Raw genomic sequence first — 143,346 nt, 5'->3', positions numbered from 1 at the left:
CGTCTGTCGGGAGGCCATGTATGCGGAAGACGTGGTCAATGACAGCTACCGCTGTTTCCTTGGCTGAAGGTAATTTGGGCAAGGGAATAAAATGAGTCGCCTTCGAGAACCGGTCCACTACGGTTAAAATCACCGTATTGCCTTTAGAGGGCGGGAGGGCGGTGATAAAATCTAGCGAAATGTGGGACCAGGGTCTTGAAGGGACAGACAGCGGTAAGAGTAACCCATCTGGAGGTCGATTGGAAGTCTTACCAATAGCGCAAACTGAACAAGCCAAGACGAAATCGTGGACGTCACGAGCCATACCAGGCCACCAAAATCGTTGCTTGACCAGAAATCTAGTTCTACTAACCCCTGGGTGACAAGCAACACTGGAACAATGACCCCACTGGAGAACGTCTGACCGTAACCTCTCCGGCACAAACAATCGGTTCGGTGGGCAACGAGCCGGGGGCGTTACCCCTTCTAAGGCGGTCAACACCTTCGATTCGACCTCCCATCTGAGCGCGGAGATAATGATGGTCCCCGGTAAAATGGACTCGGGAGTAGCAGTACGATCGGAACGCTCAAAAAGACGGGATAAAGCATCGGGTTTGATGTTTTTGGAACCCGGCCGGTAAGAAAGTGTAAAATCGAAACGACCGAAAAACAATGCCCACCGAGCCTGCCTGGAGTTAAGTCTTTTGGCGGTTCTAATGTATTCGAGATTCTTATGGTCCGTCCATACAATGAAAGGTACACCCGACCCCTCAAGCCAGTGACGCCATTCTTCCAGTGCAAGTTTGACTGCCAACAACTCTCGATTGCCAATGTCATAATTAACTTCTGCAGGAGATAAACGGTGAGAATAATACGCGCACGGATGCACCTTTCCGTCTGAGGATGCGCGTTGGGATAACACTGCTCCTACCCCCACCTCTGACGCGTCGACCTCCACTATGAATTGACGTGAGCGATCAGGGGTGACGAGAATGGGAGCTGAAACAAAGCAGCTTTTCAGTTTGGCAAACGCAGCCTCAGCTGCGTCTGACCACCTGAACGTCAAACTAGGGGAGGTCAAGGCGGTCAGAGGAGCGGCTAGTTGGCTGAAATTGCGAATGAAACGCCGGTAAAAATTGGCGAACCCCAGAAATCTCTGCAGGGCCTTGCGAGACTCTGGGGATGGCCAATTTACCACAGCCTTAACCTTCTCAGGATCCATGCGAACACCCTCAGTCGAAATGATGTGTCCTAGAAAAGAAACAGACTGTGCATGAAAAACGCATTTCTCCGCCTTGACAAACAATCCATTCTCTAGCAACCGCAGAAGCACTCGTCGTACGTGTTGCACGTGTTCCTGGAGAGACGAAGAAAAAATCAATATGTCATCCAGGTAAACATATATGAACAGATCGACCATGTCTCGCAACACGTCATTAACGAGTGCTTGAAAGACTGCCGGCGAGTTGGTTAGCCCGAACGGCATAACGCAGTACTCAAAATGGCCTCTAGGGGTGTTAAAGGCAGTCTTCCACTCATCCCCCTCCCTGATGCGGACCAAATGATAAGCATTACGTAAGTCCAATTTAGTGAAAACGGACGCTCCCTGCAACCTCTCAAAAGCTGAAGACATAAGCGGCAAAGGATAGGTATTCTTTACCGTTATGTTGTTCAGCCCTCGGTAGTCAATGCAAGGTCGCAAGGATCCGTCCTTCTTTCCCACAAAAAAGAACCCCGCCCCCGCTGGAGAAGAGGAAGGGCGGATAAACCCCGTTGCTAGAGAACTGGATATATATTTCTCCATGGCCGCCGTCTCAGGAACAGACAAAGAATATAACTTGCCCTTAGGCGGAGAAGTACCTGGCAATAACTCTATCGCACAGTCATAGGGACGATGAGGAGGAAGAGAATCAGCACGAGACTTACTGAACACCTCCTTCAGGTCGTGGTACTCCGCGGGCACGCTAGCCAAATCCACTGCTTCCCCCTGAAACACAGACTCAGAAACATTAACACCAGCAGACAAAAGACAAGACAAATGACATTCCTCGCTCCAGCTAACCACAGATCCAAGGCGCCAATTGATCCTGGGGTTGTGTTTCTGAAGCCAGGTGTGACCGAGAACGATGGGGAATTGAGGTGAGTCCGTAATGTAAAATGATATCTCCTCAGTATGATTGCCAGATGTGGTGAGGGAAACAGGTAAGGTGGTCTGAGTGATGACTGGTAGTCTGTGTCCATTGAGAGCAAAGGGTGCAATGGGGTGTTTGAGGGAGGTGAGAGGAATGTTAAGCTTACTAGCGAACTGGAAGTCCATGAAATTACCCTCTGCCCCAGAATCCAACAAGGCGTGACGCTCGAGTGCGTGGGTGGACCACCGTAGACTCACCGGAAGGAGTGTCGATGTAGATGAGGTCTTTCTGGCAGAGATCCCACCCGATAGTAGCCTCCGTCTTACTATCGGGCTTGGTCTTTTACCGGACAACGCTGGATGTGATGTTCTTGACTGCCGCAGTATAAACATAGTCCCAGGGATCTCCGCCTGATCCTCTCCTCCCGGGAGAGCCGAGCTCGCCCCACCTGCATGGGTTCAAGATCTCCCGGTGGGCTGACCGCAACATCTGAGCGCTGATACTGAGCCTCCGGTCTGTTCGCGAGAACTGCTCTCCCCCTCCGTCTGGTGGCTTGATCGAGTCGATTCTCCACTCTGATGGTTAGGTCAATCAGACTGTTGAGAGAAGTGGGGAGCTCGACGGCGCGGATCTCCTGTTGGATGCGGTCAGCCAACCCATGCAGGAAGTGATCCCACTGCGCCTCCTCGTTCCACTTACACTCCGCCGCCAGGGTGCGGAACTCAATCGAATAATCGGAAACGGACCTTTCCCCCTGACGTAGGTCCGTGAGAAGCCAAGCCGCTTCCCTCCCGGCGGCGGAACGGTCGAAGACCCGTCTCATCTCTTCCGAAAGTGCGTGGAACGAGGCACAGCAGCTGTCTTGGTTCTCCCACACCGCCGTCCCCCAGAGGGCAGCCCTTCCCGTAAGTAGAGATAAGACGAATGCCACCTTCATTTCCTCGGTGTAGAACGTGCGGGGCTGCAGGGCGAAGTGCAGAGAACAATGAGACAGAAATGATCGACAGAACTCTGGCTCACCCGCATATTTCTCCGGGATGGGGAGGCGTGGTTCGGGCTGGGAAATCCCCCCGGAGACGATCGGCGGTGTGGGTGGCGTGGGAGGCGCAGCGGGTGACGATTGTTGTTGTTGTTGCGTCTGGAGAACGAGCTCGGACACCTTCGTCACCATTGCTTGGAAGGCTCGACCCATCTCATCTATCGCCTTGTCTTGGCGATCCATACGACCCACAGCTCGTTGCAGAAATTCTTCGAGATGAGATGGGGAGCGATCGCCTGCTGCTTCCATGATGGTCAGATCCTACTGTAACGACAGATAAAAGAGGAGGAAGCAATTGCAGGCAATCAGATGTTGTTTATTGATAAAGAGTGTCCAGAGTGTTGGCAATGGCAAGGAAGGTCTACGGTGGCGTGAGAAGAGCGGGATGGTGAAGTCAGCGGTGCAGGTGAAGGTGGTCAATGGTTGGAACCAGGAACAGACCGGAACACTGACACGCGGACGACAACACGAATCCAAACCAGCACACAAACACGGAGGACGGTAATCCAGCTAGAGCATGGAGACATAAGAGAGGATCTGACAACAGAGAGAGAGCGAGGTGAGTATAAGTAGCAGAGGTATGATGACGATCAGCTGGAGCGAGACAATCAACACCCAGGTGATAACAATCAACTAAACGAGCACATGGAGACAACGTAAGTACAAAAACAATAACAAAACATGACACGGAGGAAACACTGGATTTCCTACCGTGACACAGAGTTTACTCAGAAGAGGACACATGTTCATCTGCTGTAATGCATGACGCAATCCACTGGACAAATTAATTTCTCTCTCTCTCTTTTTTTAATACGGTAGTGATGCATTGAGAGTAAGATAGAGTATATATATATATATATATATATATATATATATATATATATATATATATATATATATATATATATATATATATATAAACAGAAACACATTGAAAAATTGGAAATATTTAAAAACACACACACACAGTATATATATATGTGTGTGTGTGTGTGTGTGTTTTTAAATATTTCCACTTCTAAATGACGTATAATTTAATGTGCTGCTTGTTTCTTTGTAATTATTTGTGTAAAAATTTGCTAGCAATTTCTGAGTGAAAAAATTTTTCTACACAATTTTTTTTTTTCTAGTGTAAACATTTTGTACATTTTTATTCCCCTGAGGGAAATTGTTATTGCATTATACATAAATCACAGAATAGGAAATTACAATAAAAACAACACAATAACAGAGAGCAAACAAAAATACAAAGGTTAAGACAAATAGGAATAAAACATGCGCTAAAACATGTAATATTTATATCACACTCACAGTATTAACATGATCTCCAGCTGAACCGCATGAGGCGTTCTTGTGAGAAAGATCGGAAAGCAACAGTGAAACATCAGGCTCTTTTATATCAGAAGATGAAGCAAAGTGTGATTCCTGGCGATGTGTCCAGACTCATTTACCTTTACTTCATAATCACGCTGATGCAGAAATGCTTTATATTCATTCACAGGCCTTCATCGTAATAGATGAAGACTCCTGCCTCACTTTCACTTGTGCCATATCTTCTATTAGTTTTCTCAGAGCTGACACCTAATTTCCACACAGGTATGAATTATGCTTTCAAATAGACTTGCCCAGAAGCATCTGCTGAGAAATGAAGTCCGTGTGCAGCAGGATCATCAATCAGGACATCACTCAGACCAGAGCTCTTCTACACACACACACACACACACACACACACGCACTCACACACACACACACACACACACACACACACACACACACACACACACACACACACGCACACACACACACACACACACACGCACACACACACACACACACACACACTCACACACACACACACACACACACATCATGTGTATTATTAAAGCTCACACACACAGACACTTCCAAACACATGCAAACATCTACAGAGATGCAGACCAAAGATCTGCCTGCGTTTCTACTGATCTTTTATTTAAGACCTCACACCTAATGTTCTCACAGCTTTCACGAACATTTTTAAAAGTTACCGAAATGTGAAGACAAAATATTGATGATGCTGATGAACGTAAAGAGTGTTTAATTAGTCCACACAGAAGAACTCAACTCTAACACAGGACGAGGAAACACAGGACAGTCTAGAACCAAACACACAGGAGGATCACTAACAAGACACAGGTGAACAGGATTGGTATTATTATGGGGACCTCGTGTGATGTTGAAGTTACCCCCACATCTGAGTTTCCTGTAGTGCATTCACATGGGATAAGAGAAGCCTGTGATTTTACTGATTTATCTCCCAGATACCTGGATGTCAAGACTTTGAGAGTCCCGTTATATGGTCAGAAGGAAAGTAATATAGTCTCATGCACTGTGTTTAGATTTCAGCAGGTTAAAATATTAGCTCAAGCTTTATGCTGGATTTATTTGTGGCACATTAACCTCAAAACCTTTTCAGCTTTCTCTTTCTGTAAATTGCATGAAGCAGCGATATGATGACAGCACCCAAAACACGGTCAAACACTCCAACACAGCTACATTCTTCACGAAAGATAGGTAAAAAGGAGCACAGGAATCAAAAACCTCTGAAATTGATATACGACCCTCCAAATCAAAGAGATGTCGATTCGCACGGGACTAATATTATCCCAAGACCTCGGTGTTCGGTGAAATATGGTAGGTGTTTTGCGGAGGAAATTTTACTTTACAGATTACAGACCTGTACGATTCTCACGGGATTACGGTCACACAATTATTACACATGACTGGAGGTCACCAGGTCATACTGAATCATACTGTCTAATGGGGATGAATCTAAAATGCTCTGGTTGTGTTCTGCCGAGTGTGTCATCACTGAGACGAATGAGGAAACAGATCTCTGTCTCAGTGTGTATATTAGAAAACCTCTGGATCACTAAAGATTCTGTGTTTATTTCCCGCTGGACGTCTCTGTCCACAAAGGCTCGGAGCGACTCAGAGTCATGTCTGAGAGGTCACTGGATCAGGTTTACACTGATGCACTCCACAAACCTTTATTACCCACGATGCATCTCTGGTTTCAGGGGAAATGGGCTGATATCCGGGATCAACAGCAAGGTGAAGGAACCGCAGAAGTGCTCAGAAACGGCCTGCTGGATGTGTGTGTGTGTGTGTGTGTGTGTGTGACCGCAGATATTGAACAAGAATGACAACAATCCGTCATGAAATCTGCTGCGCGTCTAAAAGCTGTGCTAATCTGTAGAAATATCTGTGTCTTCATCTCTTCCCCTCCTCATCAGTGAACATTAACACATTAACAGTAATAAATGATCAGATCCATTACAGGAGCCTCTGCATATAGATAGCCTACTTATGAGACGGCCGCTCATTAGCATAACCTGCAGGGGATGCTGGGTAATAACCCATCCAGACAGCCAATATGGGCCAATTATACAACCACCGACCAACACCTCGGGCTGTTTGGACATCCTCGTGAAAAATAAGTGTGCATTACACACTTCAGTAGAGTTTTACAAAGTGTCTCTGTAAAAGATGTCAAGCGTTCAAACTAAAAGTTTTAAATCATGCTTTTGACCAGTTTTACAGAAGTTCACTTGGTGTGTTGACTAACATGAACACATGGAAAGCACTTGATTATTATTTCAACTCTTGTGTGTTATTTGATATTACACTTAACGTTTATCTATTTTAAATGCAATACATTGCAAATGTTTAATTACAGTAAGTTTTAGCTGATTGCATTCGGCAGTAACTTAAACCAAATTTCAAAGACAATAAAATAAAGAGAAAAGAGTTGTCCTTGTTACACGTTGCATGCACTTACTATTAAAATGACAATTAATTATGCATAATTACATGCAAGTAACCCTGAGCCAAAGCCTAATCATACAGTGAGTGCATGTAGACTGTAAACAAGGACACCTTAAAACACAGTGAAGTCAGTCAAAACACTAAAGTTCAGCTGATTGTTTTAATACACATTTAAACTATAATAACTTTTAATTGTGTATAACTAAATAACATACAAAGACTCTGAATTGCAGTATTATATATTGCCTGTCTATGCATTATTTAGTGTATGTTATTCTAAGTGTTTTAAAAGGGTGTTATAAAGTGCACTATTTTTCAGAAGGGTTAAACACTGTAATACTTTACAATTAAGTCTTTTTAAACTTCATTGCTTTTTTATTTAGTTGTTTTTAACATTTATACTGCATCTGAGTTACCTTTCATATTTTATAGTTCATATTGTAATCAGTTTTGCTTCAGGCACTCGCTGCATTGTTCAGTATTTGTGTATGAGCTGATTGTTTTTCTAGAGACCAGAAGCTTAAAGATGTCAGTGTTGATGAATTCATGGTGATCTTCACTAATTCATGGCCTTGTCTTGTTTCTGTCAGCGTATGAACTCTGAGAGGAAATCACCGACTGAGAATACTAAACATATTAAACACAGAAGACATTCACTGATTAAACATTAAAGGTGCTGTAGGGAACTTTTGTAAAAAAAGATATATATTTTTTACATATTTGTTAAACCTGTCATTATGTCCTGACAGTAGAATATGAGACAGATAATCTGTGTAAAAATCAAGCTCCTCTGGCTCCTCCCAGTGTCCTATTACCATTTGCAGAAATACATCGCTCCCGGTAAGAAACAACCAATCAGAGCTGCGGTCCGTAACTTTGTTTGTGTTCAAAATGTAGAAAAATGTATATAATATGCGAGTACACCATGAATCCATTTTCCAAACCGTGTTTTTAGCTTGTCCTGAATCACTAGGGTACACCTATAATAAGTGTTTATATTCGGACTATTTTAGATTGCTTCGGGGATACCGCGGCGGAGTAACCCAGTACCTTTGTGATTCTTCATAGACATAAACAGAGAGAAGTAGTTCCGGCTACGATGTTCTTCCGCAAGACGCAAGCAGTTCTGTTTATTAACCGCCAGAGCGTCAAAAGTTCCCTACCGCAGCTATAAAGTACGATCAGGAGCTGGTTAAACTTTTACTGGAGCGAAGCAGATTTACAAAATAAACCATTACTGACACTGTCCAGAGAAAGAGACACGGTTCAAAATGTGGATATTCCATAGATATAGAGTATGGTTTTATATTCAGCTTGTCATTACCCTAAAAATAAAAGAGAAAACACATCTGTCTCCTTTAATGTTTCAGATAACTTTTGTCAAGAAAGGAGTGTTGTCCCACCATCATTCAGCGGTAACAGATATATTTCTGAAAACATGAAGCAAAATACTTGTGTATCTAAATATACAAACGATTAAGTGATCATTCTAATTTTTATTATATTCTAATTTATTAAAAACCTCTTGCTGACAAATGAATAGCAAGATATTAGCAAAGACTGGCACAGATTTAACATGAGATTATATATTTTAGGCCTGAACAGTGATCTTTAGTCTTTTAATGAAACTACTGATTCTTGTTCCAAGTCTGACGAGATGTTGTGTTATATGAACCTCTGCTACACCGGATGATAGTAGCTTTACAGAAATATCATTTCAGATATTAATAGTAAGGGGGTTTTCCCGAGCTGATGGCGCCACCTGCTGGACACGCATCGGATGCACACTGGAAGCACTAAACTAATTCATTCCCAGCAGTCATCAGACAAACATGCGATTCTGATCTTAAACACGCAACAGTAAATCAAGCTGCATTTCATGTGAAGCATGTAAAGTGTCATAATAGAGAAACAAGAACCAAATCTGTCATTTATTGTGCAATCGAGTCACTAGGATGGTTCGGGCATACCTTGAAGAAAGAAAACAAGACATGCAAAAATAAACGCGCACAATAGAGCTGCTACCATTAACTAATATAATCATATATTTACATTTTTAATAAATTTATGCATATATATATATATATATATATATATATATATATATATATATATATATATATATATATACACACACACACACACACACACACACACACACACACACAACTTAAAGAAAATATAATAAATAAATAACACTGCATATACATTTAATAGACTTGAATAATTATGAAAACATTTTAATTAAAATCCAATTAAAAATATTATATCAAAATAATCTAATGTTAAATTTCAAGTATTACACAAAATTAAAGCATTCGGAATATGCATTTCTGTTTGGTTTATTTTTCACCTTTCCTCAAAAAAATAAATAAATTCAACATTCTATTATGTCTTTCTGAGCAACAAAAATGTTCCCATTGCTCACAATTATGACTAAACCGTAAAACCCATATAAAACTTGTTTTCCCTTATTAAACAATTAATGACACTCATGTATTTCTTAAAATTCTTTATTCATAAACTTGATGCAAGTTTACAAATTGTACTGTACATGGTCAAAATTACACTTACAATGGGGAAAAATGCAGTAAAACCGAAGCATGCTGATTGCAGAACACATTGAAGCCTCCCGCCTCTCCATCAGACACGCCACCGAACCAACGAACCAACGAACGAACCGCGCAAGAGAAGAGAAACAGATCTGGAATCAGACACTGGGAGCCGGACGAACATCCATGAACTCAAACTATGGCTTGATGTCAGACTGCTGCATTTATTCTGTCACTCACTGAAATTAAACAGCGGTTCACATCGGCCCGAATGATTATGAAGGAAACAGCGCCTTTTAGACTAAAACTGATTCATAGGAGAAAGAGAAGAGAACATGAATAGAGTCGAGCGATCTGAAGGACATGAACACAAAACCAGGGCCATCAGATCGACTCCAACGATGTGGGATTGAACAGAAAAACTGCAGACGCATTCACTTCCTGTTTAAGGCATTATTGCTCTCTCAGCTTCACTCGGAGACTGCAGGGGCTTCAATGAACACAGGAAACACAGTTCCACAGATCCAGACGGTTCTGCTGGCCAGGAGAGAGAAGCGGTTACAGGACTGAGAGGAACACATCACGTCTTTCATCATCTGTGTGTGATCCTGTGAGAGTCAGCTGTGTGTGAGCAGATCGTCTGAGATGAGGAGAACGAGTCGAAGAGTGTGAGGATGAAACCAGGGATGAGGGGAGAGAAGCAGTGACAGAGAGATGTCCATCTGAAGAGGATCGCTCCAAGAGTGGACGCTGTGCTCTAGCCGTCCTCTTTGGGCGGTGTGTACCAGCCTGTGAAACACACACACACACACACACACATTTATACAGAAAACACTCACTCCGGAGACTTCATCCAGACAGAGCCAATACACGTCACAACAGCACGAGCTCAGATGCACAAACACACACACACACACTCTCTCTCTCTCTCTCACACACACACACAGGATTCACTTCTTAACCCTCAGAATGCATTTAAAATCAGTTTTCTCTATTTTTTGCATGACGGGTCTGTTAGAACCTAAAGAACTGTTATGTAACAATGTTATTTTACAACTTTTTATGAATGACTACATTACAAAAATACAAATTTTTGAATGTTATTACCATGCTGTTAGTGCATTTAAAATTTTCTTAAATTCATATTTACACATGAATAATAAAAAATGATACTAATACACACACACAGATATAGAGATATATATGTGTGTGTGTGTGTGTGTTGCTATACATCATATCTGTCAGTCAAGTGTATGAAGTGGGGCCAGTGCTTTATTATAATTGTGTTGTTTTTCATAACTAAAAACTAATCATTCATACTAATTTAGTATTATATATATAAATGGTTACATTTTTACAAAAAACAAAACCTAAAAAAACTAAAACCTGTGTACTGTGCATTCTGATTGTCTTAAAGCATTAATAAACCTACACACTTTTTAAAGTATTTTTATGCACCTTTTCCCAATCTGAACAGACCTGAATGTGTTGAGGATTAAGAAATGGACGCAAAAATGGGCAAGTCACCTAATTAACAATGTATTATGAACTAAAGGCTTTTCAGAAATCGGTCAATAGGAAATAAAACTACACTTCTCAAATGATTTCATGGTCTTTGGGGATGATATACCATATCGATATCGGCCGATAAATGTTACGTTTTCTGTTATCGGTATCAAACCGATGAGAGAATTTGGCCAAAATCTTAAAATAGTGCATTATTTCCTGCAGAGACACTTCAGATAAGTGCTGTTCACCATGATGGTTTTGAATTGCTTGAAATATTATTGGAGTTACGTTGAAAAAGGAAAATACAGTGAACTGCAGCATGCAGGGCAAGTCTGTCATTATAATGAGATCATTAGCAACTGTACAATAATGTAACTGTGTTTTAGTGCGTTGTTAAGTGAAGAGCGCATCTACAATGGATTCACACATGACTAGCACGGTTAAGTTTGTCTGTGCATTTACAGTCTTTTGTGCATTTGTACATTGCAATAGTGTTTATTTTATGCATATAAATCAGATTTATCTCATATAGAATGTGTTTGGTTAAGCTATAGAGGGTATAAGTCAAACTAAGTCTTTCACCATGATAGTGAAAGCAAAAACTGACGGCCAACACATCGGTTATCGGCTTTCATATTTAAAGAATCATTGTTTTTATCATATCGGACAAAATATTCATATCGGTGCATCCCTAACGGTGTTTAAGCTCACAAACGAGTCTTTGGGAATAATCCCTAACTGGTTAAATCAGATGATCTCAGGAAAACCTTGCGTTACGAGATACAAGAACAGTTTGTGATATTAAAATGGAAGTATATAAACATGATTCCTGATTCATCGGCTGTGAAGTTCTTACCGTTCTTTTCGTGGATCTGCACCAGTGATTTATAGGACTGCTGTGCTCTGGCCAGACTGTACTGATTCTGAGGACAGGACAAGCGTGTCAACACAGTACGGTCTCCAGCGCGCAATTAAAGTCACATTTAAGATGTAATCAGCTACTTGCTTCTCCACCAGACAAACACGAGCAGAGCGCTCACCTTATTGGCTCCAAACTGCACTCTCGCTTTTCCTTTGACTAAAGTGGCGTTGATCTGCATGATGACAGACTCGATGGAATAGGCACTGCTCCATCCCTGAGAACACACACACACACACACACACACACACGAGACGAGATCAGGCCTCGACACACTTCAACACATCAGCATTAACCAGCATGCAGTGTGAAAACATTACACGTTTAACGTCTTAATACCTGGCCGAACACAAACACACCTGTTTAGTGAGCAGCTCCATACACAGAGCTCCTCCGCCGAGAACATACCTGAAACAACACAATATAATGAACAAATAAGCATGCATTAGTGTGAAGAAATGCTTCTGCATGCACATGAGAGAATATATAAAGAATATATCTCAACACAATCCTCCTAACACAAAGAAAAGCCTCTGAAGTCTTACCCTCCAGAGAGGACCGGAGAAACCACACGCGCAAACGGAGGATCGAAGGGGAAGTTATCCTGCACACAGACCAGAACACACTCTTATATATGTATATAAAAACTAAAAATGTTAGATTATTATTAAACGGTGTGGATTATTCCTGCAGGTCTGGTCCGAGCAGCTCCAGGTAACTCACTTTGTAGGAGAAGCTGAGGAGGATGTAGTCCATCCCTTCCTTTTCCTTCAGCACCTGCAGGTCACTGTGTAAAGGACTGTCTGGATCCACACTGAACACACACACACACACACACACCTTCAGCTTTCTGAAACCTCACCAGCCCTCAGACTCAAACCCAGAGGAAGTGCCCTTACGTCCTGATCTTGACGTGCCACTCGTACAGGCTGTCGTTCACCAGCTCCACGGAGTAGATGCCTGGAAAGAGAAGAGGTCAGAGCCACACCCACACAAAGCCACGCCCACACATGGCCACGCCCACACAGAGCCACGCCCTCTCACCGTTCTTATAGCTCTGAGAGCGGTAGATCTCCCGGAGCTCCTTCATGAGGCGATCCGACGCCTGGACAGATCCAGACACAGCGCCCTACAGGACCCGACAGAACACACCCCGTCAGTCACAACACACAACTCCACACAGAAACAAAACACAGAATGTGTGAACATGCATTTCAGTAAAACCCCTCACAGTTCCTCATTCTCGGCTGAAACAGTTTCAAATCAGTAATAATCCTGTTCCCCGTCAAAACTGACTGGCCTTTTTAAAAACTGCTCTCATTATGCCATATTTCACCAAATCTGTTCTTTAATTAAATCCTCTGATCAACTTTGATCTGAGCTTCTGCACTTCAGTTTTGAGTGAAAAAGCATTGTTTGTGGATAAATTTAGCTCAAACACTGAGAACAATCAGATCTAAAAACAGACATAACCTGCGCTAACTGAAAGAAAACAACTGATAAAAAAAGATCAAATCCAATTTGGGTTTAATTAAGGTTTTTTTTAAATTTGGTGATAATTTAGCACAAATGAGATTAACAAGCAATCTGTTGTAGGTTTTTATCCCGAGGAAAATAGTTTTCCTAATTTAATTTATTTAAAGAAAGAGAGATCTGTGCAGTAAACCACTTTTTAATTAAATTATTAAAAAAGAAGAAGCATTTTTAATGTTTATTTTCCTCCTGCTGTACCAGAACCACAACGAACCGTGACTTTAAAATCAAGGTCTGTATTGAACTGTCAGGTTTTTTATGCATTTAATGTTACTACAGAAAACTGTTACGCAACACAAAAACATTTGAAAAAACACGATTGAAAACAACTAAATCCGCCAGAAGACGAGTAGTGTGTATTCCTGAACACTGAACACAACATCTGACAAGACAACTGAACGTCTGCACCACCCTCATATCATCAGACCGAGACACAAGCGCCTGTATCTGACCCCGTCTGACCCCAAACTGAAGGAAAGGCTCTTACCGAGTGAGCACTTACGTTCAAGTGGTCCTGTCTCTGGCTCCTGCGGATCTTCTCCAGGACGGCCAGGTTCTCCTTCTCAATCCCATCATCCTCAGACTTCTTCCCATCCACCGGCTCCTCCTTCATCTCGTAGTGCTCCAGATCGATGTCCTGCTGACACACACACACACACAGGTAAAGAGAGACGCTCAGCAGCTCACAGAAGACATGAATGAGGTGAGGGAAGCAGACGTGCACCTCTCCCATCTCCTCTTCCTCCTCCTCCTCTGAGGTCACCTCGTCTGTCGTCCCATGCTACGAGAGAAACATCCGTGTTAAACCAACTAGTTTAGTTTAGTAGCAACTAGTTTAGTACCAGTGCCCAGACTTTAACCTACCATATATTCTGCAGTACAAGTGTTTATAGTCATCCTGAATGTTTGGATGAGACCTATATAATGCATTTAACATGAAGCATTTTATAATTTTTTATATGATTGTTTTTTAAGCAATAATCTGCTCTTTTGATTTAAAAAGAGACCAACCCTAGGTCTGTTCTCCAAAGCGTTCATGAATTATAACAGTGTTGTAACAAGCATTCATGAAGAAGTGTTCTGTTTCCAGTTAATTCATTGATACCCCAAAATGAACCAAAAATAAGAGTCGAGTTTTGGAAAACAATCCTGCAGTTGTATAATGTGAGTCTGATGTGTGACGGGGGCGGTTCACCTTCCTGTCCTGGTGAAGCGGTCCTGCAGGAAGAGGCTGGTCCAGCATCTCCACATCCGGGTGCTGAGGGAGATTATAGAGGCGGCACAGATCACAGATCAGCCTCTTCAGCTGCTGCAGGAGCTGCAACACACACACACACTGTATCAGTTTCCACAGAAATATTGTGCAGCACAACTGTGTTCAACCCTGATAATAATCAGAAATGTTTCTTGAGCAGTAAATAAATTAAAGAAAGCTTGTTTTTAAAGAGAGAAACCTGGAGAACAAATGAAAAGATATCTTGTTTGTTGACAATAAAACTCCTTTTCGTTTAGGAGCCGGTGGAAAAACACCTGATTTCCTCCAAAATTCTGTGTTTTTAATTTTAATATTTTTCTGGATTTGGGGATTCCTTATGATTTCATGCACATTTGTATAAATGAATAAATACAACTTATTGTACAACTTACAATCTTTTAAATTGTAATTAAAATGTTGAGTGGCGAATTAGAATGTTAAATCACATTTCTGCGTGCCAAATAAGTTCGGAATTAAAACATGGATTTAAAAAAAATACCAAGGTTGTATCATATTAATAAAAAATAAATAAATTACATTTTATATATATATATATATATATATATATATATATATATATATATATATATATATATATATATATATATAAATATATCATGATTTTGATTAGCAGTAGTAGTATATTTCAGGCTATTGTCGAATGCGATGTCAGGGAGAGGGAGAAGAGCCGTTACCAGTGTGCTGCCCCTCCTGACCTCCTCCAGCCGCTCCAGCACTGCGGTCAGACCCGGGTCATCAGACTCCACGAACCAGATGGGCGGCGTCAGCGGGTACGACTCCTGAAACACCAGAGACGACCCCTCAGTGACCTCAGAGCACCGGACCGGACCAGTCACAGTCACCCGGACATGAAAAACTACTCTGCTTTCACCCTCCGTGAAGCATTCGCTGTCTTCTTCAATAAGATCATACAGACATATTCAGATCTATACAAACTGATCTGACCCTGAGCTGCGGCCGGACTCTGGTCTGGAAGAACGTTTTAGGAAAGGGCTGCTTTTATCAGACTCTCATTCTGACGGCACCCATTCACTGCAGAGCATCCATTGATGAGACACTGATGCAATGCTACATTTCTACAAACCTGATGAAGAAACAAACTCATCCTGATCTCAGATGATCTGAGAGCGAGAGAACATTTTAATTTCTGGGTGAACTGTTTGTTTTTAAATTGGACAGCATGCACTAAGTCCAAAACCAAGTGTGCTTCAGTAATGTATACATTACATTATATATAGTAATGTTATACAACATAAAAAAGCAATACAGTAAAATATGTGACAGAAGGAAAAACATTTTCCAAATTATATTTTACCTACAGAACTAGACTGAGAGAGCATTTAAAGGCTTTGCAGGTGTTTTGAGTTAATGAGCTGATTAGAGTGTGGCACCAGGTGTCTTCAATACTGAACCTTTTCACAATATTCTAATTTTCTGAGATACTAAATTAGAGATTTTCCTTAGTTGTCAGTTATTATCATCAAAACTAAGAGAAATACACATTTGAAATATATCAGTCTGTGTGTAATGAATGAATATAATATACAGGATTCACTTTTTGAATTGAATTACTGAAATAAATCAACTTGTTGATGATATTCTGATTGTATGAACAGCACCTGTACAAACTGTTTTTAAAGTCTAAGATGAAGGTCCCAGGATCGTATGCGGTCTAAATAGTGTGCACACTAGGTTTGCAATGTGACGTCAGCGTCGCTCTCACGCAACAGAAAATGGCATCCGGAAATTAAGACAACAAACACCGAAACAAGACAACGTAACTGGGTCAGTAATGGACACTACTAAGTGCGCACTACTTTATATCCACCTCACCCCCCCACAGACTGACCCTGTCAGTGACATTAACTGTGAACAGATCGAGTCAGCTCAGAGATTAGTAACATTAGTGATCAGGTGAACACTTCTCCTGCTGACTCCAAACCTAGTGTGCTGCCTACTGAGGGACTGACACGCGGCCCGAGCGCGGCTGTGTATCAGACAGCCTTGTGTTTAGAGGGGCTCTTATGGGGTGTGTGTGTGTACCGTGAGGTTGCAGTGGATGATCAGCAGCTGGTCTCCGATGTTAAACTGGCAGCTCAGCTCGTCCGGTTTCCAGTCGAGGATCCTGAAGCGCTCGTGGTTCGGATCAAAAATAGACTCCAGAAACTTCAGCTCGGCCTTCAGTCCCGAAACCGACATCTTCCTCCACTCATCTCCGAGAGAAGAGAAACCGGAGAGAGAGATGGACAAAAGAAGAAGAACAAGAGATGCGCACTTGCGATCTGTTCCTCAGTTTTCTGGATGTCAACGCAGAATTAAAGCTCTTAGTTTAGCGAACGCGGCTCCCGTGAGCTCCTCTGGTCTCAAATGCACTGTTATGTCGATTCAAAGCGCAGATCTCGAGTTATTGTGTCATAAATGTGGATGTGAGCGCAGGATGTGCGTGTACAGCTGAGCGGAAGCTGTTTTTCTCTGGGGTTTAAAGATGGAGACGCGCGTGGCGGATCCGCTGTCCCAGCATGCACCGCGCCCGCGATATCACGTCACACCACATAGACTGTCATATTTTCCGAAGATAATTTTTGACATAGACATATAAACATATATATATATATATATATATATATATATATATATATATATATATATATATATATATATATATATATATATATATATATATATATAAACCTAGACATTAAGGGTTTTTTTTAAACCAAAAGTGGGCGGAGCGTGCCGTCGCCATCTTGGCAGCGCGGCACCGCCAGGGGGCAGGGTTTTATATATTTTTTGAAGCACCCCCGGGCGCCGCCATTGGCTAGTGGACCCCCAGCTGTTAGCATTCCAGATTAGATTATATTAGATTCAACTTTATTGTCACTGCACATGTAAGGTACAAGGCAACAAAATGCAGTTAGCATCTAACCAGAAGTGCAAGAAGTAAGTACAGACTATACGAGGTCTACAATATTTACAATAATTATACAGATAAGTATTATGAACATAATGTACAGATTTTAAATACTGCTATCATGATATACAGATAGGTGTGCTACAGGTGGATTATGTAAAGTGTATGTACACTATAGGCAGAACTATGAACATAATTACACTATTGCAATGGACAGTAAAGTGCATAGAAAATATTTCAGTGTGCAAATGGATTATTCAGTGTTCCTGGATGAACAGACAGTAGTGCAAGTAATAAGTTACTGTTTTTTTTTTTTTTTTTTTGCTTGTTGTAAATAAATAAATAAATCAGTCAGATGTAGTTTTGAAGAGGGGGAGGAGTCTGTGTGTGTGGTGTGGGGGGTGTTGAGGGGTGTCAGAGGTCAGAGTTCAGCAAGGAGACAGCTGTAGGGAGAAAGCTGTTCCTGAGTCTGCTGGTCCTTGTCTGGAGGCTCCTGAAGCGCCTCCCGGAGGACAGGAGGATAAACAGTCTGTGGTCAGGGTGAGAGGAGTCCTTGAGAATGCTGCGAGCTCGACGTAGACAGTGTCCTCACGAACAGGAAGTGGTGTCCCTGTGATGCGCTGGGCAGTTTTCACCACCCTCTGCAGTGCCTTACAGTCAGCCACTGAGCAGTTCCCATACCAGACTGTGATGCAACTGGTCAGGATGCCCTCGATCTTCATACGTGCACAAACCGACAGTCACCACTTATAAGCTACTACTAAATATTGTAGAAACGTAATTTTCTGTAAAGTTGCTTTGCAATGATTTGTATTGTAAAAAGCGCTTCACAAATACACTTGAATTGAATTGAATTAAACCGAGGGAACGCAATAGTAATCGTGTGCACATTTTAGTATAGTGAGGGAATGCATTAATAAATCGAGCACATGATTTAACCTACTATTTTTTTCCTTCATGTCATGTGTGGGGCTCTGTACAGCGGCACTGACTGTTAATGCATTTAGAGATCAAAGATCGAGGTTGAATTATATACCAGTTTTGCTTCTGAGTGCACAAGAGGACTGTGAATGGGAAGTTTTTAATTTTTTTATACAGCTAAATCTGCAGGTGAGGGTAGATGTGAATAAACCGGTCTGTGAGAGCCACACACATCCTGAGAGCAGACAAGCACAAAGATCCAGCGAAAAACACTGACCTCTAGTGTAAATGAACCCACTGAGAGAATGTAGAGAGTGTGTGTGTGTGTGTGTGTGTGTGTGCAGCACCAAACTGTCTGGTGACCACCTAAGTTTAGCTTTATAAATAATTACAATGAAATAATAACAAATAGCTCAGTCCATCTCTGATATTTTGGAGATCATTTGAAGTCAGTTCTAAAACGTTCCACTAGCTGCTGCTAGACACCACATCAACCATTTTCAGCTCTATCTGAGTCACTTAGCTGCAAACATATTGTAAACTCAGAATTAAATAAACTGTATTTGATGTTAAATAAACTGTACATTAAATAAAATAAATAAAAAATTCTGGTGGTGTGACTGTATACAAGACAGAAAACAACACAAGATAATACATAGATAGATAGATCAATCATTTGCTCCAACCCACTCATTCAAAACACCGATCTAGTACGAAAAAGTACTCAAAAAATTTTACTCAAGTGAAAGTACAAGTACTCAGTAAAACTTTACTCAATTAAAACAAACAAACTTGAGTAAAAGTAAAAAAGTATCATTTTAAATTGTACTCAAGTATTAAAAAAGTAGAAGTACTTTTTTTCTGACAGACAATACAAAAGAATGGTTAAAGGGAGATAATTAAAAAATGCAATGGCACAGGTCAAACATGTATATTTAGCTCCACAACAACAATTAAAATGAAACCCAGCAGAACACCAAAAAAAAAAAAAAAAAAAGATAGAAAAATACAGGAAAGGGATTAAAATAAGAACTCAATTTCCACCCTAATGCCATCCTATATGACTTGGGAAAAAAAAAAAAAAATTATCTTTTTATAATGAAAGTGTATGGGACATCCGAAAATGATACTTCACAAACTATACACACAGAGGATATGAGAGTAACTTATGCAATTCTTGTTAATGAATCACTGTCTGCTTAAGTGAAACAAATACAGATTATTTCTTCTTAAGTGAAGAAAAATTCAAATACCGATATTTTAATCTTGACCGTCATGTTCAGTGTGTGTGGTTTCTGAAGTGCTCCTGTCCCCTTGCATTATATGGACTAAACATCTTTTTTAAACTTGTGTTCATGTGAAGAAACAAAGTCATGAACATCTGGGATGACAGAGCTTCAGTAAATGGTGAGAGAATTGTCCTTTTTGGGTGAACTATCCCTGTGAAGAGCAAGATGTGACGGAGAGGCGAGAAATATACTCCAGACAGAATACAAGAATGTGTTGAATTAATGAGGAGAATCTTAGAATTAAAACATACAACGTCAGCGTTTTTAAAGGCCACTTTATTTGTGTTGTCTATTCAAAGTCACTGTCTAAAAGGACAATACAATTGTATATGTTTATTTGGGGCATTTAGAGTTTTTTTCTTAGCAAATATTGATAAATAATTTTGTGGCTAATTAGATAATTAATAAGAAAATAATGCTATTATTAAGATTAATAAATATTCACTGACAGTCCTAATTCCTAATGTTTCATATAATGACAAATTGTAAATACAATTTATCCACCACCTGCAAGAACATCACTGAATATGAATTACAATTTATTAAGCATATAATGTTTATTTAAACACCTTTTGGGAGGTTTATAACATTTAATAAATAAAACAAATCTCACAAAAATATTAATTGTATTTAAATTCTCATCACTGATTTTATTTGCACAAAATTTTGTGCATTCAGCTATATATATCACATATCTAATGGCTCTATCAAAACAGAACAATTAATGATTTTTTTTGGATCACAACTTTGCTTCTTCAGTATGCTTCTTCAGATTTGATGGTGAACTTTCGGAGCCAGACATTTACCTGAAGTAGAAATGTGTGTGTTTGATGCATGAAAACAGTGATTATTAGTTCTCACGTCAGGCACACACATTTGAGCTTCTGTTTACCATATTTAATGTGCATACAAATAAAATAAAGTTAAATAAAAATAAAATGTACTTTTCAAGATGAAATACAATTGTAAGGAGTAAAAAGAACTGTTTTTTTTTCTTCAGAAATGTAATCAAGTAAAAGTAAAAGTAGTCAGTTTAAATTGTAGTTGAGTAAAGTACAAATCCCCCAAAATAGTACAGTAATCAAGTAAAACTACTCAAGTATTTTACACCTCTGTTATAATAACACTAAAGGTTATTATATCTATTTATTTTATGTATTTACTTTTTTTTACTTTTTTTTTTTTTTTGTGCAGTTCTGACAAAACCTTGTCTATTTTAGCCAAATAAATAACGTTATAGTAATGATAAATAAGCAGAATGTGCAAAAAAATGTAGAATATATCAGAGAGAACCAAACATTTATGTGTTGTTTTTGGGGTGATGCTGATGAAGCTTCGGGATGCTCGTCACACAACCCCCCAAGCGTCATCCTGGTCCTGTTGGTAATATGAGAGGAGAAATACGGGGTGGGTGGGGAGCGACCCGTGACAGATCTGTGAACACTGCCCAGATCCAAGAGAGGTCATCAAGAAAAGCAATAGCGAGTCAGTCTGTGTGCTGTATTAAACAGAATAATGTCTATTCACTTCCAAGTTGAGCAAACAGCCTTTAACCTGGTCTATGACTCTGCTGAAGACAGATGTGAGACAAGAGGCAATCAGACGTAAAAGCTGTGGCTCCATCTCATCTGCATGTGGAGAGGATGAAGGAGCAAACACAGACTCCTTAAAGAAACAGAAGAGAGAGAAGAGAAGAACATGGGCTGTCATCACATGCATATGTACATGAAGATCACATATGTATATATGTACAGTACATACAATATATACATATATGCATTTGTCAAGGAATAAGACAGACTTTATTTGCACATTTACTGTATGTTTGTGGAAACTTTTTCTTACTCTTGAGCACTGTTGCAATGGTGAAATGCGAATCAGTCACAGATTATTGTTGTACTTCACAGGCTACAACAGCTGCTACATTCATTCATATATTCTAGTGTTTGGTTCGGACACATTGTGCATTCTGGTGACATTTAAAGGAGCCAAGACCTTCCAGAGTTTTGGACGCTGATGTAAGTGGTTCTTCTGACCTCAAAAAAAGTATAATATGAAGGTTGACCTTCTGTGATATCATTCTCTCATTCTCTATTCTCACTGACCTCACGTCTCTTTTATATACTTGTTGTATGTATATAAGTTAAAAACATTCTCAGAAACTCATAGACTGTTGTGGTTCAAATGTCACATGCTTTTCTAATGAATTTCAGATCAACCCGTGTGCATTTTAATGTTCTGTTCATGATCCACCAACACGTCTCGGCTCCATGATTGAGCAAAGACTCAAAACCCTTTGTGATTATATATCAATATGGCTATAAAATATAATCATTTTTATAATCAATTTTGTCAATCCTAGAATTTAAGTGTGTGTTTATGCGTGTGAGTGTGAGTGTGTGTTTAATTCCATATACACTTGACATTTCACATGGCTGATAACTGTGTACGGTACAATCTCACGTCATTTAAAAGATCCCAGTCATTATGATATTAAGGTTCACTTTTGCATGCTGATTTGCAGAAGTGCAGCAAAGTGAACGAAGCACTGAAGCAACACAGAAAGTGTGAGAGAGAATCACATGCAACTCAGAAGACACGTCCTGGCGTACAGAATGAGTGTGTAGAGAAAGAGCCTCTTCTTTACGATGTCAGCTGAATATATGGCATCTTCTTTAATAAAGAGGCAGATTGGATTGCCGTCAGTGAGTTATGTGTGATTGAGGCATCCTCAGACAGCATGGGTAATTAAACACAGCCTTGCATCCTCATTCATCCAGCCTTTGATGATCAGACTTCTGAAGAAGTTTGAAAGATTATTGGAATGTTTTAGGTTTTGTTTTCATTCATTGTGTTACTTTTTGTGAAATTTACTTGCAATATATGTGTAAAATAATTTTCATTTTAGTAATCTGTGTTAATGTGATTTCAGAGGCTAGCTTTAAAAATAAAGAAACTAGAAATTTGCTTAGCTGTATAAAACTGATATAATCAGTAACTCACGGCATGTTTTTGCATTAAACACATCAAAGTAAGTTAAGCACTTTCAGCCTTTTATAAGTTATATGAAATTCAACTGGATTCTTTTGAAGGGAGTTTACAGCTTTTTGCAACTGCTTACATTTTCAAAACTTTGCTTTACACAAATCCAAGAACTGCACACAAAATGCAAAATGTCTCACATCTCTTCCAAAAATAAAAATATCCCAAACACATCTCAAAAGCAAACATTTGCAAACACCTTTGCCATGATATTACAGTTTTTTTACGATTGCTTACACACTAAAATTTAAAATAACACACAGCTAGTGAAACCTCCGCCCAGATCTGCACAACTATAAGCACATTCTCAGACTCACACTTTTGCAAAACACTAAACAAACTTCTCTACATTAGACACAGAAATCTAACATAATGTCACTTCTTTACCATTTCAAGAAACTACTTTCCAAAATACTACACATATGAACCACAATGATCAAAAGAGAATATGCAACATAAATTTACATTTATGCAAGTGATTGAATTATTTCAAATGAAAAGATGTTGTGAAATTGATTATATTTCTAGGCAGCTAGTACAAGTGAATGAATACATCATGACGAAGTGTTAGGAGTCTGCTCTTCGTGAGCACCATCGGTCCATCAGTGTGTTTCATTAGCGATCTTTAAAACCTGATAAAGGTCTAACAGATCCATCCATCTCAGATGCTGATGAGAGCTTTAATCATGATCAGACAGGTGAGAAGATATAGCAGATTAACACGATAATAGAGCAGAGAGTGCTGGACTTTAATAAATATGAAGTACACTTCAGTGTTTTCACTTTCAGAGAGAGTTATTTATATGATTTACTTTGTGTCTCTGGAACAGTTTTCTCCTTAAATGCAGATTTCAAAGACTGTTCTCTGATCACTGCTGCTGTACATTCATTACTGTAATCACACACACAGTATGTACAGTACAGTGTCTTTATTAGTCAAATAATCTATTTTAAGTTCATAAACCCACAGAGACACGTGTTCATCCCATCACATTCTGTACGTGTGGATTTTCCTTCTCAGGCTATAATCAATATCTCTGTATTTACTGCACTTTCTGCTGAAGGAGCCAAGCACTCGAGGTAATGAACTGCCCACTTGATATATCTCGCTCTGCTACAGCAGCAGTTCTCTGATTACTCTTCCATCACTCTCCGGCCACACACACACACACACACACACACACACACACTTTTGTCTGTTTTTTTTTTTTTTTTCATAAATTATTTTTATTAGGCTTTTAATTTAGTTTTTGTGGCTTTTGGTCTACGTCTGTTAACATTCAGGTCATGTTTATGCTCATGCGCTCTTAGCTTCTCAGGTGTGTAGGTCCAAAATACATCAGCATAGGACTGTAGGGTACTGTACACTTTTAATGAAAAAATAAAGGTTCTTAAAGTGGATTTTCACTTTGATACCAAGTATAGAAGAACAATTTTCGATTCCCAAAAGAAACTTTCAGTGAAAAGAATAATGTTTTAAGGACTTTTTTTTGCGATTTTCACGATAAAGAACCTTTATTGCAATGTAAACATTCCATAGATGTTAAAGATGTTTGATGGAACCAACAATGGCAATAAAGAACCTCACTGGGTTATGTATGTAACTCTAGTTCCCAGAGGGAATTAGGAACACCTCTGTGTGGCCATGCTCTGAAACACGTGTGAAATGTCACCAGTGAGGATAACGTAGTGACCAGGAATAAGTATGCCCACGTCCCCAGATGGACCAATCACTGACCACCATGGATCGCCACAGCTAGGTCGAGATAACGGAGAACCTACCTGTAAGCTCAAACATGTAAATAAAAATGTTAAAAACGTATTTAAGTGTATTAAAAATGATGTAGGATATGATTTTAGATGCATAATGAAGCTAAAGCCACAAGTTTACTAATACTTCATTTTGATATTTCAGAATATAATCTCACAAAGTGTGAATTTTATGAAACCTTTTCTAACACCACGTCATGTGTGGTTTTAGAGAAGGCTCATGAAAGGCTAATAAAATTGGTTTATGACTCCTGGAATGTGATTATCTCTTGTTTGGACCGGCAAAACTGCCCCATTCATGATTCTATTGTTCTTACGAAACGAGCCTTTCACACATCGGCCAGGTATGACACAAAATCCTCATTCTTCATTTATCATTATTCTTTTGTTTGTATTCCGCTACTATTAGCCTTTGTTCTGGTATTTCAAGGTTTACCAAGCCACATCGCTTCAATTCCAGTATACATTTAAACCACTATTATCAAAAGCCTTACTATAAAAATACAACAAAACATTTTTTTTACAACCTTTGAAAAAATGCATTATGAAGAAGAACTGCACCTGCGATGTAGCTGCATTAGAGCTAACGTTAGCATTAAGCTACATAAGACTGTTTATGAAATTATTAGTACATTTTACTCAAAACTCACTTTATACCCTGACCGAGTGTTTGTAATAACCTCCTTTTGCGATCACATGTGGGATTTGGTATTTTACTGTTGTAAAAATATGCTATTTATAGCCTTTTACGTCACTGCACAAGTTAGCATTTGAACTAAGCTGGAAGCTGGATATAATTGATGCTTATTGGACTTTGACTGGATTCAGACTTCTAAAATATTCTTCAGATCAAACACCACAAGCACAACCAGCACTAACACACACTGCAAAAGACCCATCCTGAAAAACATTAACACAATACCCACCAGTGCTTGTCTTTGTCCATTAAATACAGCTTTGAATTTAAGCGGCTCCTCCTCTTTCAGCTTGATTGATTACCTTTGATTCTCCTCTGGACCTGTAATTAACAAATCAGAACGTTCTGGAATGTCATTAGCCAATGGAAGGCTTGATAAGGACCTGAGATTTTCATCTACACTTACTCACAATTTTACAATTAAAGTTTGACAGTGTGTCTATGATAGACAATGCATGTCATTAAAAAATGAAAAAAAAAAAAAAATGCATAAAAAAATGCATGTCATTTTTGTAAGGAGTTTTTAGTTCATTATTGCAAAAGATTTGGAAAAATATAGAATTACATCACTTGCTCCCCAATGAATCCTCTGCAGTGAATGGGTGGCATCAGAACGGAAGTCCAAAGAACTGATATAAATATCAAAATAATCCACAAATAATTAACATCAATTACTGTCTTGTGAAGGGAAAGGCAATGTGTTTATAAGAAACAAATTAATCGTTGAGAAATTCAAATTCAGATTCAAACAATTGCTTCCAACCAAAATTTGAGTTCATAATCCCCGTTAAAGGTGCCATAGAATGCATTGATACAATATTTTAAATGATATCTACATAGAAGGTACGTGGCTTGGGTATGGGCAGAAATTCTCCAGAAACAGTTTTACATGCCTATTTACAACCCTGGGATTTGTCCCTAGAATTATTTGGAAGGGTCATGAACAATAATGTTGAGCTCTGCTCTGATTGGCTGTTTCAGAGAGCGGATCTTCTGTCCAGCGTGAACGATGGAGAGATAAGGCATCCAACTTGATATGCTTGAGCCTGTATCAGACGAAGATACAAATTTGGAAAGAATGTTTAGCATCCGAGTGAGCGAGGCTTGAGAGAGTTGTCAATGAAGATGTGGACGCAGCCTCTGTGTTGCTGTTATAAGCGTTGAATCTTGAGATCCAATGAGAATCACCCAGTTGTTAATGAAGAGGGAGGGACTATCGTTAATTAGCTGAAATTTGTAGAATACAAAAAGACTAAATGGCAGTATCTCAACTTTGTGTTTAGCTGTTTAACAATGGCTAGAATTTTGTGTTTGGTTCAGATTTTGGTGGTCTGTGCTTTCTGTCATGCTGTTCCACAGTGGAGAAAATCGCTTCAGGATGCTCAAGCTCTGATGATTCAGCAAACTGACCAGCAGTTTCCAGTTCAGAAGCCAGTTCAACAGCTAACTAGCCAGCAGTTTCCGCTTCAGAAGCCGGTTCAACAGCTAACTAGCCAGCAGTTTCCAGTTCAGAAGCCAGTTCAACAGCTAACTAGCCAGCAGTTTCCGCTTCAGAAGCCAGTTCAACAGCTAACTAGCCAGCAGTTTCCGCTTCAGAAGCCGGTTCAACAGCTAACTAGCCAGCAGTTTCCACTTCAGAAGCCAGTTCAACAGCTAACTAGCCAGCAGTTTCCGCTTCAGAAGCCGGTTCAACAGCTAACTAGCCAGCAGTTTCCGCTTCAGAAGCCAGTTCAACAGCAAACTAGCCAGCAGTTTCCAGTTCAGAAGCCAGTTCAACAGCTAACTAGCCAGCAGTTTCCGCTTCAGAAGCCGGTTCAACAGCTAACTAGCCAGCAGTTTCCAGTTCAGAAGCCAGTTCAACAGCTAACTAGCCAGCAGTTTCCGCTTCAGAAGCCGGTTCAACAGCTAACTAGCCAGCAGTTTCCGCTTCAGAAGCCGGTTCAACAGCTAACTAGCCAGCAGTTTCCACTTCAGAAGCCAGTTCAACAGCTAACTAGCCAGCAGTTTCCGCTTCAGAAGCCGGTTCAACAGCTAACTAGCCAGCAGTTTCCGCTTCAGAAGCCAGTTCAACAGCAAACTAGCCAGCAGTTTCCAGTTCAGAAGCCAGTTCAACAGCTAACTAGCCAGCAGTTTCCGATTCAGAAGCCAGTTCAACAGCTAACTAGCCAGCAGTTTCCGCTTCAGAAGCCAGTTCAACAGCTAACTAGCCAGCAGTTTCCGCTTCAGAAGCCAGTTCAACAGCTAACTAGCCAGCAGTTTCCGCTTCAGAAGCCGGTTCAACCGCTAACTAGCCAGCAGTTTCCGCTTCAGAAGCCGGTTCAACAGCTACCTAGCCAGCAGTTTCCGCTTCAGAAGCCAGTTCAACAGCTAACTAGCCAGCAGTTTCCGCTTCAGAAGCCAGTTCAACAGCTAACTAGCCAGCAGTTTCCGCTTCAGAAGCCAGTTCAACAGCTAACTAGCCAGCAGTTTCCGCTTCAGAAGCCGGTTCAACAGCTAACTAACCAGCAGTTTCCACATCAGAAGCCAGTTAAACAGCAGTTTCAGAAGGCAGTAGTGCAGGCAGAGCCCCTTGATAAATGTGCTGTAGCTGATTCTGAGCAGATCCAATGTGGTCTACCTGGGATCAGTGGTGCTGAGTGTGAAGCTATCGACTGCTGCTTTAATGGACAGCAGTGTTTCTATGGGAGGGCAGGTAAGTGTTCTCCATCTTCTTCTGTTCGTGTTAAACCGATTCCCTGCACTTTAATCTGCTCTTGTACCTCATTCTAGTGACTGTCCAGTGTATTAGAGATGGTCAGTTTGTGGTAGTGGTGTCTAGAGATGTTACTCTGCCTCGACTGAGTCTGGATTCGGTTCATCTACTGGGTGGAAATGACCCACCCTGTGCTCCTGTGGGGTCTACACCTTCCTTTGCTATATACCAGTTCCCTGTGACCGCATGTGGCACGAGCATGATGGTGAGAAGCTACTACTGGTCTTATTCTGCATTGCTTATGATGGACTGGATGCTGACACTGTTCCTATTCACAGGAGGATGGAGGATATGTGGTGTATGAAAACCGAATGACCTCATCGTATGAAGTGGGGATTGGACCGTATGGTTCCATCACAAGGGACAGTCATTTTGAGTAGGTGATCCATGACTTGGTGTGAACATTAATCCCTGATAAATGCTACAAGCTCGCTGTGTGTCGTCCAGGTTTCTCTTCCAGTGTAGATATTCAGGAACTTCTGTGGAAGCTCTGGTTGTGGAAGTCAACTCTGTTCCTCCACCTCCACCAGTAGCTGCTCCTGGACCTCTCAGGGTGGAGCTCAGACTGGCCAATGGCCAATGTGTCACCAAAGGCTGTGCTGAAGGTAAGGTCTTGTCCTGTGTCTGCCTAAAGCCTTTCAAACTGGAGCCTGGTTAATCCCCAGTGTTGTTCCTCAGGGGATGAGGCCTACACGTCCTACTACAGTGACACTGATTACCCCATCACAAAAGTCCTGCGAGAACCTGTGTATGCTGAGGTGCACATTATGGAGAGGACTGACCCCAACGTTGTCCTGATGCTGGGACATTGTTGGGCGACTTCAACCCCCAGTCCACTCAGTCTCCCCCAGTGGGACCTTCTGATCGACGGGTGAGTGTACAGCCAGTCTGTCCGTTAGTCTGCTGGGAGACCCTTCCTAACCCCCTTTTGTCTTCAGATGCCCTTACCAGGATGACCGCTATCTGACCACACTGGTTCCAGTGACTGGATCATCTGGTCTTCAATTCCCAACCCATTACAAGCGCTTTGTTGTGAAGATGTTCACATTTGTAGATCCAGCCTCGCTGGCTGCTCTGCAGGAAACCGTATGCCCCCTTTACTTGAACATTTGTATATTTACTACTTGTGGATTCTGTGACTTGAGCCTCTTTCTTCCCTGTCAGATCTTCATCCACTGCAGTACAGCGGTGTGCCATCCATCATCTGGCTCTTGTGAGCAAAGCTGCACTAGGAAACGTGCGTTCTTGATTTCTCTTGACAAGAGGAACTGAGCATTTTAGAACCGCGTTCTCACTTCTAATGTTTCTCTTTCAGGAAGGGACACTCGTATCAAGGCTGTCTCTGGGGAGCAGACCGTGGTTTCTAGTGGAGGAGTTACTCTGGTCGTGTAAATCTAGTGTTTTTAATAAACTTGTAGAACATCGTCTTATCTATTGGTATTGTTTTGATTCGGTTTTTTTTTTTTTTTTTCACACTATCAAACCAATGTTCCACAACCTTTAGTATGGTTGTGCATTCCTTTATCCGTCCTCCAGTTGCTAACCAGCACAAGATTCCCCTTTCATTTGTCTTCCAAACAGTAGTTTGGTTCCTGATGTTCACAATGTAAAGTTATGTGGATCAGTGGCGCCCCCAAAAGATTTTAATAGGGGTGGCCAAATGAGGCCACCATAAATCTTGGGGTGGCACACCAAAATAGAAAAGTAAGGGTTTGCAATATTAACAAATCGTCCCCTTGGAATAATAAGGTTCTATCTGATGTTTTTGTCCAAATTGAGTTATTCGCTTTTTTGTTTTAATTTTTTTTAATTTTTTTTTTACATTTTGGGATTTTTCTATTTTAAAAAAAAGTTCTATCTACAGAAGTCTATGGAACACAACTTTAACGCCCAATATCCCAAAACCACTCAGAACTTTTCATGCCTTTTTTCTAAAAGTGTGCACCATCTTTTTGGTGAAATACTTGTATTTGGGTTGTTACCAAGCAGATGCAATCATTCTCAACAAAATAGATATTTTGCAATGCAGAGAAAACCGAAGCTGCATCTAAAGTGCCATTTAGATGTTTTAGTTTAATGCAGCTCTGTGGGCCATGGAATACTTTAAGCCTGCAGTTACAAATGAATTTTTTTTTTTAAATAAAACCTTAATCTGTTTAAAATTACAAACAAAATTGTAAAGGGTACCTTGAATGTGAAATTAAAATTGGCAGTGAGTCACTGTTAATAAGTGAGTCATTGCGGTTGAATAGTCATATTAAAGGTTGATTCATTCAGGAGCGAAACTATCATGTTACTCAGAGACGCAAAATAGTGGCTGTGTTTGGAATGAATTGTGTTCTTGGAAATGGAGCAAAAAATGGTAATATGTTGTCTAAAATGTAAGTCTCTTGATATTAACTTGTTTGTTGAACTGTTGTATAAAATCAATATCACATTTGTAATTATGCTGACTTTTCTGGAGAAAAACGTAACTCTTCGTGTGATCGTAACTATACAAATTATATAGACCTATACATTTTCTGTCCCATATCTTGAAAAATGTGAATCACTCCGCCTGTTATAATAAAGATATATACAGTAAGCTCAAACATGTAAATAAAAATATTGAAAACATTTAAGTGTATTAAAATTATGTAGGATATGATTTTAGATGCATAATGAAGCTAAAGCCACAAGTTTACTAATACTTCCTTTTGATATTTCAGAATATAATCTCACAAAGTGGGAATTTTATGAAACCTTTTCTAACACCACGTCATGTGTGTTTTTAGAGAAGGCTCATGAAAGGCTAATAAAATTGGTTTATGACTCCTGGAATGCGATTATCTCTTGTTTGGACCGGCAAAACTGCCCCATTCATGATTCTATTGTTCTTACGAAACGAGCCTTTCACACATCGGCCAGGTATGACACAAAATCCTCATTCTTCATTTATCATTATTATTTTGTTTGTATTCCGCTACTATTAGCCTTTGTTCTGGTATTTCAAGGTTTACCAAGCCACATCGCTTCAATTCCAGTATACATTTAAACCACTATTATCAAAAGCCTTACTATAAAAATACAACACAACATTTTCTTACAACCTTTGACAAAATGCATTATGAAGAAGAACTGCACCTGCTATGTAGCTGCATTAGAGCTAACGTTAGCATTAAGCTACATAAGACTATTTATGAAATTATTAGTACACTTTTATTCAAAACTCACTTTATACCCTGACCGAGTGTTTGTAATAACCTCCTTTTGTGATCACATGTGGGATTTGGTCGTTTACTGTTGTAAAAATATGCTATTTATAGCCTTTTACGTCGCTGCACAAACTAGCATTTCATATGTAAATTTTTAATATTGTTATAAAAATGCCCCAAATCTAAAGAAAATCACATACCATCCATTAACGTACGTAATGGTGTGTCTATTATTTGGATATTTTGTAGGTACAGAGGTTTCTTTGTGTTGTTGTGTTCAGATATCAACTCAGAAGTGTACAGGAAATGCATCATGGGTAAGATGGAGTGGGATATGATGCACGGTTATGATGGACAAGACACTGGAGAATCAGGTCTCCGTTAACACGCACACGGAAGACTATACACACAGAGACAGGGCTGGGAGCCGATCATTATCCTCAGATCGCTTAAATCAGTGGAAAATGAATAGAAATGATTCGGTCTATAGAATTATGAAGTAAACATCAGTAAATATATCTCTGTGTATATGCAACTTTTGACTATAAACCCTATTTGACGCTTTTCAGTGAACCTATGAGAACACAAACCACTGCAGACGTGACTGAATATGAATGCTCTAATTTCTATTCTAAAAATGACTCATACATATTTTGTACTCCTGACATAAATTACTAAATGTTCACTGCAACAATGTGCAGTTTCTCCAGGTCAAGTAAGAGAGTGATGTTTAACGTGCTGTGAAAGTGAAACAATCTGGGGGCGGTGACAATCTTTGACAGCAAAGGGGTTACAGATATTTTGGATGAAAACCGGGAGGCCTGTGACCATCCCATCTACTGTCAAGTAAAAGGTCCAGAAAAGCATGCAAAGCACCATCAGAATAACCCATCTGCCATCAGTCGTTCCAAACCCATAAGAGCTTTGGTCATCTTCGGCACACAACTTATTTTGGATGAAAACCAGCAGGCTTGTGATTTGGCCTACAGACTGCCAAGTAAAATGCACTCTCAAGGTCCAGAAAAGCATCCTCGGAGTAGTCAGACTGTGTACGTTCTTCTGTGTTAGCCGTGCCACAAGCATACGTTTTCTACATAAATTTACACTTGGATTTGAAAGAACCATGTGTCCTTGTTGCGGCTGACAATAGCCTATAAAATTTGTGTTCAGCAGGTGTTTTTCAAAATGGCACTAGGGTGATGTGGGGAGAGCTAGAGGAGACCATCTGTTGAATAAAGTCTTTGCTAATTAGCACATAACGGCATCTAGTTCATGTTCTCATGGTTTATTTTTATGAATTAAGAGGTTTCAAGTGTGCCCGTTTATTGTACCTGTGTTTTAAAAGCATGAGAGATGTCAACAAGGAGCATTATGAAACAAAACTTAACTGATCAAACCTATTTGGGGGATGCAAGGAGTAAATTAAACTGCTCATTTGAAGTTACCAACATGAAGTCAAGTTCACTGCATAAGATGCACACGAAGTCTGCAATGCTTCAAGGAAGTGGACATTCATGCAGAACTCTTTTGGCACAAATGCCAAATAACAGAATTCCCTTTTACAGCATCATGGGCAGTGTATTCCACCTTTACAGTACTCGTCAAAAGGGATCTCACAGCAGTCCCTTAAAGGCTTATTAGCTTCCCGAATGAGAAAGGGGAGCCTTTCCTTCTGGCATGAGAACAGGTACAGTAGAACTACACGCTTCCTCATGCAAGTCAATTGGTTAAACGAGACCAGACAGAAACAAGAAGTTTTCTCCCCACATTTATTGAACAAGCTAAAGTCTTTTTGTGCTCTTGAACCACTACAGGACCGAGCGAGGCCTTCCCTTCCCACTGAAGGCCTAGAAAAGCAGACAGAGTTAAGTGCTTTAACAGTCAAAAACCAAACTTAAAAAGCACCTTCCTACCTCCAAAAAGGAGGAGCAGCAGTTCCACCATCAGGAACACCTGTTGGGTCACAGCAACCACAAACCTGATGGTTCCCATCAGCAGCAAGCCACCTGCAATACAAAAAATTAGACATGGCACCTTTAATGTTTAGAAAGGGGCATGAACTTACCCATTGGCAAAGGAACAGGACTTGTGGAGTTCTTAACCGGGCGCCCGAGCGAGAGTGGCCTTCAGAACACACATTCTGATCCTCAAGAGACACCACAGGTAAGGGGTCACAAACCAAAGCAAATGGGAGAAGTCTGGAAGCAGTGACATCTAAGGAGTAAAAAGTTGTCAGGGACAAAGTGGTTATAGGAGGAGCAAACGCGGGAATTAATCACCTCTGCAGCATCTGGTGACATGAACACACCCCTGATCAATGAACAAGTATCTCAGAAGGGCATTCACATCAGGTACTCGGGTCGCCACCGAGCGCCAACCTCTCGCTCACTCTCGTGAGGCCAATAAGGAAGTGACTAAAACTGCAATTCATCGACTGGCCACTTGAGTCCAGCCGCAAAAGGGAGTCAGTCTCAGACTCCCCATGTTAAAATGCCCAACTTTACAGCAGGGAGAAAAAAAAAAAACATGTTTACAGCCTGGTGCAAAAAATTTTTGGTCTAAATAGCTAATTTTGCCCTTCATGACAACTGTGAGAGGGGTGATTTTTTTTTATAACTCCACCCTTTAAGTTATAATAAGACTTAAATTTCTGCATAATTGGGGGCGTAGCCACTTGAATGACAGGTGGATTGCCGGTGCTGACACTGCCGTTGTGCTAGGTGGGTGTGGCTTCAGCAACTAGATTGACATTTTTGATTGTCCGGGAGAGTCGCGAGGTGACATGCTGCCAAGATGGCGATGGCCCGTTCTACACACTTTAGGCTTCAAAAACACTTCAGGAGTCTACGGGTGATGTCACTGACACTACGCCCATGTTTTTGTACGGTCTTTGGTGGCCACACAGCGGTCCACAACCACACGCAGAGGGACGAGGTTGTATACCTTCACAGATGCCTCAACATTAATAACATCCCCCAGGAAGTAAGTGTCTGAAGGCCTCTCATGAGACCAGTCATCTGCAAGCGAAAAGAACAGCATAGGCACAGCCACGTTCAGAAGGCTGAGAGAAACTGCACAAACCCATCATGAGCTTAAGGTACCCAAGGCTTTGCTGTGTGTTGTCCAGGTTTCTCTTCCAGTGTAGATATTCAGGAACGTCTGTGGAAGCTCTGGTTGTGGAAGTCAACTCTGTTCCTCCACCTCCACCAGTAGCTGCTCCTGGACCTCTCAGGGTGGAGCTCAGACTGGCCAATGGCCAATGTGTCACCAAAGGCTGTGCTGAAGGTAAGGTCTTGTCCTGTGTCTGCCTAAAGCCTTTCAAACTGGAGCCTGGTTAATCCCCAGTGTTGTTCCTCAGGGGATGAGGCCTACACGTCCTACTACAGTGACACTGATTATCCCATCACAAAAGTCCTGCGAGAACCTGTGTATGTTGAGGTGCACATTATGGAGAGGACTGACCCCAACATTGTCCTGATGCTGGGACATTGTTGGGCGACTTCAACCCCCAGTCCACTCAGTCTCCCCCAGTGGGACCTTCTGATCGACGGGTGAGTGTACAGCCAGTCTTTGTCCGTTAGTCTGCTGGGAGACCCTTCCTAACCTTCTCTTTCGTCTTCAGATGCCCTTACCAGGATGACCGCTATCTGACCACACTGGTTCCAGTGACTGGATCATCTGGTCTTCAATTCCCAACCCATTACAAGCGCTTTGTTGTGAAGATGTTCACATTTGTAGATCCAGCCTCGCTGGCTGCTCTGCAGGAAACCGTATGCCCCTTTACTTGAACATTTGTACATTTACTACTTGTGGATTCTGTGACTTGAGCCTCTTTCTTCCCTGTCAGATCTTCATCCACTGCAGTACAGCGGTGTGCCATCCATCATCTGGCTCTTGTGAGCAAAGCTGCACCAGGAAACGTGCGTTCTTGATTTCTCTTGACAAGAGGAACTGAGCATTTTAGAACCACGTTCTCACTTCTAATGTTTCTCTTTCAGGAAGAGACACTCGTATCAAGGCTGTCTCTGGGGAGCAGACCGTGGTTTCTAGTGGAGGAGTTACTCTGGTCATGTAAATCTAGTGTTTTTAATAAACTTGTAGAACATCGTCTTGTCTATTGGTATTGTTTTGATTCGACAATTTTTTTTTTTTTTTTTTTTTTTTTTTTTTCTTCCCACTATCAAACCAATGTTCCACAACCTTTAGTATGGTTGTGCATTCCTTTATCCGTCCTCCAGTTGCTAACCAGCACAAGGTTCCCCTTTAATTTGTCTTCCAAACAGTAGTTTGGTTCCTGATGTTCACAATGTAAAGTTATGTGGATCAGTGGCGCCCCCAGAAGATTTTAATAGGGGTGGCCAAATGAGGCCAACATAAGTCTTGGGGTGGCACACCAAAATAGAAAAGTAAGGGTTTGCAATCTTAACAAATCGTCCCCTTGGAATAATAAGGTTCTATCTGACGTTTTTGTCCAAATTGAGTTACTCTTTTTTTTTTTTTTTTTTTTTACATTTTGTTGTGTACATTTTGGGATTTTTCTATTTTAAAAAAAGGTTCTATCTACAGAAGTCTATGGAACACAACTTTAACGCTCAATATCCCAAAACTACTCAGAACTTTTCATGCCTTTTTTCTAAAAGTGTGCACCATCTTTTAGGTGAAATACTTGTATTTGGGTTGTTACCAAGCAGATGCAATATTTCTCAACAAAATAGATATTTTGCAATTCAGAGAAAACCGAAGCTGCATCTAAAGTGCCATTTAGATGTTTTAGTTTTAATGCAGTTCTGTGGGCCATGGAATACTTTAGCCTGCAGTTACAAATGAATTTTTTTTTTAAATAAAACCTTAATCTGTTTGAAATGACAAACAAAATTGTAAAGGGTACCTTGAATGTGAAATGAAAAATTGGCAGTGAGTCACTGTTAATAAGTGAGTCATTGCGGTTGAATAGTCATATTAAAGGTTGACTCATTCAGGAGCGAAACTATCATGTTACTCAGAGACGCAAAACAGTGGCTGTGTTTGGAATTAATTTTGTTCTTGGAAATGGAGCAAAAAATGGTAATATGTTGTCTAAAATGTAAGTCTCTTGATATTAACTTGTTTGTTGAACTGTTGTATAAAATCAATATCACATTTGTAATTATGCTGACTTTTCTGGAGAAAAACGTAACTCTTCGTGTGATCGTAACTATACAAATTATATAGACCTATACATTTTCTGTCCCATATCTTGAAAAATGTGAATCACTCCGCCTGTTATAATAAAGATATATACAGTAAGCTCAAACATGTAAATAAAAATATTGAAAACATTTAAGTGTATTAAAATTATGTAGAATATGATTTTAGATGCATAATGAAGCTAAAGCCACAAGTCTACCAATACTTCCTTTTGATATTTCAGAATATAATCTCACAAAGTGTGAATTTTATGAAACCTTTTCTAACACCACGTCATGTGTGTTTTTAGAGAAGGCTCATGAAAGGCTAATAAAATTGGTTTATGACTCCTGGAATGCGATTATCTCTTGTTTGGACCCGCAAAACTGCCCCATTCATGATTGTATTGTTCTTACGAAACTAGCCTTTCACACATCGGGCAGGTATGACACAAAATCCTCATTCTTCATTTATCATTATTATTTTGTTTGTATTCCGCTACTATTAGCCTTTGTTCTGGTATTTCAAGGTTTACCAAGCCACATCGCTTCAATTCCAGTATACATTTAAACCACTATTATCAAAAGCCTTACTATAAAAATACAACACAACATTTTCTTACAACCTTTGACAAAATGCATTATGAAGAAGAACTGCACCTGCTATGTAGCTGCATTAGAGCTAACGTTAGCATTAAGCTACATAAGACTATTTATGAAATTATTAGTACACTTTTATTCAAAACTCACTTTATACCCTGACCGAGTGTTTGTAATAACCTCCTTTTGTGATCACAAGTGGAATTTGGTCGTTTACTGTTGTAAAAATATGCTATTTATAGCCTTTTACTGTACAAGTTAGCATTTCATATGTACATTTTTAATATTGTTATAAAAATGCCCCAAATCTAAAGAAAATCACATACCATCCATTAACGTACGTAATGGTGTGTTTATTATTTGGATATTTTGTGGGTACAGAGGTTTCTTTGTGTTGTTTTGTTCAGATATCAACTCAGAAGTGTACAGGAAATGCATCATGGGTAAGATGGAGTGGGATATGATGCACGGTTATGATGGACAAGACACTGGAGAATCAGGTCTCTGTTAGCACACACGGAAGACTATACACACAGAGACAGGGCTGAGACCCGATCATTATCATCAGATCACTTAAATCAGTGGAAAATGAATAGAAATGATTCGGTCTATAGAATTATGAAGTAAACATCAGTAAATATATCTCTGTGTATATGCAACTTTTGACTATAAACCCTATTTGACGCTTTTCAGTGAATCTATGAGAACACAAACCACTGCAGACGTGACTGAATATGAATGCTCTAATTTCTATTCTAAAAATGACTCATACATATTTTGTACTCCTGACATAAATTACTAAATGTTCACTGCAACAATATGTGTCACAGTATTGGTCAAATATTGAAGCTAGAGTCTTTAAACTTCCAACTGATGCACAGTTTCTCCAGGTCAAGTAAGAGAGTGATGTTTAACGTGCTGTGAAAGTGAAACAATCTGGGGGCGGTGACAATCTTTGACAGCAAAGGGGTTAAAGATATTTTGGATGAAAACCGGGAGGCCTGTGACCATCCCATCTACTGTCAAGTAAAAGGTCCAGAAAAGCATGCAAAGCACCATCAGAATAACCCATCTACCATCAGTCGTTCCAAACCCATAAGAGCTTTGGTCATCTTCGGCACACAACTTATTTTGGATGAAAACCAGCAGGCTTGTGATTTGGCCTACAGACTGCCAAGTAAAATGCACTCTCAAGGTCCAGAAAAGCATCCTCGGAGTAGTCAGACTGTGTACGTTCTTCTGTGTTAGCCGTGCCACAAGCATACGTTTTCTACATAAATTTACACTTTGATTTGAAAGAACCATGTGTCCTTGTTGCGGCTGACAATAGCCTATAAAATTTGTGTTCAGCAGGTGTTTTTCAAAATGGCACTAGGGTGATGTGGGGAGAGCTAGAGGAGACCATCTGTTGAATAAAGTCTCTGCTAATTAGCACATAACGGCATCTAGTTCATGTTCTCATGGTTTATTTTTATGAATTAAGATGTTTCAAGTCTGCCCGTTTATTGTACCTGTGTTTTAAAAGCATGAGAGATGTCAACAAGGAGCATTATGAAACAAAACTTAACTGATCAAACCTATTTGGGGGATGCAAGGAGTAAATTAAACTGCTCATTTGAAGTTACCAACATGAAGTCAAGTTCACTGCATAAGATGCACACGAAGTCTGCAATGCTTCAAGGAAGTGGACATTCATGCAGAACTCTTTTGGCACAAATGCCAAATAACAGAATTCCCTTTTACAGCATCATGGGCAGTGTATTCCACCTTTACAGTACTCGTCAAAAGGGATCTCACAGCAGTCCCTTAAAGGCTTATTAGCTTCCCGAATGAGAAAGGGGAGCCTTTCCTTCTGGCATGAGAACAGGTACAGTAGAACTACACGCTTCCTCATGCAAGTCAATTGGTTAAACGAGACCAGACAGAAACAAGAAGTTCTCTCCCCACATTTATTGAAAAAGCTAAAGTCTTTTTGTGCTCTTGAACCACTACAGGACCGAGCGAGGCCTTCCCTTCCCACTGAAGGCCTAGAAAAGCAGACAGAGTTAAGTGCTTTAACAGTCAAAAACCAAGCTTAAAAAGCACCTTCCTACCTCCAAAAAGGAGGAGCAGCAGTTCCACCATCAGGAACACCTGTTGGGTCACAGCAACCACAAACCTGATGGTTCCCATCAGCAGCAAGCCACCTGCAATACAAAAAATTAGACATGGCACCTTTAATGTTTAGAAAGGGGCATGAACTTACCCATTGGCAAAGGAACAGGACTTGTGGAGCGCTTAACCGGGCGCCCGAGCGAGAGTGGCCTTCAGAACACACGTTCTGATCCTCAAGAGACACCACAGGTAAGGAGTCACAAACCAGAGCAAATGGGAGAGGTCTGGAAGCAGTGACCTTGGCATCCACTAGACATCTAAGGAGTAAAAAGTTGTCAGGGACAAAGTGGTTATAGGAGGAGCAAACGCGGGAATTAACCACCTCTGCAGCATCTGGTGACATGAACACACCCATGATCAATGAACAAGTATCTCAGAAGGGCATTCACATCAGGTACTCGGGTCGCCACCGAGCGCCAACCTCTCGCTCACTCTCGTGAGGCCAATAAGGAAGTGACTAAACCTGCAATTCATCGACTGGCCACTTGAGTCCAGCCGCAAAAGGGAGTCAGTCTCAGACTCCCCATGTTAAAATGCCCAACTTTACAGCAGGGAGAAAAAAAAAAAACATGTTTACAGCCTGGTGCAAAAAATTTTTGGTCTAAATAGCTAATTTTGCCCTTCATGACAACTGTGAGAGGGGTGATTTTTTTTTTTATAACTCCACCCTTTAAGTTATAATAAGACTTAAATTTCTGCATAATTGGGGGCGTAGCCACTTGAATGACAGGTGGATTGCCGGTGCTGACACTGCCGTTGTGCTAGGTGGGTGTGGCTTCAGCAACTAGATTGACATTTTTGATTGTCCGGGAGAGTCGCGAGGTGACATGCTGCCAAGATGGCGATGGCCCGTTCTACACACTTTAGGCTTCAAAAACACTTCAGGAGTCTACGGGTGATGTCACTGACACTACGCCCATGTTTTTGTACGGTCTTTGGTGGCCACACAGCGGTCCACAACCACACGCAGAGGGACGAGGTTGTATACCTTCACAGATGCCTCAACATTAATAACATCCCCCAGGAAGTAAGTGTCTGAAGGCCTCTCATGAGACCAGTCATCTGCAAGCGAAAAGAACAGCATAGGCACAGCCACGTTCAGAAGGCTGAGAGAAACTGCACAAACCCATCATGAGCTTAAGGTACCCAAGGCTTTGCTGTGTGTTGTCCAGGTTTCTCTTCCAGTGTAGATATTCAGGAACGTCTGTGGAAGCTCTGGTTGTGGAAGTCAACTCTGTTCCTCCACCTCCACCAGTAGCTGCTCCTGGACCTCTCAGGGTGGAGCTCAGACTGGCCAATGGCCAATGTGTCACCAAAGGCTGTGCTGAAGGTAAGGTCTTGTCCTGTGTCTGCCTAAAGCCTTTCAAACTGGAGCCTGGTTAATCCCCAGTGTTGTTCCTCAGGGGATGAGGCCTACACATCCTACTACAGTGACACTGATTATCCCATCACAAAAGTCCTGCGAGAGCCTGTGTATGTTGAGGTGCACATTATGGAGAGGACTGACCCCAACATTGTCCTGATGCTGGGACATTGTTGGGCGACTTCAACCCCCAGTCCACTCAGTCTCCCCCAGTGGGACCTTCTGATCGACGGGTGAGTGTACAGCCAGTCTTTGTCCGTTAGTCTGCTGGGAGACCCTTCCTAACCTTCTCTTTCGTCTTCAGATGCCCTTACCAGGATGACCGCTATCTGACCACACTGGTTCCAGTGACTGGATCATCTGGTCTTCAATTCCCAACCCATTACAAGCGCTTTGTTATGAAGATGTTCACATTTGTAGATCCAGCCTCGCTGGCTGCTCTGCAGGAAACTGTATGCCCCCTTTACTTGAACATTTGTACATTTACTACTTGTGGATTCTGTGACTTGAGCCTCTTTCTTCCCTGTCAGATCTTCATCCACTGCAGTACAGCGGTGTGCCATCCATCATCTGGCTCTTGTGAGCAAAGCTGCACCAGGAAACGTGAGTTCTTGATTTCTCTTGACAAGAGGAACTGAGCATTTTAGAACCGCGTTCTCACTTTTAATGTTTCTCTTTCAGGAAGAGACACTCGTATCAAGGATGTCTCTGGGGAGCAGACTGTGGTTTCTAGTGGAGGAGTTACTCTGGTCATGTAAATCTAGTGTTTTTAATAAACTTGTAGAACATCGTCTTATCTATTGGTATTGTTTTGATTCAACAATTTTTTTTTTTTTTTCTTCCCACTATCAAACCAATGGTCCACAACCTTTAGTATGGTTGTGCATTCCTTTATCCGTCCTCCAGTTGCTAACCAGCACAAGGTTCCCCTTTAATTTGTCTTCCAAACAGTAGTTTGGTTCCTGATGTTCACAATGTAAAGTTATGTGGATCAGTGGCGCCCTCAGAAGATTTTAATAGGGGTGGCCAAATGAGGCCACCATAAATCTTGGGGTGGCACACCAAAATAGAAAAGTAAGGGTTTGCAATCTTAATAAATCGTCCCCTTGGAATAATAAGGTTCTATCTGACGTTTTTGTCCAAATTGAGTTATTCATCTTTTTTTTTTTACGTATATTTTGGGATTTTTCTATTTTAAAAAAAGGTCCTATCTACAGAAGTCTATGGAACACAACTTTAACGCCCAATATCCCAAAACTACTCAGAACTTTTCATGCCTTTTTTCTAAAAGTGTGCACCATCTTTTTGGTGAATTACTTGTATTTGGGTTGTTACCAAGCAGATGCAATCATTCTCAACAAAATAGATATTTTGAAATGCAGAGAAAACCGAAGCTGCATCTAAAGTGCCATTTAGATGTTTTAGTTTAATGCAGCTGTGTGGGCCATGGAATACTTTAGCCTGCAGTTACAAATGAATTTTTTTTTTTTTTTAAATAAAACCTTAATCTGTTTGAAATTACAAACAAAATTGTAAAGGGTACCTTGAATGTGAAATTAAAATTGGCAGTGAGTCACTGTTAATAAGTGAGTCATTGCGGTTGAATAGTCATATTAAAGGTTGATTCATTCAGGATCGAAACTATCATGTTACTCAGAGACGCAAAATAGTGGCTGTGTTTGGAATTAATTTTGTTCTTGGAAATGGAGCAAAAAATGGTAATATGTTGTCTAAAATGCAAGTCTCTTGATATTAACTTGTTTGTTGAACTGTTGTATAAAATCAATATCACATTTGTAATTATGCTGACTTTTCTGGAGAAAAACGTAACTCTTCGTGTGATCGTAACTATACAAATTATATAGACCTATACATTTTCTGTCCCATATCTTGAAAACTGAATCACTCCGCCTGTTATAATAAAGATATATACAGTAAGCTCAAACATGTAAATAAAAATATTGAAAACATTTAAGTGTATTAAAATTATGTATAATATGATTTTAGATGCATAATGAAGCTAAAGCCACAAGTCTACCAATACTTCCTTTTGATATTTCAGAATATAATCTCACAAAGTGTGAATTTTATGAAACCTTTTCTAAGACCACGTCATGTGTGTTTTTAGAGAAGGCTCATGAAAGGCTAATAAAATTGGTTTATGACTCCTGGAATGCGATTATCTCTTGTTTGGACCTGCAAAATTCATGATTGTATTGTTCTTACGAAAGGAGCTTTTCACACATCGGCCAGGTATGACACAAAATCCTCATTCTTCATTTATCATTATTATTTTGTTTGTATTCTGCTATTATTAGCCTTTGTTCTGGTATTTCAAGGTTTACCAAGCCACATCGCTTCAATTCCAGCTTACATTTAAACCACTATTATCAAAAGCCTTACTATAAAAATACAACACAACCTTTGACAAAATGCATTATGAAGAAGAACTGCACCTGCTATGTAGCTGCATTAGAGCTAACGTTAGCATTAAGCTACATAAGACTATTTATGAAATTATTAGTACACTTTTACTCAAAACTCACTTTATACCCTGACCAATTGTTTGTAATAACCTCCTTTTGTGATCACATGTGGAATTTGTTTTTTTACTGTTAGAAAAATATGCTATTTATAGCCTTTTACGTCACTGCACAAGTTAGCATGTTATAAATAAAAGTGTTTATTATTTGGATATTTCATGGGTACAGAGGTTTCTCTGTGTTGTGTTCAGATATCAACTCAGAAGTGTACAGGAAATGCATCATGGGTAAGATGGAGTGGGATATGATGCACGGTTATGATGGACAAGACACGGGAGAATCAGGTCTCCGTTAACACGCACACGGAAGACTATACACACAGAGACAGGGCTGGGAGCCGATCATTATCATCAGATCACTTAAATCAGTGGAAAATTAATAGAAATTATGATTCTGTCTGAAGAAATATGAAGTAAAAATCAGACATATATCTCTTTGTATATGCAACTTTTGACTATAAACCCTATTTGACGCTTTTCAGTGAATCTATGAGAACACAAACCACTGCAGACGTGACTGAATATGAATGCTCTAATTTCTATTCTAAAAATGACTCATACATATTTTGTACTCCTGACATAAATTACTAAATGTTCACTGCAACAATATGTGTCACAGTATTGGTCAAATATTGAAGCTAGAGTCTTTAAACTTCCAACTGATGCACAGTTTCTCCAGGTCAAGTAAGAGAGTGATGTTTAACGTGTGGTGAAAGTGAAACAATCGTGGGATGTCCCCAACACTTGCGAGACGGTTGAAGCCACCGGTCCGCTGGGCATTGGAGTGGCTAACTTGGCGTCTTTGTCACTAGATTTAACAATTCCCCCCCCCCCCCCAGAAAAAAATAATGTTAACCACAAATCTAGCAACTTTTTGGGCAATCATTAAGTCTCAGACTCTCTGGTGCTGCCGCACGAGCACGAGGTCTCGCTTTCCCAGCGAGAGTCTCTCTCTGCATCTGTTCAGCGAGCGCAGAGAGGAGCAGCACTTTCAGTAAAAAAAAAAAAAAAAAAGATATTCTGTTGCATCTAACTCTATTTTACAAGCAAGTATAGCCAACATCAGTCACAGCACAACCACTGACTTTATATATGTATTTTATTGGTGCATATTAATGTTTGAGAGCTTATGTAGTCTTAATGAAGTGAGTTTCAGTCATTATAATATTCATTGCATTGTCTGACAACAGAATTGATTCCCATTCCATCTGCTGAAAAGCTTTATGGAGATGAAGATTTCGTTTTTCAATATGACCTGGCACCTGCTCACAGTGCCAAAACCACTGGTAAATGGTTTACAGACCATGGTATTACTGTGCTCAATTGGCCTGCCAACTCTCCTGACCTGAACCCCATAGAGAATCTGTGGGATATTGTGAAGAGAAAGTTGAGACGCAAGACCCAAAACTCTGGATGAGCTTAAGGCCGCTATAGAAGCATCCTGGGCCTCCAGAACACCTCAGCAGTGCCACAGGCTGATTGCCTCCATGCCACGCCGCATTGAGGCAGTCATTTCTGCAAAAGGATTCCCGACCAAGTATTGAGTGCATAACTGAACAATTATTTGAAGGTTGACTTTGTATTAAACACACTTTTCTTTTATTGGTCGGATGAAATATGCTAATTTTGAGATGGGAGTTTTGGGTTTTCATGAGCTGTATGCCAAAAATCAGTATTAAAACAATAAAAGACAGGGAATACTTCAGTTGGTGTGCAATGAATCTAAAATATACGAAAGTTAAATTTTTTATCACTACATTACGGAAAATTTTCCACAATATGCTAATTTGAGAAGGACCTGTAAGTACAGTAGAAATACCCGCTTCCTCGTGCAAGTCAATTGGTTAAACGAGACCAGACAGAAACAAGTTCTCTCCCCACATTTATTGAACACCAGCTAAAGTCTTTTTGTGCTCTTGAACCACTACAGGACCGAGCGAGGCCTTCCCTTCCCACTGAAGGCCTAGAAAAAGCAGACAGAGTTAAGTGCTTTAACAGTCAAAAGACAGGCTTAAAAGCAGCTTCCTACCTCCAAAAAAGCAGCAGCAGTTCCACCATCAGGAACACCTGTTGAGTCACAGAAACCACAAACTGGTGGTTCCCATCAGCAGCAAGCCACCTGCAATACAAAAAAAAAAAAAAAAAAAAAAAAAAAAAAAAAAAAAAAAAAACATGGCACGTGGAGCGCGTAACTGGGCGCAGGAGCGAGAGTGGCCTTCAGAACACACGTTCTGATCCGCAAGAGACACCACAGGTAAGGAGTCAAAGACACATGGGAGAAGTCTGGAAGCATTGACCTTGGCATCCACTAGACAGTAAAATGTTGTCAGGGACAAAGTGGTTATAAAAGGAGCAAACGTGGGAACAAATCACCTCTGCAGCATCTGGTGACATGAACACACCCATGATTATCAATGAACAAGCATCTTGGAAGGGCAGTCACATCAGGTACTTGGGTGGCCACACAGCGGTCCACAACCACACACAGAGGGACGTGGTTTTATACCTTCACAGATGCCTCAACATTAATAACATCACCCAGGAAGTAAGAGTCTGAAGGCCCCTCATAGGACCAGTCATCTGCAAGAGAAGAACAGCTTAGGCACAGCCTCATCCAGAAGGCTGAGAGAAACTGCACAAACCCATCATGAGCTTCAGGCAGAACAGTTGAGGCATAAGGGACCCAAGGCTTCAAGGCATTACTGCTGACGTTTTGAAACCTGCCATTTGTGTAGTAACCAATTAAACGGGCTTCCAGTTCCACCACCGCAAGGAATGCCACAAGTCACAGAGGTCGCTGACCTTTGATAATAGCATTGAACGCTGATAATCGAGTGCCAGCAAACAGCTCAGGGGTGTAGGTAAGGGCAAAGGTGTAGACAAGCTCATCCTTGGTCATCTATAGGAGACTGATGTAGTTATCAAGAGGCTTCACAAAAAAAAAAAAAAAAAAAACACCATTCCAAGAGGCATCTTAGCAAGCCATAGCCACACTTGGTTACGCAAACAGTTATTAAGAGTTTTTCCCACAATAAAAAGAACAGTCCCATGGATGTTATAGATTCAGGGAACCATTGATACCAAGACAAGGGCCGATTTTTAGTAGGGTTTAATAAGTCTAGTAACACTTAACAGCTCTTACCATCAACACGGTTGCAGACCTGCAGTTCATTCTCAAAAAGCACCTTTGAGCCTGGGACCAAACCAACAACAGGGCATCCTCCTAAAGTCAAACCAGATGGCTGGATCAGTTTTCCATTGCTAAACAAGTCCTGCTATACCTCCACATTAATCTGGTTCTCACTACACTGAATAGCTACACATCTAGGGGTCACAAGTTGCCTTAAATGAAAGTCCACCGCCATCTTGCTCAGCACTTCTGGAACAGCGGGAAACCTCCAATCCAAAGGCTTCACTGGTCCCTGAAATGCCTGCTTCTCCTGAAGCCCAAGAGGCTCTTTTGCAAATACGCTGTAGTCAAGACTCTGAAACTGAGAAGCTTTCTGCAAAGTGTTCCCAAGCACTTAAGAAACAGGTACACTGGAAGCTGAATATGATTGATGCTTCTTGGACTTTGACTGGATTCAGACTTCCAAAAGCACTCTTCAGATCAAACGCCTCAAGCACAACCAGCAATAACACACATTGCAAAAAAACCCATCCTGAAAAACATTAACATGATACCCACTAGAGCCCGTCTTTGTCCATTAAGTACAGCTTTGAATTTAAGCGGCTCCTCCTCTTTCAGCTAGATTGATTACCTTTAATTCTCCTCTGGACCTGTAATTAACAAATCAGAACGTTCTGGAATGTCACTAGCCAATGGAAGGCTTGATAAGGACCAGAGATTTTCATCTACACTTATTCACAATTTTACAATTAAAGTTTGACAGTGTGTCCATGATAGACAATGAATGTCATTAAAAAAGCCCCTGATATAAATTAAATATAAATCAAATAATATAAAATCATCAGAACGGAAGTCCGAAGAACTGATATAAATATCAAAATAATCCACAAAAAATTCACATCAATTACGGTCTTGTGAAGGGAAAGGCTATGCGTTTATAAGAAACAAATGAATCGTTAAGAAATTCAAATTCAGATTCAAACTATTGCTTCCAGCCAAAATTTGAGTTCATAATCCCCGTTAAAGTTGCCATAGAATGCATTGATACAATATTTTAAATAATATCTACATAGAAGGTACGTGGCTTGGGTATGGGCAAAAATTCTCCAGAAACAGTTTTACATGCCCATTTACAACCCTGGGATTTGTCCCTAGAATTATTTGGAAGGGTCATGAACAATAATGTTGAGCTCTGCTCTGATTGGCTGTTTCAGAGAGCGGATCTTCTGTCCAGCATGAACGATGGAGAGATAAGGCATCCAACCTGATATGCTTGAGCCTGTATCAGACGAAGATAAAAATTTGGAAAGAATGTTTAGCATCCGAGTGAGCGAGGCTTGAGAGAGTTGTCAATGAAGATGTGGACGCAGCCTCTGTGTTGCTGTTATAAGCGTTGAATCTTGAGATCCAATGAGAATCACCCAGTTGTTAATGAAGAGGGAGGGACTATCATTAATTAGCTGATAGCTGTAGAATACAAAAAGACTAAAGGGAAGTATCTCCACTTTGTGTTTAGCTGTTTAACAATGGCTGGAATTTGGTGTTTGGTTCAGATTTTGGTGGTTTGTGCTTTCTGTCATGCTGTTCCACAGTGGAGAAAATCGCTTCAGGATGCTCAAGCTCTGATGATTCAGCAAACTGACCAGCAGTTTCCAGTTCAGAAGCCAGTTCAACAGCTAACTAGCCAGCAGTTTCCAGTTCAGAAGCCAGTTCAACAGCTAACTAGCCAGCAGTTTCCAGTTCAGAAGCCAGTTCAACAGCTAACTAGCCAGCAGTTTCCAGTTCAGAAGCCAGTTCAACAGCTAACTAGCCAGCAGTTTCCAGTTCAGAAGCCAGTTCAACAGCTAACTAGCCAGCAGTTTCCGCTTCAGAAGCCAGTTCAACAGCTAACTAGCCAGCAGTTTCCAGTTCAGAAGCCAGTTCAACAGCTAACTAGCCAGCAGTTTCCGCTTCAGAAGCCAGTTCAACAGCTAACTAGCCAGCAGTTTCCAGTTCAGAAGCCAGTTCAACAGCTAACTAGCCAGCAGTTTCCGCTTCAGAAGCCAGTTCAACAGCTAACTAGCCAGCAGTTTCCGCTTCAGAAGCCAGTTCAACCACTAACTAGCCAGCAGTTTCCGCTTCGGAAGCCAGTTCAACAGCTAATTAGCCAGCAGTTTCCGCATCAGAAGCCAGTTCAACAGCTAACTAGCCAGCAGTTTCCGCTTCAGAAGCCAGTTCAACCGCTAACTAGCCAGCAGTTTCCGCTTCAGAAGCCAGTTCAACAGCTAACTAGCCAGCAGTTTCCAGTTCAGAAGCCAGTTCAACAGCTAACTAGCCAGCAGTTTCCGCTTCAGAAGCCAGTTCAACAGCTAACTAGCCAGCAGTTTCCAGTTCAGAAGCCAGTTCAACAGCTAACTAGCCAGCAGTTTCCGCTTCAGAAGCCAGTTCAACAGCTAACTAGCCAGCAGTTTCCGCTTCAGAAGCCAGTTCAACAGCTAACTAGCCAGCAGTTTCCGCTTCAGAAGCCAGTTCAACCACTAACTAGCCAGCAGTTTCCGCTTCGGAAGCCAGTTCAACAGCTAATTAGCCAGCAGTTTCCGCATCAGAAGCCAGTTCAACAGCTAACTAGCCAGCAGTTTCCACATCAGAAGCCAGTTCAACAGCTAACTAGCCAGCAGGTTCCACATCAGAAGCCAGTTCAACTGCTAACTAGCCAGCAGTTTCCGCTTCAGAAGCCAGTTCAACAGCTAACTAGCCAGCAGTTTCCGCTTCAGAAGCCAGTTCAACAGCTAACTAGCCAGCAGTTTCCGCTTCAGAAGCCAGTTAAACAGCAGTTTCAGAAGCCAGTAGTGCAGGCAGAGCCCCTTGATAAATGTGCTGTAGCTGATTCTGAGCAGATCCAATGTGGTCTACCTGGGATCAGTGGTGCTGAGTGTGAAGCTATCAACTGCTGCTTTAATGGATGGCAGTGTTTCTATGGGAGGGCAGGTAAGTGTTCTCAATTTTATTCGGTTTGTTAAACCAGGATCGAAAATCATCTAAATGTTGGAGGGACAATAAACATAACATTTCTCACGAGCAAATTTTGAAGGGGAAACCAAAAAAACAGGCAAAATTTTACTTCAGGATATGTGTACAGGGAGGAAAGCCTTACTATTGCATGGAGACCGTTCTATTATCCTTCAAGTTTCTTTTTGGTTCAATGAAAAAGCTGACTAAATTGCAACATTGTTTTGAAGAAGGTTTGTCAGTGTTTTTTGAAGTGGTTTACACAATCAAGCCACCAAAATGCAATGGCATTTGAACTTCAACTTTCATTAATTTATAAAGCACATTTAATAGCAATGTTGCTTCAGTTACAATTAAAACATGCATATATAAAGACGTTTGCCATGACTAGCAAAATGAAGGCATACACCCTCACAACTGTATAGTGAGATCGGTATAGATGCGAAAGACTGGGGGGAAAATAAAAAAAAGTGGATTCATTCAGTTCGGAAACACCAACTCGGTGTGTTTTTTCAAAGACTCAATTAGTGCTTTTACTGCTGTAGCTTAGTTTTCAACTTTTGTTTTTGTTGGTGAAAGGGCTAAAACGGGCAATGTGGTGCCTAAAATGCACGTAATAACTTGTTTATTCAATTTTTATAAAAATCACATTTGTTATGCTAATATCTGGAGAACAACTGCACTCTTCGTATGATGTTATATTAGATTAACTATTAAATGAAATAAACTGACCAGTGGTGGCTCGTGAATTTTAAAATCGAGGAGGCAAACTAATTGTATTGGTCTGGGGATCCCTGCCTATTATTTGCTTAACCACTTTAAAATGGCTTTTTGGCAGCTTTTAGTCAGGACCCATAAAGAAAATGTATTCAATATCGCTACTCCTTATAAATACTTGGTAAACCATTAGCCTAGCTTTTCCCGGAGACGTTCAAACTATAGACCGTATAAAAACAGGTTCAAACTAATACCACGTAATTTACGTCTGTATATGGTAGGTTGATATTCCAGATGCCTCCCCTGCCTCACCCGACGAGCCACCACTGAAACCGACTAAATCATAGTGAACGCGGGAAAATCTAAATGCGCACCCGCACTAGTCTAATCTAACGTACAACACTTGTATATGCGTACACTATGGGTGTGTGTAAGACGTTAAAGCTAGGTAAACGCCTGTTATACTCCCTAACAGCGCAGACTACATCGGTGACGAAAGTAAATTGGTACACAATATTTTTTGGACCCCACTTATTAGTGATTTGGCATAATCTATATTAAAGAGAAAATCACGTCATCCGATGTTTAAGGTCAATCAAGTAAGCTTGACTTATGGAGTTCCACAACTGAAACGCGTTTTCTCGCACCGGACTATGTGTGTGTCGGTGGTGGTGAGGTAAAAGGGGAGCAGGCAGTGGACCAAAGCACTGTGAGGCAAAGCAAGTGGAACTTGATGTTTAAAACTTTTTTTTTTTTTTTTTTTTTTTTTTTTGTTCCTCAGTTCGCATTTGTATTTTACTACTTGCACAATTAGTTAACTATACAGTCAGGTCCATAAATATTGGGACATCGACACAATTCTAATCTTTTTGGCTCTATACACCACCACAATGGATTTGAAATGAAACGAACAAGATGTGCTTTAACTGCAGACTTTCAGCTTTAATTTGAGGGTGTTTACATCCAAATCAGGTGAACGGTGTAGGAATTACAACAGTTTGTATATGTACATCCCACTTTTTAAGGGACCAAAAGTAATGGGACCGATTAACAATCATAAATCAAACTTTCATTTTTTTAATACTTGGTTGCAAATCCTTTGCAGTCAATTACAGCCTGAAGTCTGGAGATCAATTAGACATCAGCGTACGCTGGGTTTCATCCCTGGTGATGCTCTGCCAGGCCTCTACTGCAACTGTCTTCAGTTCCTGCTTGTTCTTGGGGCATTTTCCCTTCAGTTTTGTCTTCAGCAAGTGAAATGCATGCTCAATTGGATTTAGGTCAGGTGATTGACTTGGCCATTGCATAACATTCCACTTCTTTCCCATAAAAATCTCTTTGGTTGCTTTCCAAACACCAAACTACCCGGAAGACCATGGAAAACAACTGTGGTGGATGATCGAAGAATTCTTTCCCTGGTGAAGAAACCCTTCACAACAGTTGGCCAGATCAAGAACACTCTCCAAGAGGCAGGTGTATGTGTGTGTCAAAGTCAACAATCAAGAGAAGACTTCAGAGTGAATACAGAGGGTTCACCACAAGATGTAAACCATTGGTGAGTCTCTAAAACAGGAAGGCCAGATTAGAGTTTGCCAAACATCTAAATAAGCCTTCACAGTTCTGGAACAACATCCTATGGACAGATGAGACAAAGATCAACTTGTACCAGAGTGATGGAAAGAGAAGAGCATGGAGAAGGAAAGGAACTGCTCATGATCCAAAGCATACCACCTCATCAGTGAAGCATGGTGGTGGTAGTGTCATGGCGTGGGCATGTATGGCTGGCAGTGGAACTGGTTATCTTGTATTTATTGATGTGGCTGCTGACAAAAGCATTAGGATGGATTCTGAAGTGTTTCGGGAAATATTATCTGCTCATATTCAGCCAAATGCTTCAGAACTCATTGAACGGCGCTTCACAGTGCAGATGGACCATGACCCGAAGCATACTGCGAAAGCAACCAAAGAGATTTTTAAGGGAAAGAAGTGGAATGTTATGCAATGGCCAAGTCAATCACCTGACCTAAATCCAATTGAGCATGCATTTCACTTGCGAAGACAAAACTGAAGGGAAAATGCCCCAAGAACAAGCAGGAACTGAAGACAGTTGCAGTAGAGGCCTGGCAGAGCATCACCAGGGATGAAACCCAGCGTACGCTGATGTCTAATTGATCTCCAGACTTCAGGCTGTAATTGACTGCAAAGGATTTGCAACCAAGTATTAAAAAATGAAAGTTTGATTTATGATTGTTAATCGGTCCCATTACTTTTGGTCCCTTAAAAAGTGGGATGTACATATACAAACTGTTGTAATTCCTACACCGTTCACCTGATTTGGATGTAAACACCCTCAAATTAAAGCTGAAAGTCTGCAGTTAAAGCACATCTTGTTCGTTTCATTTCAAATCCATTGTGGTGGTGTATAGAGCCAAAAAGATTAGAATTGTGTCGCTGTCCCAATATTTATGGACCTGACTGTATATCATTTACAATACTATTTAAATTTTTTTGGGGGGGGGGGGGGCAACCCTCATATAGGGGGTCCGGACCCCTGCAATTTCCGCCTAGGTATTAAACTGATTCTCTGCATTTTAATCTGCCCTTGTACCTCGTTCCAGTGACTGTCCAGTGTATTAGAGATGGTCAGTTTGTGGTAGTGGTGTCTAGAGACGTTACTCTGCCTCGACTGAGTCTGGATTCGGTTCATCTACTGGGTGGAAATGACCCACCCTGTGCTCCTGTGGGGTCCACACCTTCCTTTGCTATATACCAGTTCCCTGTGACCGCATGTGGCACGAGCGTGATGGTGAGAAGCTGCTACTGGTCTTATTCTGCATTGCTTATGATGGACTGGAAGCCGACACTGATCCTATTCACAGGAGGATGGAGGATATGTGGTGTATGAAAACCGAATGACCTCATCGTATGAAGTGGGGATTGGACCGTATGGTTCCATCACAAGGGACAGTCATTTTGAGTAGGTGATCCATGACTTGGTGTGAACATTAATCCTTGATAAATGCTACAAGCTCGCTATGTGTTGTGTAGGTTTCTCTTCCAGTGTAGATATTCAGGAACGTCTGTGGAAGCTCTGGTTGTGGAAGTCAACTCTGTTCCTCCACCTCCACCAGTAGCTGCTCCTGGACCTCTCAGGGTGGAGCTCAGACTGGCCAATGGCCAATGTGTCACCAAAGGCTGTGCTGAAGGTAAGGTCTTGTCCTGTGTCTGCCTAAAGCCTTTCAAACTGTAGTCTGGTTAAGCCCCAGTGTTGTTCCTCAGGGGATGAGGCCTACACATCCTACTACAGTGACACTGATTATCCCATCACAAAAGTCCTGCGAGAGCCTGTGTATGTTGAGGTGCACATTATGGAGAGGACTGACCCCAACATTGTCCTGATGCTGGGACATTGTTGGGCGACTTCAACCCCCAGTCCACTCAGTCTCCCCCAGTGGGACCTTCTGATCGACGGGTGAGTGTACAGCCAGTCTTTGTCCGTTAGTCTGCTGGGAGACCCTTCCTAACCTTCTCTTTTGTCTTCAGATGCCCTTACCAGGATGACCGCTATCTGACCACACTGGTTCCAGTGACTGGATCATCTGGTCTTCAATTCCCAACCCACTACAAGCGCTTTGTTGTGAAGATGTTCACATTTGTAGATCCAGCCTCACTTGCTGCTCTGCAGGAAACTGTATGCCCCCTTTACTTGAACATTTGTACATTTACTACCTGTGGATTCTGTGACTTGAGCCTCTTTCTTCCCTGTCAGATCTTCATCCACTGCAGTACAGCGGTGTGCCATCCATCATCTGGCTCTTGTGAGCAAAGCTGCACCAGGAAACGTGAGTTCTTGATTTCTCTTGACAAGAGGAACTGCGCATTTTAGAACCGCGTTCTCACTTCTAATGTTTCTCTTTCAGGAAGGGACACTCGTATCAAGGATGTCTCTGGGGAGCAGACTGTGGTTTCTAGTGGAGGAGTTACTCTGGTCATGTAAATCTAGTGTTTTTAATAAACTTGTAGAACATCGTCTTGTCTATTGGTATTGTTTTGATTCGACAATTTTATTTTTTTTTCTTCCCACTATCAAACCAATGTTATGTGGATCAGTGGCGCCCCCAGAAGATTTTAATAGGGGTGGCCAAATGAGGCCACCATAAATCTTGGGGTGGCACACCAAAATAGAAAAGTAAGGGTTTGCAATATTAACACATGCTTTTTTTTTTTTTTTTTTTTTTTTTTAATGGACTATTTTTGCTGTGCTGATCTTATTTCTAATTGTTGACTCCTGGCTCTTATCTTAACCTTATGCCTTTTTTCTAAAAGTGTGCACCATCTTTTAGGTGAGATACTTGTATTTGGATTGTTACCAAGCAGATGCAATCATTCTCAACAAAATGGATATTTTGCAATGCAGAGAAAACCGAAGTTGCATCTAAAGTGCCGTTTTAGTTTAATGCAGCTCTGTGGGCCATGGAATACTTTTAGCCTGCAGTTACAAATGAATGTTTTGATATTTTAAAACCTTGAACTCTGTTTGAAATTACAAACAAAAATGTAAAGGGTAACTTGAATGTGAAATTAAAATTGCCAGTAGGTGGCAGTGAGTCACTGTTAATAAGTGAGTCATTGCAGTTGAATAGTCATATTAAAGGTTGATTCATTCAGGATCGAAACTATCATGTTACTCAGAGACGCAAAATAGTGGCTGTGTTTGGAATTAATTTTGTTCTTTTGAAATGGAGCAAAAATAGTATGTTGTCTAAAACGTAAGTCTCTTGATATTAACTTGTTTATTGAACTGTTGTATAAAATCAATATCACATTTGTAATTATGCTGACTTTGGAGAAAAACTTAACTCTTCGTGTGATCGTAACTATGACACTAAATTATATAGATCTATACATTTTCTGTCCCGTATCTTGAAAAATGTGAATCACTCCGACTGTTATCATAAATATATATATATACGGTAAGCTCAAACATGTAAATAAAAAATATTGAAAACATTTAAGTGTATTAAAAATGTAGGATATGATTTTAGATGCATAAATCTAAAGCCACAAGTTTAGTAATACTTCATTTTGATATTTCAGAATATAATCTCACAAAGTGTGAATTTTATGAAACCTTTTCTAAGAACACGTCATGTGTGTTTTTAGAGAAGGCTCATGAAAGGCTAATAAAATTGGTTTATGACTCCTGGAATGCGATTATCTCATGTTTGGACCCGCAAAACTGCCCCATTCATGATTCTATTGTTCTTACGAAACTAGCCTTTCACACATCGGCCAGGTATGACACAAAATCCTCATTCTTCATTTATCATTATTCTTTTGTTTGTATTCCGCTACTATTAGCCTTTGTTCTGGTATTTCAAGGTTTACCAAGCCACCGCTTCAATTCCAGCTTACATTTAAACCACTATTATCAAAAGCCTTACTATAAAAATACAACACAACATTTTCTTACAACCTTTGTCAAAATTTGGACAAAATGCATTATGAAGAACTGCACCTGCTATGTAGCTGCATTAGAGCTAACGTTAGCATTAAGCTACATAAGACTATTTATGAAATTATTAGTACACTTTTACTCAAAACTCTCTTTATACCCTGACCGAGTGTTTGTAATAACCTCCTTTTGTGATCACATGTGGGATTTGGTCGTTAACTGTTGTAAAAATATGCTATTTATAGCCTTTTACTGCACAAGTTAGCATTTCATATGTACATTTTTTATAAATAAAAGGGTTTATTATTTGGATATTTCATGGGTACAGAGGTTTCTCTGTGTTGTGTTCAGATATCAACTCAGAAGTGTACAGGAAATGCATCATGGGTAAGATGGAGTGGGATATGATGCACGCTTATGATGGACAAGACACTGGAGAATCAGGTCTCTGTTAGCACGCACACAGAAGACTATACACACAGAGACAGGGCTGAGACCCGATCATTATCATCAGATCACTTAAATCAGTGGAAAATTAATAGAAATTATGATTGTCTGAAGAAATATGAAGTAAAAATCAGACATATATCTCTGTATATGCAACTTTTGACTATAAACCCTATTTGACGCTTTTCAGTGAATCTATGAGAACACAAACCACTGCAGACGTGACTGAATATGAATGCTCTAATTTCTATTCTAAAAATGACTCGTACATATTTTGTACTCCTGACATAAATTACTAAATGTTCACTGCAACAATGCACAGTTTCTCCAGGTCAAGTAAGAGAGTGATGTTTAACGTGCTGTGAAAGTGAAACAATCTGGGGGCAGTGACAATCTTTGACAGCAAAGGGGTTAAAGATATTTTGGATGAAAACCGGGAGGCCTGTGACCATCCCATCTACTGTCAAGTAAAAGGTCCAGAAAAGCATGCAAAGCACCATCAGAATAACCCATCTACCATCAGTCGTTCCAAACCCATAAGAGCTTTGGTCATCTTCGGCACACAACTTATTTTGGATGAAAACCAGCAGGCTTGTGATTTGGCCTACAGACTGCCAAGTAAAATGCACTCTCAAGGTCCAGAAAAGCATCCTCGGAGTAGTCAGACTATTTGCTACTGCAAAAAAAAAAAAAAAAATTCTGAAGGTGGAAAATGTTGTGCCAGTATTGATACTGGGAGTGCGTGTTTATTGTACCGGTGTTTTAAAAGCATGAGAGATGTCATCAAGGAGCATTATGAAACAAAACTTAACTGACCAAACCTATTTGGGGGATGCAAGGAGTAAATTAAACTGCTCATTTGAAGTTACCAACGTGAAGTCAAGTTCACTGCATAAGATGCACACGAAGTCTGCAATGCTTCAAGGAAGTGGACATTCATGCAGAACTCTTTTGGCACAAATGCCAAATAACAGAATTCCCTTTTACAGCATCATGGGCAGTGTATTCCACCTTTACAGTACTCGTCAAAAGGGATCTCACAGCAGTCCCTTAAAGGCTTATTAGCTTCCCGAATGAGAAAGGGGAGCCTTTCCTTCTGGCATGAGAACAGGTACAGTAGAACTACACGCTTCCTCATGCAAGTCAATTGGTTAAACGAGACCAGACAGAAACAAGAAGTTTTCTCCCCACATTTATTGAACAAGCTAAAGTCTTTTTGTGCTCTTGAACCACTACAGGACCGAGCGAGGCCTTCCCTTCCCACTGAAGGCCTAGAAAAAGCAGACAGAGTTAAGTGCTTTAACAGTCAAAAGACAAGCTTAAAAAGAACCTTCCTACCTCCAAAAGGAGGAGCAGCAGTTCCACCATCAGGAACACCTGTTGGGTCACAGCAACCACAAACCTGATGGTTCCCATCAGCAGCAAGCCACCTGCAATACAAAAAATTAGACATGGCACCTTTAATGTTTAGAAAGGGGCATGAACTTACCCATTGGCAAAGGAACAGGACTTGTGGAGCGCTTAACCGGGCGCCCGAGCGAGAGTGGCCTTCAGAACACACGTTCTGATCCTCAAGAGACACCACAGGTAAGGAGTCACAAACCAGAGCAAATGGGAGAGGTCTGGAAGCATTGACCTTGGCATCCACTAGACATCTAAGGAGTAAAAAGTTGTCAGGGACAAAGTGGTTATAAGAGCAAACGCGGGAACAAAATCACCTCTGCAGCATCTGGTGACATGAACACACCCCTGATCAATGAACAAGTATCTCAGAAGGGCATTCACATCAGGTACTCGGGTCGCCACCGAGCGCCAACCTCTCGCTCACTCTCTTGAGGCCAATAAGGAAGTGACTAAAACTGCAATTCATCGACTGGCCACTTGACGCTGGCTGCAAAAGGGAGTCAGTCTCAGACTCCCCATGTTAAAATGCCCAACTTTACAGCAGGAAGAGAAAAAAAAAAAATCATGTTTACAGCCTGGTGCAAAAACTTTTGTCTAAATAGCTAATTTTGCCCTTCATGACAACTGTGAGCGCAATTTTTTTTTTTTTTTTTACAACTCGTCCCTTTAAGTTATATTAAGACTTACATTTCTGCATAATTGAGGGCATAGCCACTTGAGTGACAGGTGGATTGCCGGTGCTGACACTGCTGTTGTGCTAGGTGGGTGTGGCTTCAACAACTAGATTGACATTTTTGATTGTCCGGGAGAGTCGCGAGGTGACATGCTGCCAAGATGGCGATGGCCCGTTCTACACACTTTAGGCTTCAAAAACACTTCAGGAGTCTACGGGTGATGTCACTGACACTACGCCCATGTTTTTGTACGGTCTTTGGTGGCCACACAGCGGTCCACAACCACACGCAGAGGGACGAGGTTGTATATCTTCACAGATGCCTCAACATTAATAACATCACCCAGGAAGTAAGTGTCTGAAGGCCTCTCATGAGACCAGTCATTTGCAAGCGAAAAGAACAGCATAGGCACAGCCACATTCAGAAGGCTGAGAGAAACTGCACAAACCCATCATGAGCTTTAGGCAGAACAGTTGAGGCATAAGGTACCCAAGGCTTCAAGGCATTACTGCGGATGTTTTGAAACCTGCCATTCAAGTAGTAACCAATTAAATTGGCTTCCAGTTCCACCACCTCCAGCTATGCCAAAAGTCACAGAGGGTAATTGGAGTGCCAGCAAACAGCTCAGGGGTGTAGGCAAAGGTGTAGACAAGCTCATCCTTGGTCATCTATAGGATTCAACAAAAAGAACCCATTCCAAAAGGCATCTTAGTAAGTCATGTCATAACACTTAGTTACCAGAGTTATCGGTTATTAAGAGTTTTTCCCACCATAAAAAAACCATTCCATGAATTTTTTGACTCAGGGGACCATTCATACCAGAACAAGAACGGAGTTTTAGTAGGGTTCAATAAGTCTAGTAACACTTAACAGCTCTTACCATCAACACGGTTGCAGACCTGCAGTTCATTCTCAAAGAGCACCTTTGAGCCTGGGACCAAACCAACAACAGGACATCCTCCTAAAGTCAAACCAGATGGCTGGATCAGTTCGCCATTGCTAAACAAGTCCTGCTGGAACAGTGGGAAACCTCCAATCCAAAGGCTTCAGTGGCACAAGCAGCACTAAGACACACTGCAAAAGACCCATCCTGACAAACATTAACACAATACACACCAGTGCTTGTCTTTGTCCATTAAATACAGCTTTGAATTTAAGCGGCTCCTCCTCTTTCAGCTTGATTGATTACCTTTGATTCTCCTCTGGACCTGTAATTAACAAATCAGAACGTTCTGGAATGTCATTAGCCAATGGAAGGCTTGATAAGGACCTGAGATTTTCATCTACACTTACTCACAATTTTACAATTAAAGTTTGACAGTGTGTCCATGATAGACAATGAATGTCATTAAAAAAGCCTCTGATATGACTCAAATAATATAAAATATTCATTAAAAAATATATATATTTTAAGGAGTTTTTAGTTCATTATTGAAAAAGATTTGGAAAAATATAGAATTACATCACTTGCTCCCCAATGAATCCTCTGCAGTGAATGGGTGGTCACCAGAATGGAAGTCCAAAGAACTGATATAAATATCAATATAATCCACAAATAATTAACATCAATTACTGTCTTGTGAAGGGAAAGGCTATGTGTTTATAAGAAACAAATTAATCGTTGAGAAATTCAAATTCAGATTCAAACTATTGTTTCCGGCCAAAATTTGAGTTCATAATCCCAGTTAAAGGTGCCATAGAATGCATTGATACAATATTTTAAATGATACAGTATTTACATAGAAGGTACGTGGCTTGGGTATGGGCAAAAATTCTCCAGAAACAGTTTTACATGCCCATTTACAACCCTGGGATTTGTCCCTTGAATTATTTGGAAGGGTCATGAACAATAATGTTGAGCTCTGCTCTGGCTGTTTCACAGAGCGGATCTTCTGTCCAGCGTGAACGATGGAGAGATAAGGCATCCAACCTGATATGCTTGAGCCTGTATCAGACAAAAATAAAAATTTGGAAAGAATGTTTAGCATCCGAGTGAGCGAGGCTTGAGAGAGTTGTCATTGAAGATGTGGACGCAGCCTCTGTGTTGCTGTTATAAGCGTTGAATCTTGAGATCCAATGAGAATCACCCAGTTGTTAATGAAGAGGGAGGGACTATCGATAATTAGCTGATAGCTGTAGAATACAAAAAGACTAAATGGCAGTATCTCAACATTGTGTTTAGCTGTTCAATAATGGCTGGAATTTTGTGTTTGGTTCAGATTTTGATGGTCTGTGCTTCCTGTTATGCTGTTCCACAGTGGAGAAAATCACTTCAGGATGCTCAAGCTCTGATGATTCAGCAAACTGACCAGCAGTTTCCAGTTCAGAAGCCAGTTCAACAGCTAACTAGCCAGCAGTTTCCGCTTCAGAAGCCGGTTCAACAGCTAACTAGCCAGCAGTTTCCGCTTCAGAAGCCAGTTCAACAGCTAACTAGTCAGCAGTTTCCACTTCAGAAACCAGTTCAACAGCTAACTAGCCAGCAGTTTCCGCTTCAGAAGCCAGTTCAACAGCTAACTAGCCAGCAGTTTCCGCTTCAGAAGCCGGTTCAACAGCTAACTAGCCAGCAGTTTCCGCTTCAGAAGCCAGTTCAACAGCTAACTAGCCAGCAGTTTCCGCTTCAGAAGCCAGTTCAACAGCTAACTAGCCAGCAGTTTCCAGTTCAGAAGCCAGTTCAACAGCTAACTAGCCAGCAGTTTCCGCTTCAGAAGCCAGTTCAACAGCTAACTAGCCAGCAGTTTCCGCTTCAGAAGCCAGTTCAACAGCTAACTAACCAGCAGTTTCCGCTTCAGAAGCCAGTTAAAAAGCTGTTTCAGAAGCCAGTAGTGCAGGCAGAGCCCCTTGATAAATGTGCTGTAGCTGATTCTGAGCAGATCCAATGTGGTCTACCTGGGATCAGTGGTGCTGAGTGTGAAGCTATCGACTGCTGCTTTAATGGACAGCAGTGTTTCTATGGGAGGGCAGGTAAGTGTTCTCAATTTTATTTGGTTCGTGTTAAACTGATTCCCTGCACTTTAATCTGCCCTTGTACCTCGTTCCAGTGACTGTCCAGTGTATTAGAGATGGTCAGTTTGTGGTAGTGGTGTCTAGAGACGTTACTCTGCCTCGACTGAGTCTGGATTCGGTTCATCTACTGGGTGGAAATGACCCACCCTGTGCTCCTGTGGGGTCTACACCTTCCTTTGCTATATACCAGTTCCCTGTGACCGCATGTGGCACGAGCATGATGGTGAGAAGCTGCTGCTACTGGTCTTATTCTGCATTGCTTATGATGGACTGGATGCTGACACGGTTCCTATTCACAGGAGGATATGTGGTGTATGAAAACCGAATGACCTCATCGTATGAAGTGGGGATTGGACCGTATGGTTCCATCACAAGGGACAGTCATTTTGAGTAGGTGATCCATGACTTTGTGCGAACATTAATCCCTGATAAATGCTACAAGCTCGCTGTGTGTCGTCCAGGTTTCTCTTCCAGTGTAGATATTCAGGAACGTCTGTGGAAGCTCTGGTTGTGGAAGTCAACTCTGTTCCTCCACCTCCACCAGTAGCTGCTCCTGGACCTCTCAGGGTGGAGCTCAGACTGGCCAATGGCCAATGTGTCACCAAAGGCTGTGCTGAAGGTAAGGTCTTGTCCTGTGTCTGCCTAAAGCCTTTCAAACTGGAGCCTGGTTAATCCCCAGTGTTGTTCCTCAGGGGATGAGGCCTACACGTCCTACTACAGTGACACTGATTATCCCATCACAAAAGTCCTGCGAGAACCTGTGTATGTTGAGGTGCACATTATGGAGAGGACTGACCCCAACATTGTCCTGATGCTGGGACATTGTTGGGCGACTTCAACCCCCAGTCCACTCAGTCTCCCCCAGTGGGACCTTCTGATCGACGGGTGAGTGTACAGCCAGTCTTTGTCCGTTAGTCTGCTGGGAGACCCTTCCTAACCTTCTCTTGTCTTCAGATGCCCTTACCAGGATGACCGCTATCTGACCACACTGGTTCCAGTGACTGGATCATATGGTCTTCAATTCCCAACCCATTACAAGCGCTTTGTTGTGAAGATGTTCACATTTGTAGATCCAGCCTCGCTGGCTGCTCTGCAGGAAACTGTATGCCCCCTTTACTTGAACATTTGTACATTTACTACTTGTGGATTCTGTGACTTGAGCCTCTTTCTTCCCTGTCAGATCTTCATCCACTGCAGTACAGCGGTGTGCCATCCATCATCTGGCTCTTGTGAGCAAAGCTGCACCAGGAAACGTGAGTTCTTGATTTCTCTTGACAAGAGGAACTGCGCATTTTAGAACCGCGTTCTCACTTCTAATGTTTCTCTTTCAGGAAGAGACACTCGTATCAAGGCTGTCTCTGGGGAGCAGACTGTGGTTTCTAGTGGAGGAGTTACTCTGGTCATGTAAATCTAGTGTTTTTAATAAACTTGTAGAACATCGTCGTCTTGTGTATTGTTTTGATCCGACAATCCGGGATTTTTTTTTTTTCTTCCCACTATCAAACCAATGTTCCACAACCTTTAGTAAGGTTGTGCATTCCTTTATCCGTCCTCCAGTTGCTAACCAGCACAAGGTTCCCCTTTAATTTGTCTTCCAAACAGTAGTTTGGTTCCTGATGTTTACAATGTAAAGTTATGTGGATCAGTGGCGGCCCCAGAAGATTTTAATAGGGGTGGCCAAATGAAGCCAACATAAGTCTTGGGGTGGAACACCAAAATAGAAAAGTAAGGGTTTGCAATATTAACACATAATTTTTTTTTTTTTAAATGGACTATTTTTGCTGTGCAGATCTTATTTCTAATTGTGTTGACTCCTGGCTCTTATCTTAACCTTATGCCTTTTTTCTAAAAGTGTGCACCATCTTTTAGGTGAAATACTTGTACTTGGGTTGTTACCAAGCAGATGCAATCATTCTCAACAAAATAGATATTTTGCAATGCAGAGAAAACCGAAGCTGCATCTAAAGTGCCATTTAGACGTTTTAGTTTAATGCAGCTCTGTGGGCCATGGAATACTTTAGCCTGCAGTTACAAATCAATGTTTTGATATTTTAAAACCTTGAACTCCGTTTGAAATTACAAACAAAAATGTAAAGGGTACTGTGAATGTAAAATTAAAATTGAGTCACTGTTAATAAGTGAGTCATTGCGGTTGAATAGTCATATTAAAGGTTGATTCATTCAGGATCGAAACTATCATGTTACTCAGAGACGCAAAATAGTGGCTGTGTTTGGAATTAATTTTGTTCTTGGAAATGGAGCAAAAATCGTTAATATGTTGTCTAAAATGTAAGTCTCTTGATATTAACTTGTTTGTTGAACTGTTGTATAAAATCAGTATCACATTTGTAATTATGCTGACTTTGGAGAAAAACGTAACTCTTCGTGTGATCGTAACTATACAAATTATATAGACCTATACATTTTCTGTCCCGTATCTTGAAACATGTAAATCACTCTGTTATAATAAATATATATATATATATATGGTAAACTAAAACAATTAAATAAAAATATTGAAAACATTTAAGTGTATTAAAAATTATGTAGGATATGATTTTAGATGCATAATGAAGCTAAAGCCACAAGTTTACTAATACTTCATTTTGATATTTCTGAATATAATCTCACAAAGTGTGAATTTTATGAAACCTTTTCTAAGACCACGTCATGTGTGTTTTTAGAGAAGGCTCATGAAAGGCTAATAAAATTGGTTTATGACTCCTGGAATGCGATTATCTCTTGTTTGGACCGGCAAAACTGCCCCATTCATGATTCTATTGTTCTTACGAAACGAGCCTTTCACACATCGGCCAGGTATGACACAAAATCCTCATTCTTCATTTATCATTATTCTTTTGTTTTTATTCCGCTACTATTAGCCTTTGTTCTGGTATTTCAAGGTTTACCAAGCCACATCGCTTCAATTCCAGCTTACATTTAAACCACTATTATCGAAAGCCTTACTATAAAAATACAACAAAACATTTTCTTACAACCTTTGTCAAAATTTGGACAAAATGCATTATGAAGAAGAACTGCACCTGCTATGTAGCTGCACAGGGGCGCTGCTGAGGATTTTGGGCCCCATGAAAAGAATCTTGACAGGGCCCCCAACACAGCTGAGAGTTTTTTCATATTAATTTACATAAAATCATGCTCTTTTATGGTATTTTGACTATCATTCTCATATATTTAAGTCAATCAGACAATTGAACTCCATCCCATGTCCATCCACACCTGTAATTTGTCCTCTGTAATACTGCACTACTTCAGTACTGCATAATGTATATACTGTGCATAGCTGAACATGTGTAATATAGTGTATTCACCACTGATCTATATATATAGATCAGTGGTATTCACATATATTTATATTTGTATGAATATTTGTACTGTACACTGGCAATGACAATAAAGTTATCTAATCTAACCTAATATTTTTAACATGACAGTTGAAATGTAACGGAAACACTGAAGTGCGTTTGAGAAAATTCCCTTTTCCCTTATCATGCACTTTTAACATTCCAACAGCCACCAGCATTCATTTTAACCGCAACATTTAAACTTATGGTAATTATCTTTAACACTAGAATGAACACGGCATCATTTTGACCGTTTTGAAATTTGTCAGTAACTTTGTCTAAATAAATCACAAAGCCTTGCTGCTTCCTGACTTTTCCTAAAACTACACGAATTTTCATTAAAACTAGTTTAAATATTTATTGTGTGAATAAAAACAGAAATATAATAATTTCTATCTATAGCGTCCACAGGCAGTCATTTTGTGCTGTTTAAATTGAGTTTTGCCGACGGTCTGGATCAGATAATGTGAAAGTATTATGTGAAGATGGTTGGCAGAGATGAATCATGCTGTATTTGACAATATAGGGGACAGTGTAGTAATACAACTCCACATCATCTTCAAGAGAGGCACTGAAACCTCACAAACAGCTGATAGTTCGAGTTCATGAAGTTACTGCTTGCAAGACAGGTGCAACAGCGTGGACCGCAGCAGGGTGCTGAAAGTGGGCGCCGCCTCGTACAAAGATGCCGACACCGGCTGCATGTGAGGCAAAGCCGTGCACCCTCTGCACCCTGCTCTATCGAAACGTGCCAACTTATCGAAAAATGCTACCGTAGAGACCTAGGGCCTCATGTACAAAGCGTGCGTACGCACAGAAAAGTGCCGTAGGTTACAATCATTGTCACGGGCGGTCCACTAACAATTTAGGCCTACTTACAAACCCACTTTTTCTTGTGAAATGTTGGGTAACATACTGTCAACCCTTTGCCTCTTTCACTTCTCTTATTTTTTTCTCTTTCCATTTTTGACTTCCAGATTTTTGAGGCATTTTCACATCCTCTGTCAAGTTGAATCTGCCGGCGCTATTGTGTTGCCTTGGTTACAGGATACAATTTGGGCAGACTAAACCATTTTATGATAATCGAGAGGGGGAGAGGGGCCCACGGACGTTTGTGTTTCCTAAACAAATACATTTTTTGACACCAGGAAACAGCAAATAGAATAATTTAAAGTTAATAATTTTTTACTATCAAATATTTTTTTTTAGCACCACAATTTTATTGGGGGCTTCTCTGGGCCCCCTCTTAGTCATGGGCCCCGAGAATCGCCATCGTTTACCCCCCCTTTACAGCGCCCCAGTAGCTGCATTAGAGCTAACGTTAGCATTAAGCTACATAAGACTATTTATGAAATTATTAGTACACTTTTACTCAAAACTCACTTTATACCCTGACCGAGTGTTTGTAATAACCTCCTTTTGTGATCACATGTGGAATTTGGTTGTTTACTGTTGTAAAAATATGCTATTTATAGACTTTTACGTCACTGCACAAGTTAGCATTTCATATGTAAATTTTTTATGAATAAAAGTGTTTATTATTTGGATATTTCATGGGTACAGAGGTTTCTCTATGTTGTGTTCAGATATCAACTCAGAAGTGTACAGGAAATGCATCATGGGTAAGATGGAGTGGGATATGATGCACAGTTATGATGGACAAGACACTGGAGAATCAGGTCTCCGTTAACACGCACACGGAAGACTATACACACAGAGACAGGGCTGGGAGCCGATCATTATCATCAGATCACTTAAATCAGTGGAAAATGAATAGAAATTATGATTCTGTCTGAAGAAATATGAAGTAAAAATCAGACAAATATCTCTGTGTATATGCAACTTTTGACTATAAACCCTATTTGACGCTTTTCAGTGAATCTATGAGAACACAAACCACTGCAGACGTGACTGAATATGAATGCTCTAATTTCTATTCTAAAAATGACTCATACATATTTTGTACTCCTGACATAAATTACTAAATGTTCACTGCAACAATATGCGTCACAGTATTGGTCAAATATTGAAGCTAGAGTCTTTAAACTTCCAACTGATGCACAGTTTCTCCAGGTCAAGTAAGAGAGTGATGTTTAACGTGCTGTGAAAGTGAAACAATCGTGGGATGTCCCCAACACTTGCGAGACGGTTGAAGCCACCGGTCCGCTGGGCATTGGAGTGGCTAACTTGGCATCTTTGTCGCTAGATTTAACAATTTTTTCCCCCAAAAAAACAACTAATGTTAACCACAAATCTAGCAACTTTTTGGGCAATCATTAAGTCTCAGACCCTCTGGTGCTGCCGCACGAGGTCTCTCTTTGCATCTGTTCAGCGAGCGCAGAGAGGAGCAGCACTTTCAGTAAAAAAAAAAAAAAATTCTGTTGCTTCTAATTCTATTTTACAAGCAAGTATAGCCAACATCAGTCACAGCACAACCACTGACTTTATCAATATTCATTGCGTTGTCTGACAACAGAATTGATTCCCATTCCATCTGCTGAAGAGCTTTATGGAGATGAAGACTTCGTTTTTCAATATGACCTGGCACCTGCTCACAGTGCCAAAACCACTGGTAAATGGTTTACGGACCATGGTATTACTGTGCTCAATTGGCCTGCCAACTCTCCTGACCTGAACCCCATAGAGAATCTGTGGGATATTGTGAAGAGAAAGTTGAGACGCAAGACCCAAAACTCTGGATGAGCTTAAGGCCGCTATCGAAGCATCCTGGGCCTCCAGAACACCTCAGCAGTGCCACAGGCTGATTGCCTCCATGCCACGCCGCATTGAGGCAGTCATTTCTGCAAAAGGATTCCCGACCAAGTATTGAGTGCATAACTGAACAATTATTTGAAGGTTGACTTTGTATTAAACACGCTTTTCTTTTATTGGTCGGATGAAATATGCTAATTTTGAGATGGGAGTTTTGGGTTTTCATGAGCTGTATGCCAAAAATCAGTATTAAAACAATAAAAGACAGGGAATACTTCAGTCAAATTTTTTATTACATTACGGAAAATTATGAATTTTCCACAATATGCTAAATTGAGAAGGACCTGTAAGTACAGTAGAACTACCCGCTTCCTCGTGCAAGTCAATTGGTTAAACGAGACCAGACAGAAACAAGTTCTCTCCCCACATTTATTGAACACCAGCTAAAGTCTTTTTGTGCTCTTGAACCACTACAGGACCGAGCGAGGCCTTCCCTTCCCACTGAAGGCCTAGAAAAAGCAGACAGAGTTAAGTGCTTTAACAGTCAAAAGACAGGCTTAAAAGCAGCTTCCTACCTCCAAAAAAGCAGCAGCAGTTCCACCATCAGGAACACCTGTTGAGTCACAGAAACCACAAACTGGTGGTTCCCATCAGCAGCAAGCCACCTGCAATACAAAAAAAAAAAAGACATGGCACGTGGAGCGCGTAACTGGGCGCAGGAGCGAGAGTGGCCTTCAGAACACACGTTCTGATCCGCAAGAGACACCACAGGTAAGGAGTCAAAGACACATGGGAGAAGTCTGGAAGCATTGACCTTGGCATCCACTAGACAGTAAAATGTTGTCAGGGACAAAGTGGTTATAAAAGGAGCAAAAGTGGGAACAAATCACCTCTGCAGCATCTGGTGACATGAACACACCCATGATTATCAATGAACAAGTATCTTGGAAGGGCAGTCACATCAGGTACTTTGGTGGCTACACAGTGGTCCACAACCACACACAGAGGGACGAGGTTGTATACCTTCACAGATGCCTCAACATTAATAACATCACCCAGGAAGTAAGAGTCTGAAGGCCCCTCATAGGACCAGTCATCTGCAAGAGAAGAACAGCTTAGGCACAGCCTCATCCAGAAGGCTGAGAGAAACTGCACAAACCCATCATGAGCTTCAGGCAGAACAGTTGAGGCATAAGGGACCCAAGGCTTCAAGGCATTACTGCTGACGTTTTGAAACCTGCCATTTGTGTAGTAACCAATTAAACGGGCTTCCAGTTCCACCACCGCAAGGAATGCCACAAGTCACAGAGGTCGCTGACCTTTGATAATAGCATTGAACGCTGATAATCGAGTGCCAGCAAACAGCTCAGGGGTGTAGGTAAGGGCAAAGGTGTAGACAAGCTCATCCTTGGTCATCTATAGGAGACTGATGTAGTTATCAAGAGGCTTCACAAAAAAAAAAAAAAAAAAAAACACACCATTCCAAGAGGCATCTTAGCAAGCCATAGCCACACTTGGTTACGCAAACAGTTATTAAGAGTTTTTCCCACAATAAAAAGAACAGTCCCATGGATGTTATAGATTCAGGGAACCATTGATACCAAGACAAGGGCCGATTTTTAGTAGGGTTTAATAAGTCTAGTAACACTTAACAGCTCTTACCATCAACACGGTTGCAGACCTGCAGTTCATTCTCAAAGAGCACCTTTGAGCCTGGGACCAAACCAACAACAGGGCATCCTCCTAAAGTCAAACCAGATGGCTGGATCAGTTTTCCATTGCTAAACAAGTCCTGCTATACCTCCACATTAATCTGGTTCTCACTACACTGAATAGCTACACATCTAGGGGTCACAAGTTGCCTTAAATGAAAGTCCACCGCCATCTTGCTCAGCACTTCTGGAACAGCGGGAAACCTCCAATCCAAAGGCTTCACTGGTCCCTGAAACACCTGCTTCTCCTGAAGCCCAAGAGGCTCTTTTGCAAATACGCTGTAGTCAAGACTCTGAAACTGAGAAGCCTTCTGCAAAGTGTTCCCAAGCACTTAAGAAACAGGTACACTGGAAGCTGAATATGATTGATGCTTCTTGGACTTTGACTGGATTCAGATTTCCAAAAGCACTCTTCAGATCAAACGCCTCAAGCACAACCAGCAATAACACACATTGCAAAAAAACCCATCCTGAAAAACATTAACAAGATACCCACTAGTGCCCGTCTTTGTCCATTAAGTACAGCTTTGAATTTAAGCGGCTCCTCCTCTTTCAGCTTGATTGATTACCTTTAATTCTCCTCTGGACCTGTAATTAACAAATCAGAACGTTCTGGAATGTCATTAGCCAATGGAAGGCTTGATAAGGACCAGAGATTTTCATCTACACTTATTCACAATTTTACAATTAAAGTTTGACAGTGTGTCCATGATAGACAATGAATGTCATTAAAAAAGCCCCTGATATAAATTAAATAATATAAATCAAATATAAAATATTCATAAAAAAAAACTTTTTTTAAGGAGTTTTTAGTTCATTATTGAAAAAGATTTGGAAAAATATAGAATTACATCACTTGCTCCCCAATGAATCCTCTGCAGTGAATGGGTGGTCATCAGAACGGAAATCCGAAGAACTGATATAAATATCAAAATAATCCACAAAAAATTCACATCAATTACGGTCTTGTGAAGGGAAAGGCTATGCGTTTATAAGAAACAAATCCATCGTTAAGAAATTCAAATTCAGATTCAAACTATTGCTTCCAGCCAAAATTTGAGTTCATAATCCCCATTAAAGTTGCCATAGAATGCATTGATACAATATTTTAAATAATATCTACATAGAAGGTACGTGGCTTGGGTATGGGCAAAAATTCTCCAGAAACAGTTTTACATGCCCATTTACAACCCTGGGATTTGTCCCTAGAATTATTTGGAAGGGTCATGAACAATAATGTTGAGCTCTGCTCTGATTGGCTGTTTCAGAGAGCGGATCTTCTGTCCAGCGTGAACGATGGAGAGATAAGGCATCCAACCTGATATGCTTGAGCCTGTATCAGACGAAGATAAAAATTTGGAAAGAATGTTTAGCATCCGAGTGAGCGAGGCTTGAGAGAGTTGTCAATGAAGATGTGGACGCAGCCTCTGTGTTGCTGTTATAAGCGTTGAATCTTGAGATCCAATGAGAATCACCCAGTTGTTAATGAAGAGGGAGGGACTATCGTTAATTAGCTGATAGCTGTAGAATACAAAAAGACTAAAGGGAAGTATCTCCACTTTGTGTTTAGCTGTTTAACAATGGCTGGAATTTGGTGTTTGGTTCAGATTTTGGTGGTTTGTGCTTTCTGTCATGCTGTTCCACAGTGGAGAAAATCGCTTGACCAGCAGTTTCCAGTTCAGAAGCCAGTTCAACAGCTAACTAGCCAGCAGTTTCCGCTTCAGAAGCCAGTTCAACAGCTAACTAGCCAGCAGTTTCCGCTTCAGAAGCCAGTTCAACAGCTAACTAGCCAGCAGTTTCCACTTCAGAAGCCAGTTCAACAGCTAACTAGCCAGCAGGTTCCACATCAGAAGCCAGTTCAATAGCTAACTAGCCAGCAGTTTCCGCTTCAGAAGCCAGTTCAACAGCTAACTAGCCAGCAGTTTCCGCTTCAGAAGACAGTTCAACAGCTAACTAGCCAGCAGTTTCCGCTTCAGAAGCCAGTTCAACAGCTAACTAGCCAGCAGTTTCCGCTTCAGAAGCCAGTTCAACAGCTAACTAGCCAGCAGTTTCCGCTTCAGAAGCCAGTTCAACAGCTAACTAGCCAGCAGTTTCCACTTCAGAAGCCAGTTCAACAGCTAACTAGCCAGCAGGTTCCACATCAGAAGCCAGTTCAACTGCTAACTAGCCAGCAGTTTCCGCTTCAGAAGCCAGTTCAACAGCTAACTAGCCAGCAGTTTCCGCTTCAGAAGCCAGTTCAACAGCTAACTAGCCAGCAGTTTCCGCTACAGAAGCCAGTTCAACAGCTAACTAGCCAGCAGTTTCCGCTTCAGAAGCCAGTTCAACAGCTAACTAGCCAGCAATTTCCGCTTCAGAAGCCAGTTCAACAGCTAACTAGCCAGCAGTTTCCGCTTCAGAAGCCAGTTCAACAGCTAACTAGCCAGCAATTTCCGCTTCAGAAGCCAGTTCAACAGCTAACTAGCCAGCAGTTGCCGCTTCAGAAGCCAGTTAAACAGCAGTTTCAGAAGCCAGTAGTGCAGGCAGAGCCCCTTGATAAATGTGCTGTAGCTGATTCTGAGCAGATCCAATGTGGTCTAACTGGGATCAGTGGTGCTGAGTGTGAAGCTATCGACTGCTGCTTTAATGGACGGCAGTGTTTCTATGGGAGGGCAGGTAAGTGTTCTCAATTTTATTCGGTTTGTTTTAAACCAGGATCGAAAATCATCTAAATGTTGGAGGGACAATAAACATAACATTTCTCACGAGCAAATTTTGAAGGGGACACCAAAAAAACAGGCAAAATTTTACTTCAGGATATGTGTACAGGGAGGAAAGCCTTACTATTGCATGGAGACCGTTCTATTATCCTTCAAGTTTCTTTTTGGTTCAATGAAAAAGCTGACTAAATTGCAACATTGTTTTGAAGAAGGTTTGTCAGTGTTTTTTTAAGTGGTTTACACAATCAAGCCACCAAAATGCAATGGCATTTGAACTTCAACTTTCATTAATTTATAAAGCACATTTAATAGCAATGTTACTTCAGTTACAATTTAAAACATGCATATATAAAGACGTTTGCCATGACTAGCAAAATGAAGGCATACACCCTCACACAACTGTATAGTGAGATCGGTATAGATGCGAAAGACTGGGGGGAAAATAAAAAAAAAGTGGATTCATTCAGTTCGGAAACACCAACTCAGTGGGTTTTTTCAAAGACTCAATTAGTGCTTTTACTGCTGTAGCTTAGTTTTCAACTTTTGTTTTTGTTGGTGAAAGGGCTAAAACGGGCAATGTGGTGCCCACAATGCACTTAATAACTTGTTTATTCAATTTTTATAAAAATCACATTTGTTATGCTAATATCTGGAGAACAACTGCACTCTTCGTATGATGTTATATTAGATTAACTATTAAATGAAATAAACTGACCAGTGGTGGCTCGTGAATTTTAAAATAGAGGAGGCAAACTAATTGTATTGGTCTGGGGATCCCTGCCTATTATTTGCTTAACCACTTTAAAATGACTTTTTGGCAGCTTTTAGTCAGGACCCATAAAGAATGTATTCAATATCGCTACTCCTTATAAATACTTGGTAAACCATTAGCCTAGCTGTTCCCGGAGACGTTCAAACTATAGACCGTATAAAAACAGGTTCAAACTAATACCACGTAATTTACGTCTGTATATGGTAGGTTGATATTCCAGAAGGGAGGCTAGCCTCCTCTATGATGTTACTTTTCTCAGTGCTGAAATTGAACACTCAATGCTGATTGGTTCCCCTGGCCTCCCCTTCTCTTACTTAGCTGTTGTAATTACATCAGCAGATTCGGCACATTCACAATAGAAAAGAGGAGCTTTCATGTAATGGTATTACAACTGTGAAATTACAAACAAAATGTATACATTCTGAGACATGAACTGAAAGGAATATTGAATTTTATTAACATTAAATCTTCCTCAAATTCACCTCAAAATTTGGGGGAAACTGTGCCTCCCCTGCCTCACCCGACGAGCCACCACTGAAACCGACTAAATCATAGTGAACGCGGGAAAATCTAAATGCGCACCCGCACTAGTCTAATCTAACGTACAACACTTGTATATGCGTACACTATGGGTGTGTGTAAGACGTTAAAAAAGCTAGGTAAACACCTGTTATACTCCCTAACAGCGCAGACTACATCGGTGACGAAAGTAAATTGGTACACCATATTTTTTGGACCCCACTTATTAGTGATTCGGCATCATCTATTTTAAAGAGAAAATCACGTCATCCGATGTTTAACGTGAATAAAGTAGGCTTGACTTATGGAGTTCCACAACTGAAACGCATTGTTTTCTCGCACCGGACTATGCGTGTGTCTGTGGTGGTGAGGTAAAAGGGGAGCAGGCAGTGGACCAAAGCACTGTGAGGCAAAGCAAGTGGAACTTGAGATGTTTAAAACTTTATTTATTTTTTTTTGTTCCTCCGTTCGCATTTGTATTTTACTACTTGCGCAATTAGTTAACTATATATCATATTTACAATACTCTTTAAATTATATTTTGGGGGGGGGCAACCCTCATATGGGGGGTACGGACCCCTGCAATTTCCGCCTAGGTGTTAAACTGATTCTCTGCATTTTAATCTGCTCTTGTACCTCGTTCCAGTGACTGTCCAGTGTATTAGAGATGGTCAGTTTGTGGTAGTGGTGTCTAGAGACGTTACTCTGCCTCGACTGAGTCTGGATTCGGTTCATCTACTGGGCGGAAATGACCCACCCTGTGCTCCTGTGGGGTCCACACCTTCCTTTGCTATATACCAGTTCCCTGTGACCGCATGTGGCACGAGCGTGATGGTGAGAAGCTGCTACTGGTCTTATTCTGCGTTGCTTATTATGGACTGGATGCTGACACTGTTCCTATTCACAGGAGGATGGAGGATATGTGGTGTATGAAAACCGAATGACCTCATCGTATGAAGTGGGGATTGGACCGTATGGTTCCATCACAAGGGACAGCCATTTTGAGTAGGTGATCCATGACTTGGTGTGAACATTAATCCCTGATAAATGCTACAAGCTCGCTGTGTGTTGTGCAGGTTTCTCTTCCAGTGTAGATATTCAGGAACGTCTGTGGAAGCTCTGGTTGTGGAAGTCAACTCTGTTCCTCCACCTCCACCAGTAGCTGCTCCTGGACCTCTCAGGGTGGAGCTCAGACTGGCCAATGGCCAATGTGTCACCAAAGGCTGTGCTGAAGGTAAGGTCTTGTCCTGTGTCTGCCTAAAGCCTTTCAAACTGGAGCCTGGTTAATCCCCAGTGTTGTTCCTCAGGGGATGAGGCCTACACGTCCTACTACAGTGACACTGATTATCCCATCACAAAAGTCCTGCGAGAGCCTGTGTATGTTGAGGTGCACATTATGGAGAGGACTGACCCCAACATTGTCCTGATGCTGGGACATTGTTGGGGGACTTCAACCCCCAGTCCACTCAGTCTCCCCCAGTGGGACCTTCTGATCGACGGGTGAGTGTACAGCCAGTCTTTATCCGTTAGTCTGCTGGGAGACCCTTCCTAACCTTCTCTTTCGTCTTCAGATGCCCTTACCAGGATGACCGCTATCTGACCACACTGGTTCCAGTGACTGGATCATCTGGTCTTCAATTCCCAACCCATTACAAGCGCTTTGTTGTGAAGATGTTCACATTTGTAGATCCAGCCTCGCTGGCTGCTCTGCAGGAAACCGTATGCCCCCTTTACTTGAACATTTGTATATTTACTACTTGTGGATTCTGTGACTTGAGCCACTTTCTTCCCTGTCAGATCTTCATCCACTGCAGTACAGCGGTGTGCCATCCATCATCTGGCTCTTGTGAGCAAAGCTGCACCAGGAAACGTGAGTTCTTGATTTCTCTTGACAAGAGGAACTGAGCATTTTAGAACCGCGTTCTCACTTCTAATGTTTCTCTTTCAGGAAGAGACACTCGTATCAAGGCTGTCTCTGGGGAGCAGACTGTGGTTTCTAGTGGAGGAGTTACTCTGGTTGTGTAAATCTAGTGTTTTTAATAAACTTGTAGAACATCGTCTTGTCTATTGGTATTGTTTTGATTCGGCTTTTTTTTTTTTTTTTTTTTTTTTTTTTTTTTTTTTTTTCTTCCTACTATCAAACCAATGTTCCACAACCTTTAGTAAGGTTGTGCATTCCTTTATCCGTCCTCCAGTTGCTAACCAGCACAAGGTTCCCCTTTAATTTGTCTTCCAAACAGTAGTTTGGTTCCTGATGTTCACAATGTAAAGTTATGTGGATCAGTGGCGCCCCCAGAAGATTTTAATAGGGGTGGCCAAATGAGGCCACCATAAATCTTGGGGTGGCACACCAAAATAGAAAAGTAAGGGTTTGCAATCTTAACAAATCGTCCCCTTGGAATAATAAGGTTCTATCTGACGTTTTTGTCCAAATTGAGTTATTCGCTTTTTTTTTTTTTTTTTTTTTTTTTTTTTTTTTTTTTTTACATTTTTGTTGTGTACATTTTGGGATTTTTCTATTTTTAAAAAAAGGTTCTATCTACAGAAGTCTATGGAACACAACTTTAACGCCCAATATCCCAAAACTACTCAGAACTTTTCATGCCTTTTTTTTTCTAAAAGTGTGCACCATCTTTTAGGTGAAATACTTGTATTTGGGTTGTTACCAAGCAGATGCAATCATTCTCAACAAAATAGATATTTTGCAATGCAGAGAAAACCGAAGCTGCATCTAAAGTGACATTTAGATGTTTTAGTTTAATGCAGCTGTGTGGGCCATGGAATACTTTAGCCTGCAGTTACAAATGTTTTTTTTTTTTTTTAAGTAAAACCTTAATCTGTTTGAAATTACAAACAAAATTGTAAAGGGTACCTTGAATGTGAAATTAAAATTGGCAGTGAGTCACTGTTAATAAGTGAGTCATTGTGGTTGAATAGTCATATTAAAGGTTGATTCATTCAGGAGCGAAACTATCATGTTACTCAGAGACGCAAAATAGTGGCTGTGTTTGGAATGAATTGTATTCTTGGAAATGGAGCAAAAAATGGTAATATGTTGTCTAAAATGTAAGTCTCTTGATATTAACTTGTTTGTTGAACTGTTGTATAAAATCAATATCACATTTGTAATTATGCTGACTTTTCTGGAGAAAAACTTAACTCTTTGTGTGATCGTAACTATACAAATTATATAGACCTATACATTTTCTGTCCCATATCTTGAAAAATGTGAATCACTCCGCCTGTTATAATAAAGATATATACAGTAAGCTCAAACATGTAAATAAAAATATTGAAAACATTTAAGTGTATTAAAATTATGTAGAATATGATTTTAGATGCATAATGAAGCTAAAGCCACAAGTCTACCAATACTTCCTTTTGATATTTCAGAATATAATCTCACAAAGTGTGAATTTTATGAAACCTTTTCTAACACCACGTCATGTGTGTTTTTAGAGAAGGCTCATGAAAGGCTAATAAAATTGGTTTATGACTCCTGGAATGCAATTATCTCTTGTTTGGACCCGCAAAACTGCCCCATTCATGATTGTATTGTTCTTACGAAACTAGCCTTTCACACATCGGCCAGGTATGACACAAAATCCTCATTCTTCATTTATCATTATTATTTTGTTTGTATTCCGCTACTATTAGCCTTTGTTCTGGTATTTCAAGGTTTACCAAGCCACATCGCTTCAATTCCAGTATACATTTAAACCACTATTATCAAAAGCCTTACTATAAAAATACAACACAACATTTTCTTACAACCTTTGACAAAATGCATTATGAAGAAGAACTGTATCTGCATTAGAGCTAACGTTAGCATTAAGCTACATAAGACTATTTATGAAATTATTAGTACACTTTTATTCAAAACTCACTTTATACCCTGACCGAGTGTTTGTAATAACCTCCTTTTGTGATCACATGTGGGATTTGGTCGTTTACCGTTGTAAAAATATGCTATTTATAGCCTTTTACGTTGCTGCACAAACTAGCATTTCATATGTAAATTTTTAATATTGTTATAAAAATGCCCCAAATTTAAAGAAAATCACATACCATCCATTAACGTACGTAATGGTGTGTTTATTATTTGGATATTTTGTAGGTACAGAGGTTTCTTTGTGTTGTTGTGTTCAGATATCAACTCAGAAGTGTACAGGAAATGCATCATGGGTAAGATGGAGTGGGATATGATGCACGGTTATGATGGACAAGACACTGGAGAATCAGGTCTCTGTTAGCACGCACACACACGGAAGACTATACACACAGAGACAGGGCTGAGAGCCGATCATTATCATCAGATCGCTTAAATCAGTGGAAAATGAATAGAAATGATTCGGTCTATAGAATTATGAAGTAAACATCAGTAAATATATCTGTGTATATGCAACTTTTGACTATAAACCCTATTTGACGCTTTTCAGTGAACCTATGAGAACACAAACCACTGCAGACGTGACTGAATATGAATGCTCTAATTTCTATTCTAAAAATGACTCATACATATTTTGTACTCCTGACATAAATTACTAAATGTTCACTGCAACAATGCGCAGTTTCTCCAGGTCAAGTAAGAGAGTGATGTTTAACGTGCTGTGAAAGTGAAACAATCTGGGGGCGGTGACAATCTTTGACAGCAAAGGGGTTAAAGATATTTTGGATGAAAACCGGGAGGCCTGTGACCATCCCATCTACTGTCAAGTAAAAGGTCCAGAAAAGCATGCAAAGCACCATCAGAATAACCCATCTGCCATCAGTCGTTCCAAACCCATAAGAGCTTTGGTCATCTTCGGCACACAACTTATTTTGGATGAAAACCAGCAGGCTTGTGATTTGGCCTACAGACTGCCAAGTAAAATGCACTCTCAAGGTCCAGAAAAGCATCCTTGGAGTAGTCAGACTGTGTACGTTCTTCTGTGTTAGCCGTGCCACAAGCATACGTTTTCTACATAAATTTACACTTTGATTTGAAAGAACCATGTGTCCTTGTTGCGGCTGACAATAGCCTATAAAATTTGTGTTCAGCAGGTGTTTTTCAAAATGGCACTAGGGTGATGTGGGGAGAGCTAGAGGAGACCATCTGTTGAATAAAGTCTCTGCTAATTAGCACATAACGGCATCTAGTTCATGTTCTCATGGTTTATTTTTATGAATTAAGATGTTTCAAGTGTGCCCGTTTATTGTACCTGCGTTTTAAAAGCATGAGAGATGTCAACAAGGAGCATTATGAAACAAAACTTAACTGATCAAACCTATTTGGGGGATGCAAGGAGTAAATTAAACTGCTCATTTGAAGTTACCAACATGAAGTCAAGTTCACTGCATAAGATGCACACGAAGTCTGCAATGCTTCAAGGAAGTGGACATTCATGCAGAACTCTTTTGGCACAAATGCCAAATAACAGAATTCCCTTTTACAGCATCATGGGCAGTGTATTCCACCTTTACAGTACTCGTCAAAAGGGATCTCACAGCAGTCCCTTAAAGGCTTATTAGCTTCCCGAATGAGAAAGGGGAGCCTTTCCTTCTGGCATGAGAACAGGTACAGTAGAACTACACGCTTCCTCATGCAAGTCAATTGGTTAAACGAGACCAGACAGAAACAAGAAGTTTTCTCCCCACATTTATTGAACAAGCTAAAGTCTTTTTGTGCTCTTGAACCACTACAGGACTGAGCGAGGCCTTCCCTTCCCACTGAAGGCCTAGAAAAGCAGACAGAGTTAAGTGCTTTAACAGTCAAAAACCAAGCTTAAAAAGCACCTTCCTACCTCCAAAAAGGAGGAGCAGCAGTTCCACCATCAGGAACACCTGTTGGGTCACAGCAACCACAAACCTGATGGTTCCCATCAGCAGCAAGCCACCTGCAATACAAAAAATTAGACATGGCACCTTTAATGTTTAGAAAGGGGCATGAACTTACCCATTGGCAAAGGAACAGGACTTGTGGAGCGCTTAACCGGGCGCCCGAGCGAGAGTGGCCTTCAGAACACACGTTCTGATCCTCAAGAGACACCACAGGTAAGGAGTCACAAACCAGAGCAAATGGGAGAGGTCTGGGAGCATTGACCTTGGCATCCACTAGACATCTAAGGAGTAAAAAGTTGTCAGGGACAAAGTGGTTATATGAGGAGCAAACGCGGGAATTAATCACCTCTGCAGCATCTGGTGACATGAACACACCCATGATCAATGAACAAGTATCTCAGAAGGGCATTCACATCAGGTACTCGGGTCGCCACCGAGCCCCAACCTCTCGCTCACTCTCGTGAGGCCAATAAGGAAGTGACTAAAACTGCAATTCATCGACTGGCCACTTGAGTCCAGCCGCAAAAGGGAGTCAGTCTCAGACTCCCCATGTTAAAATGCCCAACTTTACAGCAGGAAGAGAAAAAAAAAAATCATGTTTACAGCCTGGTGCAAAAACTTTTGTCTAAATAGCTAATTTTGCCCTTCATGACAACTGTGAGAGGGGTGATTTTTTTTTTATAACTCCACCCTTTAAGTTATAATAAGACTTAAATTTCTGCATAATTGGGGATTGGGCATAAAAGTGGATTGCCGGTGCTGACACTGCCGTTGTGCTAGGTGGGTGTGGCTTCAGCAACTAGATTGACATTTTTGATTGTCCAGGAGAGTCGCGAGGTGACATGCTGCCAAGATGGCGATGGCCCGTTCTACACACTTTAGGCTTCAAAAACACTTCAGGAGTCTACGGGTGATGTCACTGACACTACGCCCATGTTTTTATACGGTCTTTGGTGGCCACACAGCAGTCCACAACCACACACAGAGGGACGAGGTTGTATATCTTCACAGATGCCTCAACATTAATAACATCACCCAGGAAGTAAGTGTCTGAAGGCCTCTCATGAGACCAGTCATCTGCAAGCGAAAAGAACAGCATAGCCTTCTGAACGTGGCTGTGCCTGAGAGAAACTGCACAAACCCATCATGAGCTTTGGGCAGAACAGTTGAGGCGTAAGGTACCCAAGGCTTCAAGGCATTATTGCTGATGTTTTGAAACCTGCCATTCAAGTAGTAACCAATTAAATTGGCTTCCAGTTCCACCACCTCCAGCTATGCCAAAAGTCACAGAGGGTAATTGAAGTGCCAGCAAACAGCTCAGGGGTGTAGGCAAAGGTGTAGACAAGCTCATCCTTGGTCATCTATAGGATTCAACAAAAAGAAGCCATTCCAAAAGGCATCTTAGTAAGTCATGTCATAACACTTAGTTACCAGAGTTATCGGTTATTAAGAGTTTTTTCCACCATAAAAGAACCATTCCATGAATGTTTTAGACTCAGGGAACCATTGATACCAAAACAAGAACAGTTTTAGTAGGGTTCAATAAGTCTAGCAACACTTAACAGCTCTTACCATCAACACGGTTGCAGACCTGCAGTTCATTCTCAAAGAGCACCTTTGAGCCTGAGACCAAACCAACAACAGGACATCCTCCTAAAGTCAAACCAGATGGCTGGATCAGTTCGCCATTGCTAAACAAGTCCTGCTGGAACAGTGGGAAACCTCCAATCCAAAGGCTTCAGTGGCACAAGCACAACCAGCACTAACACACACTGCAAAAGACCCATCCTGACAAACATTAACACAATACCCACCAGTGCTTGTCTTTGTCCATTAAGTACAGCTTTGAATTTAAGCGGCTCCTCCTCTTTCAGCTTGATTGATTACCTTTGATTCTCCTCTGGACCTGTAATTAACAAATCAGAACGTTCTGGAATGTCATTAGCCAATGGAAGGCTTGATAAGGTCCTGAGATTTTCATCTACACTTACTCACAATTTTACAATTAAAGTTTGACAGTGTGTCTATGATAGACAATGAATGTCATTAAAAAAGCCTCTGATATGACTCAAATAATATAAAATATTCATTAAAAAAATATATATTTTTTAAGGAGTTTTTAGTTCATTATTGAAAAAGATTTGGAAAAATATAGAATTACATCACTTGCTCCCCAATGAATCTTCTGCAGTGAATGGGTGGCATCAGAATGGAAGTCCAAAGAACTGATATAAATATCAATATAATCCACAAATAATTAACATCAATTACTGTCTTGTGAAGGGAAAGGCTAAGTGTTTATAAGAAACAAATTCATCGTTGAGAAATTCAAATTCAGATTCAAACTATTGTTTCCGGCCAAAATTTGAGTTCATAATCCCAGTTAAAGGTGCCATAGAATGCATTGATACAATATTTTAAATGATACAGTATTTACATAGAAGGTACGTGGCTTGGGTATGGGCAAAAATTCTCCAGAAACAGTTTTACATGCCCATTTACAACCCTGGGATTTGTCACTAGAATTATTTGGAAGGGTCATGAACAATAATGTTGAGCTCTGCTCTGATTGGCTGTTTCAGAGAGCGGATCTTCTGTCCAGCGTGAACGATGGAGAGATAAGGCATCCAACCTGATATGCTTGAGCCTGTATCAGACGAATTGGAAAGACTGTTTAGCATCCGAGTGAGCGAGGCTTGAGAGAGTCGTCAATGAAGATGTGGACGCAGCCTCTGTGTTGATTTTATAAGCGTTGAATCTTGAGATCCAATGAGAATCACCCAGTTGTTAATGAAGAGGGAGGGACTATCGATAATTAGCTGAAAATTGTAGAATACAAAAAGACTAAATGGCAGTATTTCCACTTTGTGTTTAGCTGTTTAACAATGGCTGGAATTTTGTGTTTGGTTCAGATTTTGGTGGTTTGTGCTTTCTGTCATGCTGTTCCACAGTGGAGAAAATCGCTTCAGGATGCTCAAGCTCTGATGATTCAGCAAACTGACCAGCAGTTTCCAGTTCAGAAGCCAGTTCAACAGCTAACTAGCCAGCAGTTTCCGCTTCAGAAGCCGGTTCAACCGCTAACTAGCCAGCAGTTTCCGCTTCAGAAGCCAGTTCAACCGCTAACTAGCCAGCAGTTTCCGCTTCAGAAGCCAGTTCAACAACTACCTAAGCTGCAGTTTCCGCTTCAGAAGCCAGTTCAACCGCTAACTAGCCAGCAGTTTCCACTTCAGAAGCCAGTTCAACAGCTAACTAGCCAGCAGTTTCCGCTTCAGAAGCCAGTTCAACAGCTAACTAACCAGCAGTTTCCGCTTCAGAAGCCAGTTAAAAAGCTGTTTCAGAAGCCAGTAGTGCAGGCAGAGCCCCTTGATAAATGTGCTGTAGCTGATTCTGAGCAGATCCAATGTGGTCTACCTGGGATCAGTGGTGCTGAGTGTGAAGCTATCGACTGCTGCTTTAATGGACAGCAGTGTTTCTATGGGAGGGCAGGTAAGTGTTCTCAATCTTCTGTTCGTGTTAAACTGATTCCCTGCACTTTAATCTGCTCTTGTACCTCGTTCCAGTGACTGTCCAGTGTATTAGAGATGGTCAGTTTGTGGTAGTGGTGTCTAGAGACGTTACTCTGCCTCGACTGAGTCTGGATTCGGTTCATCTACTGGGTGGAAATGACCCACCCTGTGCTCCTGTGGGGTCCACACCTTCCTTTGCTATATACCAGTTCCCTGTGACCGCATGTGGCACGAGCGTGATGGTGAGAAGCTGCTACTGGTCTTATTCTGCATTGCTTATGATGGACTGGATGCTGACACGGTTCCTATTCACAGGAGGATGGAGGATATGTGGTGTATGAAAACCGAATGACCTCATCGTATGAAGTGGGGATTGGACCGTATGGTTCCATCACAAGGGACAGTCATTTTGAGTAGGTGATCCATGACTTGGTGTGAACATTAATCCCTGATAAATGCTACAAGCTCGCTGTGTGTCGTCCAGGTTTCTCTTCCAGTGTAGATATTCAGGAACGTCTGTGGAAGCTCTGGTTGTGGAAGTCAACTCCGTTCCTCCACCTCCACCAGTAGCTGCTCCTGGACCTCTCAGGGTGGAGCTCAGACTGGCCAATGGCCAATGTGTCACCAAAGGCTGTGCTGAAGGTAAGGTCTTGTCCTGTGTCTGCCTAAAGCCTTTCAAACTGGAGCCTGGTTAATCCCCAGTGTTGTTCCTCAGGGGATGAGGCCTACACATCCTACTACAGTGACACTGATTATCCCATCACAAAAGTCCTGCGAGAGCCTGTGTATGTTGAGGTGCACATTATGGAGAGGACTGACCCCAACATTGTCCTGATGCTGGGACATTGTTGGGCGACTTCAACCCCCAGTCCACTCAGTCTCCCCCAGTGGGACCTTCTGATCGACGGGTGAGTGTACAGCCAGTCTTTATCCGTTAGTCTGCTGGGAGACCCTTCCTAACCTTCTCTTTCGTCTTCAGATGCCCTTACCAGGATGACCGCTATCTGACCACACTGGTTCCAGTGACTGGATCATCTGGTCTTCAATTCCCAACCCACTACAAGCGCTTTGTTGTGAAGATGTTCACATTTGTAGATCCAGCCTCGCTGGCTGCTCTGCAGGAAACCGTATGCCCCCTTTACTTGAACTTTGTATATTTACTACTTGTGGATTCTGTGACTTGAGCCTCTTTCTTCCCTGTCAGATCTTCATCCACTGCAGTACAGCGGTGTGCCATCCATCATCTGGCTCTTGTGAGCAAAGCTGCACCAGGAAACGTGCGTTCTTGATTTCTCTTGACAAGAGGAACTGAGCATTTTAGAACCGCATTCTCACTTCTAATGTTTCTCTTTCAGGAAGAGACACTCGTATCAAGGCTGTATCTGGGGAGCAGACTGTGGTTTCTAGTGGAGGAGTTACTCTGGTCATGTAAATCTAGTGTTTTTAATAAACTTGTAGAACATCGTCGTCTTGTCTATTGGTATTGTTTTGATTCGACTTTTTTTTTTTTTTTTTTTTTTTCTTCCCACTATCAAACCAATGTTCCACAACCTTTAGTATGGTTGTGCATTCCTTTATCCGTCCTCCAGTTGCTAACCAGCACAAGGTTCCCCTTTAATTTGTCTTCCAAACAGTAGTTTGGTTCCTGATATTCACAATGTAAAGTTATGTGGATCAGTGGAGCCCCCAGAAGATTTTAATAGGGGTGGCCAAATGAGGCCACCCCAAGATTTTAATCTTGGGGTGGCACACCAAAATAGAAAAGTAAGGGTTTGCAATCTTAACAAATCGTCCCCTTGGAATTATAAGGTTCTATCTGATATTTGTCAAAATGGAGTTATTCGCCTTGTTTTTTTTTTGTTTTTTTTTACATTTTGTGTACATTTTGGGATTTTTCTATTTTAATAAAAGGGTTCTATCTACAGATGTCTATGGAACACAACTTTAACGCTCAATATCCCAAAACTACTCAGAACTTTTCATGCCTTTTTTCTAAAAGTGTGCACCATCTTTTAGGTGAAATACTTGTATTTGGGTTGTTACCAAGCAGATGCAATCATTCTCAACAAAATAGATATTTTGCAATGCAGAGAAAACCGAAGTTGCATCTAAAGTGCCATTTTAGATGTTTTAGTTTAATGCAGCTGTGTGGGCCATGGAATACTTTAGCCTGCAGTTACAAATGAATGTTTTGATTTTTTTTAAATAAAACCTTAATCCGTTTGAAATTCCAAACAAAAATGTAAAGGGTACCTTGAATGTGAAATTAAAATTGGCAGTGAGTCACTGTTAATAAGTGAGTCCCTGCGGTTAAACAGTCATTTTAAAGCTTGATTCAGGAGCGAAACTGTCATGTTACTCAGTGACGCAAAACCGTGGCTGTGTTTGGAATTAATTTTGTTCTTGGAAATAGAGCAAAAACCGGTAATATGTTGTCTAAAACGTAAGTCTCTTGATTATTAACTTGTTTGTTGAACTGTTGTATAAAATCAATATCACATTTGTAATTATGCTGACTTTTCTGGAGAAAAACTTAACTCTTTGTGTGATCGTAACTATATAAATTGTATAGATCTATACACTTTCTGTCCCGTATCTCGAAAAATGTGAATCACTCGGACTGTTATAATAAAGATATATACGGTAAGCTCAAACATGTAAATCAAAATATTGAAAACATTTAAGTGTATTAAAATTATGTAGGATATGATTTTAGATGCATAATGAAGCTAAAGCCACAAGTTTACTAATACTTCCTTTTGATATTTCAGAATATAATCTCACAAAGTGTGAATTTTATGAAACCTTTTCTAACACCACGTCATGTGTGTTTTTAGAGAAGGCTCATGAAAGGCTAATAAAATTGGTTTATGACTCCTGGAATGCGATTATCTCTTGTTTGGACCGGCAAAACTGCCCCATTCATGATTCTATTGTTCTTACGAAAGGAGCCTTTCACACATCGGCCAGGTATGACACAAAATCCTCATTCTTCATTTATAATTATTCTTTTGTTTTTATTCCGCTACTATTAGCCTTTGTTCTGGTATTTCAAGGTTTACCAAGCCACATCGCTTCAATTCCAGTTTACATTTAAACCACTATTATCAAAAGCCTTACTATAAAAATACAACACAACATTTTTTTTACAACCTTTGACAAAATGCATTATGAAGAAGAACTGCACCTGCTATGTAGCTGCATTAGAGCTAACGTTAGCATTAAGCTACATAAGACTATTTATGAAATTATTAGTACACTTTTAATCAAGACTCACTTTATACCCTGACCGAGTGTTTGTAATTACCTCCTTTTGCGATCACATGTGGGATTTGGTCGTTTACTGTTGTAAAAATATGCTATTTATAGCCTTTTACGTCGCTGCACAAACTAGCATTTCATATGTACATTTTTAATATTGTTATAAAAATGCCCCAAATCTCAAGAAAATCACATACCATCCATTAGCGTACGTAATGGTGTGTTTATTATTTGGATATTTTGTGGGTACAGAGGTTTCTTTGTGTTGTTGTGTTCAGATATCAACTCAGAAGTGTACAGGAAATGCATCATGGGTAAGATGGAGTGGGATATGATGCACGGTTATGATGGACAAGACACGGGAGAATCAGGTCTCCGTTAACACGCACACGGAAGACTATACACACAGAGACAGGGCTGGGAGCCGATCATTATCATCAGATCGCTTAAATCAGTGGAAAATGAATAGAAATGATTCGGTCTATAGAATTATGAAGTACACATCAATAAATATATCTCTGTGTATATGCAACTTTTGACTATAAACCCTATTTGACGCTTTTCAGTGAACCTATGAGAACACAAACCACTGCAGACGTGACTGAATATGAATGCTCTAATTTCTATTCTAAAAATGACTCATACATATTTTGTACTCCTGACATAAATTACTAAATGTTCACTGCAACAATGCGCAGTTTCTCCAGGTCAAGTAAGAGAGTGATGCTTAACGTGCTGTGAAAGTGAAACAATCTGGGGGCGGTGACAATCTTTGACAGCAAAGGGGTTACAGATATTTTGGATGAAAACCGGGAGGCCTGTGACCATCCCATCTACTGTCAAGTAAAAGGTCCAGAAAAGCATGCAAAGCACCATCAGAATAACCCATCTGCCATCAGTCGTTCCAAACCCATAAGAGCTTTGGTCATCTTCGGCACACAACTTATTTTGGATGAAAACCAGCAGGCTTGTGATTTGGCCTACAGACTGCCAAGTAAAATGCACTCTCAAGGTCCAGAAAAGCATCCTTGGAGTAGTCAGACTGTGTACGTTCTTCTGTGTTAGCCGTGCCACAAGCATACGTTTTCTACATAAATTTACACTTTGATTTGAAAGAACCATGTGTCCTTGTTGCGGCTGACGATAGCCTATAAAATTTGTGTTCAGCAGGTGTTTTTCAAAATGGCACTAGGGTGATGTGGGGAGAGCTAGAGGAGACCATCTGTTGAATAAAGTCTCTGCTAATTAGCACATAACGGCATCTAGTTCATGTTCTCATGGGTTATTTTTATGAATTAAGAGGTTTCAAAACAACCCCCCCCCCCCCCCCATTTTATTTCCCCCCCATAAATCGCACCCTGTGGAGTACCCTTTCAATATTGAAGCTGTGCTAGAAACAAACTGCTCAAGATGTTGCACAAGTGACAACCCAACAGTTTTCAAATGAGGTCTTTCACTAAGAGCCCAAAAATTAGTTCCAGTTGTCAATGATCTTTCAGAATTATAACGGATTTGCTACTACAAAAAAAATAAATAAATAAAACCCATCCGAAGGTGGAAAATGTTGTGCCAGTATTGATACTGGGAGTGCGTGTTTATTGTACCTGTGTTTTAAAAGCATGAGAGACGTCAACAAGGAGCATTATGAAACAAAACTTAACTGATCAAACCTATTTGGGGGATGCAAGGAGTAAATTAAACTGCTCATTTGAAGTTACCAACATGAAGTCAAGTTCACTGCATAAGATGCACACGAAGTCTGCAATGCTTCAAGGAAGTGGACATTCATGCAGAACTCTTTTGGCACAAATGCCAAATAACAGAATTCCCTTTTACAGCATCATGGGCAGTGTATTCCACCTTTACAGTACTCGTCAAAAGGGATCTCACAGCAGTCCCTTAAAGGCTTATTAGCTTCCCGAATGAGAAAGGGGAGCCTTTCCTTCTGACAGGAGAACAGGTACAGTAGAACTACACGCTTCCTCATGCAAGTCAATTGGTTAAACGAGACCAGACAGAAACAAGAAGTTCTCTCCCCACATTTATTGAACACCAGCTAAAGTCTTGTGCTCTTGAACCACTACAGGACCGAGCGAGGCCTTCCCTTCCCACTGAAGGCCTAGAAAAAGCAGACAGAGTTACGTGCTTTAACAGTCAAAAACCAAGCTTAAAAGCACCTTCCTACCTCCAAAAGGAGGAGCAGCAGTTCCACCATCAGGAACACCTGTTGAGTCACAGCAACCACAAACCTGATGGTTCCCATCAGCAGCAAGCCACCTGCAATACGAAAAATTAGACATGGCACCTTTAATGTTTAGTAAGGGCCATGAACTTACCCATTGGCAAAGGAACAGGACTTGTGGAGCGCTTAACCGGGCGCCCGAGCGAGAGTGGCCTTCAGAACACACATTCTGATCCTCAAGAGACACCACAGGTAAGGAGTCACAAACCAGAGCAAATGGGAGAGGTCTGGAAGCATTGACCTTGGCATCCACTAGACATCTAAGAAGTAAAAAGTTGTCAGGGACAAAGTGGTTATATGAGGAGCAAACGCGGGAATTAATCACCTCTGCAGCATCTGGTGACATGAACACACCCATGATCAATGAACAAGTATCTCAGAAGGGCATTCACATCAGGTACTCGGGTCGCCACCGAGCCCCAACCTCTCGCTCACTCTCGTGAGGCCAATAAGGAAGTGACTAAAACTGCAATTCATCAACTGGCCACTTGAGGCTGGCTGCAAAAGGGAGTCAGTCTCAGACTCCCCATGTTAAAATGCCCAACTTCTCAGCAGAAAAAAGAAAAAAACATGTTTACAGCCTGGTATAAAAACTTTTGTCTAAATAGCTTATTTTGCCCTTCATGACAACTGTGAGGGGGAGGGTGAATTTTTTTTTTTTTTTACAACTCATCCCTTTAAGTTATATTAAGACTTAAATTTCTGCATAATTGAGGGCGTAGCCACTTGAGTGGCCGGTGGATTGCCCATGCTGACAATGCCGTTGTGCTAGGTGGGTGTGGCTTCAACAACTAGCTCCCCCCTTTTTGCCCATTTTTGATTGTCCGGGAGAGTCGCGAGGTGACATGCTGCCAAGATGGCGATGGCCCGCTCTACACACTTTAGGCTTTAAAAACACACTTCAGGAGTCTACGGGTGATGTCACTGACACTACGCCCATGTTTTTATACGGTCTTTGGTGGCCACACAGCAGTCCACAACCACACACAGAGGGACGAGGTTGTATATCTTCACAGATGCCTCAACATTAACAACATCACCCAGGAAGTAAGTGTCTGAAGGCCTCTCATGAGACCAGTCATCTGCAAGCGAAAAGAACAGCATAGGCACAGCCACGTTCAGAAGGCTGAGAGAAACTGCACAAACCCATCATGAGCTTTAGACAGAACAGTTGAGGCATAAGGTACCCAAGGCATTATTGCTGATGTTTTGAAACCTGCCATTCAAGTAGTAACCAATTAAATTGGCTTCCAGTTCCACCACCTCCAGCTATGCCAAAAGTCACAGAGGGTAATTGGAGTGCCAGCAAACAGCTCAGGGGTGTAGGCAAAGGTGTAGACAAGCTCATTCTTGTTCATCTATAGGATTCAACAAAAAGAACCCATTCCAAAAGGCATCTTAGCAAGTCATGTCATAACACTTGGTTACCAGAGTAAACTGTTATTAAGAGTTTTTCCCACCATAAAAGAACCATCCCATGAATGTTTTAGACTCAGGGGACCATTCATACCAAAACAAGGACCGAGTTTTAGTAGGGTTCAATAAATCTAGTAACACTTAACAGCTCTTACCATCAACACGGTTGCAGACCTGCAGTTCATTCTCAAAGAAGAGCACCTTTGAGCCTGGGACCAAACCAACAACAGGACATCCTCCTAAAGTCAAACCAGATGGCTGGATCAGATTTCCATTGCTAAACAAGTCCTGCTATACCTCCACATGAATCTGGTTCTCACTACATTGAATAGCTACACTTCTAGGGGTCACAGGTTGCCTTAAATGAAAGTCCACTGCCATCTTGCTCGGCACTTCTGTAACAATGGGAAACCTCCAATCCAAAGGCTTCACTGGCACAAGCACAACCAGCACTAACACACATTACAAAAGACCCATCCTGACAAACATTAACACAATACCCACCAGTGCTTGTCTTTGTCCATTAAGTACAGCTTTGAATTTAAGCGGCTCCTCCTTTTTCAGCTTGATTGATTACCTTTGATTCTCCTCTGGACCTGTAATTAACAAATCAGAACGTTCTGGAATGTCATTAGCCAATGGAAGGCTTGATAAGGTCCTGAGATTTTCATCTACACTTACTCACAATTTTACAATTAAAGTTTGACAGTGTGTCTATGATAGACAATGAATGTCATTAAAAAAGCCTCTGATATGACTCAAATAATATAAAATATTCATTAAAAAAAAAAAAAAATTTAAGGAGTTTTTAGTTCATTATTGAAAAAGATTTGGAAAAATATAGAATTACATCACTTGCTCCCCAATGAATCCTCTGCAGTGAATGGGTGGCATCAGAATGGAAGTCCAAAGAACTGATATAAATATCAAAATAATCCACAAATAATTAACATCAATTACTGACTTGTGAAGGGAAAGGCTATGTGTTTATAAGAAACAAATTAATCATTGAGAAATTCAAATTCAGATTCAAACTATTGTTTCCGGCCAAAATTTGAGTTCATAATCCCAGTTAAAGGTGCCATAGAATGCATTGATACAATATTTTAAATGATACAGTATTTACATAGAAGGTACGTGGCTTGGGTATGGGCAAAAATTCTCCAGAAACAGTTTTACATGCCCATTTACAACCCTGGGATTTGTCCCTAGAATTATTTGGAAGGGTCATGAACAATAATGTTGAGCTCTGTTCTGATTGGCTTTTTCACAGAGCGGATCTTCTGTCCAGCGTGAACGATGGTAAGATAAGGCATCCAACTTGATATGCTTGAGCCTGTATCAGACGAAGATAAAAATTTGGAAAGAATGTTTAGCATCTGAGTGAGCGAGGCTTGAGAGAGTTGTCAATGACTACGTTTACATGCAGCCAATAACCCGTTCAAAACCGGGATATTAGCAATAACCCGGTCGCGCACGGCCATGTAAACACCGGCATAACCCCGGATATGCTCATATCCCGGTTTTTAAAAACCGGGATATTATACCTAGGGTACCCCTTTTCTAACCCGAATATTTGGTCTTGTAAACGCGTTTCGGCATATCCCCATCAAAATGTGTGTTCTGCGCATGTTCTATTCGCAAGGAATCTTGGTCTTTTGAGTCTTTGGATACAGGAAGAAGAATCGGAAATGACGCATATTGCGTATTACGTCCAGACGCTAACCGTGCGTCGCTGTTTACATCGGGATATTGGCGACTGATTACACATTCCATGTATACAGGAGTAACTCCCTCTGCTGACGCATGTAAACGGGTTATCCCGAATGTTTCAGAAACCCAAATAGTGACCTTAACCCGACCATAACCCGAATTTTAACAGCATGTAAACGTAGTCACTGAAGATGTGGACGCAGCCTCTCTGTTGCTGTTATTAGCATTGAATCTTGAGATCCAATGAGAATCACCCAGTTGTTAATGAAGAGGGAGGGACTATCGATAATTAGCTGAAATTTGTAGAATACAAAAAGACTAAATGGCAGTAACTCCACTTTGTGTTTAGCTGTTCAACAATGGCTGGAATTTTGTGTTTGGTTCAGATTTTGGTGGTCTGTGCTTTCTGTCATGCTGTTCCACAGTGGAGAAAATCACTTCAGGATGCTCAAGCTCTGATGATTGAGCAAACTGACCAGCAGTTTCCAGTTCAGAAGCCAGTTCAACAGCTAACTAGCCAGCAGTTTCCGCTTCAGAAGCCAGTTCAAAAGCTAACTAGCCAGCAGTTTCCGCTTCAGAAGCCAGTTCAACAGCTAACTAGCCAGCAGTTTCCGCTTCAGAAGCCAGTTCAACAGCTAACTAGCCAGCAGTTTCCGCTTCAGAAGCCAGTTCAACAGCTAACTAGCCAGCAGTTTCCGCTTCAGAAGCCAGTTCAACAGCTAACTAGCCAGCAGTTTCCGCTTCAGAAGCCAGTTCAACAGCTACCTAGCCAGCAGTTTCCGCTTCAGAAGCCAGTTCAACAGCTACCTAGCCAGCAGTTTCCGCTTCAGAAGCCAGTTCAACAGCTACCTAGCCAGCAGTTTCCGCTTCAGAAGCCAGTTCAACAGCTAACTAGCCAGCAGTTTCCGCTTCAGAAGCCAGTTCAACAGCTAACTAGCCAGCAGTTTCCGCTTCAGAAGCCAGTTCAACAGCTACCTAGCCAGCAGTTTCCGCTTCAGAAGCCAGTTCAACAGCTACCTAGCCAGCAGTTTCCGCTTCAGAAGCCAGTTCAACAGCTACCTAGCCAGCAGTTTCCGCTTCAGAAGCCAGTTAAAAAGCATTTTCAGAAGCCAGTAGTGCAGGCAGAGCCCCTTGATAAATGTGCTGTAGCTGATTCTGAGCAGATCCAATGTGGTCTACCTGGGATCAGTGGTGCTGAGTGTGAAGCTATCGACTGCTGCTTTAATGGACAACAGTGTTTCTATGGGAGGGCAGGTAAGTGTTCTCAATTTTATTCGGTTTGTGTTAAACCATGATCGAAAATCATCTAAATGTTGGGGGGACAATAAACATGGAGGGAAGTGGATTCATTCAGTTCGGCAACACCAACTCAGTGTGTTTTTTTTCAAAAACTCAATTGGCGCTTTTACTGCTGTAGCTTAGTTTTCAACTTTTTTTTTTTTGTTGGTGAAAGAGCTAAAACGGGCAATGTGGTGCCTAAAATGCACGTAATAACTTGTTTATTCAATTTTTTAAAAAAATCACATTTGTTATGCTAATATCTGGAGAACAACTGCACTCTTCGTATGATGTTATATTAGATTAACTATTAAATGAAATAAACTGACCAGTGGTGGCTCGTGAATTTTAAAATCGAGGAGGCAAACTAATTGTATTGGTCTGGGGATCCCTGCCTATTATTATTTGCTTAACCACTTTAAAATGGCTTTTTGGCAGCTTTTAGTCAGGACCCATAAAGAATGTATTCAATATCGCTACTCCTTATAAATACTTGGTAAACCATTAGCCTAGCTGTTCCGGGAGACGTTCAAACTATAGACCGTATAAAAACCGGTTCAAACTGATACCATGTCTAATTTACGTCTGTATATGGTAGATTGATATTCCAGAAGGGAGGCTAGCCTCCTCTATGATGTTACTTTTCTCAGTGCTGAAATTGAACACTCAATGCTGATTGGTTCCCCTGGCCTCCCCTTCTCTTACTTAGCTGTTGTAATTACATCAGCAGATTCGGCACATTCACAATAGAAAAGAGGAGCTTTCATGTAATGGTATTACAACTGTGAAATTACAAACAAAATGTATACATTCTGAGACATGAACTGAAAGGAATATTGAATTTTATTAACATTTAAGTCTTCCTCAAATTCACCTCAAAATTTGGGGGAAACTGTGCCTCCCCTGCCTCACCCGACGAGCCACCACTGAAACCGACTAAATCATAGTGAACGCGGGAAAATCTAAATGCGCACCCGCACTAGTCTAATCTAACGTACAACACTTGTATATGCGTACACTTTGGGTGTGTGTAAGACGTTAAAAAAGCTAGGTAAACACCTGTTATACTCCCTAACAGCGCAGACTACATCGGTGACGAAAGTAAATTGGTACACAATATTTTTTGGACCCCACTTATTAGTGATTCGGCATCATCTATATTCAAGAGAAAATCACGTCATCCGATGTTTAACGTGAATCAAGTAAGCTTGACTTATGGAGTTCCACAACTGAAACGCATTGTTTTCTCGCACCGGACTATGTGTGTGTCTGTGGTGGTGAGGTAAAAGGGGAGCAGGCAGTGGACCAAAGCACTGTGAGGCAAAGCAAGTGGAACTTGAGATGTTTAAAACTTTTATTTATTTTGTTTGTTCCTCCGTTCGCATTTGTATTTTACTACTTGCACAATTAGTTAACTATATATCATATTTACAATACTCTTTAAATTATATTTGGGGGGGGGTCAACCCTCATATGGGGGGTCCGGACCCCTGCAATTTCCGCCTAGGTGTTAAACTGATTCTCTGCATTTTAATCTGCTCTTGTACCTCGTTCCAGTGACTGTCCAGTGTATTAGAAATGGTCAGTTTGTGGTAGTGGTGTCTAGAGACGTTACTCTGCCTCGACTGAGTCTGGATTCGGTTCATCTACTGGGTGGAAATGACCCACCCTGTGCTCCTGTGGGGTCCACACCTTCCTTTGCTATATACCAGTTCCCTGTGACCGCATGTGGCACAAGCGTGATGGTGAGAAGCTGCTACTGGTCTTATTCTGCATTGCTTATGATGGACTGGATGCTGACACTGTTCCTATTCACAGGAGGATGGAGGATATGTGGTGTATGAAAACCGAATGACCTCATCGTATGAAGTGGGGATTGGACCGTATGGTTCCATCACAAGGGACAGTCACTTTGAGTAGGTGATCCATGACTTGGTGTGAACATTAATCCCTGATAAATGCTACAAGCTCGCTGTGTGTCGTCCAGGTTTCTCTTCCAGTGTAGATATTCAGGAACGTCTGTGGAAGCTCTGGTTGTGGAAGTCAACTCTGTTCCTCCACCTCCACCAGTAGCTGCTCCTGGACCTCTCAGGGTGGAGCTCAGACTGGCCAATGGCCAATGTGTCACCAAAGGCTGTGCTGAAGGTAAGGTCTTGTCCTGTGTCTGCCTAAAGCCTTTCAAACTGGAGCCTGGTTAATCCCCAGTGTTGTTCCTCAGGGGATGAGGCCTACACATCCTACTACAGTGACACTGATTATCCCATCACAAAAGTCCTGCGAGAGCCTGTGTATGTTGAGGTGCACATTATGGAGAGGACTGACCCCAACATTGTCCTGATGCTGGGACATTGTTGGGCGACTTCAACCCCCAGTCCACTCAGTCTCCCCCAGTGGGACCTTCTGATCGACGGGTGAGTGTACAGCCAGTCTTTGTCCGTTAGTCTGCTGGGAGACCCTTCCTAACCTTCTCTTGTCTTCAGATGCCCTTACCAGGATGACCGCTATCTGACCACACTGGTTCCAGTGACTGGATCATCTGGTCTTCAATTCCCAACCCATTACAAGCGCTTTGTTGTGAAGATGTTCACATTTGTAGATCCAGCCTCGCTGGCTGCTCTGCAGGAAACTGTATGCCCCCTTTACTTGAACATTTGTACATTTTACTACTTGTGGATTCTGTGACTTGAGCCTCTTTCTTCCCTGTCAGATCTTCATCCACTGCAGTACAGCGGTGTGCCATCCATCATCTGGCTCTTGTGAGCAAAGCTGCACTAGGAAACGTGAGTTCTTGATTTCTCTTGACAAGAGGAACTGAGCATTTTAGTACCGCGTTCTCACTTCTAATGTTTCTCTTTCAGGAAGAGACACTCGTATCAAGGCTGTATCTGGGGAGCAGACTGTGGTTTCTAGTGGAGGAGTTACTCTGGTCATGTAAATCTAGTGTTTTTTTAATAAACTTGTATAACATCGTCTTGTCTATTGGTATTGTTTTGATTCCTTTTTTTTCTTTTTTTTTTTCTTCCCACTATCAAACCAATGTTCCACAACCTTTAGTATGGTTGTGCATTCCTTTATCCGTCCTCCAGTTGCTAACCAGCACAAGGTTCCCCTTTAATTTGTCTTCCAAACAGTAGTTTGGTTCCTGATGTTCACAATGTAAAGTTATGTGGATCAGTGGCGCCCCCAGAAGATTTTAATAGGGGTAGCCAAATGAGGCCACCATAAATCTTGGAGTGGCACACCAAAATAGAAAAGTAAGGGTTTGCAATCTTAACAAATCGTCCCCTTGGAATTATAAGGTTCTATCTGACGTTTTTGTCCAAATTGAGTTATTCGCTTTTTTTTGTTGTGTACATTTTGGGATTTTTCTATTTTAAAAAAAGGTTCTGTCTATGGAACATAGACAGAATGGGGGACATTGTGGGGGAAGTCGTGGCCTAATGGTTAGAGGGTTGGACTCCCAATCTAAGGGTTGTGGGTTCTAGTCTAGGGCCGGACGGAATTGTGGGTGGGGGCATGTACAGTTCTCTCTCCACCTTCAATACCACGACTTAGGTGCCCTTGAGCAAGGCACTGAACCCCCAACTGCTCCCCGGGCGCCGCAGCATAAATGGCTGCCCACTGCTCCGGGTGTGTGCTCACAGTGTGTGTGTGTGTGTGTGTGTTCACTGCTCTGTGTGTGTGCATTTCGGATGGGTTAAATGCAGAGCACAAATTCTGAGTATGGGTCACCATATTTGGCTGAATGTCACTTCACTTTCACTTTCAACTTTAACGCCCAATATCCCAAAACTACTCAGAACTTTTCATGCATTTTTTCTAAAAGTGTGCACCATCTTTTTGGTGAAATACTTGTATTTGGGTTGTTACCAAGCAGATGCAATCATTCTCAACAAAATAGATATTTTGCAATGCAGAGAAAACCTTTAGCCTGCAGTTACAAATGAATTTTTTTTTTTTTTTAAATAAAACCTTAATCCGTTTGAAATTACAAACAAAATTGTAAAGGGTACCTTGAATGTGAAATTAAAATTGGCAGTGAGTCACTGTTAATAAGTGAGTCATTGCGGTTGAATAGTCATATTAAAGGTTGATTCATTCAGGATCGAAACTATCATGTTACTCAGAGACGCAAAATAGTGGCTGTGTTTGGAATGAATTGTATTCTTGGAAATGGAGCAAAAAATGGTAATATGTTGTCTAAAATATAAGTCTCTTGATATTAACTTGTTTGTTGAACTGTTGTATAAAATCAATATCACATTTGTAATTATGCTGACTTTTCTGGAGAAAAACTTAACTCTTTGTGTGATCGTAACTATACAAATTATATAGACCTATACATTTTCTGTCCCATATCTTGAAAAATGTGAATCACTCCGCCTGTTATAATAAAGATATATACAGTAAGCTCAAACATGTAAATAAAAATATTGAAAACATTTAAGTGTATTAAAATTATGTAGAATATGATTTTAGATGCATAATGAAGCTAAAGCCACAAGTCTACCAATACTTCCTTTTGATATTTCAGAATATAATCTCACAAAGTGTGAATTTTATGAAACCTTTTCTAAGACCACGTCATGTGTGTTTTTAGAGAAGGCTCATGAAAGGCTAATAAAATTGATTTATGACTCCTGGAATGCAATTATCTCTTGTTTGGACCGGCAAAACTGCCCCATTCATGATTGTATTGTTCTTACGAAACTAGCCTTTCACACATCGGCCAGGTATGACACAAAATCCTCATTCTTCATTTATCATTATTATTTTGTTTGTATTCCGCTACTATTAGCCTTTGTTCTGGTATTTCAAGGTTTACCAAGCCACATCGCTTCAATTCCAGTATACATTTAAACCACTATTATCAAAAGCCTTACTATAAAAATACAACACAACATTTTCTTACAACCTTTGACAAAATGCATTATGAAGAAGAACTGCACCTGCTATGTAGCTGCATTAGAGCTAACGTTAGCATTAAGCTACATAAGACTATTTATGAAATTATTAGTACACTTTTATTCAAAACTCACTTTATACCCTGACCGAGTGTTTGTAATAACCTCCTTTTGTGATCACATGTGGGATTTGGTCGTTTACTGTTGTAAAAATATGCTATTTATAGCCTTTTACGTCGCTGCACAAACTAGCATTTCATATGTAAATTTTTAATATTGTTATAAAAATGCCCCAAATCTAAAGAAAATCACATACCATCCATTAACGTACGTAATGGTGTGTTTATTATTTGGATATTTTGTAGGTACAGAGGTTTCTTTGTGTTGTTGTGTTCAGATATCAACTCAGAAGTGTACAGGAAATGCATCATGGGTAAGATGGAGTGGGATATGATGCACGGTTATGATGGACAAGACACTGGAGAATCAGGTCTCTGTTAGCACACACACACGGAAGACTATACACACAGAGACAGGGCTGAGAGCCGATCATTATCATCAGATCGCTTAAATCAGTGGAAAATGAATAGAAATGATTCGGTCTATAGAATTATGAAGTAAACATCAGTAAATATATCTCTGTGTATATGCAACTTTTGACTATAAACCCTATTTGACGCTTTTCAGTGAACCTATGAGAACACAAAGCACTGCAGACGTGACTGAATATGAATGCTCTAATTTTTATTCTAAAAATGACTCATACATATTTTGTACTCCTGACATAAATTACTAAATGTTCACTGCAACAATGCGCAGTTTCTCCAGGTCAAGTAAGCGAGTGATGTTTAACGTGCTGTGAAAGTGAAACAATCTGGGGGCGGTGACAATCTTTGACAGCAAAGGGGTTACAGATATTTTGGATGAAAACCGGGAGGCCTGGGAGGCCTGTGACCATCCCATCTACTGTCAAGTAAAAGGTCCAGAAAAGCACCATCAGAATTACCCATCTGCCATCAGTCGTTCCAAACCCATAAGAGCTTTGGTCATCTTCGGCACACAACTTATTTTGGATGAAAACCAGCAGGCTTGTGATTTGGCCTACAGACTGCCAAGTAAAATGCACTCTCAAGGTCCAGAAAAGCATCCTTGGAGTAGTCAGACTGTGTACGTTCTTCTGTGTTAGCCATGCCACAAGCATACGTTTTCTACATAAATTTACACTTTGATTTGAAAGAACCATGTGTCCTTGTTGCGGCTGACAATAGCCTATAAAATTTGTGTTCAGCAGGTGTTTTTCAAAATGGCACTAGGGTGATGTGGGGAGAGCTAGAGGAGACCATCTGTTGAATAAAGTCTCTGCTAATTAGCACATAACGGCATCTAGTTCATGTTCTCATGGTTTATTTTTATGAATTAAGATGTTTCAAGTGTGCCCGTTTATTGTACCCGTGTTTTAAAAGCATGAGAGATGTCAACAAGGAGCATTATGAAACAAAACTTAACTGATCAAACCTATTTGGGGGATGCAAGGAGTAAATTAAACTGCTCATTTGAAGTTACCAACATGAAGTCAAGTTCACTGCATAAGATGCACACGAAGTCTGCAATGCTTCAAGGAAGTGGACATTCATGCAGAACTCTTTTGGCACAAATGCCAAATAACAGAATTCCCTTTTACAGCATCATGGACAGTGTATTCCACCTTTACAGTACTCGTCAAAAGGGATCTCACAGTAGTCCCTTAAAGGCTTCTTAGCTTCCCGAATGAGAAAGGGGAGCCTTTCCTTCTGACAGGAGAACAGGTACAGTAGAACTACACGCTTCCTCATGCAAGTCAATTGGTTAAACGAGACCAGACAGAAACAAGAAGTTTTCTCCCCACATTTATTGAACAAGCTAAAGTCTTTTTGTGCTCTTGAACCACTACAGGACCGAGCGAGGCCTTCCCTTCCCACTGAAGGCCTAGAAAAGCAGACAGAGTTAAATGCTTTAACAATCAAAAACCAAGCTTAAAAGCACCTTCCTACCTCCAAAAAGGAGGAGCAGCAGTTTCACCATCAGGAACACCTGTTGGGTCACAGCAACCACAAACCTGATGGTTCCCATCAGCAGCAAGCCACCTGCAATACAAAAAATTAGACATGGCACCTTTAATGTTTAGAAATGGGCATGAACTTACCCATTGGCAAAGGAACAGGACTTGTGGAGCGCTTAACCGGGCGCCCGAGCGAGAGTGGCCTTCAGAACACACGTTCTGATCCTCAAGAGACACCACAGGTAAGGAGTCACAAACCAGAGCAAATGGGAGAGGTCTGGAAGCAGTGACCTTGGCATCCACTAGACATCTAAGGAGTAAAAAGTTGTCAGGGACAAAGTGGTTATATGAGGAGCAAACGCGGGAATTAATCACCTCTGCAGCATCTGGTGACATGAACACACCCATGATCAATGAACAAGTATCTCAGAAGGGCATTCACATCAGGTACTCGGGTCGCCACCGAGCCCCAACCTCTCGCTCACTCTCGTGAGGCCAATAAGGAAGTGACTAAAACTGCAATTCATCGACTGGCCACTTGAGTCCAGCCGCAAAAGGGAGTCAGTCTCAGACTCCCCATGTTAAAATGCCCAACTTTACAGCAGGAAGAGAAAAAAAAAAAACATGTTTACAGCCTGGTGCAAAAAATTTTTGGTCTAAATAGCTAATTTTGCCCTTCATGACAACTGTGAGAGGGGTGATTTTTTTTTTATAACTCCACCCTTTAAGTTATAATAAGACTTAAATTTCTGCATAATTGGGGGCGTAGCCACTTGAATGACAGGTGGATTGCCGGTGCTGACACTGCCGTTGTGCTAGGTGGGTGTGGCTTCAGCAACTAGATTGACATTTTTGATTGTCCGGGAGAGTCGCGAGGTGACATGCTGCCAAGATGGCGATGGCCCGTTCTACACACTTTAGGCTTCAAAAACACTTCAGGAGTCTACGGGTGATGTCACTGACACTACGCCCATGTTTTTGTACGGTCTTTGGTGGCCACACAGCGGTCCACAACCACACGCAGAGGGACGAGGTTGTATATCTTCACAGATGCCTCAACATTAATAACATCACCCAGGAAGTAAGTGTCTGAAGGCCTCTCATGAGACCAGTCATCTGCAAGCGAAAAGAACAGCATAGCCTTCTGAACGTGGCTGTGCCTGAGAGAAACTGCACAAACCCATCATGAGCTTTGGGCAGAACAGTTGAGGTGTAAGGTACCCAAGGCTTCAAGGCATTATTGCTGATGTTTTGAAACCTGCCATTCAAGTAGTAACCAATTAAATTGGCTTCCAGTTCCACCACCTCCAGCTATGCCAAAAGTCACAGAGGGTAATTGGAGTGCCAGCAAACAGCTCAGGGGTGTAGGCAAAGGTGTAGACAAGGTCATCCTTGGTCATCTGTAGGATTCAACAAAAAGAACCCATTCCAAGAGGCATCTTAGCAAGTCATGTCATAACACTTAGTTACCAGAGTTATCGGTTATTAAGAGTTTTTCCCACCATAAAAGAACCATTCCATGAATGTTTTAGACTCAGGGAACCATTGATACCAAAACAAGAACAGTTTTAGTAGGGTTCAATAAGTCTAGTAACACTTAACAGCTCTTACCATCAACACGGTTGCAGACCTGCAGATCATTGTCAAAGAGCACCTTTGAGCCTGAGACCAAACCAACAACAGGACATCCTCCTAAAGTCAAACCAGATGGCTGGATCAGTTCGCCATTGCTAAACAAGTCCTGCTGGAACAGTGGGAAACCTCCAATCCAAAGGCTTCAGCGCACACACACACACACACACACACACACACACACACACACACACACACACACACACACACACACACACACACACACACACACACACACACACACACACACACACACACACACACACACACACACACACACACACACACACACACACACACACACACACACACACACACACACTGCAAAAGACCCACCCTGACAAACATTAACACAATACCCACCAGTGCTTGTCTTTGTCCATTAAATACAGCTTTGAATTTAAGCGGCTCCTCCTCTTTCAGCTTGATTGATTACCTTTGATTCTCCTCTGGACCTGTAATTAACAAATCAGAACGTTCTGGAATGTCATTAGCCAATGGAAGGCTTGATAAGGTCCTGAGATTTTCATCTACACTTACTCACAATTTTACAATTAAAGCTTGACAGTGTGTCTATGATAGACAATGAATGTCATTAAAAAAGCCTCTGATATGACTCAAATAATATAAAATATTCATTAAAAATATATATATTTTTTAAGGAGTTTTTAGTTCATTATTGAAAAAGATTTGGAAAAATATAGAATTACATCACTTGCTCCCCAATGAATCCTCTGCAGTGAATGGGTGGCATCAGAATGGAAGTCCAAAGAACTGATATAAATATCAATATAATCCACAAATAATTAACATCAATTACTGTCTTGTGAAGGGAAAGGCTAAGTAAATAAGAAACAAATTAATCGTTGAGAAATTCAAATTCAGATTCAAACTATTGTTTCCGGCCAAAATTTGAGTTCGTAATCCCAGTTAAAGGTGCCATAGAATGCATTGATACAATATTTTAAATGATACAGTATTTACATAGAAGGTACGTGGCTTGGGTATGGGCAAAAATTCTCCAGAAACAGTTTTACATGCCCATTTACAACCCTGGGATTTGTCCCTTGAATTATTTGGAAGGGTCATGAACAATAATGTTGAGCTCTGCTCTGATTGGCTGTTTCAGAGAGCGGATCTTCTGTCCAGCGTGAACGATGGAGAGATAAGGCATCCAACCTGATATGCTTGAGCCTGTATCAGACGAAGGTAAAAATTTGGAAAGACTGTTTAGCATCCGAGTGAGCGAGGCTTGAGAGAGTTGTCAATGAAGATGTGGACGCAGCCTCTGTGTTGCTGTTATAAGCGTTGAATCTTGAGATCCAATGAGAATCACCCAGTTGTTAATGAAGAGGGAGGGACTATCGATAATTAGCTGAAAATTGTAGAATACAAAAAGACTAAAGGGAAGTATCTCCACTTTGTGTTTAGCTGTTTAACAATGGCTGGAATTTTGTGTTTGGTTCAGATTTTGATGGTCTGTGGTTTCTGTCATGCTGTTCCACAGTGGAGAAAATCGCTTCAGGATGCTCAGGCTCTGATGATTCAGCAAACTGACCAGCAGTTTCCAGTTCAGAAGCCAGTTCAACAGCTAACTAGCCAGCAGTTTCCAGTTCAGAAGCCAGTTCAACAGCTAACTAGCCAGCAGTTTCTGCTTCAGAAGCCAGTTCAACAGCTAACTGTCCAGCAGTTACCGCTTCAGAAGCCAGTTCAACAGCTAACTAGCCAGCAGTTTCCGCTTCAGAAGCCAGTTCAACAGCTAACTAGCCAGCAGTTTCCACTTCAGAAGCCAGTTCAACCGCTAACTAGCCAGCAGTTTCCGCTTCAGAAGCCAGTTCAACCGCTAACTAGCCAGCAGTTTCCGCTTCAGAAGCCAGTTCAACCGCTAACTAGCCAGCAGTTTCCGCTTCAGAAGCCAGTTCAACAGCTAACTAGCCAGCAGTTTCCGCTTCAGAAGCCAGTTCAACAGCTAACTAGCCAGCAGTTTCCAGTTCAGAAGCCAGTTCAACAGCTAACTAGCCAGCAGTTTCCGCTTCAGAAGCCGGTTCAACAGCTAACTAGCCAGCAGTTTCCGCTTCAGAAGCCAGTTAAACAGCAGTTTCAGAAGCCAGTAGTGCAGGCAGAGCCCCTTGATAAATGTGCTGTAGATGATTCTGAGCAGATCCAATGTGGTCTACCTGGGATTAGTGGTGCTGAGTGTGAAGCTATCGACTGCTGCTTTAATGGACAGCAGTGTTTCTATGGGAGGGCAGGTAAGTGTTCTCAATCTTCTTCTGTTCGTGTTAAACCGATTCCCTGCACTTTAATCTGCTCTTTTACCTCGTTCTAGTGACTGTCCAGTGTATTAGAGATGGTCAGTTTGTGGTAGTGGTGTCTAGAGACGTTACTCTGCCTCGACTGAGTCTGGATTCGGTTCATCTACTGGGTGGAAATGACCCACCCTGTGCTCCTGTGGGGTCCACACCTTCCTTTGCTATATACCAGTTCCCTGTGACCGCATGTGGCACGAGCGTGATGGTAAGAAGCTGCTACTGGTCTTATTCTGCATTGCTCATGATGGACTGGATGCTGACACTGATCCTATTCACAGGAGGATGGAGGATATGTGGTGTATGAAAACCGAATGACCTCATCGTATGAAGTGGGGATTGGACCGTATGGTTCCATCACAAGGGACAGTCATTTTGAGTAGGTGATCCATGACTTGGTGTGAACATTAATCCCTGATAAATGCTACAAGCTCGCTGTGTGTTGTGCAGGTTTCTCTTCCAGTGTAGATATTCAGGAACGTCTGTGGAAGCTCTGGTTGTGGAAGTCAACTCCGTTCCTCCACCTCCACCAGTAGCTGCTCCTGGACCTCTCAGGGTGGAGCTCAGACTGGCCAATGGCCAATGTGTCACTAAAGGCTGTGCTGAAGGTAAGGTCTTGTCCTGTGTCTGCCTAAAGCCTTTCAAACTGTAGTCTGGTTAATCCCCAGTGTTGTTCCTCAGGGGATGAGGCCTACACGTCCTACTACAGTGACACTGATTACCCCATCACAACAGTCCTGCGAGAGCCTGTGTATGTTGAGGTGCACATTATGGAGAGGACTGACCCCAACATTGTCCTGATGCTGGGACATTGTTGGGCGACTTCAACCCCCAGTCCACTCAGTCTCCCCCAGTGGGACCTTCTGATCGACGGGTGAGTGTACAGCCAGTCTTTATCCGTTAGTCTGCTGGGAGACCCTTCCTAACCTTCTCTTGTCTTCAGATGCCCTTACCAGGATGACCGCTATCTGACCACACTGGTTCCAGTGACTGGATCATCTGGTCTTCAATTCCCAACCCACTACAAGCGCTTTGTTGTGAAGATGTTCACATTTGTAGATCCAGCCTCGCTGGCTGCTCTGCAGGAAACCGTATGCCCCTTTACTTGAACATTTGTACATTTACTACTTGTGGATTCTGTGACTTGAGCCTCTTTCTTCCCTGTCAGATCTTCATCCACTGCAGTACAGCGGTGTGCCATCCATCATCTGGCTCTTGTGAGCAAAGCTGCACCAGGAAACGTGAGTTCTTGATTTCTCTTGACAAGAAGAACTGAGCATTTTAGAACCGCGTTCTCACTTCTAATGTTTCTCTTTCAGGAAGAGACACTCGTATCAAGGATGTCTCTGGGGAGCAGACTGTGGTTTCTAGTGGAGGAGTTACTCTGGTCATGTAAATCTAGTGTTTTTAATAAACTTGTAGAACATCGTCTTGTCTATTGGTATTGTTTTGATTCGACTTTTTTTTTTTTTTTTTTTTTTTTTCTTCCCACTATCAAACCAATGTTCCACAACCTTTAGTATGGTTGTGCATTCCTTTATCCGTCCTCCAGTTGCTAACCAGCACAAGATTCCCCTTTAATTTGTCTTCCAAACAGTAGTTTGGTTCCTGATGTTCACAATGTAAAGTTATGTGGATCAGTGGCGCCATCAGAAGATTTTAATAGGGGTGGCCAAATGAGGCCACCATAAATCTTGGGGTGGCACACCAAAATAGAAAAGTAAGGGTTTGCAATCTTAATAAATCGTCCCCTTGGAATTATAAGGTTCTATCTGACGTTTTTGTCCAAATTGAGTTATTCATTATTTTTTTTATTTTTTTACGTACATTTTGGGATTTTTCTATTTTAAAAAAAGGTCCTATCTACAGAAGTCTATGGAACACCACTTTAACGCCCAATATCCCAAAACTACTCAGAACTTTTCATGCCTTTTTTCTAAAAGTGTGCACCATCTTTTTGGTGAAATACTTGTATTTGGGTTGTTACCAAGCAGATGCAATCATTCTCAACAAAATAGATATTTTGAAATGCAGAGAAAACCGAAGCTGCATCTAAAGTGCCATTTAGATGTTTTAGTTTAATGCAGCTGTGTGGGCCATGGAATACTTTAGCCTGCAGTTACAAATGAATTTTTTTTTTTAAATAAAACCTTAATCTGTTTGAAATGACAAACAAAATTGTAAAGGGTACCTTGAATGTGAAATTAAAATTGGCAGTGAGTCACTGTTAATAAGTGAGTCATTGCGGTTGAATAGTCATATTAAAGGTTGATTCATTCAGGATCGAAACTATCATGTTACTCAGAGACGCAAAATAGTGGCTGTGTTTGGAATGGATTTTGTTCTTGGAAATGGAGCAAAAAATGGTAATATGTTGTCTAAAATGTAAGTCTCTTGATATTAACTTGTTTGTTGAACTGTTGTATAAAATCAATATCACATTTGTAATTATGCTGACTTTTCTGGAGAAAAACGTAACTCTTCGTGTGATCGTAACTATACAAATTATATAGACCTATACATTTTCTGTCCCATATGTTGAAAAATGTGAATCACTCTGTCTGTTATAATAAAGATATATACAATAAGCTCAAACATATAAATAAAAATATTGAAAACATTTAAGTGTATTAAAATTATGTATAATATGATTTTAGATGCATAATGAAGCTAAAGCCACAAGTCTACCAATACTTCCTTTTGATATTTCAGAATATAATCTCACAAAGTGTGAATTTTATGAAACCTTTTCTAAGACCACGTCATGTGTGTTTTTAGAGAAGGCTCATGAAAGGCTAATAAAATTGGTTTATGACTCCTGGAATGCGATTATCTCTTGTTTGGACCTGCAAAATTCATGATTGTATTGTTCTTACGAAAGGAGCTTTTCACACATCGGCCAGGTATGACACAAAATCCTCATTCTTCATTTATCATTATTCTTTTGTTTGTATTCCGCTACTATTAGCCTTTGTTCTGGTATTTCAAGGTTTACCAAGCCACATCGCTTCAATTCCAGCTTACATTTAAACCACTATTATCAAAAGCCTTACTATAAAAATACAACACAACCTTTGACAAAATGCATTATGAAGAAGAACTGCACCTGCTATGTAGCTGCATTAGAGCTAACGTTAGCATTAAGCTACATAAGACTATTTATGAAATTATTAGTACACTTTTACTCAAAACTCACTTTATACCCTGACCAATTGTTTGTAATAACCTCCTTTTGTGATCACATGTGGAATTTGTTTTTTTACTGTTAGAAAAATATGCTATTTATAGCCTTTTACGTCACTGCACAAGTTAGCATGTTATAAATAAAAGTGTTTATTATTTGGATATTTCATGGGTACAGAGGTTTCTCTGTGTTGTGTTCAGATATCAACTCAGAAGTGTACAGGAAATGCATCATGGGTAAGATGGAGTGGGATATGATGCACGGTTATGATGGACAAGACACGGGAGAATCAGGTCTCCGTTAACACGCACACGGAAGACTATACACACAGAGACAGGGCTGGGAGCCGATCATTATCATCAGATCACTTAAATCAGTGGAAAATTAATAGAAATTATGATTCTGTCTCAAGAAATATGAAGTAAAAATCAGACATATATCTCTGTGTATATGCAACTTTTGACTATAAACCCTATTTGACGCTTTTCAGTGAATCTATGAGAACACAAACCACTGCAGACGTGACTGAATATGAATGCTCTAATTTCTATTCTAAAAATGACTCATACATATTTTGTACTCCTGACATAAATTACTAAATGTTCACTGCAACAATATGTGTCACAGTATTGGTCAAATATTGAAGCTAGAGTCTTTAAACTTCCAACTGATGCACAGTTTCTCCAGGTCAAGTAAGAGAGTGATGTTTAACGTGTGGTGAAAGTGAAACAATCGTGGGATGTCCCCAACACTTGCGAGACGGTTGAAGCCACCGGTCCGCTGGGCATTGGAGTTGCTAACTTGGCGTCTTTGTTGCTAGATTTAACAATCCCCCCCCCCCCAAAAAAAAACTAATGTTAACCACAAATCTAGCAACTTTTTGGGCAATCATTAAGTCTCAGACTCTCTGGTGCTGCCGCACGAGCACGAGGTCTCGCTTTCCCAGCTAGAGTCTCTCTCTGCATCTGTTCAGCGAGCGCAGAGAGGAGCAGCACTTTCAGTAAAAAAAAAAAAAAAAAAAGATATTCTGTTGCATCTAACTCTATTTTACAAGCAAGTATAGCCAACATCAGTCACAGCACAACCACTGACTTTATATATGTATTTTATTGGTGCATATTAATGTTTGAGAGCTTATGTAGTCTTAATGAAGTGAGTTTCAGTCATTATAATATTCATTGCATTGTCTGACAACAGAATTGATTCCCATTCCATCTGCTGAAAAGCTTTATGGAGATGAAGATTTCGTTTTTCAATATGACCTGGCACCTGCTCACAGTGCCAAAACCACTGGTAAATGGTTTACGGACCATGGTATTACTGTGCTCAATTGGCCTGCCAACTCTCCTGACCTGAACCCCATAGAGAATCTGTGGGATATTGTGAAGAGAAAGTTGAGACGCAAGACCCAAAACTCTGGATGAGCTTAAGGCCGCTATCGAAGCATCCTGGGCCTCCAGAACACCTCAGCAGTGCCACAGGCTGATTGCCTCCATGCCACGCCGCATTGAGGCAGTCATTTCTGCAAAAGGATTCCCGACCAAGTATTGAGTGCATAACTGAACAATTATTTGAAGGTTGACTTTGTATTAAACACGCTTTTCTTTTATTGGTCGGATGAAATATGCTAATTTTGAGATGGGAGTTTTGGGTTTTCATGAGCTGTATGCCAAAAATCAGTATTAAAACAATAAAAGACAGGGAATACTTCAGTCAAATTTTTTATTACATTACGGAAAATTATGAATTTTCCACAATATGCTAAATTGAGAAGGACCTGTAAGTACAGTAGAACTACCCGCTTCCTCGTGCAAGTCAATTGGTTAAACGAGACCAGACAGAAACAAGTTCTCTCCCCACATTTATTGAACACCAGCTAAAAAGTCTTTTTGTGCTCTTGAACCACTACAGGACCGAGCGAGGCCTTCCCTTCCCACTGAAGGCCTAGAAAAAGCAGACAGAGTTAAGTGCTTTAACAGTCAAAAGACAGGCTTAAAAGCAGCTTCCTACCTCCAAAAAAGCAGCAGCAGTTCCACCATCAGGAACACCTGTTGAGTCACAGAAACCACAAACTGGTGGTTCCCATCAGCAGCAAGCCACCTGCAATACAAAAAAAAAAAAGACATGGCACGTGGAGCGCGTAACTGGGCGCAGGAGCGAGAGTGGCCTTCAGAACACACGTTCTGATCCGCAAGAGACACCACAGGTAAGGAGTCAAAGACACATGGGAGAAGTCTGGAAGCATTGACCTTGGCATCCACTAGACAGTAAAATGTTGTCAGGGACAAAGTGGTTATAAAAAGGAGCAAACGTGGGAACAAATCACCACTGCAGCATCTGATGACATGAACACACCCATGATTATCAATGAACAAGTATCTTGGAAGGGCAGTCACATCAGGTACTTGGGTGGCCACACAGCGGTCCACAACCACACACAGAGGGACGTGGTTTTATACCTTCACAGATGCCTCAACATTAATAACATCACCCAGGAAGTAAGAGTCTGAAGGCCCCTCATAGGACCAGTCATCTGCAAGAGAAGAACAGCTTAGGCACAGCCTCATCCAGAAGGCTGAGAGAAACTGCACAAACCCATCATGAGCTTCAGGCAGAACAGTTGAGGCATAAGGGACCCAAGGCTTCAAGGCATTACTGCTGACGTTTTGAAACCTGCCATTTGTGTAGTAACCAATTAAACGGGCTTCCAGTTCCACCACCGCAAGGAATGCCACAAGTCACAGAGGTCGCTGACCTTTGATAATAGCATTGAACGCTGATAATCGAGTGCCAGCAAACAGCTCAGGGGTGTAGGTAAGGGCAAAGGTGTAGACAAGCTCATCCTTGGTCATCTATAGGAGACTGATGTAGTTATCAAGAGGCTTCACAAAAAAAAAAAAAAAAACACCATTCCAAGAGGCATCTTAGCAAGCCATAGCCACACTTGGTTACGCAAACAGTTAGTAAGAGTTTTTCCCACAATAAAAAGAACAGTCCCATGGATGTTATAGATTCAGGGAACCATTGATACCAAGACAAGGGCCGATTTTTAGTAGGGTTTAATAAGTCAAGTAACACTTAACAGCTCTTACCATCAACACTGTTGCAGACCTGCAGTTCATTCTCAAAGAGCACCTTTGAGCCTGGGACCAAACCAACAACAGGACATCCTCCTAAAGTCAAACCAGATGGCTGGATCAGATTTCCATTGCTAAACAAGTCCTGCTATACCTCCACATTAATCTGGTTCTCACTACACTGAATAGCTACACATCTAGGGGTCACAAGTTGCCTTAAATGAAAGTCCACCACCATCTTGCTCAGCACTTCTGGAACAGCGGGAAACCTCCAATCCAAAGGCTTCACTGGTCCCTGAAACACCTGCTTCTCCTGAAGCCCAAGAGGCTCTTTTGCAAATACGCTGTAGTCAAGACTCTGAAACTGAGAAGCCTTCTGCAAAGTGTTCCCAAGCACTTAAGAAACAGGTACTCTGGAAGCTGGATATGATTGATGCTTCTTGGAATTTGACTGGATTCAGATTTCCAAAAGCATTCTTCAGATCAAACGCCACAAGCACAACCAGCACTAACACACATTGCAAAAGACCCATCCTGAAAAATATTAACAAGATACCCACTAGTGCCCGTCTTTGTCCATTAAGTACAGCTTTGAATTTAAGCGGCTCCTCCTCTTTCAGCTTGATTGATTACCTTTAATTCTCCTCTGGACCTGTAATTAACAAATCAGAACGTTCTGGAATGTCATTAGCCAATGGAAGGCTTGATAAGGTCCTGAGATTTTCATCTACACTTATTCACAATTTTACAATTAAAGTTTGACAGTGTGTCCATGATAGACAATGAATGTCATTAAAAAAGCCCCTGATATAAATTAAATAATATAAATCAAATAATAAAATATTCATTAAAAAAAATCTTTTTTTAAGGAGTTTTTAGTTCATTATTGAAAAAGATTTGGAAAAATATAGAATTACATCACTTGCTCCCCAATGAATCCTCTGCAGTGAATGGGTGGTCATCAGAACGGAAGTCCGAAGAACTGATATAAATATCAAAATAATCCACAAAAAATTCACATCAATTACTGTCTTGTGAAGGGAAAGGCTAAGTGTTTATAAGAAACAAATTAATCGTTGAGAAATTCAAATTCAGATTCAAACTATTGTTTCCGGCCAAAATTTGAGTTCATAATCCCCGTTAAAGGTGCCATAGAATGCATTGATACAATATTTTAAATGATATCTACATAGAAGGTACGTGGCTTGGGTATGGGCAGAAATTCTCCAGAAACAGTTTTACATGCCCATTTACAACCCTGGGATTTGTCCCTTGAATTATTTGGAAGGGTCATGAACAATAATGTTGAGCTCTGCTCTGATTGGCTGTTTCAGAAAGCGGATCTTCTGTCCAGCGTGAACGATGGAGAGATAAGGCATCCAACCTGATATGCTTGAGCCTGTATCAGACGAAGATACAAATTTGGAAAGAATGTTTAGCATCCGAGTGAGCGAGGCTTGAGAGAGTTGTCAATGAAGATGTGGACGCAGCCTCTGTGTTGCTGTTATAAGCATTGAATCTTGAGATCCAATGAGAATCACCCAGTTGTTAATGAAGAGGGAGGGACTATCGTTAATTAGCTGATAGCTGTAGAATACAAAAAGACTAAAGGGAAGTATCTCCACTTTGTGTTTAGCTGTTTAACAATGGCTGGAATTTGGTGTTTGGTTCAGATTTTGGTGGTCTGTGCTTTCTGTCATGCTGTTCCACAGTGGAGAAAATCGCTTCAGGATGCTCAAGCTCTGATGATTCAGCAAACTGACCAGCAGTTTCCAGTTCAGAAGCCAGTTCAACAGCTAAGTAGCCAGCAGTTTCCAGTTCAGAAGCCAGTTCAACCGCTAACTAGCCAGCAGTTTCCAGTTCAAAAGCCAGTTCAACAGCTAACCAGCCAGCAGTTTCCGCTTCAGAAGCCAGTTCAACAACTACCTAAGCTGCAGTTTCCACTTCAGAAGCCAGTTCAACAGCTAACTAGCCAGCAGTTTCCGCTTCAGAAGCCAGTTCAACAGCTAACTAGCCAGCAGTTTCCGCTTCAGAAGCCAGTTCAACAGCTAACTAGCCAGCAGTTTCCGCTTCAGAAGCCAGTTCAACAGCTAACTAGCCAGCAGTTTCCACTTCAGAAGCCAGTTCAACAGCTAACTAGCCAGCAGTTTCCACTTCAGAAGCCAGTTCAACAGCTAACTAGCCAGCAGTTTCCGCTTCAGAAGCCAGTTCAACAGCTAACTAGCCAGCAGTTTCCGCTTCAGAAGCCAGTTCAACAGCTAACTAGCCAGCAGTTTCCGCTTCAGAAGCCAGTTCAACAGCTAACTAGCCAGCAGTTTCCGCTTCAGAAGCCAGTTCAACAGCTAACTAGCCAGCAGTTTCCACTTCAGAAGCCAGTTCAACAGCTAACTAGCCAGCAGTTTCCGCTTCAGAAGCCAGTTCAACAGCTAACTAGCCAGCAGTTTCCACTTCAGAAGCCAGTTCAACAGTTAACTAGCCAGCAGTTTCCACTTCAGAAGCCAGTTCAACAACTACCTAAGCTGCAGTCTCCGATTCAGAAGCCAGTTAAACAGCAGTTTCAGAAGCCAGTAGTGCAGGCAGAGCCCCTTGATAAATGTGCTGTAGCTGATTCTGAGCAGATCCAATGTGGTCTACCTGGGATCAGTGGTGCTGAGTGTGAAGCTATCGACTGCTGCTTTAACGGACAGCAGTGTTTCTATGGGAGGGCAGGTAAGTGTTCTCAATCTTATTCCGTTCATGTTAAACCGATTCCCTGTATTTTAATCTTCTCTTGTATCTCGTTCCAGTGACTGTCCAGTGTATTAGAGATGGTCAGTTTGTGGTAGTGGTGTCTAGAGACGTTACTCTGCCTCGACTGAGTCTGGATTCGGTTCATCTACTGGGTGGAAATGACCCACCCTGTGCTCCTGTGGGGTCTACACCTTCCTTTGCTATATACCAGTTCCCTGTGACCGCATGTGGCACGAGCATGATGGTGAGAAGCTGCTACTGGTCTTATTCTGCATTGCTTATGATGGACTGGATGCTGACACTGTTCCTATTCACAGGAGGATGGAGAATATGTGGTGTATGAAAACCGAATGACCTCATCGTATGAAGTGGGGATTGGACCGTATGGTTCCATCACAAGGGACAGTCATTTTGAGTAGGTGATCCATGACTTGGTGTGAACATTAATCCCTGATAAATGCTACAAGCTCGCTGTGTGTTGTGCAGGTTTCTCTTCCAGTGTAGATATTCAGGAACGTCTGTGGAAGCTCTGGTTGTGGAAGTCAACTCTGTTCCTCCACCTCCACCAGTAGCTGCTCCTGGACCTCTCAGGGTGGAGCTCAGACTGGCCAATGGCCAATGTGTCACTAAAGGCTGTGCTGAAGGTAAGGTCTCGTCCTGTGTCTGCCTAAAGCCTTTCAAACTGGAGCCTGGTTAATCCCCAGTGTTGTTCCTCAGGGGATGAGGCCTACACGTCCTACTACAGTGACACTGATTATCCCATCACAAAAGTCCTGCGAGAGCCTGTGTATGTTGAGGTGCACATTATGGAGAGGACTGACCCCAACATTGTCCTGATGCTGGGACATTGTTGGGCGACTTCAACCCCCAGTCCACTCAGTCTCCCCCAGTGGGACCTTCTGATCGACGGGTGAGTGTACAGCCAGTCTTTGTCCGTTAGTCTGCTGGGAGACCCTTCCTAACCTTCTCTTTCGTCTTCAGATGCCCTTACCAGGATGACCGCTATCTGACCACACTGGTTCCAGTGACTGGTTCATATGGTCTTCATTTCCCAACCCATTACAAGCGCTTTGTTGTGAAGATGTTCACATTTGTAGATCCAGCCTCGCTGGCTGCTCTGCAGGAAACTGTATGCCCCCTTTACTTGAACATTTGTACATTTACTACTTGTGGATTCTGTGACTTGAGCCTCTTTCTTCCCTGTCAGATCTTCATCCACTGCAGTACAGCGGTGTGCCATCCATCATCTGGCTCTTGTGAGCAAAGCTGCACCAGGAAACGTGCGTTCTTGATTTCTCTTGACAAGAGGAACTGAGCATTTTAGAACCGCGTTCTCACTTCTAATGTTTCTCTTTCAGGAAGGGACACTCGTATCAAGGATGTCTCTGGGGAGCAGACTGTGGTTTCTAGTGGAGGAGTTACTCTGGTCATGTAAATCTAGTGTTTTTAATAAACTTGTAGAACCCAGTCATCTTGTCTATTGGTATTGCTTTGATTTGACAATCCAGGATTTTTTTTTTTTTCCTTCCCACTATCAAACCAATGTTCCACAACCTTTAGTATGGTTGTGCATTCCTTTATCCGTCCTCCAGTTGCTAACCAGCACAAGATTCCCCTTTAATTTGTCTTCCAAACAGTAGTTTGGTTCCTGATGTTCACAATGTAAAGTTATGTGGATCAGTGGCGCCCCCAGAAGATTTTAATAGGGGTGGCCAAATGAGGCCACCATAAATCTTGGGGTGGCACACCAAAATGGAAAAGTAAGGGTTTGCAATCTTAACAAATCGTCCCCTTGGAATTATAAGGTTCTCTCTGACATTTTTGTCAAAATTGAGTTATTCACTTTTCTTTTTTTTACATTTTTGTGTACATTTTGGGATTTTTCTATTTTAAAAAAAAGGTCCTATCTACAGAGGTCTATGGAACACAACTTTAACGCTCAATATCCCAAAACTACTCAGAACTTTTCATGCCTTTTTTCTATAAGTGTGCACCATCTTTTAGGTGAAATGCTTGCATTTGGGTTGTTACCAAGCAGATGCAATCATTCTCAACAAAATAGATATTTTGCAATGCAGAGAAAACCGAAGCTGCATCTAAAGTGCCATTTAGATGTTTTAGTTTAATGCAGTTCTGTGGGCCATGGAATACTTTAGCCTGCAGTTACAAATGAATGTTTTGATTTAAATCCCTAATCTGTTTGAAATTACAAACAAAATTGTAAAGGGTACCTTGAATGTGAAATTAAAAATTGGCAGTGAGTCACTGTTAATAAGTGAGTCATTGCGGTTGAATAGTCATATTAAAGGTTGATTCATTCAGGAGCGAAACTATCATGTTACTCCGAGACGCAAAATAGTGGCTGTGTTTGGAATTAATTTTGTTCTTGGAAATGGAGCAAAATATGGTAATATGTTGTCTAAAACGTAAGTCTCTTGATTATTAACTTGTTTGTTGAACTGTTGTATAAAATCAGTATCACATTTGTAATTATGCTGACTTTTCTGGAGAAAAACGTAACTCTTCGTGTGATCGTAACTATATAAATTATATAGACCTATACATTTTCTGTCCCATATCTTGAAAAATGTGAATCACTCCGCCTGTTATAATAAAGATATATACAGTAAGCTCAAACATGTAAATAAAAATATGGAAAACATTTAAGTGTATTAAAAATTATGTAGGATATGATTTTAGATGCATAATGAAGCTAAAGCCACAAGTCTACCAATACTTCCTTTTGATATTTCAGAATATAATCTCACAAAGTGTGAATTTTATGAAACCTTTTCTAACACCACGTCATGTTTGTTTTTAGAGAAGGCTCATGAAAGGCTAATAAAATTGGTTTATGACTCCTGGAATGCGATTATCTCTTGTTTGGACCGGCAAAACTGCCCCATTCATGATTCTATTGTTCTTACAAAACGAGCCTTTCACACATCGGCCAGGTATGACACAAAATCCTCATTCTTCATTTATCATTATTCTTTTGTTTGTATTCCGCTACTATTAGCCTTTGTTCTGGTATTTCAAGATTTACCAAGCCACATCGCTTCTTACAACCTTTAACAAAATTAGGACAAAATGCATTATGAAGAAGAACTGCACCTGCTATGTAGTTGCATTAGAGCTAACGTTAGCATTAAGCTACATAAGACTATTTATGAAATTATTAGTACACTTTTACTCAAAACTCACTTTATACCCTGACCGAGTGTTTGTAATAACCTCCTTTTGTGATCACAAGTGGAATTTGGTCGTTTACTGTTGAAAAAATATCGCCCATAACGTCGCTGCACAAGTTAGCATTTCATATGTAAATTTTTCATATTGTTATAAAAATGCCCCAAATCTCAAGAAAATCACATACCATCCATTAACTGACGTAATCGTGTGTTTATTATTTGGATATTTTGTGGGTACAGAGGTTTCTTTGTGTTGTTGTGTTCAGATATCAACACAGAAGTGTACAGGAAATGCATCATGGGTAAGATGGAGTGGGATATGATGCACGGTTATGATGGACAAGACACTGGAGAATCAGGTCTCTGTTAGCACGCACACAGAAGACTATACACACAGAGACAGGGCTGGGAGCCGATCATTATCATCAGATCACTTAAATCAGTGGAAAATTAATAGAAATGATTCGGTCTATAGAATTATGAAGTAAACGTCAATAAATATATCTCTGTGTATATGCAACTTTTGACTATAAACCCTATTTGACGCTTTTCAGTGAATCTATGAGAACACAAACCACTGCAGACGTGACTGAATATTAATGCTTGAATTTCTATTCTAAAAATGACTCATACATATTTTGTACTCCTGACATAAATTACTAAATGTTCACTGTAACAGTTTTATCAAAATATTGGTCAAATATTGAAGCTAGAGTCTTTTAACTGATGTGCAGTTTCTCCAGGTCAAGTAAGAGAGTGATGTTTAACGTGCTGTGAAAGTGAAACAATCTGGGGGCGGTGACAATCTTTGACAGCAAAGGGGTTAAAGATATTTTGGATGAAAACCGGGAGGCCTGTGACCATCCCATCTACTGTCAAGTAAAAGGTCCAGAAAAGTATGCAAAGCACCATCAGAATTACCCATCTGCCATCAGTGGCTAAACCGTAATGTTAGGAAGCGATGAAAACACCTTGTACACAAATGAAACAAAGACTTTATTCAACAGATGGTCTCCTCTAGCTCTCCCCACATCACCCTAGTGCCATTTTGAAAAACACCTGCTGAACACAAATTTTATAGGCCATTGCCAGCCACAACAAGGACACACGGTTCTTTCAAATCAATGTTTAAATATATGTAGAAAACGTATGCTTGTGGCACGGCTAACACAGAAGAACGTACACAGTCTGACTACTCCAAGGATGCTTTTCTGGAACTTGACAGTGCATTTTACTTGGCAGTCTGTAGGCCAAATCACAAGCCTCCTGGTTTTCATCCAAAATAATTTGTGTGCCGAAGATGAACAAAGCTCTTATGGGTTCGGAACGACATGGGTAAGTGATGATTTTCATTTTGGGATGGAGTATCAGGGTGCGATTTGCCGGTGGTGGGATGCGTGGGATGTGTGGGATTTCCCCCTTTCTGGTCAATGTATCCCTGCCTCTGCTTAATTATTTTTACCCCCGCACCCTCAAAGTGATCAGTGCAACTACACTAGTGGCGAGACGGATCACAAAACTTATCACGGATCTGTGGTTTGATCATCTGTGGTTGAAGTCATTTTATTTTAAAATGCGCTACTTTGGCTGGCTCTGATATAGCTGTCGTGTGGCCTCTCTTTATTCACCACTCTGCAGATTTGCTCAGTGTCCCTCAATGAGTAATAGCCTATCAACACTTGCGAGACGGTGAAAGCCACCGGCCCAAGACTAACGTTAACGACAAATCTAGCGACTTCTTGGGCAATCATTATTAAGTCTCTGAGACTCTGTGGTGCTGCCGCACGAGGTCTCTCTTTCCCAGCGTGAGCCTCTCTCTCTGCATCGGTTCTGTTCAGCGAGTGCAGAAAGGAGCAGCACTTTCAGTTTAAAAAAAAAACAAACAAAAAAACACCACACACACACAAGAAAAAGACATTCTGTTGCTTCGAACTCTATTTTACAAGCAAGTATAGCCAACGTCAGTCACAGCACAACCACTGACTTTATCGTACATGTATTTTATTTCACTGGTGCAGATTAATGTTTGAGAACTGGTTATGTAGTCTTGAACGCAAATGGAGAAAAACTAACTTGGAAGTTTTTAGAATTGCATGGAAAAACAGTATGTCCAGACAGGCAGACAGACAGGCTATAAAAACTGCTAGGGCAGAGCATATACACAAACTCATAGAAAATAACCAAAACAATCCAAGGCTTTTATTTAGCAGAGTGGCTAAATTAACAAATTACCAGACGCCACCTCATTCAAATATTCCACCCACATTAAATAGTAATGGCTTTATGAATTTCTTCACTGATAAAATAGATAACATTAGAAATACAATAGCGAATGTAGATTCTACAGCGTCTAACACTTCAGTTTCATCCATCGCACCCAAAGATAAACTGCAGTGCTTTACAACTATAGGACAGGAAGAGCTAAATAAACTTATCACTGAAACCAAAACTAGATCCTAGTGTACTGGCAAATTATAGGCCTATTTCAAATCTTCCATTTATGTAAATTTTTTTTGAAAAAGTTGTGTCTGCTCAATTGAGCACCTTCCTGCATAAAAATGATCTGTATGAAGAATTTCAGTCAGGTTTCAGGCCCCCACCATAGCACAGAAACTGCACTTGTTAAAATTACAAACGACCTGCTCCTTGCATCAGATCAAGGCTGCATCTCATTTCTAGTCTTACTTGATCTTAGTGCTGCGTTCGACACCATAGATCGTGACGTACTCATAAATAGATTACAAAACTATACAGGTATTCAAGGGCAGGCTCTAAGATGGTTTAGATCCTACCTGTCCGATCGCTACCATTTTGTTTACTTGAATAGGGTGTCATCTCATTTATCATCAGTAAAATATGGAGTGCCACAAGGATCCGTCCTAGGTCCCCTTCTATTTTCAAAATAGATGTTGCCCCTTGGTAATATTATTAGAAAATACGGGATTAGCTTCCACTGTTATCCTGATGATACTCAGCTATACATCTCAACAAGACCAGATAAAACTTCTCAATTATCTAAGCTAACAGAGTGTTAAAAATGTAAAAGATTGGATGACAAATAATTTTCTACAATTAAATTTGGAGAAGACAGAGGAATTAATTATTGGACCAAAAAAAACACTACACAGAATCTTGTGGATTACAATTTGCAACTAGACGGATGTACTGTTACTTCCTCTACAGTCAGAAATCTGGGTGTCATATTAGACAGCAATTTGTCTTTTGAAAATCATATTTCCAATGTTACAAAAACTGCATTGTTCCATCTTAGAAACATTGCCAAGCTACGAAACATGCGTTTCTGATGCAGAAAAGCTAGTTAATGCTTTTATGACCTCTAGACTGGACTATTGTAATGCACTTCTAGGTGGTTGTCCTGCTTCTTCAACAAACAAGCTACAGGTAGTCCAAAATAGAGTCCTTACCAGGTCAAGAAAACATGATCATATTACCCCAATTTTACAGTCGCTGCACTGGCTACCTATTAAGTTCCGTATCAGTTACAAATTATCATTACTTACCTATAAGGCCCTAAATGGTTTAGCTCCTGCGTACCTAACTAGCCTTCCACCACGCTACAACCCATCACGCACCCTAAGGTCTCAAAACGCTGGACTTTTTGGCAGTTCCTAGGATAGCAAAGTCCACTAAAAGAGGTAGAGCTTTTTTACATTTGGCTCCCAAACTCTGGAATAGCCTTCCTGATAATGTTCGGGGTACAGACACACTATGTTTAAATCTAGATTAAAAACACATCTCTTTCGCCAAGCATTCGAATAATGTATCTCTTAAATTGTGAGTGTAGTTGCATCTGATCAAACGTACACTTATTTATTAGCTTGGGTTGAACTAATTTTAGTTTGTTGGATCAGCAGCTATGCTAATGATGTCTCGATTTTGTTTCTATGTTTTGCCACGGGATTTACATCCCGTGGTAACTAGGATTTACACAAGCTCCAGTCTGGATCCAGAACACTTGAGAAGAGATGATGCTTACCATAAGAGGACCCCAGATGATGCGAACCCTGAATCAACAAACAGAACTAACAATTATTTCTACAAGTTAGACTACATCATAACAATTATTAATAATTGTTATTGTCTAGCTGACTACATCTTGTATTTTTTTTTTCTAAAAATCCTGTCATACGTGCACAAACTGACGGTCACCACCATAAGCTACTACTAAATATTGTAGAAACAATTTTCTGTAAAGTTGCTTTGCAAGTCAATTGGCTAAATGAGACCAGACACCAAAGTTTTCTCCCCACATTTATAGAACACCAGCTAAAGTCTTTTTGTGCTCTTGAACCACTACAGGACCGAGCGAGGCCTTTCCTTCCCACTGAAGGCCTAGAAAGAGCAGACAGAGTTAAGTGCGTTAACAGTCAAAAACGAAGCTTAAAAACAGCTTCCTACCTCCAAAAAGAAGCAGCAGTTCCTCCATCAGGAACACCGGTTGAGTCACAGCAACAAGCCACCTGAAATACAAAAAAGACATGGCACTTTTAATGTTTCGTAAGCGGCATGAAAAAAACCCATTGGCAAAGGAACAGGATTTGTGGAGTGCGTTACTAGGCGCAGGAGCGAGAGTGGCCTTCAGAACACACGTTCTGATCCGCAAGAGACACCACAGGTAAGGAGTCACGAACCAGAGCAAATGAGAGAGGTCTGGAAGCAGTGACATTGGCATCCACTAGGAGTAAAAAGTGGTCAGGGACAAAGTGGTTATAAAAGGAGCAAACACGAGAACAAGTCACCTCTGCAGCATCTGGTGACATGAACACACCCATGATCAATGAACAAGTATCTCAGAAGGGCATTCACATCAGGTAGTCTGGTAGCCACACAGCGGTCCACAACCACACGCAGAAGGACGTGGTTTTATACCTTCACAGATGCCTCAACATTAATAATGTCACCCAGGAAGTAAGAGTCTGAAGGCCCCTCATAGGACCAGTCACCTGCAAGAGAGAAGAACGGCTTAGGCACTGCCTCATCCAGAAGGCTGAGAGAAGCTGCACAAACCCATCATGAGCTTCAGGCAGAACAGTTGAGGCATAAGGGACCCAAGGCTTCAAGGCATTACTGCTGACATTTTGAAACCTGCCATTTGTGTAGTAACCAATTAAACCGGCTTCCAGTTCCACCACCGCAAGGAATGCCACAAGTCACAGAGGTCACTGACCTTTGATAATAGCATTGAACGCTGATAATCGAGTGCCAGCAAACAGCTCAGGGGTGTAGGTAAGGGCAAAGGTGTAGACAAGCTCATCCTTGGTCATCTATAGGAGACTGATGTTGTTACCAAGAGGTAATCACTACACTGAATAGCTACACATATAGGGGTCACAGGTTGCCTTAAATGAAAGTCCACCGCCATCTTGCTCAGCACTTCTGGAACAGTGGGAAACCTCCAATCCAAAGGCTTCACTGGTCCCTGAAACGCCTGCTTCTCCTGAAGCCCAAGAGGCTCTTGTGCAAATACTCTGTAGTCAATACTCTGAAACAGAGAAGCCTTCTGCAAAGTGTTCCCGAGCACTTAAGAAACAGGTACTCTGGAAGCTGGATATGATTGATGCTTCTTGGACTTTGACTGGATTCAGACTTCTAAAAGCATTGTTCAGAACAAACACAATCAGCACTAACACACAATGCAAAAGACCCCTCCTGACAAACATTAACACAATACACACCAGTGCTCGTCTTTGTCCATTAAGTACAGCTTTGAATTTAAGCGGCTCCTCCTCTTTCAGCTAGATTGATCACCTTTAATTCTCCCCTGGACCTGTAATTAACAAATCAGAACGTTCTGGAATGTCATTAGCCAATGGAAGGCTTGATAAGGACCTGAGATTTTCATCTACACTTACTCCCAATTTTACAATTAAAGTTTGACAGTGTGTCTATGATAGACAATGGATGTCATTAAAAAAGCCCCTGATATGACTCAAATAATATAAAATATTCATTAAAAAAAAACTATTTTTTATGGAGTTTTTAGTTAATTATTGGAAAAGATTTGGAAGAATATAGATTTACATCACTTGCTCCCCAATGAATCCTCTGCAGTGAATGGGTGGCATCAGAAAAGAAGTCCGAAGAACTGATATAAAGATCAAAATAATCCACAAAAAATTCACATCAATTACAGACTTGTGAAGGGAAAGGCAATGTGTTTATAAGAAACAAATTAATCGTTAAGAAATTCAAATTCAGATTCAAACTATTGCTTCCGGCCAAAATTTGAGTTCATAATCCCAGTTAAAGGTGCCATAGAATGCATTGATACAATATTTTAAATGATATCTACATAGAAGATACGTGGCCAGAAATAGTTTTACATGCCCATTTACAACCCTGGGATTTGTCCCTAGAATTATTTGGAAGGGTCATGAACAATAATGTTGAGCTCTGCTCTGGCTGTTTCAGAGAGCGGATCTTCTGTCCAGCGTGAACGATGGAGAGATAAGGCATCCAACCTGATATGCTTGAGCCTGTATCAGACGAAGATAAAAATTTGGAAAGAATGTTTAGCATCCGAGTGAGCGAGGCTTGAGAGAGTTGTCAATGAAGATGTGGACGCAGCCTCTGTGTTGGTGTTATAAGCGTTGAATCTTGAGATCCAATGAGAATCACCCAGTTGTTAATGAAGAGGGAGGGACTATCGTTAATTAGCTGATAGCTGTAGAATACAAAAAGACTAAATGGCAGTATTTCAACTTTCTGTTTAGCTGTTCAATAATGGCTGGAATTTTGTGTTTGGTTCAGATTTTGATGGTCTGTGCTTTTTGTAATGCTGTTCCACAGTGGAGAAAATCACTTCAGGATGCTCAAGCTCTGATGATTCAGCAAACTGACCAGCAGTTTCCAGTTCAGAAGCCAGTTCAACAGCTAAGTAGCCAGCAGTTTCCGCTTCAGAAGCCAGTTCAACAGCTAACTAGCCAGCTGTTTCCGCTTCAGAAGCCAGTTCAACAGCTAACTAGCCAGCAGTTTCCGCTTCAGAAGCCAGTTCAACAACTACCTAGCCAGCAGTTTCCGCTTCAGAAGCCGGTTCAACAGCTAACTAGCCAGCAGTTTCCGCTTCAGAAGCCGGTTCAACAGCTAACTAGCCAGCAGTTTCCGCTTCAGAAACCAGTTCAACAGCTAACTAGCCAGCAGTTTCTGCTTCAGAAGCCAGTTCAACCGCTAACTAGCCAGCAGTTTCCGCTTCAGAAGCCAGTTCAACAGCTACCTAGCCAGCAGTTTCCGCTTCAGAAGCCGGTTCAACAGCTAACTAGCCAGCAGTTTCCGCTTCAGAAGCCAGTTCAACAGCTAACTAGCCAGCAGTTTCCGCTTCAGAAGCCGGTTCAACAGCTAACTAGCCAGCAGCTTCCGCTTCAGAAGCCGGTTCAACAGCTAACTAGCCAGCAGTTTCCGTTTCAGAAGCCAGTTCAACAGCTACCTAGCCAGCAGTTTCCGCTTCAGAAGCCAGTTCAACAGCTAACTAGCCAGCAGTTTCCGCTTCAGAAGCCAGTTCAACAGCTAACTAGCCAGCAGTTTCCGCTTCAGAAGCCGGTTCAACAGCTGTTTCAGAAGCCAGTAGTGCAGGCAGAGCCCCTTGATAAATGTGCTGTAGCTGATTCTGAGCAGATCCAATGTGGTCTACCTGGGATTAGTGGTGCTGAGTGTGAAGCTATCGACTGCTGCTTTAATGGACAGCAGTGTTTCTATGGGAGGGCAGGTAAGTGTTCTCAATTTTATTTGGTTCGTGTTAAACTGATTCCCTGCACTTTAATCTGCTCTTGTACCTCGTTCTAGTGACTGTCCAGTGTATTAGAGATGGTCAATTTGTGGTAGTGGTGTCTAGAGACGTTACTCTGCCTCGACTGAGTCTGGATTCGGTTCATCTACTGGGTGGAAATGACCCACCCTGTGCTCCTGTGGGGTCCACACCTTCCTTTGCTATATACCAGTTCCCTGTGACCGCATGTGGCACGAGCGTGATGGTGAGAAGCTGCTACTGGTCTTATTCTGCATTGCTTATGATGGACTGGATGCTGACACTGTTCCTATTCACAGGAGGATGGAGGATATGTGGTGTATGAAAACCGAATGACCTCATCGTATGAAGTGGGGATTGGACCGTATGGTTCCATCACAAGGGACAGTCATTTTGAGTAGGTGATCCATGACTTGGTGTGAACATTAATCCCTGATAAATGCTACAAGCTCGCTGTGTCGTCCAGGTTTCTCTTCCAGTGTAGATATTCAGGAACGTCTGTGGAAGCTCTGGTTGTGGAAGTCAACTCTGTTCCTCCACCTCCACCAGTAGCTGCTCCTGGACCTCTCAGGGTGGAGCTCAGACTGGCCAATGGCCAATGTGTCACCAAAGGCTGTGCTGAAGGTAAGGTCTTGTCCTGTGTCTGCCTAAAGCCTTTCAAACTGGAGCCTGGTTAATCCCCAGTGTTGTTCCTCAGGGGATGAGGCCTACACGTCCTACTACAGTGACACTGATTATCCCATCACAAAAGTCCTGCGAGAGCCTGTGTATGTTGAGGTGCACATTATGGAGAGGACTGACCCCAACATTGTCCTGATGCTGGGACATTGTTGGACGACTTCAACCCCCAGTCCACTCAGTCTCCCCCAGTGGGACCTTCTGATCGACGGGTGAGTGTACAGCCAGTCTTTATCCGTTAGTCTGCTGGGAGACCCTTCCTAACCTTCTCTTGTCTTCAGGTGCCCTTACCAGGATGACCGCTATCTGACCACACTGGTTCCAGTGACTGGATCATCTGGTCTTCAATTCCCAACCCATTACAAGCGCTTTGTTGTGAAGATGTTCACATTTGTAGATCCAGCCTCGCTGGCTGCTCTGCAGGAAACTGTATGCCCCCTTTACTTGAACATTTGTATATTTACTACTTGTGGATTCTGTGACTTGAGCCTCTTTCTTCCCTGTCAGATCTTCATCCACTGCAGTACAGCGGTGTGCCATCCATCATCTGGCTCTTGTGAGCAAAGCTGCACCAGGAAACGTGAGTTCTTGATTTCTCTTGACAAGAGGAACTAAGCATTTTAGAACCGCGTTCTCACTTCTAATGTTTCTCTTTCAGGAAGAGACACCCATATCAAGGCTGTCTCTAGGGAGCAGACTGTGGTTTCTAGTGGAGGACTTACTCTGGTCATGTAAATCTAGTGTTTTTAATAAACTTTGCAGAACCCGAGGTATCTTGTCTATTAGTATTGTTTTGGTTCGGCAGAACTAGGGATTAATTTTTTTTTTTTTTTTTTTTCTCCCACTATTATAGCAAGGTTCCCCTTTTTAACTTGTCATCCAAACAGTAGTTTGGTTCCTGATATTCACAATGTGAAGTTCTGCATCAGTGGCACCCCCAGAAATTTTAATGGGGATTGCCAAGTGAGGCCACGGTAAGTCTTGGTGGCACACCAAAAATGAAGAAATGTAAAAAAACAACCCTTCATCTAACTATGTGGACACATTTTGCTGTTACGGTGCTGATTTCCTATTTCTAAGTGTGCTGACTCCTGAAATTTTTTTTTTTTTTTTTTAAATACTGGCATTTGGGCTGTTACCAAGCAAATGCAATCCGTACCAACAAAATTGATCTTGCAATGCAAAGAAAACCGAGGCTGCATCTAAAGTGCCAGTAGGTGGCAGTGAGTCACTGTTAATAAGGGAGTCATTGTGGTCCTGTTCAAAATGGTGGCTGTGTTTGAAAATGATTTTTGTTCTTCAAAATGGAGCAAAAACCAGTATGTTGTCTAAAACTGAAATCTCTTGATCTTAAAGGGTACATAACGGTTTCCCTTAATCTCATGTCAATCTTGAGTACCTATATAGTACTGCTTCCTATATATATATATATATATATATATATATATATATATATATATATATATATATGAATATATGAGAGAAGTCTTTAGTTTTATCATAATTGTAAAAAAAAGATACAGCTTTCCGATTCTTTCCGGAAAAAGCTGAGCTACTGGAGGCGTGCCATGAGCAGAGTTATAATACTGATGTTTCCATTAACCTTCACTTATGTGCTGATTTTCAACAAAATACAGAAATCTGATGCAATTGTACTTCCATGAATGGGGTCTTATCACCGGGACGGCTCCAAGTTTTAATAGAAAAGATGTGCAAATTCAGGGTCGACTTGGGCCTGGTTTATAAAAAATTCGTCACTCAAATGACAAAGGCACTTGCTACACTCTCTTTTGCTGCTGTGGAAAAACAAACTGCATCCACTCTTCGTGTAACGCTGGGTTCTTGGGGAAGCTGAACACTGTGAACTTTCCCTCACATCCAAAAACGCACTTATTTGGAGGCATTCTCGAACAAATCCCATGCAGCTCTGCTGTTGATGTGCCTGGTCTCACTCTCCTCTGGTCAATGTGTGTGTGGGTGTGCTTTTCTGACAGAAATGCTCATAAGGAGTTCCGCTCTTGTCTACATCATCAGATCCACGATGTAAAAAAAAAAAAAACAGCCGAAACTTGTACCAACCCGGAAGTAAGATTTTTGGCACCGAAATTCTCATTCATTCATCAAAATAAATTTTGGCCTTGTTTACCGTGAGAATCCATCTTTGTAACACTGTGAACAACTGAATACACAAAACCCCATTGTACCCCCCTTTCACTTGTTTAACAGAGGTGAATGGGCCGACTGATTCAAGCTGATAGAAGAGCAACTTTGAGTGAAATAACCACTCGTTACAACCGAGGTATGCAGCAAAGCATTTGTGAAGCCACAACACGCACAACCTTGAGGCGGATGGGCTAGAACAGCAAAAGACCCCAGCGGGTACCACTCATCTCCACTACAAATAAGAAAAAGATGCTACAATTTGCACAAGCTCACCAAAATTGGACCGTTGAAGACTGAAAAAATGTTGCCTGGTCTGATGAGTCTCTGATGATTTCTGCTGAGACATTCAGATGGTAGAGTCAGAATTTGATGTAAACAGAATGAGAACATGGATCCATCATGCCTTGTTACCACTGTGCAGACTGCTGGTGGTGGTGTAATGGTGTGGGGGATGTTTTCTTGGCACACTTTAGGCCCCCATTGTTTAATCAATGCCACATAGAATTAAGGCAGTTCTGAAGGCAAAAGGGGGTCAAGCACAGCATTAGTATGGTATTCCTATATAATCCTTTAGGTGAGTGTTTACTGTAGGAGCAGCATGATAGTCAAGGCTAAAACCTGCTGAAGGTCAGAGGGGTGGACCATCCTGCAGCATCACAAATTTTGTGATTTGAAGCAGCGGACAATATCCCAAGCAGGTACTCTAGGTAGTACTGGAGGCCATAGCCTCTGAGTCCCAAACAGATTCACTTGTCCTCTGTAAAACTTCATCCATATCTGCTCCACCACTTCTCAACATGATGTCTGCTTACTAATTAGTGTACATCCCAGGGGATGTAAACTGCCCTCAGTGAGAACCGCTTGCCCTGGTTCCACAGAAGGAACAGGCACTCTAGCCTGTATAGGGGGCGCGAATGCAGACCCCCCTGCCAATTTATATAAGAGACCACCGATGTGCTTCTGTGTGCATTAGCACAAGTTGGCGGGTCTGAGATAGTATCAACCAATCGTCGATGTTGTTGAGTATGCGGATGCCCTGGAGTCTCCGTGGAGCCAGAGCAGCATCCACACACTTGGTAAATGTGCAGGGTGAGAGTGTGAGGCCGAATGGAAGAACTCAATATTGGTATGATTTGCCCCCAAAAGCAAACCTCAGGAACTTCTTGTGTTGAGGAAGGATGGATATGTGGAACTATGCATCCTTCAGATCTGCTTGAGGCCAACAAGTGTGGGAATGACCCTGTTGAAACGAGGTGGGTGAGACCCAAACTGAATTTTGTAACCTCTTTCTACAATGCACAGGAACCATTGTGACACATTTAGAAGCTTTCACACTGCCAGATAGTCTACTAAGGGAATCAGTCTATTGAGACTGACCTCTGGTGTAATAAGACCAGCTAATCTTCCAGATGACTGACAGGGAATGGCCGATCTAACTGCTAGAGACCTTCTTGAAGGTAGTGAGCCTCCCAGAACTGCTACATTTCTGGGTGGAAGCTGAGAGCTGCGCTTGCTGGAGACCGCTTGCCCTGAAGCACATGTGGTGGCAGGGTCAATGAGATGAGCTCCTGAGGGCACTGAGAAGAAACTGTATGCTGAAGTTTACACCAGCCCTCATAAGTTCTAAAGTTCTTTTTTGTCAGGACTTCTTGACCGAAGCCTTCCTGCTGTTAATGACAGTCATCAGCTCCATCACATCTCTAGAAGACTTCAGCCTGGAGTGCCACTGTATGAGTGGCGACGCTCAGTTTTTTGTACTTTCCTGTATGAGGAGCCAGTACTTGTTTCTTGGCCTCCTGAAATCTGTCCACAACTGTTTTTACAACGCTGCCAAACAAACCAGAAGGTGCTAGCAGGGTGCTTGCCTGATGCAGCTCTGAATGTCGTAATTCTAAATATTTTTTCCCTCGACCATCTCTTTCAGCAGGTCAGCTTGATACACCTGCTACACTGACATGGGGTGTAGGCAAGCACCAGCCTGACAGCCTGCCATCTACTTTTTAACCACCAAAGACGAAGAAGTCCTAAGCAGCTTGGTGGGTAACACTGGGGCCATGAGGGATGATGAGGAACCGCCAAGAGATAACTCACAAGCATTTCTTCATCCTGGGGCATCAATCCATAACCATGCTCTTTAAGTCCCACCACGTTGTCATAGTGAGAAGCACTGGGACTAAAGATTTGTCAAATATTTTATATATATATATATATATATATATTTTTTTTTTTTACAGAGAACTATTAAGTGAAAGTGGCGTGAAATTCAGCCAAGTATGGTGACCCATACTCAGAATTCTTGCTCTGCGTTTAAACCATTCAAAGTGCACACACACACAGAGCAGTGAACCCACACACACACACTGTGAGCACACACCCGGAGCAGTGGGCAGTCATTTATGCTGCGGCGCCCGGGGAGCAGTTGCGGGTTCAATGCCTTGCTCAAGGGCACCTAAGTCACCTAAGGGCACCTGGTATTGAAGGTGGAGAGAGAACTGTACATGCACTCCCCCCACCTACAATTCCTGCCGTCCCGAGACTCGAACTCACAACCATACGATTGGGAGTCAGACTCTCTAACCATTAGGCCACAACTTCCCCTTGTCCTTTCCCCAAATCAACACTGAGAAATTGATTTGTTTTTAAAGACTTTAATTTCTAACCATTTATTCAGAAAAATCAGTGCTTTAAGTGGGCCGGTACGCACCGGTACTCAGTACCGCCACTTCCAAATATAGCTCTTGAGCGTACCGCCACCTCTCCGTGCGCCCAGAACGTGCTTTTAGCGTACCGGTACGCTCATTTGGACATTTGTTTTAATAGAGATTTTAATCTTTTACCTGCACTGCCGATTTTCAGAGCGCCCTTCACAATGCAAGCTTCCTAATTCATCCCACTGAGAGCAGTAACTACATTACCCATTCACCCTTAAGTTATACAAGTGAATAGCACATGTGTCGCTTTTCCCACTGTTAGTGTCAACAACTCAACGTGGCCGGAGAAGGTGTGTGAAAGTCTATATGAGTATACACTCGGTACTGTTAATAATCAAATACAGTTAACAGCACTTAATATGTTCTCTTGGCTTCAGACTCTGAATACCGAAAGAACAAGATCATAAGAAGATGATTCGCTGACTGACACCTCAGCAAGTTAGAATCCTATCACTGCAGGTCAGACTCAAACTAATGAAGTAATGCAGCTCTTTCAGATAGGGTGACCAGACGTCCCGAAAAATTCGGGACAGTCCCGAAATCTAAACTGTTGTCCCGACTCCCGAATCTGGCCCTAATTGTCCCGAAAATTATACTAAAGCAAAATCTTGAGTATTTATTGTCTGATAAACATTAAAAACTGTCTGCGGAGGTTGAGTCGTCCCTAATCTATAGCCTATGCACAAAGACAATATGATCTTTTTGTCCCCTTTTTGTTTTAAAGCTTGATGAAGAGAGCGCAAGTTGCTGCAGCTGCGAGGAGGACAGTGATGCACGCGCACAGGAGTGATTGACAGTTCGTGGCACTGTGTACAAAAAATACTCCGCTACACAATTATTTCATTATTTTCGTTTAAGCTTATTAACGTTAGCGTTACAGAAAGGTCTGATTTACACACTGTTACAACAGTCATTGTTTTTTTTTTGTTTTTTACAATGACATTTGAGTTCATGATTTTAATGCTGCTGTTTCTTGTGGCAGACTAAAGAGTAATGACAGATGGTTGATCTTTGAATAAAAATGTGTTTAGTTAAGGTTTGAAAGTCATTATCTTTTATTATAGGCTACGAAGTCTAATATCATAAGCCCCCCATCCCGTCACCCAAGACCACCCCCCCCCCACACACCCCTCCCCGTTTATATAAAAAAGGCTATAATAGAGTACCGGCACCTCTCTTGGGTCACTTAAAGCACTGAGAAAAATGTGAACAAACTGTGCAGTACTTTGTTTATTTGTATGTTTTTCTGTCAATTTTTCTTATTTTCAAAATACTTTTTTTTGTAAACAAACAGGTTCAACAGGCAATGAAGGTCAGGTTTAATCTGTGGCATTACTATTGGTCAGTCGTCTGCTGATTGAATTCACAGCATTGCATGTTTCCAGAAATAGAAATCACAAAATACATTGCTAGATCAGATAAAAAATGTAATAAATAGCAGATGAGGTGAGCAAAGTGTTGATGATAATTAATTTAATAATGTGAAGTATCAGTAAAAACTAGAATTTATCATTTTACTCCAGTATTTGTGTGTGCAATATATTTTAATTGAACTTTTATCGACCTGTTCCTGTCTAACTCAGCATGCCCCATTGATTCAGCAGAGCGTCTGAGAAATAAATCAGCATGGGAGAGATTGGATGACTGGCCATCTGCGGTGTAAATCTCTCTGCTCCACAAACACAGAGCAGACCTTAAGAATGTTTTGGCCTAAACTCTGACCCTGTGAATGACCAAGACCAGTTGGCTCATGTGAAGAGGTATAATGTATAAATGACAGATTGATAAAAGTATTCATCTTCTTTCTGGTCTATTTGTAAAATTCTAAATATGAATTATTACACCATGCAGATGCCCCCACACATTTATACATTAATAAACTACTTTAGGCATTATGATTTGCATTCTGGACATGTTTTCTTCTATACAATTGTATCTACAAATATTAAAAGTTAAATTTGTATTTTTGCCAACCATATGATTCATGCCACTTATTACAAGTTGCTTTGCCACTAAAATGTTTGAGTACTTTTATTTTAAAAGTGTGTGGGTCAAATGTACAATTCATGATTTTAGCCTACAAGAGGCTGCAACTGGGGCTTGTTTTGCACAAAATGTCACATGTTCAATAAACATTTTCCACACACTGATCAATAACGCTAAAACATAATTTTGTCTTTTGTTCCCAAGACCGTGACTCCACAAAAACTTTCAAACTCAACCTTAAAATTTTAACAACTAGCCCCTGGTGAGCTGTGAGAGGCAGGGAGGCGCGGAGTGTGTGTGTGTGTGTGTGTGTGTGTGTGTGTGTTGGTGGAACAGAAGCGAGCCCTGTATGTTCCGCTGCTGCTGTGGGCTCTATCATCCTCCTCCTCATCCTCAGCAGTATCATCATCATCAGTGCTGTTCGCTCTTGTGAAGTTCTGCGCTTCTGTATGAGGCGGAATGGCACTGAAGAGCAGCGAAATACACACTGGACCATGACGCGCGCGCTCTCCGTCATCATTTGCATATTTACCCTCACCCGAAGTAAGTAAAAAAAAACTCAATCTGCCATCAATGGTTTATCTTTGATTCAGCTTCTCGGTTACTGAAGTGAAACCCTGTTGCTTTTCCTTTAGATATCTTTAGAGTCATTTTTAGTGGTTCCAGATTTATTGCGGTTAATATTGTGAGATAGTTGCTTTAGTGGGATGCCAAGTTCATGCAAATAAATGCTCGGATTTAACAAATGCTTCCTTCTGCTTAAAAACACGACATTCTCTCTTTGTTCTGTTTGACTGCATGTTTTATAATTATTTAATTTATATAGCGCTCTTCGGGGTTCTCAAAGCGCTTTACATGAAAGGGGGGTTTTTGATTAATAAATCTTCTTACACAGCTGAACTATTTACGTTTATTTGTTTGTTTATTCATTTTTGCTAAATAAAAACAAAATTGGTGGCAATTTTGAGTAGTATCATTAAAGTGATGTGTATCTATGTACTGTATATGTGTGTTTTAGTTTAGTTTAAGGCTGTTTTCATTCTCCATGAAGCAAGTTCGTAATAATAGATTTCTATGATTCAACACATGCAGCTAGTGCATAAGGGATTTTGCCAAGCATATATATATATATATATATATATATATATATAAATAGTGCAATGTTCTCAGATTGTTCATTGTCAGCTGGTTTGTGTCTGCAGTACGTAAAATGTTTGGTTTTATATTTATGCTTTGCAAAATCCCTTATGCACTAGCTGCATGTGTTGAATTATATAAATCTATCCAGTTCACTCGCAGACCACCCCGCTTCGGCGGTGTGATTATGACAGAGGTCTCAGAACAGAGCGCCCCGCTGCTACTGGCAGAAATCTCCTCTCTCCTCGCCAAACAAGCAGTAGAGATAGTGGAGAATTTCCAGGTCCTACAGCCGTTATTTTCTTGTTCCGAAAAAGGACGGAGGTATGCACCCCATCTTAGACCTGAGATTATTGATCAAAGCGCTTGCGAAAAGCACGTTCAAGATTTTAACTGTGAAGCAGATCCTCGCGCACATTCAGCCCAACGATTACTTCATTGCAGTGGATCTGAAAGATGCGTACACATCCAGATAGCCCCACATCACAGACGCTTCCTCCATTTTGCATTTGAGGGTGTTGCATACCAGTTCAAAGTCTTGCCGTTTGGGCTGGCTTTGGCTCCCCGCGTATTTACATGAATACAGCGCTCACTTCCCTGAAGCTTAGTGGTATGCACATACTGAACCCCCTGATAACGAGCTTTCTCCAGGAAGCTAGGGGGCTTAATCCTGGGACCTGACCTTAGTGCTTAGTGCGCTGTCCGACCCAACTTTTGAACCAGCCGAGTCTAGCGGCCTTAAAGGGCTCTCATTTAAGATGGCAGTAGTACTGCTCGCGCTAGCTTGCAAGAAATGAGTGGGAGACTTGCATGCCCTGTCAGTGAACAGCGCGTGTATGCAGTTTGGACCGGACGATTGTATGGTCAGACTTTTACCCAAACGCAGCTACTCGCCTAAAGTGCGCTCAACGCCGTTGAGAGCTCAGATAGTTACAACTCAAGCATTTTGACCCGAGGAGGCCAGTAATTCAGTGTCTCAGAAGTGCGCTTTGTGCCCTGTGTTTGACCTGCGTGCTTATGTGAACAGAACAAGCCATTTTCGGACGCGGGTTCCAAGAAAGGCAGCGCGCTGTCGAAGCAGAGGCTTTCACACTGGATAGTGGAGGCTGTGCGACTGCTTATGCTTAAAGGAGAACCGTTTGCCCAATCGGTACCCGACCTAGACCTAGGTGCTGTAAGAATTACTCGTTTTTTCCACTAAATTGAACACTTTAGAAAGTTTATAAAGTAGGAAGTTGCGGTTTAGGGTCAGCGATAATTTAATCTTATCTAATTTTCAAAATATTTGAAATAATTTAGATTTATTTTATTTATTAATAGGTTTTTGTTTACTTTAATAGCAACATCTGGCAACATTGCATCACTGGCATTAGTCTGGCAGTTATCAAAAAAGACAGCGGCTGTTTACACTAAGTGCAAATATCTATAGATTATATTTATACTGTTAAAATAGCAGGATTTTCTGCTATGTATACTACTTACTGCAAATAGTGGCAATTATCTGCACCTCAGTATTGTATTACATTATAAAACAGTATGCAATAATAACTTAATGACTCTAATTTAATGGATGCCACCTTATTGGGACAATAAAGCCCTCCCTACACTTACCCTTAACTTATTGATTATTTACTTGTGATTTGACATCTGCAGCACCAGAGCTGACTGTCAGGTATTGTCTTTTGTAATCTTGACTATCCGAAAATAACATGTTTGGTGGGCAATATGTATGTTTGCATGAATAATAAACAACTGATAAAATTATCCACCCAATAAATATAGTAAATTATTAACAAACTTTGATAGTGTATGAATAGGGTATGATTTAAAAATGAAATTTTTGTCTCCTTTCAAGTGTTAGAGTATATAATTAATTGTATTTATAGGGGTTATTATAGCACAATTCTATAATAAGGGGGTTATGTCGTCCTTGTGTGGGGTGTGCACCGGCAGGAATCTAATATTTTGAGGTGAATGTGTGGATACTGAACTTCACAATAACAGATTCTTGTCTACGTCTTGGAATATATGACCCAAATAAGAATTTTCACGGGAGATTGTCATCTGAACAATTAAGTAACAAGTCTGCCATATTTGTTCTGACCAATTGAACCCTCACATGTGATATAGTCTACTATCCTGGACTCTTTCTTTATGTTTTCAGATGTGTTGTAATGACGCTGCTGAATGTTTGAATTTCCAGCAAATTCCTTCTAGCACAGCTCAAATTAAAGAACATTATTATTAGCTAATTGTAGTGAATCAGGCTAAAGGTAAAGCGAGAGTTTCGAACACTGGTTGATTATTTTCTTGCTCAAATATTGATTTCGGTTTTTGCTGGTTCTTCACACAATCACTTTAAATCAGAGATGTGTTTGTGCTGAAGTTTTCCTTTCTCCAATTGTTCCTGTGGGTCTGCCGTTTCATTTCTTGTGTTTTGTGATTCTTCTATCTGCATTACAAAGTGAGTGCTTACAGTGTAGCTCTGGGTGTCTCTAATTATCACAGACCACTGCTCATTAATATTAATTAATCCCAATTAAAGCTGTAGGTCTCAGTGGTGTGTCCATGTTTTTTTTTTTTTTTTTTTTTTACTGCATTAAAGTGTTAGTTTACCCAAAACTGAAAATTAGAAAATTAGGTGCCTTCTTCTTTCAGATGAATCCAGTCGGAGTTATATTCAACAATGTCTTTGATGTTTCAAGCTGTTTAATGGCACTCAGCAGGGGTCGCATTGCTTCAATCCAAATGAGGTCAAATAAAAAGCACCCATCCATAATAAAAAAGTGTCTCACATGGCTCCGGTGGGTGGACAAAGGCCTTCTGTCATGAATCAATGCGTTTTTTTAAGAAAAACATCCATATTCAAAACGTAATATTCACTTTAATCTAGCTTGTGCTCACAGTTGTAAACAGAAGTAGTTTCAGGAGAAAGACGTTTGAGGTCATTATTATAATATATATTATTATTTGGATATAATTCTGGCAAGGTTCTCTCAACGTTTTGTTCTAGTTACATTAATAGAAATTCAGAATGATTTGGTCTTAAATAATGTTCTCAAAACGTTACACAGTTGTGGAGAAATGTTGACATACACTTTGCAGAATCTGCAAAATGTTAATTATTCTACCAAAATAAGAGAGATTGTACAAATGTGTGTCATTTTTTTTATATTTGGTATTGTCCTGAATAAGGTTCTTCAGAGAAATCCACTAGCTCCTGCACATTATTTGGTTTTCCAGCATCTTTTGAACCCTTTCCAGCAATCTTTTCACACTGAGAAAGACATATGATTGAGAGCTTGGGGGTGAAAACTTTTGAACGGGATGAGGATGTGTACAGTTTTCTTATTTATGACCCTGCCTGTGAAAACCCAGCTAAAGTCATTTTTTGTGATTTACTGTTTTCTACATAAAATCATCTTTCATCAATATATATATTACATTCTGTGAAAATATAATCTTTAAATCTGACTGAGTAAGGCCATGTCAAAGATTGAAATCAAACTTTAATGCTTGTTATTCACAGACAGGGTCATATTTTGTTTAAATATCAAATTTATCATCTAGTACTGCCTTTCATATCATCAGCAGAAGCTTATTTGTTTCCCAGAAGACAAAATATGTCAAATTTCCTGTGATCTTCAAATTCAGAATTTGAATTTCCTCCTTATTTTTGGTATAACAGGTATGTGTAAGTTTTTAACCACAGCTGCATATTTGTTATTTATAAATCATTCATGGAATTCTTTTTTAATTTTTAGTTTGATGTTCGTCTAACATTTCTTTTTGAACATTCAGAGAACATTCACAACTATTGTTCCATTAATGTTTGTAAAATTATAAAGTTGAACTTGAACCTTAGTTTGTATAATCAACATTCAACATATAGTCACCATGTACAAGAAGTGCATTCGACTGAAAATCAAACTGCAGTATTTCTGTAGGATATTGTGACCATCTTTGTGCTCTGAACTAAACAAGCTTCTGGAGCAACTGTTTCACACATGAGTCTGTGGTCTTCTGGTCTGAGGTGTTCTCTGGCGGTCTGCAGGTGGACTCTGTGCAGACTCAGAGGAGCGGTTGATCAACTGGCTGCTGGGTAAAGAGCGCTATAATAAACTGATCCGGCCGGCGGTGAACCGGGCAGAGAGAGTGACCGTTCTCCTGCAGGTGTCTCTGGCGCAGCTCATCAGTGTGGTGAGTCAAAGCCTGACCTCAGTCAATCAGTACCAGAGCCGCTGTAGTGTATTTCAGCAGCCAAAAACTTTAAGAGTTGCATCAGATTTTAATCACTTGTGAGGCTTAAACAGACAGAGATATTGATACCTTCATTCACATATGATTTCACATCCAGCCACTAAAAACAATGATGTATCATGAATGTCCCATTAAATATCATATGCAATCTCTGCAAGTTTCCATTTTTGTGAAATAGTTTCAAAAGTCAGTATCAGCTGTGTGTTTGTGTTATTATTTGTATTTCTGCGCTTCCAGAACGAGATAAAGCAGATCATGACGACGAACGTCTGGATTACTCAGGTCAGTGTCAGTGTTAATTATTAATCAATTGATACTCAATTAAAGCATCATCACCTGTTGTGTGTCCTGTCCAATAGTCAGTGCACTCACGTCCATTCATCATGCTGCTAACTGAGTGTGAAATTGTTCTCATCTGACCGAGGGAAAGCTCATTTATGTAATAAGACAGTTGTGATATTATCTGCAGAACTGGAATGATTATCGTCTGTCGTGGGACCCGGCGGAGTACGAGGGAATCGACAAGCTCCGGATCCCCTCCAGAGACATCTGGCTTCCTGACATAGTGCTGTACAACAAGTGAGTTTCTGATGAGAGAAACCCAGATGCTGAAGGAGATAATGACCGGAAACTGAATCCGGCAAGGAATGAGCCACCAGCATCCACCGGTGTTCCTCTGAGCGAGCACCCCTATATTTCTGCGAGCACCCCTATAATTCTGGCCAGCACTGTATAAAGCCTAAAATGCCCTTGTCACATATCCCACATGCATTATATTCTTCTGTTGGCTCCACAGTGCCGATGGGACGTATGAGGTGACAGTCTTCACCAACGCCATCGTCCTGTTCAACGGCAGCATTGCTTGGCTTCCTCCTGCCATTTACAAGAGCGCCTGCAAGATCGAGGTCAAGCACTTCCCCTTCGACCAGCAGAACTGCACGCTCAAGTTCCGCTCCTGGACCTACGACCACACCGAGATCGACCTGCTGCTGAAGTCCGACGCGGCCAGCATGGACGACTTCACTCCCAGCGGCGAGTGGGACATCCTGGCTCTACCGGGCCGGAGGACGGTCAGCGCTCTGGACCCCACCTACGTGGATCTGACCTACGACTTCATCATCAAGCGCAAGCCGCTCTTCTACACCATCAACCTGATCATCCCTTGTGTGCTCATCACCTGGCTGGCCATCCTGGTCTTCTACCTGCCTTCGGGCTGTGGCGAGAAGATAACGCTGTGCATCTCTGTCCTGCTGGCGCTGATCGTCTTCCTCCTGCTGATCTCCAAGATCGTGCCGCCCACGTCGCTGGACGTTCCTCTAATAGGGAAGTACCTGATGTTCACCATGGTGCTGGTGACCTTCTCCATCATCACCAGTGTGTGTGTGCTGAACGTGCACCATCGTTCTCCGAGCACACACAGCATGCCGGACTGGGTCAAGCTGGTGTTCCTGGTCAGACTCCCATCGCTGCTGTTCATGCAGAGACCACGGGGAAACTCAGCCCGTCGCCAGCTGCGGGATCCCGGATCAACTTTGCAGGGCTTCAGCAATCCTCACAAATCCGCCATGTCCTCGTCAGCCTCCTCGCTTCTGGCGGCATCCTCTGCGCTTTCATTGCCTGGACACTTTTACAGCGGAGCACCTCAGGTCCAGAAAGTAGATCATGGGCACGCTGGGTTCCTGCCTGATGCACACAGCTCCACACAGGACCTGAGAGAGAGCAGGCCAGCTCCAGACTGGGGATCTGAGATCCAGGAGGCCGTGGATGGTGTTAGCTACGTAGCGGATCACATGATGGGAAATGACAACGATCAAAGTGTGAGTGACTTTATCGCTTCTCAGATACACTTTCAAATGTGCAACCATTCTGCTCAACAAGGCTGCATTTATTTGGTCAAAAATACAGTAGAAAAACTGTGATCAAAGTTGAATTTTCAGCATCATAATTCCAGTCTTTAGTCAAGTCAAGCCACCTTTATTTATATAACGATTTTAGTGATACAGCTTGTGTCAAAGCAGCTTTAAAGTTTTACATTTGGCGGGAAAAAAAGACAGAATTATGTATTGCACCAAGAAGGTTGTCTGTTAGTTCACACAAGCACGAACTGATTGGCAACTGCCTTTAGCAATCACCTGCATTGATCAAAGTGATGGGCACGGTCATCTGTGAGTGATGTCACCTCCCAATAAAAACACGCCCCCTAGTATAGTTCCACCCCTCACATTGATTGGCAGCTTTCCATGTAGACATTCGAAATTCAAATTCAAAAGGGATTGCGATTCCATTTGAGTTTTGGCAGGTTATCCTACACACAGCATTGTTACTTAAATATGACAGGCTCATAACTCAGAAGAAATGGGAAAAACTGTTGCAAATGGACTTTGTTTTTTCATGCGAATCCTTTTAAAAATTGCCCTGAATATTCTTCCATACCAAACATTTGAACAGTAATAAATGTTGAGCTCATATGATCAGTTATTCCATATCATCCCAAGAACTCTTTATTGGAATTGATGTACTGTGATGGTTTCACTTGTAAATCACAATTGGGGGCCATAATTGCCCTCCTATCAATCTAAAACAAAGTTTTTGTTGAAGTGTTCAATTTGTCAGACAGTTTGTGAGTTTTGAGTGCACCTAACGAGTCAATAGGGTTATTAACAAGCTGGTCTCTGTGCATCCACAGGTCATCGAGGACTGGAAGTACGTGGCCATGGTGGTGGACCGCCTGTTTCTGTGGATCTTTGTGATTGTGTGTGTGGTGGGAACACTGGGTCTGTTCCTCCAGCCGCTCTTCCAGAGCCAGACCACCACCAGACCAGACGGGGTGTGAGCTGGAGATCTCAATCAACTCATGCTTTATATATGTACAGTTGTGTTCAAAATTATTCAACCCCCTAGAGACTGCAGTACTTTACAAATACAAGCTTTTCTGAAGATCCAGGATAAAATAAAATGTTTATCTATAACAGTTCACTGGCATATTAAAAGTGATATTGTCAATATATAATGTAATACTTTTGAGTTATAAGATTTTTTAATAATACTGCTATGTCATAATTATTCAACCCCTATTCAACATTGCTGTTTTTAAATCACTTATTTGCATGGTGGAGAATAAAACAGTCTCAAAACACAATTAAGCCTTTATAAACTTGAGCCGTTACACATACAGTTAGCCCATGCATGTGTTGAAGTTGAGTAGCAAAAATGTCAACAGAGATCTCACAAAAGCAAAAGAGAAGAAATATTGTATTACTTTAGAAAGACTAAGGCTATATGAAGATTTCCAAGACATGAAAGTTCCTAGAGACACAGCTCTCAGCCTTATTCCTTAGCTTAAAGTGTGTTTTACCAGAAAATCTTTGAGGTTGTGGAAGAAAAAGCACAATATCATAAAATGTTTAATCAGAGCAACTGAGAAAAATCTTCAATGTTAAGCCAAAGACTTGCAAGATGACCCGATGAAAGGAGGAAAACCATTTCAAAGCAGTGTGTAGAAGAACACTAGACAAGTATTGCCTTCATGTTGAGACATCTTGTAGAATACCACTCTTGATTAAGAAGAACAAAGGACGACTTGAACTTGATAAAATTCATTTGTGTAGACTTGTGGAGCTCTGGAGGAATGTTATATGGAGTGATGTGACCAAACTGGAACTTTTTGGACCCGTGGATCAGCGGTATGTCTGCTGCAAAACAGACAAAGCTCATAAGCAGAAGAACACCATCTGTATCCTCAAACTTGGAGGTGGATCAGTCCTGTTATGGGGTTTCTTCACTGTAGAAGGAAGTGGAAATCATGACTGTATGAAGGACATCATGGATTCTTTAAAGTGTCAGGCCATTTTGACAAGAATTGTGATGCCTTTGGTGCAAAGACTGACGCTGATGATCAATGGACTTTCCTGCAGGACAGTCATCCCAGAGTACACATCCAAATCTACTTCTGCTTGGTTCAGGGATCAGTCACAGAATGTTCTTGAGTGATCTGTTCAGTCTCCAGGCTTAATTCTCATTTCAAATATCTGGTTGAATTTGAAGAAACAGTGGCAATGTGAAAACCAAAGATTATCAGTGATCTGAAAGCTTGTTCAGGTGTGGAATGGGCCAAAACTGTAGTAGAGAGGTGACAGAAGCTTCTAAACACTTACAGACAGCATTTATTGGTGATTTTAAAGTATAAAAGATTCTGCACAAAGGGGGTTGAATAATTTTGAACATAAATGTTTAGAGCCAATTCGAATTTTATCATGATTCATCAATGTTCCATTCTCAGAATCACTCAAAAGTGTAACAAACTTTCTCTAATACTTTACTGATGCCTTTGTTAAATTGGTTTCATAAAATGTTATCCTCCACAACAAATTGTCTTGCAAGTCAAGGGGGTTGAATAATTTTGAACACAACTGTATATACAGTGCTGGCCAAAATGATCTGAACACTAGTATTATCAGCAGCTAAAAATAGTTTTGAGTTATTTCTATCTTTTGATGTAATGTGTCAGTAGGAAATATCAGTTTGCATTTCCAAACATTGATCTGCCCATTAATTGTAATAATGCAGTGAGATGTGTGTGCTGCACACAGAGATGTGATCTGATCATCATCAGTCTGAGTCACATGAAGAAACAGAACAGAGACAGACTCAATCCAGAAGAACTGTGTCTCCCAGACGCTTCAAGAAACCTCCTGCAAAGATACAGTGCTGTGAAAAGTGTTGTTAAATATGAATGCTGTCAAACAATGTCATAAACAGATTTTCTTTATTAATTGACTTCTATTAAAGCATCAGTCCATAACTTTTGCCTCTTTGTCGCCATTTCTGTTTGCAAAGGCAGTTATTTGTTGAATTATCTCTCGTCTTGGAATATATGACCCAAATAAGAATTTTCACGGGAGATTGTCATCTGAACAATTAAGTAACAAGTCTGCCATATTTGTTCTGACCAACTGAGCAAAACAAGCATTATAATAAATCACTCTACCAATGGTGATTAAATCCAATGATCACTTCATATCACATCAAACTGTGCATATCATTATTGTTTAACAATTTGAGAAAAAATTATATGTTAACAACATCAGCATTGCATGACTAGGTGTATAGGTGTGTATAAGCGTGTACAGTATATTTCAATATCTGTACAGTCTAATTTCTAATTGTCATGCCGTTTTTTATTTCATATAAAAAAAAATATTTTAATCCAAAAAGCTAATTATTCTTTCTTCAAACTGGTCTTTAAAATACAAATCTTGTGTAATCACAAGATATCTGTAATCAGATGTACATTTAAAACTGGAATATAATTTAATTTCAGTCACATGTGTTTCATGAACACATAATCCTTTCTGGATCACAATCCACCATCAACATGATTTTTTTTATTTTTTATTATTATTCCAGCTGCTGTGAGAAAAAAGACTATAAACGATTGTCCACCTGCAGGACCCTCACATGTGATATAGTCTACTATCCTGGACTCTTTCTTTATGTTTTCAGATGTGATGTAATGATGCTGTGGCATGCTATAATTTCCAGCGAATTCCTGCCAGTACCACTTAAATTAAAGAACATTATTATTAACTAATTATAGTGAATTGGGCTAAAGTAAGGAGATAGTTTTGAACACTGCCTGGTAATATACTTATTCAAATATTGATTTTGGTTTATTTTTAACCAAATGAAGTTGTGGACTGTATGGAGCCATTATTATTACAAAATGATTTGAATTGTGTAAATTTGTATTATTTGCAAGTGTAATCTAATAAAATTGAATTTTAGGTGGTAGTTTAAATAGTTCTGAATTTGATTTTTTTAAACGAATATTGAACATTTGAAATTTAACAAACTGAAATGTTTTTATGGCTGATTTTTATAAACATGTAATTTCAAACAGCTAGTTTTTTTGTTCTGAATTCTTATACTGCAAATATTCAGTTTAAAAAATTCAGATTCAAGTTTTCAAGATGAAGACATTCGGAACTTCAAATTCAGTTTTCTAAAATTCAATGTCAAAAATTCAAACTCAAAAATTCAGATCTTACAGAAAGTAGGTCACAGGTCATCCACAGGGAAGAGTAGATGATCTCAGAAAAGTCGAACAGAAACATTTTGGCCAATCTGGGACTACAGAAGTTTTCCAGCGCAAAGGTGGTGGTGGTTCAAGAGGTTGCCAGGACAGGTTGCTCTCTGACTCTGATCGTGAATCGCCCGGTGTTGTGTTATATTCGGTTCCGTGAAAAACTGTTCCCATGAGTGGAGTTAACATGAATATTCATTAGTTCCCTTACTGTGGGGGTGTCCTTGAAACAACGTGCAAATGAATGGAACTGAAAATAGTGCACGCTCGCCAAATCTCTATTTTATTTAATGAATTATTTTGAAAAGGTAACGAAGTGTCAATGTTAAGCGTTAATTAGCATTAACTGCAACAAAACAATGGATAGTTTGGGTATCTGAAAACACATTCAGATCTCAATCACTGTATGTACAGCACCACCTGCTGGCTATGTGTGTATCTGTCACTCACATCCACACCAAGAGGATTTGGAGGTTATTTACTGAAATAGTGGATATTATTCTCATAAAGCTACTACATTACATTACGCTGATGTTTATAATTGCTGTATATGTCAGACGTCTCACGCCTCTGGAGCAACTAGGGGTTAAGTGGGGTCTCACAGTGGATTCAAACCTGGGTCTTTCACACCAAAGGCATGTGTCTTATCCACTGCGCCAACAAATACCTGGTAAGTGCTGACATGTTTTTGTATTTATTAGGTTTAACTTTGCATAAAATATGGACTACAGAATGATCTTTGATCTATGATCGAATGATCTATTATTTGGATCTTTCTCTGAGGTATAAAAACCTCCAATCTCTCAACCAGTATTAATGTGTACTTCATGGTGAAACTATAAAGTCATCATGTGCTTTATCATCCAACAATATGACCTTGCATCATGCTTGTTGCGTTTTTAAGATGCAAATCATGTTGGTAGAGATGAATATTAACTTGAATTCACCCTAGTTACACTTTTAAAAAAACAATTCACGTCACATTTTGAGTGCATTTGCTGTTTATAGACACTTGCCTTACATCTCTTTAAAAAGACGTCTCTCTCGATATCTCTTATATTTTTTATCAATTCAATTCAATTAAGCTTTTTTAGCAAAACATTTACATATAGGTAATACAAAATAAACAATAAAAAACAACAGATGACAAATAAATAAAATGACTCTAAATAGATGAAAAGATAAAGTAAGTTTAGAGCTAACTGTTTAACACCTAACATTGTGAACGATACAAATTTAGCAACTTTGTCATCTTAAAAATTAAGGGCATCTCTCTCTCTCTCTCTTTCTCTCTCTCTCTTTATCTCTCTCCCTCTCTCTCTCTATTTCTCTCTCTCATCGAAAGTGAGTGGGATGGTGTCTCAGGTTGAGGTGTTGTCCTTACACAATGGATTCAAGTGTGTACCTGCTGATGGGGTAATGGTTGAGGATCTGCTTGTTGCAAAAATAGTTCCTCTGCTTCTCGAATGAACAAGGCTGTTGTGGTCTTTTTGAAAGCGCAGCATCTTGTGAATCAAATAACTGTT

At 41.0% G+C, this 143,346-nt stretch overlaps 6 protein-coding genes, 3 long non-coding RNA genes and 1 other non-coding gene across 131 annotated transcripts; 5 read left to right on the top strand and 5 right to left on the bottom strand.

The window, feature by feature from the left end:
* Window positions 1–9,454: 9,454 nt before the first annotated feature.
* LOC127977689 (ubiquitin-conjugating enzyme E2 Q2) lies at window positions 9,455–17,235 on the bottom strand. 4 transcript variants are annotated; one of them, XM_052582689.1, is made up of 13 exons: window positions 16,790–17,235; window positions 15,421–15,525; window positions 14,666–14,788; window positions 14,195–14,251; window positions 13,958–14,110; window positions 12,982–13,066; window positions 12,837–12,897; window positions 12,661–12,751; window positions 12,483–12,541; window positions 12,297–12,345; window positions 12,059–12,154; window positions 11,875–11,941; window positions 9,455–10,298 (listed from the first exon to the last, which is right to left on the bottom strand). In XM_052582689.1, exons 1-13 carry the CDS (start codon window positions 16,943–16,945, stop codon window positions 10,267–10,269), a joined length of 1,134 nt encoding a protein of 377 aa, XP_052438649.1. In that variant the 5' UTR covers window positions 16,946–17,235; the 3' UTR covers window positions 9,455–10,266. The 4 variants fall into 4 exon arrangements, with proteins under 4 accessions (XP_052438649.1, XP_052438651.1, XP_052438650.1 ...); XM_052582691.1 differs by having other exon boundaries at window positions 13,973–14,110; window positions 16,790–17,234; XM_052582690.1 differs by having other exon boundaries at window positions 13,958–14,107; window positions 16,790–17,234.
* Window positions 17,236–26,646: 9,411 nt separating this feature from the next.
* LOC127977742 (uncharacterized) lies at window positions 26,647–41,394 on the top strand. 10 transcript variants are annotated; one of them, XM_052582825.1, is made up of 9 exons: window positions 26,647–27,663; window positions 27,706–28,068; window positions 28,146–28,333; window positions 28,407–28,504; window positions 28,576–28,733; window positions 28,807–28,999; window positions 29,067–29,214; window positions 41,135–41,207; window positions 41,286–41,394. In XM_052582825.1, exons 1-9 carry the CDS (start codon window positions 26,670–26,672, stop codon window positions 41,360–41,362), a joined length of 2,292 nt encoding a protein of 763 aa, XP_052438785.1. In that variant the 5' UTR covers window positions 26,647–26,669; the 3' UTR covers window positions 41,363–41,394. The 10 variants fall into 10 exon arrangements, with proteins under 10 accessions (XP_052438785.1, XP_052438779.1, XP_052438784.1 ...); XM_052582819.1 differs by lacking the exon at window positions 41,135–41,207 and adding an exon at window positions 35,170–35,242; XM_052582824.1 differs by lacking the exons at window positions 29,067–29,214; window positions 41,135–41,207; window positions 41,286–41,394 and adding exons at window positions 34,945–35,092; window positions 35,170–35,242; window positions 35,321–35,429.
* LOC127977746 (uncharacterized) lies at window positions 33,075–109,678 on the bottom strand. 50 transcript variants are annotated; one of them, XR_008158308.1, is made up of 5 exons: window positions 109,155–109,672; window positions 89,141–89,159; window positions 57,373–57,538; window positions 57,222–57,313; window positions 57,060–57,154 (listed from the first exon to the last, which is right to left on the bottom strand). It is a non-coding gene; the product is annotated as an uncharacterized LOC127977746 (transcript). The 50 variants fall into 50 exon arrangements; XR_008158321.1 differs by lacking the exons at window positions 57,373–57,538; window positions 89,141–89,159; window positions 109,155–109,672 and adding exons at window positions 78,676–78,841; window positions 80,133–80,175; window positions 89,187–89,481; XR_008158309.1 differs by lacking the exons at window positions 89,141–89,159; window positions 109,155–109,672 and adding exons at window positions 80,133–80,175; window positions 89,187–89,481.
* Window positions 47,771–104,283, top strand: LOC127977740 (zona pellucida sperm-binding protein 1-like). 30 transcript variants are annotated; one of them, XM_052582782.1, is made up of 11 exons: window positions 47,771–48,933; window positions 70,676–70,885; window positions 81,653–81,851; window positions 91,506–91,952; window positions 93,534–93,721; window positions 93,795–93,892; window positions 93,964–94,121; window positions 94,195–94,387; window positions 94,457–94,604; window positions 94,684–94,756; window positions 94,835–94,946. In XM_052582782.1, the coding sequence occupies exons 1-11, from the start codon at window positions 47,803–47,805 to the stop codon at window positions 94,909–94,911; spliced, it is 2,922 nt and encodes a 973-aa protein (XP_052438742.1). In that variant the 5' UTR covers window positions 47,771–47,802; the 3' UTR covers window positions 94,912–94,946. The 30 variants fall into 30 exon arrangements, with proteins under 30 accessions (XP_052438742.1, XP_052438750.1, XP_052438761.1 ...); XM_052582783.1 differs by lacking the exons at window positions 93,534–93,721; window positions 93,795–93,892; window positions 93,964–94,121; ... (2 more) ...; window positions 94,684–94,756; window positions 94,835–94,946 and adding exons at window positions 102,880–103,067; window positions 103,141–103,238; window positions 103,310–103,467; ... (2 more) ...; window positions 104,028–104,100; window positions 104,179–104,283 and having other exon boundaries at window positions 47,773–48,933; XM_052582790.1 differs by lacking the exons at window positions 81,653–81,851; window positions 91,506–91,952; window positions 93,534–93,721; ... (4 more) ...; window positions 94,684–94,756; window positions 94,835–94,946 and adding exons at window positions 71,138–71,405; window positions 73,387–73,574; window positions 73,648–73,745; ... (3 more) ...; window positions 83,271–83,343; window positions 83,422–83,530 and having other exon boundaries at window positions 47,772–48,933.
* LOC127977747 (uncharacterized) lies at window positions 70,303–91,641 on the top strand. Its single transcript, XM_052582863.1, has 2 exons — window positions 70,303–70,664; window positions 91,548–91,641. Exon 1 carries the CDS (start codon window positions 70,334–70,336, stop codon window positions 70,616–70,618), a length of 285 nt encoding a protein of 94 aa, XP_052438823.1. The 5' UTR covers window positions 70,303–70,333; the 3' UTR covers window positions 70,619–70,664; window positions 91,548–91,641.
* On the top strand, window positions 91,077–124,250 carry LOC127977744 (zona pellucida sperm-binding protein 4-like). 32 transcript variants are annotated; one of them, XM_052582833.1, is made up of 11 exons: window positions 91,077–91,150; window positions 102,085–102,607; window positions 122,066–122,149; window positions 122,276–122,764; window positions 122,842–123,029; window positions 123,103–123,200; window positions 123,270–123,427; window positions 123,501–123,693; window positions 123,763–123,910; window positions 123,989–124,061; window positions 124,140–124,250. In XM_052582833.1, exons 2-11 carry the CDS (start codon window positions 102,091–102,093, stop codon window positions 124,214–124,216), a joined length of 2,025 nt encoding a protein of 674 aa, XP_052438793.1. In that variant the 5' UTR covers window positions 91,077–91,150; window positions 102,085–102,090; the 3' UTR covers window positions 124,217–124,250. The 32 variants fall into 32 exon arrangements, with proteins under 32 accessions (XP_052438793.1, XP_052438789.1, XP_052438788.1 ...); XM_052582829.1 differs by lacking the exon at window positions 122,066–122,149 and adding an exon at window positions 111,047–111,550 and having other exon boundaries at window positions 91,078–91,150; window positions 102,085–102,187; XM_052582828.1 differs by lacking the exons at window positions 91,077–91,150; window positions 122,066–122,149 and adding an exon at window positions 111,047–111,550 and having other exon boundaries at window positions 101,973–102,187.
* On the bottom strand, window positions 91,258–91,775 carry LOC127977748 (uncharacterized). The gene is made up of 3 exons (XR_008158349.1): window positions 91,758–91,775; window positions 91,548–91,673; window positions 91,258–91,379 (listed from the first exon to the last, which is right to left on the bottom strand). It is a non-coding gene; the product is annotated as an uncharacterized LOC127977748 (long non-coding RNA).
* Window positions 119,297–120,390, bottom strand: LOC127977750 (uncharacterized). Its single transcript, XR_008158351.1, has 4 exons — window positions 120,230–120,390; window positions 119,802–120,005; window positions 119,461–119,522; window positions 119,297–119,394 (listed from the first exon to the last, which is right to left on the bottom strand). It is a non-coding gene; the product is annotated as an uncharacterized LOC127977750 (long non-coding RNA).
* On the bottom strand, window positions 121,765–122,609 carry LOC127977749 (uncharacterized). Its single transcript, XR_008158350.1, has 3 exons — window positions 122,486–122,609; window positions 122,066–122,191; window positions 121,765–121,981 (listed from the first exon to the last, which is right to left on the bottom strand). It is a non-coding gene; the product is annotated as an uncharacterized LOC127977749 (long non-coding RNA).
* An 11,125-nt stretch (window positions 124,251–135,375) lies between the features above and the next one.
* On the top strand, window positions 135,376–138,842 carry LOC127977103 (neuronal acetylcholine receptor subunit beta-4-like). The gene is made up of 5 exons (XM_052581783.1): window positions 135,376–135,421; window positions 135,533–135,678; window positions 136,208–136,317; window positions 136,535–137,555; window positions 138,425–138,842. Exons 1-5 carry the CDS (start codon window positions 135,376–135,378, stop codon window positions 138,569–138,571), a joined length of 1,470 nt encoding a protein of 489 aa, XP_052437743.1. The 3' UTR covers window positions 138,572–138,842.
* The last annotated feature ends 4,504 nt before the right edge of the window (window positions 138,843–143,346 follow it).

Source organism: Carassius gibelio, chromosome B18 (assembly GCF_023724105.1).
Source record: "Carassius gibelio isolate Cgi1373 ecotype wild population from Czech Republic chromosome B18, carGib1.2-hapl.c, whole genome shotgun sequence".
Classification (NCBI taxonomy): Eukaryota; Metazoa; Chordata; class Actinopteri; order Cypriniformes; family Cyprinidae; genus Carassius; species Carassius gibelio.
The sequence above is the reverse complement of the archived record's forward strand: the minus strand, read 5'-3'. Positions and strand labels throughout refer to the sequence as shown.

Excerpts from the sequence above, each read along its gene's own strand:
- LOC127977689 (XM_052582689.1), bottom strand. The coding sequence starts at position 16,945 with ATGTCGGTTTCGGGACTGAAGGCCGAGCTGAAGTTTCTGGAGTCTATT. Across the intron at positions 12,752-12,836 it reads TGGCACGTCAAGATCAGGAC|TGTGGATCCAGACAGTCCTT; the intron begins GTAAGGGCACTT and ends GTGTGTGTTCAG. Across the intron at positions 12,346-12,482 it reads TCTCCGGTCCTCTCTGGAGG|GTATGTTCTCGGCGGAGGAG; the intron begins GTAAGACTTCAG and ends GTGTTGTTTCAG.
- LOC127977742 (XM_052582825.1), top strand. The coding sequence starts at position 26,670 with ATGGCTAGAATTTTGTGTTTGGTTCAGATTTTGGTGGTCTGTGCTTTC. Across the intron at positions 28,334-28,406 it reads CATGTGGCACGAGCATGATG|GAGGATGGAGGATATGTGGT; the intron begins GTGAGAAGCTAC and ends TCCTATTCACAG. Across the intron at positions 29,215-41,134 it reads TGGCTGCTCTGCAGGAAACC|ATCTTCATCCACTGCAGTAC; the intron begins GTATGCCCCCTT and ends CTTCCCTGTCAG.
- LOC127977740 (XM_052582783.1), top strand. The coding sequence starts at position 47,803 with ATGGCTGGAATTTGGTGTTTGGTTCAGATTTTGGTGGTTTGTGCTTTC. Across the intron at positions 103,734-103,802 it reads TGGGACCTTCTGATCGACGG|ATGCCCTTACCAGGATGACC; the intron begins GTGAGTGTACAG and ends TCTTGTCTTCAG. Across the intron at positions 103,951-104,027 it reads TGGCTGCTCTGCAGGAAACC|ATCTTCATCCACTGCAGTAC; the intron begins GTATGCCCCTTT and ends CTTCCCTGTCAG.
- LOC127977747 (XM_052582863.1), top strand. The coding sequence starts at position 70,334 with ATGGCTGGAATTTGGTGTTTGGTTCAGATTTTGGTGGTTTGTGCTTTC.
- LOC127977744 (XM_052582826.1), top strand. The coding sequence starts at position 110,767 with ATGGCTGGAATTTGGTGTTTGGTTCAGATTTTGGTGGTCTGTGCTTTC. Across the intron at positions 123,201-123,269 it reads ACAAGGGACAGTCATTTTGA|GTTTCTCTTCCAGTGTAGAT; the intron begins GTAGGTGATCCA and ends TGTGTCGTCCAG. Across the intron at positions 124,062-124,139 it reads GCAAAGCTGCACCAGGAAAC|GAAGAGACACCCATATCAAG; the intron begins GTGAGTTCTTGA and ends TTTCTCTTTCAG.
- LOC127977103 (XM_052581783.1), top strand. The coding sequence starts at position 135,376 with ATGTACAAGAAGTGCATTCGACTGAAAATCAAACTGCAGTATTTCT. Across the intron at positions 135,422-135,532 it reads AATCAAACTGCAGTATTTCT|GTGGACTCTGTGCAGACTCA; the intron begins GTAGGATATTGT and ends GGCGGTCTGCAG. Across the intron at positions 135,679-136,207 it reads TGGCGCAGCTCATCAGTGTG|AACTGGAATGATTATCGTCT; the intron begins GTGAGTCAAAGC and ends TATTATCTGCAG.